The 141,558-nt window shown below is 37.4% G+C and overlaps 12 protein-coding genes, 1 long non-coding RNA gene and 1 other non-coding gene across 17 annotated transcripts; all 14 read left to right on the top strand.

The window, feature by feature from the left end:
- The first annotated feature begins 8,640 nt into the window (after positions 1-8,640).
- On the top strand, positions 8,641-11,252 carry LOC122014489 (phosphoglycerate kinase, cytosolic-like). Its single transcript, XM_042570722.1, has 6 exons — positions 8,641-8,973; positions 9,264-9,341; positions 9,409-9,669; positions 9,895-10,212; positions 10,580-10,738; positions 10,820-11,252. Exons 1-6 carry the CDS (start codon positions 8,782-8,784, stop codon positions 11,012-11,014), a joined length of 1,203 nt encoding a protein of 400 aa, XP_042426656.1. The 5' UTR covers positions 8,641-8,781; the 3' UTR covers positions 11,015-11,252.
- A 2,031-nt stretch (positions 11,253-13,283) lies between these two features.
- On the top strand, positions 13,284-17,192 carry LOC122014488 (translation initiation factor IF-2-like). The gene is made up of 4 exons (XM_042570721.1): positions 13,284-14,361; positions 14,431-14,574; positions 15,558-15,743; positions 16,778-17,192. Exons 1-4 carry the CDS (start codon positions 13,399-13,401, stop codon positions 16,856-16,858), a joined length of 1,374 nt encoding a protein of 457 aa, XP_042426655.1. The 5' UTR covers positions 13,284-13,398; the 3' UTR covers positions 16,859-17,192.
- A 781-nt stretch (positions 17,193-17,973) lies between these two features.
- Positions 17,974-29,240, top strand: LOC122014765 (multiple RNA-binding domain-containing protein 1-like). Its single transcript, XM_042571184.1, has 15 exons — positions 17,974-18,200; positions 18,285-18,392; positions 18,771-18,885; positions 20,007-20,671; positions 20,777-20,908; positions 22,027-22,119; positions 22,243-22,360; positions 23,522-23,845; positions 24,117-24,181; positions 26,072-26,243; positions 27,666-27,770; positions 27,853-27,954; positions 28,105-28,278; positions 28,723-28,857; positions 28,947-29,240. Coding segments are annotated over exons 1-15 (2,460 nt in total). The 5' UTR covers positions 17,974-18,198; the 3' UTR covers positions 29,097-29,240.
- A 1,380-nt stretch (positions 29,241-30,620) lies between these two features.
- LOC122013860 (galactose mutarotase-like) lies at positions 30,621-32,131 on the top strand. The gene is made up of 5 exons (XM_042570076.1): positions 30,621-30,792; positions 30,881-30,930; positions 31,005-31,128; positions 31,215-31,319; positions 31,512-32,131. The coding sequence occupies exons 1-5, from the start codon at positions 30,621-30,623 to the stop codon at positions 32,129-32,131; spliced, it is 1,071 nt and encodes a 356-aa protein (XP_042426010.1).
- A 711-nt stretch (positions 32,132-32,842) lies between these two features.
- Positions 32,843-37,507, top strand: LOC122014766 (VIN3-like protein 2). Of its 2 annotated transcripts, none has more exons than XM_042571185.1 (4): positions 32,843-33,042; positions 35,132-35,798; positions 36,048-36,355; positions 36,450-37,507. In XM_042571185.1, the coding sequence occupies exons 1-4, from the start codon at positions 33,021-33,023 to the stop codon at positions 37,316-37,318; spliced, it is 1,866 nt and encodes a 621-aa protein (XP_042427119.1). In that variant the 5' UTR covers positions 32,843-33,020; the 3' UTR covers positions 37,319-37,507. The 2 variants fall into 2 exon arrangements, with proteins under 2 accessions (XP_042427119.1, XP_042427120.1); XM_042571186.1 differs by lacking the exon at positions 32,843-33,042 and adding an exon at positions 33,070-34,811.
- An 851-nt stretch (positions 37,508-38,358) lies between these two features.
- On the top strand, positions 38,359-54,342 carry LOC122015844 (protein HASTY 1-like). 2 transcript variants are annotated; one of them, XM_042572907.1, is made up of 22 exons: positions 38,359-38,629; positions 39,895-39,996; positions 40,932-41,075; positions 41,155-41,235; positions 41,511-41,580; positions 41,703-41,773; positions 41,880-42,043; positions 42,138-42,209; positions 42,287-42,524; positions 44,259-44,321; positions 44,398-44,682; positions 46,349-46,462; positions 46,579-46,693; positions 46,797-46,966; positions 47,058-47,159; positions 49,649-49,752; positions 49,877-50,177; positions 50,997-51,232; positions 52,428-52,925; positions 53,008-53,302; positions 53,405-53,588; positions 54,156-54,342. In XM_042572907.1, exons 1-22 carry the CDS (start codon positions 38,519-38,521, stop codon positions 54,233-54,235), a joined length of 3,600 nt encoding a protein of 1,199 aa, XP_042428841.1. In that variant the 5' UTR covers positions 38,359-38,518; the 3' UTR covers positions 54,236-54,342. The 2 variants fall into 2 exon arrangements, with proteins under 2 accessions (XP_042428841.1, XP_042428840.1); XM_042572906.1 differs by having other exon boundaries at positions 46,579-46,705.
- Positions 54,343-54,583: 241 nt separating this feature from the next.
- Positions 54,584-60,288, top strand: LOC122015847 (probable RNA-binding protein 19). Its single transcript, XM_042572912.1, has 8 exons — positions 54,584-54,902; positions 55,174-55,238; positions 57,120-57,291; positions 58,714-58,818; positions 58,901-59,002; positions 59,153-59,326; positions 59,771-59,905; positions 59,995-60,288. The coding sequence occupies exons 1-8, from the start codon at positions 54,840-54,842 to the stop codon at positions 60,142-60,144; spliced, it is 966 nt and encodes a 321-aa protein (XP_042428846.1). The 5' UTR covers positions 54,584-54,839; the 3' UTR covers positions 60,145-60,288.
- A 1,375-nt stretch (positions 60,289-61,663) lies between these two features.
- LOC122013859 (galactose mutarotase-like) lies at positions 61,664-63,174 on the top strand. The gene is made up of 5 exons (XM_042570074.1): positions 61,664-61,835; positions 61,924-61,973; positions 62,048-62,171; positions 62,258-62,362; positions 62,555-63,174. Exons 1-5 carry the CDS (start codon positions 61,664-61,666, stop codon positions 63,172-63,174), a joined length of 1,071 nt encoding a protein of 356 aa, XP_042426008.1.
- An 865-nt stretch (positions 63,175-64,039) lies between these two features.
- Positions 64,040-68,546, top strand: LOC122015846 (VIN3-like protein 2). The gene is made up of 4 exons (XM_042572911.1): positions 64,040-64,081; positions 66,171-66,837; positions 67,087-67,394; positions 67,489-68,546. Exons 1-4 carry the CDS (start codon positions 64,060-64,062, stop codon positions 68,355-68,357), a joined length of 1,866 nt encoding a protein of 621 aa, XP_042428845.1. The 5' UTR covers positions 64,040-64,059; the 3' UTR covers positions 68,358-68,546.
- Positions 68,547-69,397: 851 nt separating this feature from the next.
- Positions 69,398-85,675, top strand: LOC122015845 (protein HASTY 1-like). 2 transcript variants are annotated; one of them, XM_042572910.1, is made up of 22 exons: positions 69,398-69,668; positions 70,934-71,035; positions 71,971-72,114; positions 72,194-72,274; positions 72,550-72,619; positions 72,742-72,812; positions 72,919-73,082; positions 73,177-73,248; positions 73,326-73,563; positions 75,298-75,360; positions 75,437-75,721; positions 77,389-77,502; positions 77,619-77,733; positions 77,837-78,006; positions 78,098-78,199; positions 80,686-80,789; positions 80,915-81,215; positions 82,035-82,270; positions 83,466-83,963; positions 84,046-84,340; positions 84,443-84,626; positions 85,194-85,675. In XM_042572910.1, the coding sequence occupies exons 1-22, from the start codon at positions 69,558-69,560 to the stop codon at positions 85,271-85,273; spliced, it is 3,600 nt and encodes a 1,199-aa protein (XP_042428844.1). In that variant the 5' UTR covers positions 69,398-69,557; the 3' UTR covers positions 85,274-85,675. The 2 variants fall into 2 exon arrangements, with proteins under 2 accessions (XP_042428844.1, XP_042428843.1); XM_042572909.1 differs by having other exon boundaries at positions 77,619-77,745.
- Positions 85,676-88,434: 2,759 nt separating this feature from the next.
- Positions 88,435-92,570, top strand: LOC122015826 (lipase-like). Its single transcript, XM_042572881.1, has 11 exons — positions 88,435-88,592; positions 88,766-88,855; positions 89,072-89,151; positions 90,021-90,086; positions 90,193-90,240; positions 90,325-90,392; positions 90,805-90,877; positions 90,956-91,117; positions 91,607-91,801; positions 92,085-92,173; positions 92,241-92,570. Exons 2-11 carry the CDS (start codon positions 88,783-88,785, stop codon positions 92,446-92,448), a joined length of 1,062 nt encoding a protein of 353 aa, XP_042428815.1. The 5' UTR covers positions 88,435-88,592; positions 88,766-88,782; the 3' UTR covers positions 92,449-92,570.
- A 20,577-nt stretch (positions 92,571-113,147) lies between these two features.
- LOC122018121 lies at positions 113,148-113,306 on the top strand. The gene has a single exon (XR_006121590.1). It is a non-coding gene; the product is annotated as a U1 spliceosomal RNA (small nuclear RNA).
- A 1,938-nt stretch (positions 113,307-115,244) lies between these two features.
- On the top strand, positions 115,245-117,114 carry LOC122017671 (60S ribosomal protein L22-2-like). Its single transcript, XM_042575340.1, has 2 exons — positions 115,245-115,549; positions 116,776-117,114. Exons 1-2 carry the CDS (start codon positions 115,299-115,301, stop codon positions 116,918-116,920), a joined length of 396 nt encoding a protein of 131 aa, XP_042431274.1. The 5' UTR covers positions 115,245-115,298; the 3' UTR covers positions 116,921-117,114.
- A 17,572-nt stretch (positions 117,115-134,686) lies between these two features.
- Positions 134,687-135,051, top strand: LOC122014443. The gene is made up of 3 exons (XR_006120677.1): positions 134,687-134,773; positions 134,856-134,913; positions 134,998-135,051. It is a non-coding gene; the product is annotated as an uncharacterized LOC122014443 (long non-coding RNA).
- Positions 135,052-141,558: the final 6,507 nt, after the last annotated feature.

The raw sequence follows: 141,558 nt of genomic DNA, 5'->3' as shown, positions 1-141,558 counted from the left end.
CTGAATGTCTCTCTACTTCATCATTCTGAAATGCATCATGGTTTTGAGCAGTAGTGGTGTTCGGCATTTCTATGATCGAACAAGGCTTCATTCGACAAACAGACAACCATTCACTAGCTCTTCTTCTCTTCGTAGGATATTCAAGATAAAAAACTTGACCCGCTTGTATTGCAAAAATGAAAGGTTCAAACTTATTGAACCTTCTATTTGCATTAACCTCAACTAAATTATAATTTGGATGTATTCTGGTACCTGTTCTTGGGGTCGGATCATACCATGAATATTTGAATAACACACACCTTTTTATAGGTAATGCTGGATATTCAATCTCTATAATTTCCTCAAGTCTACCATAGTAATCAAACTCAGTGTTATTTGTGTCGATAGATCCCTTTACACAAACACCAGAATTATAAGTTAATCTCCGTGAATCTCGTTGTGTCACATGGAATTTTAGACCATTAACATAGCAACCAGAGTAGACCATTATTTGGCGAAGGGGTCCTGATGCAAGATTCAATATTCTATCATCTTGCACATTTGATATTCTGCTGTCTTTCACCTATCAAAAGATGTATGATATAAATTAGCTAGGATCGATCTTAATTTTATGAAGAATTATGAAAATTTCTCTAACTTACATAAATTTGAAACCATAATGCAAATTCAGTCTCTAACTTGCCAGCAACTTGACTTGCACTCATTGATGGATTTTGTAGATATAATTGTTGTTCATACAAGCTGTGAACAACAATGGTTAATTTTAGGCATTTCGGATATTAAGAAAACAAATACAGCAAGATTAAAGTTTAAGTGGGTAAGTTAACTTACTTGATGTATGGTTTGACTTCATCACAATTTAAGAGTATGTATGTTCTTGCAGCATAATATTCTTGTTGAGTTAACCATCTAGAAACAGATGCACCCAATGGTTTACCAGCAAATTTGAAAATAGAAAGCATCGATGGGTCAATATTCTGAGTATCATCGGAATTTCTAGGACATTTGTTCCTTCTGGTTTTAACATGATCAGCAAAATAATAGGAGCAGAAGGAAGATGCTTCCTCAACCAGATAAGCATTACTTATTGACCCTTCAACTTTTGCTTTATTACGGACATTATTCTTTAATTTTCTCAAAAATCGTTCAAATGAATACATCCATCTGTATTGAACAGGACCTGCTATTCGTGCCTCATATGGTAAATGTACTGGCAGATGTTCCATTGAATAAAAAAAACTAGGTGGGAATATGCGCTCCAGCTTACAAAGTATGAGAGGAATTTCTGTTTCTAGCCGAAGCATATCGGTCATCATAATACACCTTGCTGTCAAATCTCTGAAAAACAAACTTAACTCCGTAAGTGCTTGCCAAACATTATTGGGAAGTAAATCATGAAAAGCTATTGGAATAAGTCTTTGCATGAACACGTGGCAGTCATGACTCTTCATTCCAAACATTTTTAACTTGTTCATATCAACACATCGAGCCATATTCGAAACATATCCATCTGAAAATTTAATTTCTTTTAACCAACTACATAAAGCTTGTTTACTATCTTTGTCCAATGTATAACACGCTTTGGGAAACTTATTGGTTGTTTCATTCTGATGTAACTCTGGTCTGTTGACTAGTTCTTTTAATTCCTCACGTGATTTTGCAGTGTCCTTAGTTCTTCCAGGTACATTCATCACAGTGTTGAAGATATTATCAAAGAAATTTTTCTCAACATGCATCACATCTATATTGTGTCGAATGAGTAGATACTTCCAATAAGGCAACTCCCAGAATATGCTCCTTTTTTTCCAACCACACTTGCACATCCTAACAAGATATTTATTTATCTCATCAGAATTAGGCTGAGATACTGGGAGAAATCCATAACTATCTATTTGTTCAATGATTTCTTCACCTGAAGCATGGACTGCTGGAGGAGGTTTCTGACTACAACATTCTTTAGAAAGTTTTTCTTATTTCGCCTAAAAGGGTGATCCAGTGGTAGAAATTTACGATGATTATCAAACCAAGATACCTCCCACTGCAAGGTAATGAAAATGCATCGGACTCTGTCATGCAATGTGGGCATGCTAATTTACCCGCCGTGCTCCATCCCGACAACATTGAGTATGCTGGAAAATCACTGATCGTCCATAATAAGGCAGCATGCAATGTAAAATTAGTTTTACTTGCAATATCATAAGTCACCGACCCTACATTCCATAATTCATTCAGCTCAGCAATTAGAGGTTGCATGAAAACATCTATCTTATCTTTTGGATTAGCTGGACCCGGAATAAGCATGGTAAGGAACATAAATTCATCTTTCATACACATCCATGGCGGTAAGTTGTACGGTGTTAATATAACTGGCCAAGATGAATATTGTTGTCCCGACTGGCCAAATGGTTGAAATTCATCTGCAGAAAGTCCCAATCTCACATTACGCGGTTCCATTGCAAAAGAGGGAAACACAGTATCAAGATGTTTCCATGCAGGAGAATCACAGGGATGACACATTATACCTCCATCGTGCTTATGCTCATGCTCATGATGCCACAACATGTGGCCAGCTGTAGCTGCAGATGCATACAAACGTTGCAGTCTAGCAGTTAATGGAAAATAATACATCACCTTCCAAGCAATATTTTTCTTTTTCTTCCCTGGTATGCAAGTACGATGCTTAAAACGCGGGTGAGTACATATTTTACATTCATTCAAATCACTATCTTCATTCCAAAATATCATGCAGTTGTTTATACAACAATCAATCTTCTGTACAGGCAAACCTAAACCTCTGATCAATTTCTTTGTATCATAGAAGCTATCAGTCATTATGTTATCAGCAGGGAGCAACTCTGACATCAATTGACAAATGTCATCGTAACACCTTTCTGAGAAATGATGTTCTGCTTTCATATTCAATAACCTTGCAGTAGCTGATAGTTGAGAATGACCAGAAGGAATACCTTCCCACACTTCTCTTTCACTAGCCTGTAACATTTCATATAGTTGCTGATATTCAGGGGTTGGTATTTCATCTATATTTGAATAATCAACTACATTCATCGCATCTTGAACCATTGATTGCATTGAAATATCAATATTATTTGATGCTTCAGGAGCGGTAACAGTAGTCCCAGAAGACGAACCAACAGAAGACCCAATTGGTTCATATAAATAAGCCTCTCTGTGACAGTACCAATTGTAGTAATTTGACACAAAACCATTTCTACATATGTGCATTTTTACAGTATCCTCATCACGAAATGCTCTATTTTGACATTTTTTATGATTGCAGGGGCATCCTAACTCGGCACCATTCATACATTCTGGATGACTTTTAGCAAAGGTCACAAACTGGTCAACTTCAGCAATAAAATCCTCTCTAATAAAACCATTATCTAATCGATTGTACATTCAAGCTTTGTTCATATACATTGTTATAACCTAAAGAGAATATAATTTGAAACATTATTAAACTTATATCACTTGAAATAATTTTAAATGCGCACAATTTCATCTCACAATCATCGTATCATATTACAATAAATCTCCTCTACACTAAAGCAAATAAATGAAACTAATATATCTCCGAAATGCAAACTATAAAGTAATGGCCGTTTCGTTCAAAACCAATACGAAGGGACTTCTTATTGTTGTTGAACAACTAACATATCATATATCCGAATTCAAAGTGATAGTTTAAGCAACAATTTCTTTCCAAGCATTAGAACTTTATACAACTAAAGAAAGAAATAAGGGCAGGTTACAATAAAACACTAGTACCAAGGAAGAGAGCTAATAATCCAATGATCCATTACATAAACAGAATCAAATGATATATCGTAGTGCAGCTGAAGATTTGCTACAAGACAACTTTTTCTAATTATAACATTAAAAGAGAATACAAGCTTTCGTGTACATATCAAGTTTGCATCAATTTCAATTGGTTTGTTCAATAGCAGGATAATTTAGATATGGAGGAGAATGAACAAAGTGCTTAACAGTTAACACTAACTTTATCAACTTCACTTGGCTGGCCGCGATTAGATAGCGAGGCCGCCATGAACGCGCTCCGGTCGTACCCTTCGTCGAGCCACTCTCAGACGCCCACATCAAACCCTCGACTGCTACCGCCGCCGCCGCTGCTGACGCAGGCGGTGGCTGCCCGCAGATCCTCCGCCGCCGCCGCCGCGAACTCCCGCATCTCCCTCGTGAACCCGTCGTTGCCGCACGTGCCCAGGAACTGCTGAATCTCAGCCAGGCGGGCGGTTAGAGAGGCGCAGGTACCTGCGAGGGCGTCGGGGTCAATGCTGGCCGCCTTCTTGACGCTGCGGGCAGCGGGCCCGCGCCCGTTCGCCACGCGACGCCAACCAACGCGCACGGACCCGGTTGCAGATGCCGGTGAACAGGAGGAGAGGACGCGCTGGGAAATCGCAGATCGTGGACGGAAATCGCCGAGAGAGGAGGAAGGAAGCAGATCGCGCGAATAGGAAAGCGGCCGATTTGGTGCCCTAATACCGAAAGCGGCCGATTATAATTCCGTCGGTAACTGCCGACTGATTACTATTCCGTCGGTAATTACCGACGGAAAAATTAATTCCGTCGGTAAGCAGTGAAGCTTATCAGTATAGAATTTTTGCGGGTTTAAAATTAGCGGATGCGGGCGAAAACTCACCGACGGAAATATAATTCAGTCGGTGTTTCCCGACTGAATTCTAGGTCCGTCGGTAATTTACGAAAATCGCTAACCCGGATCTTCCAGATCTGTTGCCTATCGTTCGTATTCCCGACTGATTTATATTCCGTCGGTAATTGCCGACTGATATAAATAATCAGTCGGCAATTACCGACGGAATATGAATTCCGTCGGTAATATACCGACGGAATATAAATTCCGTCGGTAATTACCGACGGATATATATGCCGTCGGTATATACCGACAGAATTAAATTCTGTCGGAAAACACCGACGGAATATAAATTCCGTCGCTACGCCCGTCGTTAATTACGGGTATTTTTGTAGTGTTAGCCCAGGGCGAGTAGGTGCTCGCACCTGTGAGCCCGCCACCCCCCACGTGCGCACGTGCGCACATGCGCAATGGGCGCTTTGTAGGCGCACTTTGCACTTCGCACGTACGCATCGTGCATTGAGGAGCTTAAATTTATGCTCCAAGTGACATTGCAGTGCCTGCGTGGCACTCGGGTGACGTGTCAGGCTCTTACCTGACGTGGCAGTGCCTATGCGGCATCCTCGTGGGCAAAGGGAGATGACTGGACAGTTGACTTAGGGAATGGATGGCTACCATTGATCAACGTTGATCAAATAGATATGATGGATCGCTTGTGATGCGATCTAGAGCGTTGGATCGCAAAGAGTAACGATTTGACGGCCTGGGATGAGACTTGATCTGAAGCATCGAATCAATGGATCCAGATCCGATGGCTGATGACAATAGGCGGGATCTGAGGGTCACAACTCCTCAGATCTGATGGATGAGATTGAAGTGGGCTTGGTGAAGGGTTACAACCCTTTAGAATAGATGATCTAGATCGATCCAGCCCAAGGAACACATCCACTCACCCAAAGGACACTCAACCTCTTCGTTCAGTATAAATAGAACCCTCCAGACGATGGAATACTCACTCAATCTTCTCTTCTCTTCCTCAAGCATTCATCTCATCTTGTGCATTCAAGAGTCCAAGAAGTCTACTAAAAGGTTCGCTGGTCTCGGAAGTCGGAGTGCTACGATTCCGAGACGTTCGTCGTCGTTGTATCTTGGGAACGAATTGCAACAATCCGTTAAGCACCGTAGCGGAGCAATATCGTTTACGGAGATAGTATCGAACACTAGCCTCGACGATCAGTTTGCATACTCCAGAAGCTACCCGGAGACAACAACAAGTTGATGGGATAAAACGAGATGAATAATAAAATTGTTGATTACTTTGATTTGTTAGATATATTATAAGATTTTATTAATTAATAGAGTAATAAATAAATAAAATATTATAAAACTTCGTGAATTGATAAAGTAATATATGAAAGAAATAATTAATAGATTATAATTTTATTTTAATATAATCATATTGAATGGCTCTTTTTTTTTTAGATGAATGAGATTTTCATGCCAAACAATTAAGAAAGCACTAAAAAAAGGCGACAATCAAGTACTAAAGTGACCTAATGGAGAATCCAAAGGGTGCATGTGAAGATCAGAACTTTTGAATCGGGAACTCGAGCTGAAATCTAGAGCATTTCCTTACCTCCCCGAGGATCGGCTGATCCAAAGACAGTGGCTTTTACAATGCTCTCGCCATCGCCCCGAACCCTTCGTCGTCTCTTCTTCTGCTTCGGTTGAATCGTGGGAAGGTGACGGAGCAGCGAATGATCCCCAAAGCCGTTGAAGTTGAAAGGGCTATGACGGTTTATATGGCCCACCATTTGAAGGTGTTTTATCTTAAAATGGCTCTCAGGTGGCAGTAGTTTTAGGGGGAGGGGGGGGGGGGGAGGGGGGGGCGGATCCTCTGGTCCGTAAAGGCTGGACCACTTCATGATCTAGCATTTGCATTGGTGGGGGAGTAAGTGCAATTCGGATCCTCTGTCCCCAAACTGTGTATGTCCCCGTGTCCCAGCCAGAAAGCGGCAAAACTATAACATGCAAAACACGTGCTTCTGTGCCAAAACCCACTCGCCGAACACTTCTTCTCCCCGAAAAGCTTTGTCTGTGCCCCAACCCAAACTTCAGCCGAACCCCACTGCTTCCGCCGTCGACGTCATCTCCGTCCCCTCCCAAACTCGACGACACCCATCAGCTTCATCTCCCGAACTCGACGGCAAGCAAACTGCTTCATCTCCCAAACTCCTCTCTCCCCTTGTCCAGCCAAGATCTATATGTCTCTGTCATTTGATTTGGGTGAAAACGAAACATAAGAAAATAGAACCAAAGAAATTCTGTGTTTTGATTTTGATCTATATATTTGTAGTATGATTTATCGTACTTCTCTTTAGATAGTTTGTTGTGAGGTTTTTGAATATGTTGTTGTTGGGTTAGGGCACAGAATTTCTTTGGTTTTTCATTGTTTTAGTAGTTTGCTTGCCATTTGGTATTTAATTTTATAAAATAAAAAACTTATTTGCAAATATTTATTTTATAAAATTAAATACCAAATGACAAGCAAACTATTAAAATAATGATAAACCAAAGGAATTCTGTGCCCTAACCCAACAGCAGCATATTCAAAAACCTCACAACAAACTACCTAAAGAGAAGTATGATAAATCATACTACAAATATATAGATCAAAATCAAAACACAGAATTCCTTGGGTTCCATTTTCTTATGTTTCGTTTTCACCCAAATCAAATGACAGAGACATATAGATTTTGGCTGGACAAGGGGAGAGAGGGGGAGGAAGAATGGTAAAGGGGAGGAAGAAAGGTACCAAACTGGACGAAGATGAAGTTGCCGGTGACCGTCGAGTTCGGGGGATGAAGTAGTTTGCTTGCCGTCGAGTTCGGGAGATGAAGCTGATGGGTGTCGTCGAGTTCGGGAGGGGGCGGAGATGGCTGTCGTCGAGTTCAAGAGGGGACGGAGATGACGTTGACGGTGGAAGTAGTGGGGTTCGGCTGGAGTTTGGGTTAGGGTACAGAAAAAACTTTCGGGGAGAAGAAGTGTTCGGCGAGTGGGTTTTGGCACAGAAGTAGGGGTGTAATCCAGTCGAGCCGAGCCGAACTCTTGAATATTTGAGCTTGACTCGTTTATAATCGAGCCGAGCTCGAACTTTATTTAATGAATATATTCATGGTTCATGAGCTTATTCGAACTTTTATCGAGTCTAAACGAGCTTAATAAATATAAATCATAAATTTAAATATGGATTAAAAACTAAATTATATATTTAGAGAAAATTATAATATTATTATTAAACTTTATAATTTTATTCTAATAAATAAATTTAATATGCTTGTCTATATTTTTCATAAGTAGAGTATAAAATCAATAAATTTAATATCAAAATTATTATTATTTTTATTTAAAAGTTACTTAATGAGCTTAACGAACGTGTTGACGAACTAACAAATCAAATATTACTAAAGTTGAGCTTGGTTTGTTTATCTTAACGAACCTCATTAAACGAGCTCAAACGAATTTTTATCGAATCGAGCTTCGAATAATTCACGAGTAACTTGATTTATTTACACCCCTATATAGAAACACGTATTTTACACGTTATAATTTTATCATTTTCTGATTGAAACATGGGGACAGATACCGTTTGAGAACAGAGGATCCGAATTAGAGTAAGTGCGGCCCGCTGTCGCTGCGGCAACAACTCGTGTAGTCGTGTAGACGGTGTGGATCCACGTGGGGCCCCGGTGAAGAATATGGAGCGTACGAGATGAAGTCGCGAGGAGAGACGACGATGGGATCCTCTCCCAGGCTCGAAGAGCTGGGCAGATGAGATCCGCTGCAAGGACCGGAGGAGCTGGGCCCGCCCCACTTGAGGCCCACTTCTCAGACTAACTAGACGTATCCTTCCCAAGAAGCACGCGTGTGACCGTCCGATCCTACTTTTCTGTTCATCTTAACCGTTCATTTGCGTCCCAGCCAAAGGACAAGAACATTCTGGAAGCCCAAGTACGTTAGCGCCAGACGTCTTAGCGTGAGCCTCTCCCGTGCTCGATCGCCAAGCTTTGATTCCGTTCCTCCTCGTCTCCCGTTCGCGATCGAACTATTGAGGTTTCCGGCAACGGTGCTGGAGCTGATTCACCGGAGAAATGGCGAAGAAGAGCGTGGGCGACCTCAAGGGGGACGACCTCAAGGGGAAGAGGGTGTTCGTGAGGGTGGATCTCAACGTGCCCTTGGATGAACACCAGAAGATCACCGACGACACCCGCATCCGCGCCGCCGTGCCGACGATCAAGTACCTGATCGAGCACGGCGCCAAAGTGATCCTCTGCAGTCATCTGGTCGTTCTCACTCCCTGATCTAATCTTATGCTTTTAGTTCATTTTCCGTCATCGCCATCACGAATTTCGCGTGGAGTGATCATCACAGATGAGGATCTTCAAAATTTCCTCAGGCTAGCTTAGCTTGATGTTTTCCTTTTACTCTAGGATCAAAATTACATGTTTGATCATACATATGGTGTTCGTTTTCGTTTTGTTGTATGTTCATAGCAAGGAGTCATTCCAAATTTAACCTATTATCCGCTATCATATGCGTAATAGAGAACTAACTGTGAATATTAATCTTTCAGGGCCGCCCTAAAGGTGTCACCCCCAAATACAGTTTGAAGCCCCTTGTGCCTAGGGTTTCTGAACTTCTTGGTGTTGATGTATGCATAAATTTTTTACTTCAATTATTTCTCGATGTTTATAGTTTCTCACATCAAGATTTTGTAGGTTGAGATGGCTGATGATTGTATTGGTGAAGAAGTAGAGACGAAGGTGGCTGCGTTACCAGATGGAGGTGTTCTCCTTCTTGAGAATGTGAGGTTCCACAAAGAGGAAGAGAAGAACGACCCAGAGTTTTGTAAGAAGCTAGCATCACTTGCTGACCTCTATGTCAATGACGCCTTCGGAACAGCTCACCGTGCGCATGCTTCGACAGAGGGGGTTACCAAATTCTTGAAGCCAGCTGTTGCTGGCTTTCTGATGCAGAAGGTATTTTCGATTTCTTAACAATCTCTTAACTTTATCTTTATTGTGTGTTCCTGGTCTGATATACTTCAATTCTTGTTTTGTTGAGGATTCCTGGATATGTTCTTGTCGATAATACAGTATTATTCATTTTATGATTGGAAAAAGTATGCAATTTGCTGTATTTTCCTTGATCTGTTGTTTTCAATTTTGTATCACTCTGAAGAGTGCCCTCCTTCCTCTATGCAGGAGCTTGACTATCTTGTTGGAGCTGTAGGAAACCCTACTAGGCCTTTTGCTGCCATTGTTGGTGGATCTAAGGTTTCAACCAAAATTGGGGTGATAGAGTCATTGTTGGGGAAGGTAGACCTCCTCTTGCTCGGTGGAGGAATGATATTCACTTTTTACAAGGCACAAGGATACTCCGTAGGATCGTCTCTCGTCGAGGAAGATAAGCTTGAGCTTGCAATTTCACTTTTGGAGAAAGCCAAGTCTAAGGGGGTTTCTTTGTTGCTACCCTCAGATGTTGTAGTTGCTGACAAGTTTGCTGCTGATGCCAATAGCATGGTTTGCTCTTATACTTTCTTTTTATTAGTTAAGCAAACTAAATTGTTGCATCCTAACAACTTAATATCTATCGTTGGTCCTATCAATTAAGCCCTGTTTACTCCTAGGCTCGGATGAGAGAAAGAATAGATTGCACAAAAATTGAGACACTTTCCTCTATTTAACTATTGAAAAATTAATAGGACGGATTCTAAATTTGTCTATGGATTGAAGGCATTATTGTGAGATTGCAAACATGGGGTCGTGGCCTTTTGGTGATGCCATGAACCTGCAGCCACACGGTGTCGTGGTGGCTATGGATAGGGTACACCATAATCACATAAGACTCCAATTGATGATAATTTGTGAATTTTTCTTGCATCTTCAGGTTGTACCAGCTTCCAGCATTGCTGATGGCTGGATGGGTCTTGATATTGGCCCTGATTCTATCAAGACATTCAGTGAATCCCTCGATGCTGCTAAGACCATCATCTGGAATGGACCCATGGGAGTCTTTGAATTTGAAAAATTTGCTGCTGGAACCGATGTAAATGATCAAAAGCACCATCACTCCATCACTTTCTCAGTTAATTAGATTGTGAAGTATCTTGTGTTTGTTTGATGACAGGCAATCGCAAAGAAGTTAGCCGACTTGAGTGCCAATGGCGTGACAACCATTATAGGAGGTGGCGATTCGGTGGCTGCAGTTGAGAAAGCAGGGCTCGCCGATAAGATGAGCCACATCTCCACTGGAGGTGGTGCTAGCTTGGAGCTGCTGGAGGGCAAGCCTCTTCCTGGTGTTCTTGCACTCGACGACGCCTGATTCAAAATGTGTTGTATCTAAAACTCTTTTAACTTAATCTACGAGTTTGTTTTTCAAAGAGTTGCATGCCAGAGTTGCGTGCTCCGTGTGTATCGGAAAATTTCACTTCAGTGTGGTAGGCTTATCGAATAATAGGCTTCCTTGGATCTCAAGGATGAATCAACTGCTATGGTGTTGTATCTAAAACCCAACTTTGAGTTTGTTTTTGGAAGAGTTGCATGTTCTGTGTTTCAGAAAATCACTTTGGTGTTATAGGCTTACCCTATAATAGGCTTCCTTGGATCTCAAGGATGAATCAACTGCGACCGAACTACAGTTTTGAATATCATCTCTCTTTGTGTGTTTGAGCTTTTAGTTTAGACATGAAAGTTTCTGATTGTCTTAATTGTGATGATTTCCATTTAGAAATGAGAGGTTGTGTTAAAAAGCTGAACTGTGAAGGTGATGCATATTAATTCTTTGAGTGTAAATAGGTCAAATAGAATTTGATTGTGTTTAAGTTTGGACAAAAATTAAAAGGCTATCTTTTTTATTAGAATCGTAATATTTTATTTCATCTGAATATTTTTTTCAAAATTGCTTTGGCATTGTTGTAGTTGTTACTATATGACATTTTATATCCGGTGAACATTGGTTACTACTACACTGACAATACTTTTAACTCTTATTAGTGGCAAATAGTTGTTACTATAAGACATTTTATATCTGGTGAACATTGGTTACTACTATATTGTGACAATACTTAAACTCTTATTAGTGGCAGATAGTTGTTACTATAAGACATATAAGACATTTTGTATCTGGTGAACATTGGTTACTACTATATTGTGACAATACTTTAACTCTTATTAGTGGCAGATAGTTGTTAGTATATGACATTTTATATCTGGTGAACATTGGTTACTACTATAATGTGACAATAGTTAACTCTTATCAGTAGCAGAGGAAGGGGACGTGGGGGTGTATGCAAGCACCCTTTACTTCCGAAAATTCTATGAGTAGTATATATCTCACTTGTTCTCTGTTCACACTAAGGGTGTATCCGAAAATTATATGAGTAGTATATCTCACTTGTTCTCTATTCACACTAAGAGTGTAAATGAATCGAGCTGAATATATCGAGCTGAATATGTAGAAAAATTTAAAGTTTGAATTCGGTTCGAAATAAGTATATTTGAGTTTGAGCATGATTTGAAACTCGAAAAATTAAAAAAAATTTATTCGAATTCAGTTCGAATTAAGGTTCAGGTTCGAGTTTGGTTCAAAAGATTCAAACATATTTATAAATTATTTGAATTATTGTTAAAAATAATTATTCAAAATATTTGAAATTTATTTATTTAATATATATTTAACTTATATTAATAAAATATTAAGATTAATGAGCATCTCGTAAATTATCGAATAATATAATTTGGATTCGAGTTTAGTCTTAACAAAATTTAAATATGTTCGAGTTTAGTTTGAATTCGATAAATTCAAATATAAATCAAATATTTTTAGAATCGGCTCAATTTATTTGCATCTCACACCCTCTGCCTCATTTCTAAGTTTTCAACGCTTCGCCTTTAGGCTGCAGTCCGAGGGGGCGAGGGGAAGAAAAGCTCCATAGCATCCCTTAAATTTGATAAGCAAAAATATTTTTTTAGTCCTTTTTTTAAGCATCCCTTAAATTTCTTATTAATACTAATAATACTGTGATTATATTATTTATATAACTATTACAATATGGATATTTTTTTTATCAATATTGATCAATAAAATAGTAGTTGTTTTATAAGGTAAAAAATAAAGATAATTTTAGAAATAAAAATGCAATAGATATGTTTTTTATAATAAAGGAAAAAAAGACAGTCTTTGTTTTTACCATTCCAATAAAAAAGACTGATTTTTTCCATTTTAAGTTTTGTATTTTTTTTTCTTAAAGTCTGTTTGTATTTATTTATTGAATTTGCTCAATTAATAATATTATTGTATTTATAAAAATATTTATCTACATCATCAAAAAGTTAATTTTGATATGATATTAAGATTAAACAGTTTATAAAGTTATTTTAGAGTATTGTAATAATTTAAAAGATGGACGATATGAATAATTAAAGATATTTTTTTTATTTTCAACAATAAATTTATTAGAATTTCATTAATCAATAATCAATTAAATAAAAATAATTAAATAAGCTCGATGATATTTGATAAATTAAACTTAGGTCGAATTTGAATTAAACTCAAGCGAAACTTGAACCAGTAGATTGGTTTGACTCGAGGCTCATTTACGCTCCTGCTCCCTCGTCTCTCCCTAATTCCCTAAGAAGTAATAGCGATCTGTCAGCCCTACGCCGCCCACTCTTCGAATCCATCTGCGGCGGAGCATCGAACGCCACATGCGGTCCTTCGGCAAGCTAACCGCGGTTTCCGGAGGCCGCCCCGCGGCGGCCACCGCCCTGTATGCCTACTCCACCTTGCCTGGTGGTGGTGGTGGTGGCGGTGGCGGAAGAGGAAGAGGCCGAGGTTCGGGACCCCCGACCCCTGTCCCTGGCCAACCCGCTCCCCACGAAGGCGACGAGCATGGTTTTGCCCCGCCGGGCGTTGGCCGCGGGAGAGGCCAACCCGTACTGCCGTCCTCTCCTGTCCTCCCCTCTTTCTCGTCTTGGATGTCCCCTGGGGATCCTGCTTCTGTAGGGCGGGGCCGCGGGCGCTTCGCCCCGTCGCCGCCGCCGCCGCCGCCTCCTTCCGATCCCTCCGAATCCTCCGCAGGTCCTAAAAAGCCGATTTTTTTCAGGCGGGAGGAAGTGCCTTCCGACTTGGGAGACAAACCTAAGTTAGCTGGCTCGGATGAAGTCGCTCCGCTTCCTCGGAGCATGTCCCCTGGACCCTCTGGCGTCGGGAGGGGCAAGCCCACCCGCGTTCCCGAATCAGATGCCCGGCCGCGCGAGGAGAATCGTCATCTCCGGCAGAGACCAGCTCCTAGGTCTGGTCCGGAAACGTCTGCTCAGACGGCGAGCCAGACGAGGATGGGACGGGAGGAGGCTGTAAAAAGGGCTGTTGAGGTCTTGTCTCGTTCGGGCGGCGGGCAGGGCCCTGGGAGGGGAAGAGGAGGTAGAACGATGACCCGGGGAAGAGGGAGAGGGAGAGGCGGAAGGTCCGGGGGACGAGGAGGAGCAGAGGAACAGGAACTCGACATTGGCATTTATCTTGGAAACAATGCTGATGGAGAGAAATTGGAGAAGAGGCTTGGAGAAGAGAAGATGAATCTACTGAATGAAGCATTTGAAGAAATGAGCTTGAGAGCTCTGCCATCTCCACTGGTGCAGGCTTATTTGGAGGCCCAACACTATAACAATATGGTCTGTATTTGATGGCACTGGGCAGATTTATTCTATGTTTTCCTTTCTCTAATCTTTCTGTTTGTGCAGATTGAGTATGAGCCAGAATACTTGGTTAATTTTGAAAATCCAGATATCGATGAGAAGCCACCGATGTCCCTTGAGGAAGCACTGCAGAAGGCTAAGCCATTCTTGATGGCCTATGAAGGGTTCCAAAGCCATGAACAATGGGAGGTGATTCATGGTCCTTAATTTGTATTTTGTCTGTAGATATGTGATATGTGATATGTTTACCTTATGATAAATATTTGATGATTCTCAACTGAAAGTGATCATTTCTATTTCCATATCAAATTTTGAATTGCAATAATGTAAACTAGGCGTAGGTCTTTGGTATAAGGTTTCTTAAGGGTTGTCCGTCTTTAGACATGGTAGGTGATGTTGTAACTGACCTACCTTGTTAAAGCTTGTATAGTAATAACACTGTTAGAAACTTATATCATGTACATAATAACAGTTTTGCACATTACTTTTGAAAGCTTTTGCTATACACAAGACATGTTTTGCTTACTATTGGTTTGTGTCAGAACCTCATGCCTTTTTCTTTCTTATTAATTAGGTTTCAGCTCAGTGTTTGTATGAATTATTTGTAGAGATTATGTTCTTTAGGATTATTTAGGTCAAACATTTTTGGGTGTGAATCACTATAATACATTATTAAATAAGATCACATATGCATGCTACTTGACACTTGTTGTGTCTCCAAACCTTACTTCACCCCACTATTAACCAGGCTTTTGTTGGCCACTTCATTTTTTGTTGTTTGCTCCATAATTAATTTGGTGGTATTATCTAGTGGTCCTTGTTCACTAGGTATTTTTGTTTCTATTTTCTACTACAAATTCTGTTATTATCTGTATATATGGATTTGTTTTTCGTATTTGGTAAACTAATGTGCCTAAAACCTAAAGGCTTCAATACAAAGTAGTGTAGCTACTATACAAAAGCAAGTGCTGCTACTATTTATGTCTCTGCAATGTCTTTAACTTGGATGAATTTTGTGTTGCAATTATGGACATTTTAGTCGTAGCTAGCACTTGGACACAATAACAGCAACAAGCCGTTAGGTCCACTTGTCTGGATCAGCTGTGTGGCTAAGCACTTAGACATATTTGTATACTATTTCACGAATGTCTGATGTGCAATTTTCTTGACAGGAAGCTGTAAATGAAATTATGAAAAAATTGCCTTTGAAGGAAGAACTTATTGAGATGTATTGTGGGCCTGATGTAATTACTGCTAAGCAACAACAGGAAGAGTTGGAGAGGGTGGCAAAGACTGTTCCAGAGAACGTACATTCTTCTGTGAAGAAGTTTACTGAGCGGGCTGTTCTTTCTCTTCAGGTTTGTCTTACTCTTGCTAATTTTTTGTGTTATACTGTATCACAGATTTCAAAAATTAAAAAATTTAGTTTAATAGTCCATATATCTTCGTTTAGGATTTATATTGCATTTGCTTCCCAATCATTTTGTTTTGAAAATGTGCTTCATGAGTAAAAATACTTCGAAGATTTCTGGAAAACTCACAGAACTTTATAAAATAACTTGTATAATACTCAAGAAGTGCATTGTATAGGTATGTGTCTGCTGAAGGATCAAGTCGCCACCCTTTGTCATCAGTTTTATGTAGAATCCTACACGATTGCTAATACTGACCTACCAAGTCTTGTGTAACTTTGTGGTTCAAAATGTCCTTAGCTCATAATCCTTCACACTAGGGATTCAAAAATCAGTACTTAAACCAATGCTGTTATTTAGAGATGAGAGACTAATTCTGAATTATTGTCCCATCATCCCTAGTGAGAGGTTTGAGTGCTACAAAGATTCAGACCTTTAGATGAACAGAGAATCATAAAGATTCTCATGGCATCACTTCCCTAATTCATCATGCATCTGCTTCCTTTAGTTCCTTCTAGGATATATTTAATTTTCCCAGCTTCTTGATGCTATCTTGTGGTTGTGGATAAAAAGTATCTTTTTGTTCATCAATAATTCATGTATGTTTTGCGATCTGTTGTGTTTGAGTAATTTCTGTTGTGGTTTACACGCTGACTTCTGTAGTTCTCATCAGCATTGTTTCATGGCAATGCTTCACGGATCTTCTAAACTTATTGGATTTTCTTGGAGTCCTGATGTGCTTTCTGAAACTACTACTTTCCCTTTCTGGAAAATGGAATCTTATGACTATTTTCTTCCAGTTTAGCATTGCGATACAAGTTCTCAAACCTCTTTTCCCTTTTCTTTTTTCCCGAATACTTTGATGCAGCACAAACTAGACATCGTTCTTTTTTTGCTTCGATCGGATTTTGTCATTTTTATTACAATCGAGGTAATCACTAAATCCAAATCTAATATTTTCCTGATGGTGGTTTCTGCAGAGCAACCCAGGTTGGGGCTTCGACAAGAAATGTCAGTTCATGGACAAGCTTGTGCGGGAGGTCTCACAGCAGTACAAGTAATTCATAATCCCTCGCCGGATCAACAAAGCTTCCATGCATTTAACCTAAACCAGTTTTTCGCGCTGAGAGCCTTTCTATGATACCTTAATTTGCTCTTGTTAATTTCAATCTCCAGAATAAGATGTAGTCGACTACTTGTAACTTTAGCATGCTGCTTGTCGAAGTCGACAAATAGGAGTTTCCTAGGAAATGGGAGTTGGATCCCTGTCTTATGTTTGTTTTTCGATCATTTTGCTGATAGTAATTCATGATCTTTTAGTGAAAAAGGAATAATAACAATTATTTGAAATTTGATTAGATGCCTGTAGTCAATCAGTATCTTTATCTGGATCAATGTCATGTTTTTGGTTTGAAAATGTCTCTTGGTGTAGATGTTTAAGAGCGAGGCAAGTGAAGCTGTCAATTTGAGATGGATCCATAGGATTAATATGTTCCGTCCAATAATTTTAATAGGTTGAGTTAAAATTTTATCAATTCATTTAAATATGAGCCCAGACGGACTGATCTATTTAAGCCTGCCGCTTCAGCTTCGGCTTGGGCTTGAGTTGGATGGTAGGTTGAGAAAAAATAAATAATTAATTAAATGTTATAAAATTAATTAATTCGATTCATATTAATATTTTGATATCTCGAATGATATTGTACATTTAAAAATAATTAATTTATTAAATTAATCAAATATTTCTTTGATGATGTCAACTGATGATATTGGACGGTTAAAGAGATTGATTTATTAGTCAAGTTATAATTTTTTTTTGAATTAATCGAACGAAAGTTTTAAAAAATAACTATTTAATTTAACACCAATAAAATAAACACTATAAGAAAATTGAATTATATATTTATATAATTTCAGAAATCATGGTATTTCACATTCAATCCATTGGTTTAGAAAATTATACTTTTTTTATCTGTAAATGTGCCTATATTTAAATATTTAAAATAAAAGTGAACTATATTAATATATTAAAATTAAAATTAATTTATTTTGTCCTTAAATTTTTTGGTGGTTAAGTATAACTTTCTTTAATAAAAATTTTTAAAAAAGTTTTTCCTTTTTTTTTTTTTATCGATTCTTAAAATATTAATAGTCGAACCAATTCGTGTTTGAACCGGCCCGATTTAAACACTCCTCGCAAACACGCACAGAGTCGCCGACGCCAACGCACGCCGCCGCCCTTGAAGTTGGGATCCGCCATCGCCGACGAACCTAACCGCCGCCGCCACTGCCGCCTCCTTACCCTAATTGTGCTTCTCTCTGGACGCCGGCGTATTTTCCTTCATCGATCCTTCTGAGGAAAGGCTGCCCTTTCTCGTTCTCTCGATATATTTTCCCGAAGATGTGCGTGCCTTGTATTCTCTTTTCCCTCGCGTTAATTCTTTACCCACCTTACCTTGTTGCTTAATTGTTTAAGCTCGTCGGCAGGTCTCGGCTTTGCGTCAAGAATTTGCCCAAGTACGCCGATGAGAACCGGCTCCGGGAGTTCTTCTCTCAGAAAGGGGAGGTCACTGATGCTAAACTCATGCGCACTAGGTAAGATTCATAGTGATTGAAAATTAACTATTTTCGTTTTCACTCCTTGTCTTCACTCCTTATCCAGAAAGAAATCTCTGTAAATTCTAAATATTTATTTGAAGGGTAGACAAAATTATCTCATTGCGAAAGGTCACAGCTTCTACTCACCCGTCTAAATTTTATGTCTTGTGAGCAAAATTTTTTAGAATTTTGCTAAGGAGACAGGGCCTTTTGATTTTCATATTGACTATGCGTCATGTTGCCTAGAATTCATAATCTGTGCCGAAACAGAATTTAACTAATGGTTTTCAACTGATATGGCGCATTCTATTATTAGGGTTATCTATTATTGATTTATTTGCGTGTCTTGAAAATAATCTCATTTGGTTTCCTCAGAGATGGAAAGAGTCGGCAATTTGCATTTATTGGTTTCAAGACTGAGAAGGAAGCTGAAGATGCGCTTAACTATTTCAACAATTCTTACATGGACACATGCAAAATCACATGTGAGGTATTGTTTGATGATTTATAAGCCTTTTTTTTTCCTTTCTACTATGTTGGCAGTTCTTGTTATTCAAATACATATTTGGTATTGGTGATGTGGAGTGGACAATGATTTCATTATCGCTTGGGTGGCTTTGTTTGTCATTGTAATCCCAGTTAGATTAAACATTTAGATGAAAAACAGATTTTCTTTATAATTATTTTTTGGTCAAACAACTTGCATGGTTTAACAAAAGCTAGGAGTGCCACAACTTGTACTAAAACATATTCCTAATTCTTTGACTTTTCTGTTTTGGCAACTATATAGTATATGCTTAATTCTATTACTGATTATTGGAGACATGAAGACTTAAACAATATGCAACAGTTACATAATTGACAAGATCCTTATCGTCTTTTCATCCTTTTGAAAGGTATTGTGCAAAATAAAATCGTTTCTAATAACTTTAATTGACTTTTTATGTGATTCATACATTTTACTTCTTTGTTTGAATGCAAGCTGATTTATACACTTTAAGATTTCTTGTTTGAAAGCTTTCTACTTTTAGATATATCTTGTTTACTACTAGATGAATTTTTGTCACAATTATCAGGTACTAACACAATCTAGATGCTGGAGAGTCAGTTTGTTGAATTGTAATGTTATCACTAGTTTTGGGACTGCCCTTGGCATGCTAAACCAATTGTTTTCCCCACACGGATCTGATAGACTGATATTATTCAAAATCATTTGATAAAATTGCATTTCATATCCTTTTCAGATATTTGCTTTATTTCTGTGATAAAGGAGCTATCATTACTAGTATCTTTTTAAGTTTCATTTGCCTTTTGCCTGGACCAATGTCTGAAAACCTCAAAAAATAAAAAGGTGAATTTACACTACCAACCAAATTAAGATAGTAAATTTAGTTTGGTAAATTCAATATCAAGTTATGGAGCTGTTCCATAGTGCTGGCAATCTAAGACAACTTGTTCCGCTAGTATTTTTATCCTAGTAACTCCACTACTAGTCAAGGACCAGACACTTGATAACTAAGTTGAATGGGTGTTATAGACTCATGATATTTCTCTTTTTTGTTTTCATTCATAATGAAAGCATTGATATAACGTTGAATTGCTTTCTTGTAGGTTGCTCATCGAGTTGGTGATCCAAATATTCCTCGTCCATGGAGTCATTACTCTGCAAAGAAAGTCAGTACACATAGTCCAAATGATTCAAATAAGAAGAGTGAAATGAGGGTTTCCAGCTCAACTTCTGATGACTCTTCGCTTAAGCAAAAAAATGCCAAGCCCAGTGAATATGAAGATCCTAAATTTAGAGAGTTTCTTCAAATCATGCAGCCACGATCAAAACAGAAGATGTGGGATAATGATACTTTAGCTCCTTCTGATGCAATTGTGAAAGATGGAAATGTTGACCAAGAAAAAGGGATTTCATTAAGCCGTGGAGAAAGAGTCTCTTCTGAAACAGTAGACAGGGTGCAATTAAATGAAGATGATAACACAACAGATATGGAATATTTTAAGAGTAGGGTCAAGGCAAATTGGTCGGATTCAGAAGATTCAGAAATAGAAGGAGATGCATCTGATGGTGAGCCTAGTAAGCCTGATGTAAATGATGAGATGATTGATATGTCTGGTATTGATCAAGCCCTAATGCAAGTGGAATCTTCAAAAACTTTCATTGAGGAGAAGAATGACAATGAGATCCCTAATTCATCATTTAATGATGAGTATAAGCAGGAATTAGAAACTGGCCGATTGTTTATCCGCAATCTTCCATATACAGCAACGTATGGTGAATTTCTTTGAACTTAATTATATCAGTAGAATGCCATACTATAACTTCAATACCCATTTTTTTCCCTCCATATGATTATCATTTTTTTGGTATCCAGCGAAGATGATCTGGCAGAACTTTTTAGCCAATTTGGTGAACTGTCAGAGGTTCATCTTGTTGTCGACAAAGATACAAAAAGATCTAAAGGAATAGGTTATGTCCTTTATGCACTTCCTGAATCTGCAATAAGGTAATTATTTCAGTTAGTGTTATTATTTATGTTTAAATTCATGAATGTTTGGCATCTCATCCTCTACTGTTAGCCTACTGCAAAACTTGTGATTGTACTTTAACAAGAAGAATGGCCATTTAGAACATGAAAAAATATTTGTTTGATTTATAGTAAAATTGCGTAGTCAATGATGAAGTATTTCGGGAGCTGTGACAATTTGATTTTCCTAACTTCGGGTAAACAATAAGAATTTAGAATTCCTTGTATGGTCTCTCCCTTCACTGTTGCCTATTTTTGCAGAAGCTTTGGGTGTTTCTGTATGATGCATAGGAAGTTGCCAGTTCCTTCCCTCGCTGTTAGTAAATAGGAGATTCTTCAGCCTGTAGCACCACACCTTGCAACCTATTCAGAAGAAATGAATCTGTTCGTGAAAGTAAATTGGTCCTTAGGAAAAAAGAATTTTGAAAGATTCTTGTGAATTAATTCTTTTATTTAATTTAATTTTAGTGAATGTGAACTTTCTTAAGCAAGTGAAATTTCCTGGATTTGAATATCAAAATGTTCTTCATTGAGAAGGGATCCTATGTATGCAATTGATTGTGCTACTTTCTCTAGTTACAGAGATTACTAATTTATGCTTTCAGCTTCAAATGTGGTTCTGAGTTTCTCTCTTATTGGACCATGTAGTCATTTCGTGCTGATGTTGATGAATAAAAATAACACTGATGCTGATTTAAGTGAGGTTTGTTGTGCTTTAATTTTAGGTTACACTTCACATGCCAAATGACAACATAGATCAATATTGAATCCAACGTCTCAGAACTTGGTTGACAAATCAAATGCTTTGTAGTACGTGTGCTTGTTCAATTAAGTATCATCTATTATTATTACTTATTATCCATGCAATGCTAATTGTCTTCTCAAACTTTTGGATTCATATCCAATTTCCTCAATTCTTTTTTTTTTTTAAAAAAAAGCAAGAATGCATATTTACCATTACTAGTTCATTTTTGTGGTTTTGGTTATGTGACTTTCATGCATGGACTAGATTATTGCTGGTTGACTACTTGAATCTTGATTAATGCTAGTTTTTAAAATTGTGTGCAACATTGATTTAGTTAAATTCTTAAACGTAGGGCACTGGAAGAATTGGACAACTCAATATTCCAAGGCAGATTGTTGCATATTATGCCTGCTAAAGGGAAAAATCCAACTAGTGAAAAGATTGAGTAAGCATATTGCAGTGGTTTCTTTTCCCTTATCACAATTTTCTGAAATAGGGAGCTGCCGGTTATATTTTTCTTACAGTCTAAGCTAGTATGCTTATTCTTTTTGATTCATCATCCTTAAAGGTCTGAACATGCAACTTCTAAAAAGAACTTGAAGCAGCTACGTCAAGAACAGAGGAAGGCATCTGAAGCTAGTGGTGATACACGAGCATGGAATGCTCTGTTCATGCGTCAAGATACAGTATGATCTTCTAAAACTATAAAACAATTTTCTTATGTGGATTACCTCAGTAGTGTAAGGTTTGATAGTATTATTTTCTTCTGCTGAGACTAACTGAGACTACGAGTTTCTTTTATTGCTTAGTTTCTTTTATGCTTTCTATCTTTTCATATATATGGGATGAGTTATCACCTTACAACCCTCAAGGTTAGAGATTTTTGCTAAAACAATACTCTGGTGTAACTAGTATTCGGGCACACCAGATTAGTCTATAATTCATATTTAGCAATATAGTTATACCTACCTGTCATAACAAGCCCATAAGGCTCTTCTTATGGAGTATCATTTCCTAATCAATCCATTTAAATACCATCTTTTAATCCCTGTGTATATCTATTTAAGCTGTAAAAGACAAAGGAATTTAATGAAGGATAACATCTGTAGTTAATGACTTGGGAAAAAAGTAATATCATGGGTTATAGATAAGATAAGAAAGATGCTTTTTATATGCTTAAATTTAGAACTTTTCCCAACAATGTACTTTGTGGTGTTACTTGTTACTTATTCTTGGCAAATAATATTACTAGCAAGTGTTTTTAACTATTAAATCCTATTGGTTAGGTCTTCAAGATGTTTCAGTCAGTAGGTGGCCGACCCATTGCACCCATTGCATAATGCTTATTTGTATATTTTATTTTTATTAGTAACATACATATAATTGATTTGTAAAGTTGAACTTAATGTTCTCCTTGCATGAATCATTGGGGAGAGGAACAGAAGGGATCCAGTTATTAGAGACTGGTTGCTACAGCTATAAAGTTAGCCTAACAGTTGGCAGATATTCATCATGTACGGAACAATGGATGTGCAAAAATAAGGCAGTTCAGAGATCTGATTAATGACCAAAAATAATATAATTTTCTAAGGCCTACATTTTGTGTTTTTTACTGATCTATTAATAAGATTCACTTTGATGGCACATATTCCAATCTAACATGACATGGATTCTAGATTTGTTGAGCACTTAGTAGAGTGTCACTGAAACTTTGGTTATATTCTCATGTTAAATTTTGTTTTATTTCTTTCACTTTTTTTACACAATTTTTTCAATGGTTGCTATGGTTCATATGTGATCGATTTAATACTTAAATTCAGCTAAGAAATGTATGTTGTATTACGTAGGTAGTAGAACACATTGCAAGGAAGCATGGTATCAGGAAAAGTGATCTCCTTGACAATGAAGCAAATGATCTTGCTGTACGTGTAGCTCTAGCAGAAACACATGTGATAGCAGAAACAAAAAAGGCTCTGTCCAATGCTGGAGTTAACATTAAGGCATTAGAAGAATTTGCTTCTAAGAAGGCTGAAAATTCCAAAAGAAGCAATCACGTGATATTGGTTAAGAACTTGCCCTACACTTCTAATGAAGGAGATCTTGCTGGCATGTTTGGAAAATATGGGAGTCTGAACAAAGTTGTTCTCCCACCTACAAGAGTCTTGGCCTTGGTATGTCAATCACTCTTCAATCATCATATATTGCATCTGTATCTGTTCATGATTATTTCTTTCTTCTCTCTAGTGTTTTGTTTTTAAAAGTGGATTTTGATTGCATGGAATTAGCTTGGACATTTCATTTAATATACTGTTTACATAGCCATCTAATCTCCCAATTGTCTGCATTAAAGCTTATTGATGTAATTGTTCTTCGTTCAAGATAATATTGACAACCTAGTTGAAGCGGCATTTGCACCTCATGTGTTCCATTGAATTTTCTCAGGTAGTTTTTCTTGAAGCTGGAGAAGCTCGTGCTGCTTTTAAGGGTTTGGCTTATAAACGATACAAGTAAGTTCTGGTAACAACATTTTGGATGGCATTGTTGTCCAAGCATTTTCATTGCATCTTCTCTTTGGTGACAGCATCACATTTAGATTGCTTTATGTAACCACCAGTAATTGCACAGTTACAAATTTCAATGGTGATTCCAATAGAATAACATGCTATATTCTTAACTACTAGATCTACTAAATCTTTTCATTCCTTAAATAACCATAATAAACTAGTTAGTTCAATTTGTCACATGACCTCTCCTAGGTGTTTCTTTATTCTTTTTCTTCAATTCAATCTATTTCGTTACAATATTAGGGTGACGTTTGGTTTAGAGGTTTGAGAATGAAGGAATGGATTCATTCCCAAATCTTGTGTTTGGTTGATGTGAATGGAATCAAAATTTTGGAATGAAACCCAAAAACTTGGGTATGGATGAAACTCACCTACTCCCTTGGATTTTGATGGAATGAGAATAAGAATTAAGTTTTGAACGAAAATACCCTTAGTATATTTGTTCAATTCTTCTTTCATTTCACTCTCTCTCCTTGTTCTCTCTCATCAAACTTTCTCTCTCCTCATTCTATCATCACATTTTCTCTCTCAATATACTTTCTCTCTCCTCATTTTCTCTCATCACACATTCTCTATCATTTTCTCTCTGTATTCTCTCTCATCACACACACTCTCTCATTATTTTCTCATTTTTTCATCATATTTTCTCTCTCATCATTCTTTCTCTCTCCTCAATCTCTCTTACCATACTCTCTCTCCATATTTTATCTCATCACACTTTCTCTCTCTTTATTCTCTTCCATCACACTCTCTCTCTTTATTCTCTTCCATCACACTCTCTCTCCTTATTCTCTCTCATAACACATTCTCTACCGTTTTCTCTCTGTATTCTCTCTCATCATACTCTCTCTCTCATTATTTTCTCTCTCTTCATTCTCTCCTCATTTTGCTTCATACTTTCTCTTTCATCATACTTTCTCTCTCCTCAATCTCTCTTACCATACTCTCTCTCCATATTTTCTCTCATCATACTTTCTCTCTCTTCATTCTCTTCCATCATACTCTCTCTCCTCATTTTCTCTCATCACTCTTTCCCTCTGTTTATTTTTTCATCACACTTTCTCTCTCATCACACTTTCTTATTATACTCTCTCCTCAATCTCTCATCACACTTTCTCTCTCTTTATTTTTCCCATCACTTTTTCTCTTTCAACAAATTTTCTGTCTTAGCATACTTTTTCTCTTCTCAATCTCTCCTATCACGCTCTCTCTCCTTATTTTCTCTCATCATATTTTCTCTCTCTTTATTTTTCCCATCATACTTTCTCTCTTTATTTTTCCCATCACATTTTCTCTCTCATCACACTTTCTCTTTCATCATTCTCTCTCATCATATGTTTCTCTCACATTCAACTTTCTCTTCCATATAATTTTTTTCTCTTATTTTCCTTCAAGGGTAAAAATGAAAATTTAGATTCATCCCGATTGAAAATATTCAACTAACCAAACATTATTTTTAAGAATGATACCCAAGCTCATACTCATTCCCATTCCACAATACTATAATACCCATTCCAATTCCTAGGAGAGAACCAAACGGCTCCTAGGTTTGTAAAGATTGACATCAAAAGTACTGAGCTTCACTAATTCTAACTAATTTCCTTTGCCTTTCTTTTTGAACCTAATCATTAAGTGTTCATTTTGACTATTTTTAGAAAGAGGAAATATATTTGGGAATCTACATTTGCATGTGAATTTTCATGATCATTACATGTAAATATTGCCAATATTTATGTGTTTGTTTCTCAAGGTTTCTTGTGCTCTTGATAAACACGGATACAGTTGTCATCTCTTCTATCTAGTTATTCTTTTAAAAAATGCTTTAACTTTTAGGGATGTACCGCTATACTTGGAATGGGCTCCTACCGACATTTTATCTCCTAGCCCAAAGTTGAACAATGAAGAACAAAACAATGTAGTGGGTGAAGAAAAACTTAACAAAGTTTTAATTCGGCAAGCTGTGGAAGGAATAGCGGAAGAAGAAATTGATCCTGACAAGGTTGAGGTGTGGCATCCTCATTCCCTTTCTTGTTTATACAAATGCGTATGCAATTTATTTTTATTTCTTTGTTCTACTAAGGCTAAAATCTGCCCTGCTCAGGTGAAAATTACTTGAATGTGCTTAGTATTTAAAATGATTTTCCTATTGGTACATATCACATATTATTGATCACTTACAATTATTGTTTTCATCAAAACTCATAAGTTGTCATTTCAGTTTATCCAGTAGTTTCCTTCAAAATTTTGCATCTTACTAATATGCAGGTATCGTACCACATGTGGATTCATATTTCACTCAGGTCTCATTCAAAGTTTTAGTATTTCTTTCACAATTTTGCACGTTAATAATGTGTAGGCAATCAGGTCGCTCTTAGTGATAGTTTCATATTGCATATGGGGAATGTATATTTTTTTCTTTATTCAAAGGCTATAAACTGTAGACAAATGTTAAACAATTTATTTTAGTTATTTCACCAGCTCAACTTTCCTAATTCATTGTTTGTGCTCCAAAATAAATGCACATCTCATCACAATATAGAGGAGCAAATCAACAATGAGTTTTGTTGTCTTCATGCCTGAAATCATTGAAGAAAAGCTGCCAATATTCATAGATTGGCCATACAATGATGAGTTTTGATGTTTTGACTTCGAATGCCTGAAGTTATAGATTAGCCATACAGAAGTTATAGGATTTCTTCAACTGTTGCTTGGTTTAGCTTGTAAATGATTGGCGATCCATTGCAAAGCTACACGCGCTTAATTAATATCGCTAGGGACTTACATGTGGGCATGTGTACCTCATAAAGTTATAATAGATGTGTGGACCATATGCTACCATTAGTATTTTGGTTTCATAGCACATTACCTTCCAAGTGCAAGCACTTTACTGAAGTCGATGGGTTGCATCCATATCTGCAGGCACTTAAGGGAGTGCTTGAATAAACTTCTGTAACTCTGCTTTTATGCAAAGAAAATAAGAGGGCTATGCCAGAAGGCCATATGCTAAAATCGATAAAATTGAAATTGAAATTACTTGATTCAGAAGAGATAAATCCAATAATGTCTGTACCCAAAAGATAAACAATAGAATGAAAAAGAGAGTGCTCCATGGAAATGATATTTGTTGCAGAAGCCAGAAGGTAGTACCTTGATATACTTTAATATTAGACATTCTTGGTGACATGACTATAGACATGAATTTGCATTTACCAGAATTCGAGACACAGTTACTCTTCTATGTAAACTTTTTCTTTTTTGCTATCTATATTCGATCAAACAATAGAATTTCATCAGGAATTTAATTTTGTCCAATTAAGTTTTTTATCTATGTTGTTTTTTCTTTTGCAATCTGTATTCTAGCAAACATTACAACTTCATGAGGAATTCAAGCCTCTCTTTGGGCTTATTTTCATGGTTTGGTTTTCAGTCACGGTCAGTATTTGTCAAGAACCTGAATTTCAAGACTACCGACGAGTTACTAAGGAACCATTTTAGTGACAAAATGAAGAATGGGACACTTAAAAGCGTAAAGGTAGAGTCCAGCAATTATCTCGTGAGCTTTTGCTTACTCGTGGTACTTTTTTCTGAGAAAAACTCTATTGCCCTTCTATCAGGTGAAGAAGCATGTTAAGGGTGGCAAGAATGTCTCTATGGGTTTCGGGTTCATCGAATTTGATTCCGTGGAAACTGCTACCGATGTATGCAAGGATCTACAGGTAAAAGTGTCCCACAGCTTTCAAAGCACTAACAAGAACAAATATTTTTCTCATGAACTTTTTTTTCCGACCAAAGCTTTTCCTATATTTGTCTCTGGGTTCGCAGTTAAATCTTAACTGTGAATTACAAGCTTGTACTTAAACATGCAGGGAACTGTCCTGGATGGCCATGCTCTTATCTTACAACTTTGTCATTCAAAGAAAGCCAGTGAGGCACCCAAAAACGATGAGAAAAATAAGAGCTCAACGACACTAATGGTGAAAAATGTTGCATTCGAGGCAACAGAAAAGGATTTAAAGCAGCTTTTCAGTCCATTTGGTCAGGTAAGCACATGTATCTAAACCATTGTCTTACTTTCGAACGATTTTAGCTTTACGCAGCCTCAAAAAGTTGGAAATTAGTTTGTTATATAGCCAGAGGTCACAAAATGCTGAAAGTGACTATTACATTTATGGGAAATTTTCTTAAACCTGTCACTTATGTAGCTAGGCATAACCTGTCATCGAAGTGCATTTTAATTTGTATCTTACTTTTCGAAACCGGGCAACATAAATCCAAAGGCATCCCACCATTAGTGGTGGATCTCTGCATTAGATCATATTCGCAGTCTCCCAATTCATAGAATGTGATTTGATTCATTGATTGAAAATTACACCTATAAATGATCTTTCAACTTGTCGATACTGAGAATTAGATAGGTTCATAACACGGCATATCTTTTAATCTTCAATAGCATGAACCTCTTCGATTCCCTTTTGTGATTTCAGATCAAGAGCTTGAGGTTGCCAGTGAAGTTTGGTGGCCACCACAAGGGTTACGCATTTGTCGAGTACATCACGAAGCAAGAGGCCCAAAATGCAATGGAGAATCTGTCGAGCACACATCTCTACGGCCGCCACCTGGTACCCTTCTTGCACTGAAAGTCCAGTTTATACACTCATCAACACTTATCGATAAGCTAAGAAGCTCACCTTACATTACCCTCATGCAGGTCCTCGAACGAGCAAAAGATAAAGAGACGATGGAAGATCTAAGAGCAAAGGCGGCTGCTCAGTTCGCAGATGGACACAATGTCCTGTCCAAGAAACGAAAACAAGATACTTTGGCAGAGAAAGTCGAGAAGATTGCAAGAATATTGTAGTTCTTCTGAATGTGGTTGTATCTGTTTTGCTCTACTTCTTAAAACTAATTTAACATGTAACAAAAAGAAAATGTTGTAAGAAATTTTGTTTGAAGTGTAAGTTGTGGTAATTGTGATTTTAAACCATTTGCGGTTTTGTTTAAATTATTTTTCTATTCGAGGAAGAGAGAGAGATAAAGAAGAATTACAAAAATCAAAAATGCATTGTTTTTGGAATCAGCGCTCTTCTTTTATCATTTTCTTATAAAATAGGTGTCTCATCCCATCAATCCTCATATGGATTATATACTGTTTGATATCATTTTTCAGTCATATGGATTAAATACTCTGCAGTGGTGCAAAAGGTAAAATCGCTCGTCTCTACCGCACTCAATCCAAGGTCATCACGAGAGAGATAAAATACGGTAAGCGATAGGATAAGTGGTGGGTGGAGTCAAGTACACAGGGTTCGGAGATTTACGTTCCGACATCCATATAGTTTGACTCCGCGTTCTCAACTACAAATGTAACCACCACTTACCATCTCTGATAACTCCGTGGGGTTCATATGGATTAAATCATGAATCGACAGTTAGTTGTATAAATATGATAAATTTAAATTATAATTACTATAATATCTCTCATCACAGGTATTAAATCATGAATCGATCGATTAATTTTATAAATAAGATAAGTTCATTATAGTAATTATGAAATTATATCTGTTACAAATATTATAATATATATGGTTGTAATAATTATAATTTTATAGTAGCAGTTATAGTTTTGTAGTTATTATAATTTGAATATTGATAAACAAAATAAATTTATGTTATAATAGTTATAAAATTATAATTATTATAATGTGAATATTAGAAGAACATGTTAAGTTCGTGTTATAACAACTATGATTTTATAATTGTTATAATATGAATGGTAATATTTATAAAATTATAATTATTTCAATGTGAATATTTGTGAGCAAATCAAGATTATCGTTCAAGATTTAATATTTAAAATTGACATATCAAAATTAAAATAGACCAAATATTGTATTTGCAGGCAGCTGTGTAATTTTAGTGGAGTAAGACGCTTTTACTTAATAAATTCTTATGAAATTTAGGTATTTTTTTATTTACTCTTGTCAAAAAGATTATGTATATTATATTATTTTAATTTTTTAAAAAATAATTGTACTTCAAAAATATTGATCAAACATTTTAAGTACATTTTATTTTTGATTATTCCTTTAAAAATTTGGTATAGTTTTTAATTTATTGTAAATCTTAAAACTAATAAGATCCATTGAATCGATTGATCCATCACTTCAATCCATCACTTCCACTAGATAATTCGATAAGAAACCGATGAACACTTAAGGTGTCAAGTCATGGATGATTCAAATACACGTATCTCCTATTTGTTCGAACCGATAATTATCCATATTTGACCCAAAACAAGAATTATATGGCATTTTCGATACCTATATTAAGTGCCTTCATCATATATTATCTTTTTTGTGATATAGCAAAAACATAATCAGCCATGAACTACTTCCTTCTCTTCCCCCTCTTGTTTTTGGCCTTGGTAGGCAGCACCACCTCCTCGCCGGTAAAGAACAAGGTAGCGATTTACGAGCTCACGAGAGGAGAGTTCGTTGTCAAGGTCACCAATTGGGGTGCGACTATTGTCTCGGTCATTCTCCCCGACTCCAAAGGTGCTCGTCTACTATCAAAAGCTTCATTCATGAATGTATTTGAATAAGCATTAATTCAATACTAATTTGATGCATTGTGCTTCAACAGGGAAGCTAGACGATATCGTTCTCGGGTATGATGGAATCGGCCCTTACATAGTAAGAATTATACATCAATGACATACATTTCTCTCCGGTATATCACGATTAAAATACATCTTTCGTTATCGCAGAACGACACGACTTATTTCGGTGCATTGATCGGGCGAGTTGCTAATAGGATTGCAAATGCCACATTCACTTTAAATGACAAGAAGTATCATTTGTATCGTAACGATGACAATAATTCACTCCACGGTATTTAATTTTATATTTATATATTATATTTTTTTAAAAAATAAAAAATAATATATTTTTTTGTATTTCTAATAATAATAATAAAGGTGGGCATAGAGGATTTAGTCGAGTTATTTGGACCGTAAAAGAGAAAGTAGATGGGGAATTTCCGTACATCACATTTTATTATCGAAGCTTCGATGGAGAAGAAGGTAATAGCATTTTTTTAAAAATACCCCTGATATTTCTTGAATTTTTTTATTTTATTATCAAAATCGTTTCAGTGATTTAAAATAATTTAATGGGGCATTTTATTTCCGTACATCGCATTTTTTTTAATTTTATTAAAAAGTATTCATAAAATTAAATTATTTGACATTTTTATTATTTTTTTAATCGATTAGGATTTCCCGGTGACGTGGACGTTTTCGTGACGTATAAAATCGACTACGACTTCACACTCAACGTCCTCATGCGGGCCGTCCCCCGCACCAAGCCCACGCCCATCAACCTGGCTCAGCACTCGTACTGGAACCTCGCCGGCTCCGGCAACGTCCTCCGCCACCGGATCCGCCTTCTCGCAAACCACATCACCCCCGTCGACGCCGACCTCATCCCCACCGGCGTAATCGCCCCAGTCTCCGGCACCGTCTTCGACTTCCGCGACACCGCCGAGCTCGGCCCCCGCATTCGCAGACTCCCCGGTGGGTTCGACATCAACTACGTCCTCTCCGGGGAGGCGGACGGGCAGGGTGTGCGGCTGGCGGCGGCTGTGTTGGACAGCCGGTCGGGCCGGGTCCTGGAGCTGTGGACCGACCAGCCCGGCCTGCAGTTCTATACGGGCAATTTTCTGAAGGCGGAGACGGGAAAAGCAGGGCGGGTGTATGGGATCCACGCCGGTCTATGCTTGGAGTCGCAGGGATTTCCGGATGCGGTCAATCATCCAAATTTCCCCTCGCAAATTTACGAACCGGGCCAAGTTTACAAGCACTACATGCTCTTCAAGTTCTCCTTCATTAAGTAAATAGACAAAGTTTGGGGGGTTATTTTTAAAATTTTTGGTTAATAATTTGTGTTTTATTCTGATTAGGTTGAATTATGCATGGTTTCTCTAGTTAAATTTGGAATTATATTAAAAAATAATAATAAAATATGATTTGATTAGTTTAATTTATTATTATTTTTATTTTTTTCACCTGCGTTAGTTGTGTTACATTTAAGGTAAAATTTAAATTATTACGGAGTAAAAATCAAAAGCAAGTTCAACATTTAATAAATAGTTAAATGAGCGTTTCTTTTAAATAATTTAAATAGAGTGTAAATAATTTTAATATAATAATATTTATGATTTATGATTTAAAGTTTTAGAATTTATGATTTAATATTTAAGGTTCAAAATAATTTCGACTATGAAGGTAAATAATGTTGATGAAGTGATAAAGAATATTTTAATTGCATAGTATTTTATGTATAATAATATAGATTAAAATGGGAAATATTTTATTTTTATTTTTATTTTTTTTACAAATGAGATATTTGTGGGGACCTTTTTTTTATTTTTATCCATTATTAGTTATTATTTATAATCTTGTGTCTGTCACGACTGACACACATGTGACAATATTTATTAAAATAAATTTTGGAGAGGTGTTTTTGAAGATTAATAAATAGTAAGGAGCATTTTGAAAATTTGTCTTTATAATATAACCGTAATAATTAGAAGTTAACTACTGCAACTTTTTTTTATCTTCTCCTTTTGCCGTTTGGAGAAAACGCCTCGCCAAACCGGCCAAGGCTGCTGCGTCTGCGTCGAGCGAGCGTGGCTCCGTCGAAAAGGCTTCGCTTTCCTTTCCCCCTTTTCGTCTTCATCTTCCTCGTCAACTCAGCCAGCATCGGGGAATCTCCAATCGGCCATGGACGCCGCCACGTTCTCAGGTCAGTGCCTTTCCCTTCTATGCCGCAATGCCGTCCTTCTACTTCCATTTCCTTCCATTTTTAGCCGCATTTCGTTTTTCCAGACTCAGAATTCTGACCGCTTTGTCCTGCGTAAGAAAGATTCATCTTTTTTTTTTTTTGCCTTTTGAGTTTTTTTTACCCCGCTTCTCTTTCTGGTTTCCGCTGCATTGACGAAACGCCGCTGTGACGCCCCTTTTTTTAGATTTTAGATCCTGAAGGTCTCGCCTTGGCTTCGATTTTGAAGATGCTTATCGCTTTTGAGTTGATTTTATCATATATAGTTTCTTGGGAGTTCCGGGTGTTAGGTTTGAAGGGAAAGGAGGATCGACACAGTAGATGTTGATCTTAGAATTATACTCGAACAGTGAATACTCTACTGAGAAACACATGATCCAGCGCCTAGATCTTTAAGACTTTGATTGCTGGCATAAATGTCTTTTTCGTTCTAGTATATATTGGAGAAACCTCAGGGAGTATTATTTGCAGGGTGCTTTGCTTCCAAGTTGCAAATTTGGAATGGATTGTTCAAATAACGGAAAGCCTAAAATTTAAACTGTAGGAATTCTTTTCATGTTGGAATTTCACCTGCTTTTTTTGTATCTTAGATGCCACACTGGCTGTGCACTTGAAAACCTTTTAGCTCTTTTGCTCCATGGAGTTTTCAGCCATTAGGTTACGGGAAGAGTGTGGACACTTGAGATTTACTTGTAAAAGCACTGGAGTATGTAGTACTGTTGCATGAAAGTTTTCATCCAATGTTTAGGATAAAGTTCAGATCTTTCTTTCTATCAAAGATATTACATGTAGTATGCTCCTAATGCAGAAATAGACTATTCGAAAGTAAATCCGGGAGCTTCTTGAATTGTTCTTATGCAAAATCTTCATTGGTCCTTTTTAGAATTTTTGAACAGGATGCCCATGCATGCTGGTATGCGTCATCCTGCCTTCTTTCCAGGATGCTTAGTTCTATTTCCCTGATGGTTTATTGTCGTTGAATTTATAACCTTCAGAAAGTGTGCTCAGAAAGATAAATCCGATTGTTTGGCGTAATTTTGAGGGTGAAACAGTGGACAATTGAGGCTAAAATGTTTTTGACATAGAGTTACTGAGATCACCATTAAACAGTTGTTTGTGTTCTTATGCCATTGTACTACAAGATGAAGCCTCATATTACGAACAAGATTCGTTTTTCTTCTTGAATAATTTTGGTGGCAGAAGTGGTTATTAGACTGCTCAAGATAGTTCCGGAACCTGGCAAAGAGATTCTCCTGCAAAGCATTCATATATATTTGTTTTATTTATGACATTATCACTTCTCTGGAAGAATCCAATATCATGTCGTTTAAGTCATTGAAAATCTATTACGAATTTTGCTCATGTAACAGCTTTTGGCTGCTTTATCCAACTCAAAAATCAAAGGACCTAGCATGACTCTTAAAGAGGAAATAGCAAGTGGCTTTCTGGTATGAGCTGACTCGCAAGTTGAGAGTTTATGATGAGACGGTTCCTCAGATTTGACTGTGCTTTTTCTTGTTTGCTTCGCCTTGTCTTTTACCACTATGTGCTTATCCTGTCTGTTTGTCTTCTTGTCATGCAACTGACTCAGTTGTTTGCTTTAAATTGCCGGAGCATTTTCTTTTCTTCCATCTACCACCAGATGTCCTTTTGCCTCAAGTTATGATCAAAAGCAAGAGCGGAGCATAATGCAACTCAAAAAGTATCATCAATCTTCAGACCATCTGCTCTGAGTATTCTTCTACAAGCTTTGCATCACCTCCTATTTGGCTTTGTTTAGACTAATTTCATGGTAAACTTAGGTTATTATCGTATAAGACATTCACTGACAACTCTATGTTTTAATTCTTCGTTACCGGGCACGATGGCTATCAATTTGTATTTAGTCATTGTGTTTTGTTGAAATTCCTAAAATTTCATGATTACTTATTCTACATGATAAAGCTATGGAAATATAAGGTAAAACTTCCATATGTATTGCAGAATTTCACTTAAATAAATTATTCTTTGAAACTGAAACTTTTTGATAACTGACATTCCTTTTAATATCCAGGTTTTGTAATAGACCCTTCAAAATGCAGCCATCTAAATTTGGAGGAGAAGAGAGAGCTAGTTCATGAAATATCACGGTGGGCTGACAGTGCACCTGAAATTCTCCAGTCGTGGAGTCGTCGGGAGCTTCTCCAACTAATTTGTGCTGAGATGGGAAGAGAAAGGAAGTACACTGGAGTAAGCAAGCCTAAGATGATTGAACATTTGCTTAAGCTAGTTTCTCGAAATATTGGAAAAGAAGATATAGCAAGCCCTTTATCGATCATACCAAAGAGTCAAAACGGATTGAAGAAGAAAAGGAAAAAAGAAATTGCGATACAGATTGCTCCTGATATAACAACTCATGCTATGGTGAAAGTCACAGAAGAGCACAGCACCACCTTAATCTGCCAAAATCCAGCTTGTCGAGCCACATTAACTCTAGATGTTGGATACTGTAAGCGATGTTCTTGCTGCATCTGCCATCATTACGATGACAACAAGGATCCTAGTCTATGGTTATTTTGCAATTCAGATCCTCCTTATCGTGGAAAATCATGTGGTATGTCATGCCACTTGAAATGTGCCCTTAAGCATGAAAAAGCTGGCATATCAAAGACTGGGTGTTCCCCAAAATTGGATGCCAGCTTCTATTGTGTTTGCTGTGGGAAAGCAAATTGGCTGATTGGGTAATTGACATTTAGAACACAATGATTTCTAACTTATGTCATTTTAGTCGATCTTGCATGACAAATACTATTTAATAACTATAGTACTTCAATGATATTGCCATTCTACTTACCGTTTACTGCAATTCAAGCATACATTGCTGTGTTTTTCACTTTATTGCCATATCATAGAACTTATCGAATAACTCACGTTGGCAAAGATACTATTGTGCTAGTGTTTAACAGACTTTTTTTGCGTCATTTCTGCAGATGCTGGCGAAAACAGATGCTTGCTGCAAAGGAGGCTAGGCGAGTTGATGTATTATGTGAGCGCTTATTTCTGTCTCACAAAATGCTCAAAGGAACTGAATGCTACAAAGAGCCACAAAGTGTTGTCAACTTGGCTGTAAGGATACTCAAGAAAGAAGTTGGACCTCTTGCCAAGGTCTCGACGGTAATGGCACGGGGCATAGTCAACCGACTTAATTGTGGTGCAGAAGTTCAAAGGCTCTGTGCCTCTGCGCTGGAGGCCGCAGACTCCCTACTTACCACTTCTTCTGACCTACCGAATGCTCCTGGTGCGATTTTCTCTCTTCATGTTCTATTTGTGGTTACTTCAGATTCTGTCCGTTGCTTTGCTGCACTGACTGTTTCATGATTTGTTTCGATCAGTTGGTAAAGGCTTCCAAGCATTCCATATTGATTTTGAAGACATATCTCCATTCTCTGTCGTAGTGTCTCTTCAATCCCAAGATGATATGTTCGAAGAAAACATTATAGGTTGTTCGCTTTGGTATCGAAAGTACGATGAAGTAAGCTATCCAGAAGAACCCACCTGCCTTGTACTGAGGCCGGATACGAAGATTATGATATCGGGACTTAGCCCTACAACTGAATATTACTTCAGAGTTTCTCCTTTTAGTAGCATCAAGGAGCTTGGTAAGTGGGAGGCCAAATGTGTGACACAGGGCCTCATTGGCAACAGCGGCCAATGCTCAACCCGGAACTCCGGTAGTGCTTACATTGGCGAAGAATTTATTTTGTTTTCAAAGAAGGAACGGGACATGGTTGAGCTACCGATGATCATTCGATCAGATTCACAGAAAGGTTCTACAAACAACAGTGATAACAACCATGCCAATCACCACAAGGTTTTACCGTCCGAGGATGCCAGTGACAACAACGAAAGGCATTTAACACTGCCATCAAGTTTGATGCCTTGTGAGGCTAATGCCAATGACACACCGGATTCTGACAGCAAGAAGGAATCAGCAGAGAGACAGTACGAGTATTGCGTCAAGGTGATCAGATGGCTGGAATGCGAGGGGCACATGGAGAAGGAGTTCCGGGTGAAGTTCCTCACTTGGTTCAGTCTGAAAGCTACCCCTCAGGAACGAAGGGTTGTTAGCACGTTCATCGATGTTCTGATCGACGAACCTGAGAGTCTGGTGGCCCAACTGATGGATGCTTTCATGGATGGCATATGCACAGGGGAGAAACCATTGCTGCACAAAGGATTATGCACAAGGCTTTGGCACTAACCATCAGCTTGCAACTGAACTCTGTGCCAACCGATTTAACTGTCACGGAATGGAATTAGTTTCTTCTAATTCATTATGATTTTGAAGTAGATTGAAGATTGTGATTGATTAACTTTTGTTGTTTCTTTGCCATTTTGCTCCTAGTTTGTGAAATAGAAAATGTTCATATAGCAAGGTTAATATTGTTCAGTTTGTGGAGTTATTTCTAGAAACTAATCAGGATGACTTGTTTATCTCGAGTGTGATATCTCACTTACAAGTCACATCTCGTTATAGAGGTGTAGGCTTGACCTTTAAAAGGACACTCTGATGCATGAAGTTCCGGTCATGTGGAGTTTCAGAAAAAGATTTATGGTACATAGTTTTATCCTATTTTTTACAAGAGATTGTTTTCAGGATTCGAATCTATAATTTTTTGATCAAATAATTTTACTGTTGCGCCAAGTTTCCCCTTCTAGGTTTGACCTCTAAATTTTTTAATTTATTTTTAAATATAAAAACTTTTTTTTTAGTTATATTTTTTTCTTATATTTTATTTTAAAATAAGTTTGACAAATTTGGATTGATTGGGGCATGAATTTGGTCTATTTCGACACAGTTCAGATCCTCTGTCTCCAAATTTTTCTATCCCCGTGTCCCCTTCCAATCCATCATCTCAAGGCATCATGACATCTTTAAGATGTGTGTAGTATCCTCGTGATGTGCAAGACATCCTTGAGATATAATCTAATTCATCCGATCGTTAAGGGGACACGGGGACAAAGAAATCTAGGGACAGAGGATCTGAACTCATTTCGACACCTCTAGTTAGCTTGATGTTCTTGAATAAATTTGTATTAGTTTTTTTTTTTTTTTTGATAAGTTTGAAAACTAACATTTTGCTCATGAATAATTTATATTAGTTTTTTTAGAATTACATAATCATAATTTTTTTTTAAAATAAATGAAATTATTAAATAAAATTTAACACCGCCGTTAATGACAATAAATTTTTTTTGTTCATGAATATAAATATCCAAAATCACCGCCGTTAATCCCCTCTTTCCCATTCTCTCTCTCTCTCTCCTCACCGTCACTGGCGAAGGCGGTTCCTGATTCCTCCTAGCGATTCCGTTTCCCTCGAACCCTAATGCGTTCGACGCGATTGATCGCTTAGTCTACTGCTTAAAGCCCCAACTGGTCGATCGATCTGGACGCGCCATGGACGACTGCAGCAGCACGGCCGCCACCGTCGCCCAAGCCATCGCCGCCGCACTGGATTGGAACTCTCCCCCCGATTCCCGCAAGGCCGCTGTCGCCTACTTGGAATCCGTCAGCACCCGACTCTCTTGAATCGCTCGTTGCTTTAATTTGATCGGTTCCTGTTCGCACTTTGTAGATGTTCAATCGGGGTTCTTTTGCAATTCTACTATAGAAACGACTCATTTTGCCATGAAGTTTCCACTCCAGCCTTGAAAAATGGGCGTGGTCGAGTGAATCCAGGAAGCAAAATAAGATGAAAACACGAAAATTAATACATTGTTTGTGAACATTTGGAAATGCGCGTCACTGAATTTCTAGTGATTTCTATACTTGAAGACTGGTTGGATTATGTGCTGTAAGAGCTTATATTTCGGATGAGTAGGATAAGTTGAGGAAAGTAGAACCTTGGTTAATCACTCTGCTAAATACAGAAACACTACCCGTACAGTGTGTTTGATGAAAAAAAAATTATGTACAAGAATTCCAGTTCACTTTTAATGACCTGGCTTACATTATTAGATATAGTTGTCCCGGTTGAAATCTGATTTCACACTATAAAATCGATTATATTTTAGAAATCTGTAGTGAAAATGATCAATGAATAAGATGAGACCAACAAAAGAGGTTCAATTAACCGCACACATATATTTGTAGTACTGCCCTTAAATGTAGTGCTTCATGAAGAGAATGCAAAAAATTATGCCCTATATAATGCAGTTGAATCCAAGCAATAAACTATTTGCTGACTACAAGGCTAGACATATTCCTTGTCATTACAAAGCTCATTTTCTTTGTTGAAATCTGATGCATTCAAAAGATAAATAGTGAATGTGGTTGCTCAAAGATGTAAAAAAAGAAAAAGATATGCATAACTGAGATGTTCGTGATGTTTGGTTCCTTTTACATTTTTGTAATTCACATAACGCTATTTGCGTCGGGTTCATTTCTGTATTGGAGAAAATGGTCATTCAGTTTGTAGCATATGAAGAGTAGCATGTGAAATTGGGGCCAGACTCGAAGTTTGAGAATACTTATCCAGTCAAGTTCTTTCAATTATTTCTACAACTTCTTAACGCATATGGATGACTATGATTCCTAGACATTATTCCCTGTTTAATTGTCTGTTTCTGTTTCATTACTAGAGAGAAATCTAGTGTATCTTTGACTATTGTTTCATAGCCATACTTAGGGAAATCTAGTGTATCTTTGATTATTGCTGCATAGCCATCTTTAACTTTTAGGTGCTTTGTTAAAATGACTTAATCAATGCCTAGGTTACTCTATCTGAATTTTTTATGTGTGACATTGGTCTTTGTTCTCACTATGCTATGTAGGTCAAGAGTGGGAATGTTCGAACTTTGGCTAGCACATCTCTTCTCCTAGTTCGAAGTGATTGGACCTCTGAGATTCGACTACATGGGTTTAAGATGTTGCAGGTCTGTGCTTATTGATCCTTATCTTACATTGAACATAAAAGGGAAATGCTTGATTTTTAACGGTCACATCCTTTTAAAAGGGAATACATATAATCAAATTCACTAAATCCATTTGTTGCAGATTATAGCATAATTTTTTTTTAGTATAATATGATTCACAGTTTGTACTTTACATAATATAATGCCATTCATATAAAATAATATGTATCATATATTTGAATTGATTATAAAAGAAACATGGTATTCATTTAGTCCTTTGTGGTTTAGGACGATTCATATTTTATACAATTAAGAAATAAATTCTATCAAAAAAATTCGGTTCTGCTTGTTAGAATGAACATTACCCATCAAAAAATGACCTAGTTCATTGTAATGAAAAAGAAAGAAAAAAAAAATCTTCGATTATATTAAATAGAGAAGAAGGGGCGGAGTCTCAAAATTGACAATGATGTGCATGCAAAAAATTTTCCCTGCGCAAATATAGAGTTATATCAGTTGAAATAAGCTTAAGTTATTTGAAATACTTTTTAAAATTTAAAAGTTAGATGCTAATTTTAGTCATCTATATCTAATTGGTTATTCTTTGACTTGAGCTTATGTTTATGGCTTTTTTCAACATAGTTAGGTATAGATAATTCATACTTCATTTTGTTTGCTTGTAAATGAATGACTTTGATATGTTGCTAGTTCTTGCTAACAATATAAATATATAAATTGGTACCTTTTTCTTAACTGCTGCACCTTTTTAGGTCTGATTAATTCCATCTCTGCTAACTAATTTTTGTATTATGGAGAAAGATTTCATCTGTTATATCTCCGTAGTCCTGGGATAACTCTTTTTCCTCATATACCATTCAATAGCTACTTAAGAATTATAATTATATTGCATGTATAACAAGATGTCAGTATGGTGATTTTACTTGTATTTTCTGTAGCATTTGGTTCGATATAGATGGGATGAGTTCAACATTACAGAAAGGAGAGAGTTTGCAAACCTTACAATTAGTATAATCTCAGAGGTGGTGAACCATCAGGAGGAATGGGCATTGAAGAGTCAAACAGCTGCTTTAGTTGCTGAGGTGCTTTTATTTCCTGATCTTTACAATGATATTTCTACATTATGCATAGAGTTATATCATTGGCCTTTGCTGGCATAAGGTTGTGCGACGAGAAGGAGTAGCACTTTGGCATGAACTTCTACCAACTCTGGTTTCTCTATCAGCCAAAGGTCCCATTGAGGTACTAATCACTTCAATGTCTTTTCTTTTCTAGTCTCTTTTTTATTTTAGCTCTGCTCTTGATGATTGGTATATTGAAGGGGAGCCTTGGCGCAACGGTAAAGTTGTTGCCATGTGACCAAAAGGTCACGGGTTCGAATCCTGGAAACAGTCTCTTGCAAAAAGCAGGGTAAGGCTGCGTACAATGGATCCTTCCCCGGGACCCCGCATGGTGGGAGTTTCGTGCACCGGGCTGCCCTTTTCTTGATGATTGGTATATTGTTTGTTTTGAATCAGGCTGAGTTAGTTGCCATGGTGCTGAGGTGGCTTCCTGAAGACATCACAGTTCATAATGAAGACCTAGAAGGTTCTATAAGATTTTCTTAGGGAACAATTTTTAATTTCCACAATTGAGTTGTTAGTGGATATAGATTAATGGGAAGAAAAATAGTACCTTCATGACATCATATGTTTCTGGGAGTGTAACAGGTGACAGGAGAAGAGTATTGTTGCGTGGGCTTACTGAATCATTGGCTGAAATTTTACCACTATTATACACTGTAAGTTTGGTGAACCTCAGTAAAAAAGAGGTTATTTTGTTTAGTTAGGCAAAGTGTTAAGACGAAGGATATTGTTAATCAAGTAAAAGAGAAACTTTTGTTTTAGTTGCTTGAGAAACATTTTGGAGCTGCTTTGAGAGAGTTCATGGCACAACAATTAGATGCTGCAAAACAACACACAACTGCAGTAATAGCTTCTCTGAATGCTGTAAATGCGTATACTGAATGGGCTCCTGTGCCTGATCTTGCAAAATATGGTTTGATCCATGGGTATGCATATATTATTATCTGAACATCTATTATTTAGAAAAAATAGATAACTTGAAGATTGCCCCTGATAGGGATAATCATTTCTTCCTGACAGGTGTGGATGCATATTGCCTTATAATGAATTTCGCCTCCATGCTTGTGAGTTTTTTAAATTCCTTTCTCAAAGGTATGATGTATGCATCAGAATAAATCTGTGTCAGTGCTATGGTTGATCAATGTTTAATCTTTGTCTTGTACATACAGGAAAAGGCCCACTGATAATACAGCTGTGGAGTTTGATTCTGCAATGATGTCTGTCTTCCAAATTTTAATGAACATTTCAAGAGATTTTTTCAATAAATCTAAGTCAAACTTTAGTGCAATTGATGAAACTGAGATTGAGTTTATGGAATCTATATGTGAGTGTATGGTAACTTTAGCTTCTTCCAATGTGCAATGTATTACTGGTGATGGAGCAATGACTTCTCAATTTCTTCAACAGGTGAGACCTAGTGCCTTCTTATATTATGCAGATGATGCTCAAATAGTTCCCTTCAACATATTTGTTGAAATGAGTAGCATTTTCGCTCAATGTTTGATAGATCAGATTCCAGAAGTATCAGGTGTGGGTAATGTTAAAGTTGGGTTCCTTAAGTACAAAATTCTTTACATCGGGTCTCCGTAGGTTTTATGAAGTGATAGGGCACAGCTTTTTGATATACTTGTTTAGAAAACAATAATTCTCTTTTTAAGGGCCCAGCAGGGCTCACTAGGTGTTCTAACTAATTAAAAAAACAATCCTTGTCTTCCTTCTCATCAATGGCCTATGGCAGAACATGTCTCCCTCTGCATGATTCTTGTTGTGCGATCTAAAGATCTTGCTAGTTGTTACTACAACAAACACGAGGTGGTGATTGGAAAGAAGTGATCAATTTGATGGCGATATAGTGATGCTAGAAACAGTTCTTGCTAGTAAAGGGTGATTTTACTTGTGAGTCGATGAAGAGATTAGGGTTGAAGGTGCCAACGTTTTTTGGGTGGGTGATTCAGCTTGGTATCCTTTGATGCCAAGATTGATTGAGAGGAAGGACTGCTATTGTTGTAGGTGGTTGTGGACATGGACAATAGCAGCTGTGTTGGTCAAAGAGAAACGACGGGGGCAATTATGTTTACAACATGAGCTTGGTATTGATGTTGTTGTACCCATGTCACCAAATCCTAATGGGTTATATGTTTATCATAGCAACAGGGGTTGTCAATGCTTGTTTCTTGATTTGCGGCATCAGGAGAGGTTTGGGGGTTGATGCTTTTGGTGCCCGCTGATCATGGGAGATTGGAGGGTTCATGTTGAATGATCCAGCGAGATGGATAGCCAATGGGCAACAAAGATAGCAAGTTGAAGCACTGCCTCTGATGATGTTGGTGGTTTGTAAAGACCCTTGGGGATCTTCTTTAACAAATTGTACGATGGGGCTTTGCTAATTTATGGTATGGTGTCATTGAATGGGGATGATAAAATGAGATTAGGCTTATGTCATTTGACACAATACAAGGTAGATCTGTGTCTCAGTTTGGAATCTGGAGGGATTTTATATTTTGGTGGATGATCTCATGAGAGAGAAGCCCAAATAAGAAAGGAGAAAAGCAGTATTATTGTTGATGGCCAGAATGATGGGACGGTGGTACCTTTTTGTGGTTTTTAATAACCTGGTTTCATTAAGATTACTAGGTATATTGGAAATGAGAAAATGATAAATAACATTTATAGTTTAGATCTAGACCCTGAAAATTTCAAAGTGATCTTTAATATTTGCAAAAACATGGGTGGATCCTTTTTATGCAATTTGACAGGGAATTTGGTTCTTGGTGTTATTAGTTGAATCGGCTGTTGCTGTCCAGCTGTTCTAACTGAGAAGAATTGTCCGTTTGCTTAGTTGGATGTAACCTCTTTCTAGGATTTTTGATACTTTCTCTCATCCAAATGAACAACTTCTAGTTCTCACGTCTCTTTCAGCATACTGATTTCCCTCTTTGATGAACCCAACAATGCAGATAATTTAATTATTATTATATTATTTATTTATTATCTGCAAATATATCCACACTTCTCAATACCCAATCTACTAATTGGTTGAACTTGACAATGTATTCATAGGATCTATAATCTCTTTGTTTATATTTTATTTGCATTATGTTGGTTATATCTAGGTTTTAATTGCATACCTTCTCTTTTCAGATGCTGGAGTATTACCAACATGTAAAGTTTGCCCTCCATTATCAATCCTTGCTCTTTTGGCTCGTAAGTATAACTTCTTGCTCTGGATTTCTTAAACACACAGCTAGCGTCATTTATTATCTATACCTGCGATGCACAGGTAATAATGAGAGAACCTGTTTCAAAGGGGAAAAGTTCTGGACATAGTTTGGGTGAAAATTTTGTTGGCAATTTGGGAATTGCCTCCAAACCCTCCGATAAAGAGAAGATTATCATGTCAGTCCTTGTCAATGATGACATTTGTGCAGCTATCTTGGATATTTCTTTCCTGAGAATGTTGAAGAAAAATCCATCTGCAGGCAATCTATCTACTCAGAATGACTTTGAACTATGGGATGATGAGTTTGATTCAAAAACTGACTTCAGTCAGTATCGCTCTAGGCTGGTATGACTTCTATGCATTACAATTTATAAGATGCATCATCAAACACATAGAAGAATCACTTGAACGGATGATGACTTCTATTGCATTACAATTTATAAGATGTATCATCAAACACATGGAAGAATCACGTGAGCCTGTAACTTTCTCATTTTACATTAGTAATTAGTGACTAACTTCTCCTTAACTTTAATGTCGTGTTTTTGGTGAACAACGTCATGCTCATTGTGGATAAGATTTGATATGAAATCTTCCTTTTCCCCTGACATTTCGTCTTCCTCTTTCCCAGACATTTTTTAGTTCTTACTTTTCATTAGAAAAAGTAACAAAAATTCTAGTTTGTTTGTGCATTAAATCTGTTTAGTTGTTTAGTGCTTTTGGTTACCACAATTTTCTTATACCAGCAGTAATTTAGTCATCAACATTGTCTTAGAAAGCGGTCTATGCAGCCATATGCGCATATATGAATAGAGTTTGTGTATTTAATTATCTAGTTCATATTTAATCTGATTACATCAGAAGGGACTAAATCTTTTTTAATTCAAAAGGTAGATGTGTAAAGGAATCATTAAAATCTTGATTTAGAAAAAAAGGGTCATTAGCTAAGGATTTATATGGGATTTACTATAAGCCTAAGGCAAATTTGTGCACTTGACCAAGAGAGCTCTAATTTTTTTTGTATATCAAGAAGAAAACTGAGGATCTTAGAACCACTGAACCACCACTAAATTTGGAGTAAGTGTAAGGATTGACAAATTAAATTATGTTTTATGATTATGAAGTTTTTTAGGGTGTGCTTTTCTAATGACTAATAATTTTGCACATTTGTTTTTGATGCTTGTTAAACTGTGGCAATATGTTCTGCTTAGTGTTTATTTGTATGTGTCTGAAACTTGATTAGATGGTATTTCATTACAAATCACATATGCATCCACATAGTTGCCATATTGTATGTGAGCTGCGTGGTAACCTAATTGCTTTCTGCATAAACTTCTCAAACCTTGGTGATAAAAAAGCCTTAATTTTGGTCGACTCTTTATCCTTCTCTATGGGAAAATTTCATTTTTATGTTACATATTATTGCACATCACATATGGTACTTCAGGTGCTGTGTCTTCTCATGCCTTCTTTGGATAAATTTTTTTTACAACCATTAACTTATTGAACTGTTCAATAGGTGAAACTACACTCCCAAAGAAAAGATTATCAGTAATGTGGGCTATATATCAGATTTAAGTTTTAAATATAGTTTTCCTCTAGGAAGTTTTAAAAAATTAATTGCAGAAGTTATTGCAAGTTCTCTGGTTGTCCTATGGGTGACTGTTTTTTTTTTTTTTTTGCCCGTTTCATATTTGTTGCTGGGATATTGTCTCCAGCAACATGTTTTGACTTATAGTCGGTTATGATATAATGTTTGATTGATCATCATAAAAATTTATTGAGTGTACAAGTGTATTAGCTAGTAGGCACTAGTCAGTTTTGAACCCTTGATTAATGTGTGAATTTACAACTTGTAATGTTTTATACCCAAATCTAGTTGATTTCACGGGTTCCATAACTGAATAACTGAGGAAGGCATTATCTGCTGATAATAATTTGGAGATCTCATACTTTGTTAGATTACTATTGGATGTAGTTTCACAATCTTGTACTGTATTATTTGATACAGCTGGAGCTTATTAAACTTATTGCTGTTCAAAAGCCATTGCTTGCTGCAACAAGAGTTTCAGAGAGAATTACTATGATTTTTAAAAATTGTGCTCATGCTTCTGTGTCAGCTCAGGTTTGACACTTGAATTAGTAGAAGCCTAGGTCATTTACTGGAAACAAAATTTATTCCTGATCTAATTTAAGCAGAGTTTTGTTGTTGTTGTTGTTGTGTGTGTGTTTGAACCTTAGGAATTAGCAATGCTAGAGAGTGCTCAAATGGGACTTGAAACAGTTGCCAGTGCGATATTTGATGGCTCAGTTGAATTTGTGAATATTGTTGCTGAGTCCAAGTTGCAATTACACAGTACGTTTGAAGGTTGGCCTTTGTGCTCCATGTCATTGATGAAGGCTTGTATGTTTCAGTTACTTTATTGCATAATTAAATTCCCTGCTGCCGCCATACTCAGGTCTTCTTCAACATTTCCTTTCCTTAAGATGGACTGAACCAGCACTTGCAGTAATTCTCTGTAGATACTTGGATTCGTTGGGACCTTATTTCAAATATTATTCCGACACAATTGCTAGTGTTGTTAATAGGCTTTTTGAGCTGCTAACATCACTTCCTATTGCAATCAAGGTTTGTCAAAAGGCCTATTTCCGGAATGAAACATCTTAACTTCAGTTATATTATCTTCTCTGAGTTATGGATACTTTACACTATTGTGCAGGATCCTTCTTTGAATAATACTCGACATGCTAGACTGCAAATTTGTACATCATTTATCCGCATCGCCAAAGCTGCTGGGAGAAGTCTTCTTCCTCATATGAAGGTAATTTCAACTTGCTCATGAATTCAAAGGCACAAACCTTTGTGAATTTGCACAATCTTGATTTTAGTTATTAAATTATTCACAATTGTATCTTGTATGGGTTGTGATGTTAACGACTAAAATACAATGCTGGAAACTGGTTAGAATAGTGCGTGTAACCTTACTGGCCAACAAATGCAACCTGTTAAAGATATTAGTTAATCAATTAATTTCTTAATTCCTTCTGGTAATCCTTAACTTTTGGTACCATTTAACAGTTCTATGCATACCAATGGAAGCCTAGAAGTGGGGCTATAAAAGTTGGATCCATCTGTATTTGATGGACTGATTGATGGGTAAATCATAGTATTCACCATGCCTACAAGTATTGCACCAATGCTTATTCTTTAAGGGGACCCTAGTACCTAATGTAGCCTTTTTTATAACGTTTTCCCTGTAATTCTTTTAATTAACCACTGCTCCATGGCAAAGCCCTCTAGCAATGGAGCCTCAATTCTGAATCCCAATGATTGACTCTTAAACTCTCATTGTATGAGTCAATTCTCCCCATCAATCTTAGTTCTTTCAGATTTGAGCTTGTTTGGATCCTCCTAATTTTCAAATGTTTAGTATTAATTTCTAGATAATGTTGATTATACTAAAAGGTGAACAAGTTAATAAACAATTGAGAAACTTAAACTAATAATGAACATTTCAAGGTCTAATCAGATTCACACATAGCCAACAGAATATTGGATACAAGCAAAAAAGAATGAATATTTCTGTCATGAGATTGTTCATGTCCTATGGGATTTGACTAGATGGTCTGTAGCACCAAGAACCAATTTGAATTCGGAAGGAATTGTGACAACTTAGGTATTGATGAAAGTTATACTACCTATGGTGTGTTTGAATAGCTACTAATGTCATGCTATTTCTGTTCATCCCAGCCATGACAATGTCAATCTTAAATCCCTACTTGTATCGGCCATACATGCCTTTAGTTCAACGGTTTCTACTCTATGTAATAAACCATTTTAGACTATTGAGTCAATGATATTAATGAAATTTGCAATATTTTCTTTGCATAGTTGATAGTTGATACATCCTTACTTTGCAGCATCAATGGTGTTCACTTTAACCCATAGCTCATACAACCAGTCTGGTAGTTATGTCGCGTGGTAGAAAATTTGCAACTATGACAACCTATAAAAATTTACAAATAAACTTGTAAAGCAAATATGCTAAGTTTGCTTAGAATATTTTTGTAAGACATTCCAACACAAGTCTCGAGGAAATATTCTAGTTGGCTTCACAAAACAGATATTGGGGGACTTTATGCTAGATTTATAGATTGGCATATGTAAAGGGGTTTGCCTCTTTTGTAATTGCTCACTTTTTTTTTGTAAAAAAAAATCTTATTCTCTTATTTGTATTGTTGATTTTGACTGCAGTCCTTTCCTTTGCGAAAGTTACATAAATAGGGAACATAGCAAATGCATATGGCAATGAAGAAATAGGAGATAGACCATTGCATAAACTGATTAGAGCTCATTATCAATCCAGATGTTTCACAGATTCACTTTGCAATATGGCATGAAATTCTCCATCACAGTGTGTTGGCTACATAGAGTCAACTGTTTATGGCTGTGATATAAGATTGCACATCATTCATAAGGCATTTGAGGAGTTTTGTTGTCAAATAGAAGACTTCTAACCAAATATGTGCATCATACGTATATACTCAAGCAATCATCACTGATCAGGACAACATCTTAAAAATTGTGAATGATTCAAAAAGGTTGCTATTGTTTGGCTAGATTCATAAGTAGATAATTTTATACGAACTTTGGTCCAATTTGCCTAAAGATATTTTTTTTATCAACATAAAACATGTATTTTTGCACCAACAAGGTATTTCTTTACACATCTGGTCAATTATCTTTTCTTCTGTTATCTGAGAATCATCTGGCCTCATTCAAAAGGGAGAGCAGCGGTATGGAAGTTGTCAGATTCTCGCAAATGCTCCCAATAATATATTAGTCATGAGAGAGAAACAGCAAGTGTTTTGTTCCAATACCTGCTATCTGTTAGTGCTGTGGAATACTTGTGAGTGTAAATTTGGGTTTTGCCATGTGTTTTTGGATCCTAGGATCTTCATAATGCATAATTTGTTTTCAGAAGGGCATCCTGGTAGTAGGCTTTTCATCCATAGAATGATTTGTAAAGGGTCAAGCTATGCAGATGTAGCAGAACTGCAGAAGGGCTTTTTCTTTGATCTAAGCATTAACCATAATATTATTTCTAGTGGTATTTATAATTTTTTGCTTATTAGTTACCATTTTTGGAAATCTCAACTTGTAAAAATGTTCACTTGAATATTTTTATGTAGGTGTTACTTGTGTGATTGTTGTGAATTACTTGTGCAAATGTTGGAAAAAAGTTGTAGTGGATCTGGTTAGCAGCCAACTAATTGGATTTTTAGCCAAACTATACTTCTAATGTTGTAGGGCATTGCTGACACCATGGCCTATCTTCAAGGAGAAGGTCGGTTGCTGCGGGGTGAGCATAATATTTTAGGCGAAGCATTTCTTGTTATGGCAGCTTCTTCTGGGTAAGTTTCTCCTCTGATGGTCATTGCTTCATCATCCACCTTGGCAATCCATAGTCATTCTGTTTCTTACCTCTTTCTTTATGGAGAGGAATAATGAATATTATATATGTTATCTTGCTTTCAGGATTCAACAACATCAGGAAGTATTAGCCTGGTTGCTTGAACCTTTGAGCAAGCAATGGACCCAGTCAGAGTGGCAAAATGCATTTTTATCTGATCCAGCTGGTCTAACCCGATTGTTCTCTGATCCTCAATTTATGTGGTCAATTTACCATAACGTGACCTTTTTTGAGAAGGCACTCAAAAGAAGTGGAGTTAAGAAGCCTGCCATGAATCTACAGGGAAGTTCAGAAGCCACTGATGCATCTACTCATCCATATGCTATGTCTTCTCATTTGTCATGGATGCTGCCTCCTCTCTTGAGGGTGAGTAAAGTTGTCAAAGCTTCTTTGTCGACTTTAATGATTGGTCATACTGCAATCTTATAGAAATTTTCTTTTAGCCTATGGTAGCACACACTTTAAAGCTCCTCTCTATTTTGTCCCTTCAGTTTTAATTTTCTTTATTGTAGCTCCATCAATTTCTTTTTCTTGTTGACTAATCCAAAATATCAAAAATATGATACTTGTACTGGTTCATCTAACTTAACGATTCTTTCACTTTTTTTTTTATATTGTTGAAACCAAATTTATCTATGTTTAATTCTGTTTAGGTCAAAACCTTTTTTCTGTTTCCTTCAAGGGAAAGAAAGGAGAGGAAGAAAAAAAAGAAGAGAGACAAAATTGAGCATTTGGGAAAGAGATCAGTGTACTAGGGAAAGAGAGCAATAAAGAAATTTCTAACAAATAAACAGAGCTTAAAAGTACTTTTTTTTTTCTCTGTTTCACTTTCATTCTCGCGTTCTTTCTCTTATATTTCTCTCTTGAAACATTACCATAATTTATATTGTTTCTCTTGACAAAGCTTCGTTTATACTTGTCTAGGCTTTCATCAATTAGCATACTTTCTATGCAAGTAATGTACACCACGTATATGTTATGTTGAATATGATTGGTAGCTAGTGTTGAAATAACTGACAGCTTAATGCATGTGAACCTAGAGTCATAGAGGAAAACAAAATCTTTTACACTGTTATCACATTGTCAAAGACTAGCATTTGTAACGGCATTAGATAGATGCCTTACATGTACTTTATGAAGTTCTTATAAAATCACTTAGAGTTCTTGTTTTTTGTCCTTCCACAGTTGTTACGATGCATACATTCTCTATGGTCTCCACCAATAAGTGAAGCTTTGCCAGCAGAAATTAGAGCAGCAAAGGCTATGAGTCATGCTGAGAAGGCTAGCCTTCTTGGCGAAAGCACTAAATTGCTAAAAGATCTGTCTACTTCAGGAGATGGACGCCAGGCTGACACAATAAGAGAAGAAGAGTTAAGTGAAAATGACTTGAGAAATTGGCTAAAGGGAATCAGGGACAGTGGGTAAGGATGATAATGCTGTGCTTGTCTTTACTTCTTTGAAGCATGAAAGATTTTTGTGTCCTTATCCTTATTGTTTGGTTGAGCTAGCAACAATAATTATGTCTTATTAAATGAAAAGAAGCAGCTTGGATGGCCAAAGCGATTTGCACTATTTATGTGTTAAGGATGCGAAGCCAAACCATAAGCTGCATTGGTAAACAAATGTTCCTTGTTGGAATCTTATTAACAACTTAGAAAGAGACCAAGGTGATCAACCTACTTACAAGTCACAGCAACATCATGCACTGATACCAAAAGCTACACATGGAAATATATTTCCTTGACTAACTAAAATTTCATTTCTCAACAAACTTAATGCCTGTTTCTAATAGAGTAGGAAATAGTCAGAATTGCGGAGTATATTATGTTGAGCATAACTTGTGAATTATTATAGGCACTTGCCATATAAGTTACAATTACTTCTGATACTTGAGGACTTTAACAAGCTGAAGTTAATTGGTACATAAATACCATTACAAATTTCCTTAAATTTAAATTATCATTCTTATTCAATGTATTCTGAATCATCAATCTTGGAAATGCCAATTCCTGAAGTGGGGAATCAACAAGAAACTAGCTTTAAGCTATTGGAATAATAACTTGGCTCGAAGTGTATCTTAGTGCAGTTATTGGAAACCCCTATTGTCATTCTAGTCATTTTGTTCAATATTCCCTTATTCAGCAATATTGTTGGTGGATTCTGTTAGGACCAAAAGAATTAAGATATCTCCACAATGGTATGATATTACCCATTTTGGGTCTAAGCTTTCATGATTTTGTTTTTGGGCTCTACCTAAAATGCCTCATACCAATGGAGATATCTTTCTATGATAAACTCATGACCTTTCCCATATGTTTTCAATGTGAGACTATGTTTGCAACCTTGCAATCCTAATAGATTTTGCATGCAAGATATAGGAGTCTGGCATAATTGTGGGTCCACAATCCTTTCTTTTTGTTTTCGGTTACATTTTCTTTAATCTTTTATGCCATATGATATATGAAAGAGTTTGTTAACCAAGAAATGATTTTCATGAGATATTATACCATGCATTATTTCCATCTTTGCCTCTCTATGGTTGTTTCATTGTCTTGCAGCCCTTGTATATTTTATTTGTCACACCTAAAAAATAACAATTTGTTTGATTCATTGTAGCTACAATGTAGTAGGACTTTCGACAACCGTTGGCGACACATTCTTTAAATGCTTGGAGAGTCATTCTGTTGCATTAGCTCTAACAGATAATGTACAATCAATGGAGTTTAGACATCTACGACTACTTATCCACTCAGTCATCATTCCTTTGGTGAAATTCTGTCCTCCAAACTTATGGGAGCTTTGGCTAGAAAATATCTTACACCCTTTACTGATCCACTGCCAGCAAACCCTTGCTTGTTCATGGTCCAGTCTTTTATGCGAAGGTAGGGTAAAGGTTCCTGATTGCTTTGGCAATCTTTCTGGTCTGGAGCTGAAGGTGGAAGTGATGGAGGAAAAGTTGCTCCGTGACTTGACTCGAGAAGTGTGTTCACTTCTCTCGACTTTGGCTTCACCACCTCTGAACACTGGGCTTCCTTCTTTAGAGCAGCTTGGACCTGGTAATCGTGTTGATTCACTTAAAGATTTGAATGCCTTTGCCTCAAATTCTTTGGTCGCGTAAGATCCCTGGCGCACATAAAATTCCAAATTCCATTACAGTGCCCTGTATATTTACTTTGCTCCAACTTATGCTCTGCAGCTTCCTCATGACTCGCCAAGGTCTCGCTCTGCACTCATTGAGAATAGGCATAAACGCATTGGCATGGACCGATGGCGATTCTGTGAATAAAGTTATCCCTTTCTGTGGGTTGATTATTGTTCTTGCTATTATAACAAGCAGTGTGGAACTTAGAGAGATTGTCTCCAAGGATTTGTTCCTTGCTTTAATTCAAGCTTTATCACTTGAGTCCAATGCCATGATTAGCTCGGACCTCCTTGGATTGTGTCGTGAAATATATGTATATCTGGCAGATAGAGATCCTGCACCACGCCAGGTATCTTATTACTAAGATTTGTGCTAAGTCAAACTTTAGATTCAATTTTTTTCTTCCCATAATTAGGACTAATGTGATGAGGTGTAATTGCTTTATACATAGGTTATGTTGAGCCTCCCTTCTATCACAAGCAATGATTTGCTTGCTTTTGATGATGCTCTGATCAAAACTAGTAGCCCTAAAGAACAAAAGCAACTCCTTAAGGGCTTGCTTCTATCAGCTACTGGAAATAAATTGAGAGCTCTTGCTGCCCTAAGGACCACAAACATCATAACAAACGTTACAGGTGAACTTTTTTTCTTCTTTTCCAAATCTCTTTCTATGCTGTTTTTTTTGTCGTCGATGGGACAATTTTCAATTGTATTTCTTTTGTGATTTCTTATTATTAAAAGAATACCATTGTTGCAAAAGATACAACCATAATCCAATGACTGCCTTTCAGAAGTCAAAAGTAGTGAAGATTTCTCTACATGTTCTTCCCTATTATTTTCTTCCATATTTTCATGTCTGTCTACGTTAGGAAGTTCAACATTGAAAGGGTCAGTGGTAAAGGTAACATCAATTCTATCCTTGGGTAAAAGATCAGAATCATCTGACACCAAAGGGTCGAATCCTTGCTTTAGGACAGCGAGCTTTGGTTTCCATTTTTCTTAACTCTCTACTACTGTGTTCATATTAGAATTTGTTGTTTGACTCATCATTTGATATCTCTTGCACGAGAGAGTCCAAGTACAAAATAATCTTCAATTGCTCAATTGAATAGATATTATTTCTAATATTGTGGTTCTTACATTTCCTTGTAGACGAGTGACTTAATTCTTTCGGTGCCTTTTTCTTTATTCACATTTTTCAGCTAGAGCAAGGAGTTCAGCTTCAAACTCTGGACACAACACTGAGGAAGATGGCACCATTGGCTTGGCAGCAATAACTTGAAATACTTTGGTCTCTATATTGTTCCTCACATATCACATTATTGACAATGGCACAAGAAGTTCCAAAGTGAGCTGAGAGAGATCAACCAAGATATCCAGATTCAAATCCTATAGAGAGACTTAAACAACTATTCGGGGAGTAAGTGAAGATCGTTTTGTCGATTAGGGCTACCCTAACTAGTTTAGGAAAAATTGTTTTAGCTATTTAATTCGTATAATGATAGCTAAATTGCATATGCTGATGTATTTCTTTCCTTTTTTTACAATTTTTCAATGGTTACTATAGTTCATGTGATCGATTTAATACTTAAATTCAACTAAGAAATGTATGTTGTATTACGTAGGTAGTAGAACACATTGCAAGGAAGCATGGTATCAGGAAAAGTGATCTCCTTGACAATGAAGCAAATGATCTTGCTGTACGTGTAGCTCTAGCAGAAACACATGTGATAGCAGAAACAAAAAAGGCTCTGTCCAATGCTGGAGTTAACATTAAGGCATTAGAAGAATTTGCTTCTAAGAAGGCTGAAAATTCCAAAAGAAGCAATCACGTGATATTGGTTAAGAACTTGCCCTACACTTCTAATGAAGGAGATCTTGCTGGCATGTTTGGAAAATATGGGAGTCTGAACAAAGTTGTTCTCCCACCTACAAGAGTCTTGGCCTTGGTATGTCAATCACTCTTCAATCATCATATATTGCATCTGTATCTGTTCATGATTATTTCTTTCTTCTCTCTAGTGTTTTGTTTTTAAAAGTGGATTTTGATTGCATGGAATTAGCTTGGACATTTCATTTAATATACTGTTTACATAGCCATCTAATCTCCCAATTGTCTGCATTAAAGCTTATTGATGTAATTGTTCTTCGTTCAAGATAATATTGACAACCTAGTTGAAGCGGCATTTGCACCTCATGTGTTCCATTGAATTTTCTCAGGTAGTTTTTCTTGAAGCTGGAGAAGCTCGTGCTGCTTTTAAGGGTTTGGCTTATAAACGATACAAGTAAGTTCTGGTAACAACATTTTGGATGGCATTGTTGTCCAAGCATTTTCATTGCATCTTCTCTTTGGTGACAGCATCACATTTAGATTGCTTTATGTAACCACCAGTAATTGCACAGTTACAAATTTCAATGGTGATTCCAATAGAATAACATGCTATATTCTTAACTACTAGATCTACTAAATCTTTTCATTCCTTAAATAACCATAATAAACTAGTTAGTTCAATTTGTCACATGACCTCTCCTAGGTGTTTCTTTATTCTTTTTCTTCAATTCAATCTATTTCGTTACAATATTAGGGTGACGTTTGGTTTAGAGGTTTGAGAATGAAGGAATGGATTCATTCCCAAATCTTACGTGTTTGAATTGATGTGATGGAATCGAAATTTTAGATGAAACCCAAAAACTTGGGTATGGATGAAACTCACCTACTCCCTTGGATTTTGATGGAATGAGAATAAGAATTAAGTTTTGAGCAAAGCCACACCAGTATATTTATTCCGATTCTTCTTTCATTCCTCTCTCATATTCTCTCATCAAACTTTTTCTCTCTCATTCTATCATCACATTTTCTCTCTCAATATACTTTCTCTCTCCTCATTTTCTCTCATCACACATTCTCTATCATTTTCTCTCTGTATTCTCTCTCATCACACACACTCTCTCATTATTTTCTCATTTTTTCATCATATTTTCTCTCTCATCATTCTTTCTCTCTCCTCAATCTCTCTTACCATACTCTCTCTCCATATTTTATCTCATCACACTTTCTCTCTCTTTATTCTCTTCCATCACACTCTCTCTCTTTATTCTCTTCCATCACACTCTCTCTCCTTATTCTCTCTCATAACACATTCTCTACCGTTTTCTCTCTGTATTCTCTCTCATCATACTCTCTCTCTCATTATTTTCTCTCTCTTCATTCTCTCTCATTTTGCTTTATACTTTCTCTTTCATCATACTTTCTCTCTCCTCAATCTCTCTTACCATACTCTCTCTCCATATTTTCTCTCATCATACTTTCTCTCTCTTCATTCTCTTCCATCATACTCTCTCTCCTCATTTTCTCTCATCACTCTTTCCCTCTGTTTATTTTTTCATCACACTTTCTCTCTCATCACACTTTCTTATTATACTCTCTCCTCAATCTCTCATCACACTTTCTCTCTCTTTATTTTTCCCATCACTTTTTCTCTTTCAACAAATTTTCTGTCTTAGCATACTTTTTCTCTTCTCAATCTCTCCTATCACGCTCTCTCTCCTTATTTTCTCTCATCATATTTTCTCTCTCTTTATTTTTCCCATCATACTTTCTCTCTTTATTTTTCCCATCACATTTTCTCTCTCATCACACTTTCTCTTTCATCATTCTCTCTCATCATATGTTTCTCTCACATTCAACTTTCTCTTCCATATAATTTTTTTCTCTTATTTTCCTTCAAGGGTAAAAATGAAAATTTAGATTCATCCCGATTGAAAATATTCAACTAACCAAACATTATTTTTAAGAATGATACCCAAGCTCATACTCATTCCCATTCCACAATACTATAATACCCATTCCAATTCCTAGGAGAGAACCAAACGGCTCCTAGGTTTGTAAAGATTGACATCAAAAGTACTGAGCTTCACTAATTCTAACTAATTTCCTTTGCCTTTCTTTTTGAACCTAATCATTAAGTGTTCATTTTGACTATTTTTAGAAAGAGGAAATATATTTGGGAATCTACATTTGCATGTGAATTTTCATGATCATTACATGTAAATATTGCCAATATTTATGTGTTTGTTTCTCAAGGTTTCTTGTGCTCTTGATAAACACGGATACAGTTGCATCTCTTCTATCTAGTTATTCTTTTAAAAAATGCTTTAACTTTTAGGGATGTACCGCTATACTTGGAATGGGCTCCTACCGACATTTTATCTCCTAGCCCAAAGTTGAACAATGAAGAACAAAACAATGTAGTGGGTGAAGAAAAACTTAACAAAGTTTTAATTCGGCAAGCTGTGGAAGGAATAGCGGAAGAAGAAATTGATCCTGACAAGGTTGAGGTGTGGCATCCTCATTCCCTTTCTTGTTTATACAAATGCGTATGCAATTTATTTTTATTTCTTTGTTCTACTAAGGCTAAAATCTGCCCTGCTCAGGTGAAAATTACTTGAATGTGCTTAGTATTTAAAATGATTTTCCTATTGGTACATATCACATATTATTGATCACTTACAATTATTGTTTTCATCAAAACTCATAAGTTGTCATTTCAGTTTATCCAGTAGTTTCCTTCAAAATTTTGCATCTTACTAATATGCAGGTATCGTACCACATGTGGATTCATATTTCACTCAGGTCTCATTCAAAGTTTTAGTATTTCTTTCACAATTTTGCACGTTAATAATGTGTAGGCAATCAGGTCGCTCTTAGTGATAGTTTCATATTGCATATGGGGAATGTATATCTTTTCTTTATTCCAAAGGCTATAAACTGTAGACAAATGTTAAACAATTTATTTTAGTTATTTCACCAGCTCAACTTTCCTAATTCATTGTTTGTGCTCCAAAATAAATGCACATCTCATCACAATATAGAGGAGCAAATCAACAATGAGTTTTGTTGTCTTCATGCCTGAAATCATTGAAGAAAAGCTGCCAATATTCATAGATTGGCCATACAATGATGAGTTTTGATGTTTTGACTTCGAATGCCTGAAGTTATAGATTAGCCATACAGAAGTTATAGGATTTCTTCAACTGTTGCTTGGTTTAGCTTGTAAATGATTGGCGATCCATTGCAAAGCTACACGCGCTTAATTAATATCGCTAGGGACTTACATGTGGGCATGTGTACCTCATAAAGTTATAATAGATGTGTGGACCATATGCTACCATTAGTATTTTGGTTTCATAGCACATTACCTTCCAAGTGCAAGCACTTTACTGAAGTCGATGGGTTGCATCCATATCTGCAGGCACTTAAGGGAGTGCTTGAATAAACTTCTGTAACTCTGCTTTTATGCAAAGAAAATAAGAGGGCTATGCCAGAAGGCCATATGCTAAAATCGATAAAATTGAAATTGAAATTACTTGATTCAGAAGAGATAAATCCAATAATGTCTGTACCCAAAAGATAAACAATAGAATGAAAAAGAGAGTGCTCCATGGAAATGATATTTGTTGCAGAAGCCAGAAGGTAGTACCTTGATATACTTTAATATTAGACATTCTTGGTGACATGACTATAGACATGAATTTGCATTTACCAGAATTCGAGACACAGTTACTCTTCTATGTAAACTTTTTCTTTTTTGCTATCTATATTCGATCAAACAATAGAATTTCATCAGGAATTTAATTTTGTCCAATTAAGTTTTTTATCTATGTTGTTTTTTCTTTTGCAATCTGTATTCTAGCAAACATTACAACTTCATGAGGAATTCAAGCCTCTCTTTGGGCTTATTTTCATGGTTTGGTTTTCAGTCACGGTCAGTATTTGTCAAGAACCTGAATTTCAAGACTACCGACGAGTTACTAAGGAACCATTTTAGTGACAAAATGAAGAATGGGACACTTAAAAGCGTAAAGGTAGAGTCCAGCAATTATCTCGTGAGCTTTTGCTTACTCGTGGTACTTTTTTCTGAGAAAAACTCTATTGCCCTTCTATCAGGTGAAGAAGCATGTTAAGGGTGGCAAGAATGTCTCTATGGGTTTCGGGTTCATCGAATTTGATTCCGTGGAAACTGCTACCGATGTATGCAAGGATCTACAGGTAAAAGTGTCCCACAGCTTTCAAAGCACTAACAAGAACAAATATTTTTCTCATGAACTTTTTTTTCCGACCAAAGCTTTTCCTATATTTGTCTCTGGGTTCGCAGTTAAATCTTAACTGTGAATTACAAGCTTGTACTTAAACATGCAGGGAACTGTCCTGGATGGCCATGCTCTTATCTTACAACTTTGTCATTCAAAGAAAGCCAGTGAGGCACCCAAAAACGATGAGAAAAATAAGAGCTCAACGACACTAATGGTGAAAAATGTTGCATTCGAGGCAACAGAAAAGGATTTAAAGCAGCTTTTCAGTCCATTTGGTCAGGTAAGCACATGTATCTAAACCATTGTCTTACTTTCGAACGATTTTAGCTTTACGCAGCCTCAAAAAGTTGGAAATTAGTTTGTTATATAGCCAGAGGTCACAAAATGCTGAAAGTGACTATTACATTTATGGGAAATTTTCTTAAACCTGTCACTTATGTAGCTAGGCATAACCTGTCATCGAAGTGCATTTTAATTTGTATCTTACTTTTCGAAACCGGGCAACATAAATCCAAAGGCATCCCACCATTAGTGGTGGATCTCTGCATTAGATCATATTCGCAGTCTCCCAATTCATAGAATGTGATTTGATTCATTGATTGAAAATTACACCTATAAATGATCTTTCAACTTGTCGATACTGAGAATTAGATAGGTTCATAACACGGCATATCTTTTAATCTTCAATAGCATGAACCTCTTCGATTCCCTTTTGTGATTTCAGATCAAGAGCTTGAGGTTGCCAGTGAAGTTTGGTGGCCACCACAAGGGTTACGCATTTGTCGAGTACATCACGAAGCAAGAGGCCCAAAATGCAATGGAGAATCTGTCGAGCACACATCTCTACGGCCGCCACCTGGTACCCTTCTTGCACTGAAAGTCCAGTTTATACACTCATCAACACTTATCGATAAGCTAAGAAGCTCACCTTACATTACCCTCATGCAGGTCCTCGAACGAGCAAAAGATAAAGAGACGATGGAAGATCTAAGAGCAAAGGCGGCTGCTCAGTTCGCAGATGGACACAATGTCCTGTCCAAGAAACGAAAACAAGATACTTTGGCAGAGAAAGTCGAGAAGATTGCAAGAATATTGTAGTTCTTCTGAATGTGGTTGTATCTGTTTTGCTCTACTTCTTAAAACTAATTTAACATGTAACAAAAAGAAAATGTTGTAAGAAATTTTGTTTGAAGTGTAAGTTGTGGTAATTGTGATTTTAAACCATTTGCGGTTTTGTTTAAATTATTTTTCTATTCGAGGAAGAGAGAGAGATAAAGAAGAATTACAAAAATCAAAAATGCATTGTTTTTGGAATCAGCGCTCTTCTTTTATCATTTTCTTATAAAATAGGTGTCTCATCCCATCAATCCTCATATGGATTATATACTGTTTGATATCATTTTTCAGTCATATGGATTAAATACTCTGCAGTGGTGCAAAAGGTAAAATCGCTCGTCTCTACCGCACTCAATCCAAGGTCATCACGAGAGAGATAAAATACGGTAAGCGATAGGATAAGTGGTGGGTGGAGTCAAGTACACAGGGTTCGGAGATTTACGTTCCGACATCCATATAGTTTGACTCCGCGTTCTCAACTACAAATGTAACCACCACTTACCATCTCTGATAACTCCGTGGGGTTCATATGGATTAAATCATGAATCGACAGTTAGTTGTATAAATATGATAAATTTAAATTATAATTACTATAATATCTCTCATCACAGGTATTAAATCATGAATCGATCGATTAATTTTATAAATAAGATAAGTTCATTATAGTAATTATGAAATTATATCTGTTACAAATATTATAATATATATGGTTGTAATAATTATAATTTTATAGTAGCAGTTATAGTTTTGTAGTTATTATAATTTGAATATTGATAAACAAAATAAATTTATGTTATAATAGTTATAAAATTATAATTATTATAATGTGAATATTAGAAGAACATGTTAAGTTCGTGTTATAACAACTATGATTTTATAATTGTTATAATATGAATGGTAATATTTATAAAATTATAATTATTTCAATGTGAATATTTGTGAGCAAATCAAGATTATCGTTCAAGATTTAATATTTAAAATTGACATATCAAAATTAAAATAGACCAAATATTGTATTTGCAGGCAGCTGTGTAATTTTAGTGGAGTAAGACGCTTTTACTTAATAAATTCTTATGAAATTTAGGTATTTTTTTATTTACTCTTGTCAAAAAGATTATGTATATTATATTATTTTAATTTTTTAAAAAATAATTGTACTTCAAAAATATTGATCAAACATTTTAAGTACATTTTATTTTTGATTATTCCTTTAAAAATTTGGTATAGTTTTTAATTTATTGTAAATCTTAAAACTAATAAGATCCATTGAATCGATTGATCCATCACTTCAATCCATCACTTCCACTAGATAATTCGATAAGAAACCGATGAACACTTAAGGTGTCAAGTCATGGATGATTCAAATACACGTATCTCCTATTTGTTCGAACCGATAATTATCCATATTTGACCAAAACAAGAATTATATGGCATTTTCGATACCTATATAGTGCCTTCATCATATATTATCTTTTTGTGATATAGCAAAACATAATCAGCCATGAACTACTTCCTTCTCTTCCCCCTCTTGTTTTTGGCCTTGGTAGGCAGCACCACCTCCTCGCCGGTAAAGAACAAGGTAGCGATTTACGAGCTCACGAGAGGAGAGTTCGTTGTCAAGGTCACCAATTGGGGTGCGACTATTGTCTCGGTCATTCTCCCCGACTCCAAAGGTGCTCGTCTACTATCAAAAGCTTCATTCATGAATGTATTTGAATAAGCATTAATTCAATACTAATTTGATGCATTGTGCTTCAACAGGGAAGCTAGACGATATCGTTCTCGGGTATGATGGAATCGGCCCTTACATAGTAAGAATTATACATCAATGACATACATTTCTCTCCGGTATATCACGATTAAAATACATCTTTCGTTATCGCAGAACGACACGACTTATTTCGGTGCATTGATCGGGCGAGTTGCTAATAGGATTGCAAATGCCACATTCACTTTAAATGACAAGAAGTATCATTTGTATCGTAACGATGACAATAATTCACTCCACGGTATTTAATTTTATATTTATATATTATATTTTTTTAAAAAATAAAAAATAATATATTTTTTTGTATTTCTAATAATAATAATAAAGGTGGGCATAGAGGATTTAGTCGAGTTATTTGGACCGTAAAAGAGAAAGTAGATGGGGAATTTCCGTACATCACATTTTATTATCGAAGCTTCGATGGAGAAGAAGGTAATAGCATTTTTTTAAAAATACCCCTGATATTTCTTGAATTTTTTTATTTTATTATCAAAATCGTTTCAGTGATTTAAAATAATTTAATGGGGCATTTTATTTCCGTATATCGCATTTTTTTTAATTTTATTAAAAAGTATTCATAAAATTAAATTATTTGACATTTTTATTATTTTTTTAATCGATTAGGATTTCCCGGTGACGTGGACGTTTTCGTGACGTATAAAATCGACTACGACTTCACACTCAACGTCCTCATGCGGGCCGTCCCCCGCACCAAGCCCACGCCCATCAACCTGGCTCAGCACTCGTACTGGAACCTCGCCGGCTCCGGCAACGTCCTCCGCCACCGGATCCGCCTTCTCGCAAACCACATCACCCCCGTCGACGCCGACCTCATCCCCACCGGCGTAATCGCCCCAGTCTCCGGCACCGTCTTCGACTTCCGCGACACCGCCGAGCTCGGCCCCCGCATTCGCAGACTCCCCGGTGGGTTCGACATCAACTACGTCCTCTCCGGGGAGGCGGACGGGCAGGGCGTGCGGCGGGCGGCGGCGGTGTCGGTCCGCCGGTCGGCCCGGGTCCTGGAGCTGTGGACCGACCAGCCCGGCCTGCAGTTCTATACGGGCAACTTTCTGAAGGCGGAGACGGGAAAAGCAGGGCGGGTGTATGGGATCCACGCCGGTCTATGCTTGGAGTCGCAGGGATTTCCGGATGCGGTCAATCATCCAAATTTCCCCTCGCAAATTTACGAACCGGGCCAAGTTTACAAGCACTACATGCTCTTCAAGTTCTCCTTCATTAAGTAAATAGACAAAGTTTGGGGGGTTATTTTTAAAATTTTTGGTTAATAATTTGTGTTTTATTCTGATTAGGTTGAATTATGCATGGTTTCTCTAGTTAAATTTGGAATTATATTAAAAAATAATAATAAAATATGATTTGATTAGTTTAATTTATTATTATTTTTATTTTTTTCACCTGCGTTAGTTGTGTTACATTTAAGGTAAAATTTAAATTATTACGGAGTAAAAATCAAAAGCAAGTTCAACATTTAATAAATAGTTAAATGAGCGTTTCTTTTAAATAATTTAAATAGAGTGTAAATAATTTTAATATAATAATATTTATGATTTATGATTTAAAGTTTTAGAATTTATGATTTAATATTTAAGGTTCAAAATAATTTCGACTATGAAGGTAAATAATGTTGATGAAGTGATAAAGAATATTTTAATTGCATAGTATTTTATGTATAATAATATAGATTAAAATGGGAAATATTTTATTTTTATTTTTATTTTTTTTACAAATGAGATATTTGTGGGGACCTTTTTTTTATTTTTATCCATTATTAGTTATTATTTATAATCTTGTGTCTGTCACGACTGACACACATGTGACAATATTTATTAAAATAAATTTTGGAGAGGTGTTTTTGAAGATTAATAAATAGTAAGGAGCATTTTGAAAATTTGTCTTTATAATATAACCGTAATAATTAGAAGTTAACTACTGCAACTTTTTTTTATCTTCTCCTTTTGCCGTTTGGAGAAAACGCCTCGCCAAACCGGCCAAGGCTGCTGCGTCTGCGTCGAGCGAGCGTGGCTCCGTCGAAAAGGCTTCGCTTTCCTTTCCCTTTTCGTCTTCATCTTCCTCGTCAACTCAGCCAGCATCGGGGAATCTAATCGGCCATGGACGCCGCCACGTTCTCAGGTCAGTGCCTTTCCCTTCTCTGCCGCAATGCCGTCCTTCTACTTCCATTCCCTTCCATCTTTAGCCGCATTTCGTTTTTCCCGACTCAGAATTCTGACCGCTTTGTCCTGCGTAAGAAAGATTCATCTTTTTTTTTTTTTGCCTTTTGAGTTTTTTTTACCCCGCTTCTCTTTCTGGTTTCCGCTGCATTGACGAAACGCCGCTGTGACGCCCCTTTTTTTAGATTTTAGATCCTGAAGGTCTCGCCTTGGCTTCGATTTTGAAGATGCTTATCGCTTTTGAGTTGATTTTATCATATATAGTTTCTTGGGAGTTCCGGGTGTTAGGTTTGAAGGGAAAGGAGGATCGACACAGTAGATGTTGATCTTAGAATTATACTCGAACAGTGAATACTCTACTGAGAAACACATGATCCAGCGCCTAGATCTTTAAGACTTTGATTGCTGGCATAAATGTCTTTTTCGTTCTAGTATATATTGGAGAAACCTCAGGGAGTATTATTTGCAGGGTGCTTTGCTTCCAAGTTGCAAATTTGGAATGGATTGTTCAAATAACGGAAAGCCTAAAATTTAAACTGTAGGAATTCTTTTCATGTTGGAATTTCACCTGCTTTTTTTGTATCTTAGATGCCACACTGGCTGTGCACTTGAAAACCTTTTAGCTCTTTTGCTCCATGGAGTTTTCAGCCATTAGGTTACGGGAAGAGTGTGGACACTTGAGATTTACTTGTAAAAGCACTGGAGTATGTAGTACTGTTGCATGAAAGTTTTCATCCAATGTTTAGGATAAAGTTCAGATCTTTCTTTCTATCAAAGATATTACATGTAGTATGCTCCTAATGCAGAAATAGACTATTCGAAAGTAAATCCGGGAGCTTCTTGAATTGTTCTTATGCAAAATCTTCATTGGTCCTTTTTAGAATTTTTGAACAGGATGCCCATGCATGCTGGTATGCGTCATCCTGCCTTCTTTCCAGGATGCTTAGTTCTATTTCCCTGATGGTTTATTGTCGTTGAATTTATAACCTTCAGAAAGTGTGCTCAGAAAGATAAATCCGATTGTTTGGCGTAATTTTGAGGGTGAAACAGTGGACAATTGAGGCTAAAATGTTTTTGACATAGAGTTACTGAGATCACCATTAAACAGTTGTTTGTGTTCTTATGCCATTGTACTACAAGATGAAGCCTCATATTACGAACAAGATTCGTTTTTCTTCTTGAATAATTTTGGTGGCAGAAGTGGTTATTAGACTGCTCAAGATAGTTCCGGAACCTGGCAAAGAGATTCTCCTGCAAAGCATTCATATATATTTGTTTTATTTATGACATTATCACTTCTCTGGAAGAATCCAATATCATGTCGTTTAAGTCATTGAAAATCTATTACGAATTTTGCTCATGTAACAGCTTTTGGCTGCTTTATCCAACTCAAAAATCAAAGGACCTAGCATGACTTTTAAAGAGGAAATAGCAAGTGGCTTTCTGGTATGAGCTGACTCGCAAGTTGAGAGTTTATGATGAGACGGTTCCTCAGATTTGACTGTGCTTTTTCTTGTTTGCTTCGCCTTGTCTTTTACCACTATGTGCTTATCCTGTCTGTTTGTCTTCTTGTCATGCAACTGACTCAGTTGTTTGCTTTAAATTGCCGGAGCATTTTCTTTTCTTCCATCTACCACCAGATGTCCTTTTGCCTCAAGTTATGATCAAAAGCAAGAGCTGAGCATAATGCAACTCAAAAAGTATCATCAATCTTCAGACCATCTGCTCTGAGTATTCTTCTACAAGCTTTGCATCACCTCCTATTTGGCTTTGTTTAGACTAATTTCATGGTAAACTTAGGTTATTATCGTATAAGACATTCACTGACAACTCTATGTTTTAATTCTTCGTTACCGGGCACGATGGCTATCAATTTGTATTTAGTCATTGTGTTTTGTTGAAATTCCTAAAATTTCATGATTACTTATTCTACATGATAAAGCTATGGAAATATAAGGTAAAACTTCCATATGTATTGCAGAATTTCACTTAAATAAATTATTCTTTGAAACTGAAACTTTTTGATAACTGACATTCCTTTTAATATCCAGGTTTTGTAATAGACCCTTCAAAATGCAGCCATCTAAATTTGGAGGAGAAGAGAGAGCTAGTTCATGAAATATCACGGTGGGCTGACAGTGCACCTGAAATTCTCCAGTCGTGGAGTCGCCGGGAGCTTCTCCAACTAATTTGTGCTGAGATGGGAAGAGAAAGGAAGTACACTGGAGTAAGCAAGCCTAAGATGATTGAACATTTGCTTAAGCTAGTTTCTCGAAATATTGGAAAAGAAGATATAGCAAGCCCTTTATCGATCATACCAAAGAGTCAAAACGGATTGAAGAAGAAAAGGAAAAAAGAAATTGCGATACAGATTGCTCCTGATATAACAACTCATGCTATGGTGAAAGTCACAGAAGAGCACAGCACCACCTTAATCTGCCAAAATCCAGCTTGTCGAGCCACATTAACTCTAGATGTTGGATACTGTAAGCGATGTTCTTGCTGCATCTGCCATCATTACGATGACAACAAGGATCCTAGTCTATGGTTATTTTGCAATTCAGATCCTCCTTATCGTGGAAAATCATGTGGTATGTCATGCCACTTGAAATGTGCCCTTAAGCATGAAAAAGCTGGCATATCAAAGACTGGGTGTTCCCCAAAATTGGATGCCAGCTTCTATTGTGTTTGCTGTGGGAAAGCAAATTGGCTGATTGGGTAATTGACATTTAGAACACAATGATTTCTAACTTATGTCATTTTAGTCGATCTTGCATGACAAATACTATTTAATAACTATAGTACTTCAATGATATTGCCATTCTACTTACCGTTTACTGCAATTCAAGCATACATTGCTGTGTTTTTCACTTTATTGCCATATCATAGAACTTATCGAATAACTCACGTTGGCAAAGATACTATTGTGCTAGTGTTTAACAGACTTTTTTTGCGTCATTTCTGCAGATGCTGGCGAAAACAGATGCTTGCTGCAAAGGAGGCTAGGCGAGTTGATGTATTATGTGAGCGCTTATTTCTGTCTCACAAAATGCTCAAAGGAACTGAATGCTACAAAGAGCCACAAAGTGTTGTCAACTTGGCTGTAAGGATACTCAAGAAAGAAGTTGGACCTCTTGCCAAGGTCTCGACGGTAATGGCACGGGGCATAGTCAACCGACTTAATTGTGGTGCAGAAGTTCAAAGGCTCTGTGCCTCTGCGCTGGAGGCCGCAGACTCCCTACTTACCACTTCTTCTGACCTACCGAATGCTCCTGGTGCGATTTTCTCTCTTCATGTTCTATTTGTGGTTACTTCAGATTCTGTCCGTTGCTTTGCTGCACTGACTGTTTCATGATTTGTTTCGATCAGTTGGTAAAGGCTTCCAAGCATTCCATATTGATTTTGAAGACATATCTCCATTCTCTGTCGTAGTGTCTCTTCAATCCCAAGATGATATGTTCGAAGAAAACATTATAGGTTGTTCGCTTTGGTATCGAAAGTACGATGAAGTAAGCTATCCAGAAGAACCCACCTGCCTTGTACTGAGGCCGGATACGAAGATTATGATATCGGGACTTAGCCCTACAACTGAATATTACTTCAGAGTTTCTCCTTTTAGTAGCATCAAGGAGCTTGGTAAGTGGGAGGCCAAATGTGTGACACAGGGCCTCATTGGCAACAGCGGCCAATGCTCAACCCGGAACTCCGGTAGTGCTTACATTGGCGAAGAATTTATTTTGTTTTCAAAGAAGGAACGGGACATGGTTGAGCTACCGATGATCATTCGATCAGATTCACAGAAAGGTTCTACAAACAACAGTGATAACAACCATGCCAATCACCACAAGGTTTTACCGTCCGAGGATGCCAGTGACAACAACGAAAGGCATTTAACACTGCCATCAAGTTTGATGCCTTGTGAGGCTAATGCCAATGACACACCGGATTCTGACAGCAAGAAGGAATCAGCAGAGAGACAGTACGAGTATTGCGTCAAGGTGATCAGATGGCTGGAATGCGAGGGGCACATGGAGAAGGAGTTCCGGGTGAAGTTCCTCACTTGGTTCAGTCTGAAAGCTACCCCTCAGGAACGAAGGGTTGTTAGCACGTTCATCGATGTTCTGATCGACGAACCTGAGAGTCTGGTGGCCCAACTGATGGATGCTTTCATGGATGGCATATGCACAGGGGAGAAACCATTGCTGCACAAAGGATTATGCACAAGGCTTTGGCACTAACCATCAGCTTGCAACTGAACTCTGTGCCAACCGATTTAACTGTCACGGAATGGAATTAGTTTCTTCTAATTCATTATGATTTTGAAGTAGATTGAAGATTGTGATTGATTAACTTTTGTTGTTTCTTTGCCATTTTGCTCCTAGTTTGTGAAATAGAAAATGTTCATATAGCAAGGTTAATATTGTTCAGTTTGTGGAGTTATTTCTAGAAACTAATCAGGATGACTTGTTTATCTCGAGTGTGATATCTCACTTACAAGTCACATCTCGTTATAGAGGTGTAGGCTTGACCTTTAAAAGGACACTCTGATGCATGAAGTTCCGGTCATGTGGAGTTTCAGAAAAAGATTTATGGTACATAGTTTTATCCTATTTTTTACAAGAGATTGTTTTCAGGATTCGAATCTATAATTTTTTGATCAAATAATTTTACTGTTGCGCCAAGTTTCCCCTTCTAGGTTTGACCTCTAAATTTTTTAATTTATTTTTAAATATAAAAACTTTTTTTTTAGTTATATTTTTTTCTTATATTTTATTTTAAAATAAGTTTGACAAATTTGGATTGATTGGGGCATGAATTTGGTCTATTTCGACACAGTTCAGATCCTCTGTCTCCAAATTTTTCTATCCCCGTGTCCCCTTCCAATCCATCATCTCAAGGCATCATGACATCTTTAAGATGTGTGTAGTATCCTCGTGATGTGCAAGACATCCTTGAGATATAATCTAATTCATCCGATCGTTAAGGGGACACGGGGACAAAGAAATCTAGGGACAGAGGATCTGAACTCATTTCGACACCTCTAGTTAGCTTGATGTTCTTGAATAAATTTGTATTAGTTTTTTTTTTTTTTTTGATAAGTTTGAAAACTAACATTTTGCTCATGAATAATTTATATTAGTTTTTTTAGAATTACATAATCATAATTTTTTTTTAAAATAAATGAAATTATTAAATAAAATTTAACACCGCCGTTAATGACAATAAATTTTTTTTGTTCATGAATATAAATATCCAAAATCACCGCCGTTAATCCCCTCTTTCCCATTCTCTCTCTCTCTCTCCTCACCGTCACTGGCGAAGGCGGTTCCTGATTCCTCCTAGCGATTCCGTTTCCCTCGAACCCTAATGCGTTCGACGCGATTGATCGCTTAGTCTACTGCTTAAAGCCCCAACTGGTCGATCGATCTGGACGCGCCATGGACGACTGCAGCAGCACGGCCGCCACCGTCGCCCAAGCCATCGCCGCCGCACTGGATTGGAACTCTCCCCCCGATTCCCGCAAGGCCGCTGTCGCCTACTTGGAATCCGTCAGCACCCGACTCTCTTGAATCGCTCGTTGCTTTAATTTGATCGGTTCCTGTTCGCACTTTGTAGATGTTCAATCGGGGTTCTTTTGCAATTCTACTATAGAAACGACTCATTTTGCCATGAAGTTTCCACTCCAGCCTTGAAAAATGGGCGTGGTCGAGTGAATCCAGGAAGCAAAATAAGATGAAAACACGAAAATTAATACATTGTTTGTGAACATTTGGAAATGCGCGTCACTGAATTTCTAGTGATTTCTATACTTGAAGACTGGTTGGATTATGTGCTGTAAGAGCTTATATTTCGGATGAGTAGGATAAGTTGAGGAAAGTAGAACCTTGGTTAATCACTCTGCTAAATACAGAAACACTACCCGTACAGTGTGTTTGATGAAAAAAAAATTATGTACAAGAATTCCAGTTCACTTTTAATGACCTGGCTTACATTATTAGATATAGTTGTCCCGGTTGAAATCTGATTTCACACTATAAAATCGATTATATTTTAGAAATCTGTAGTGAAAATGATCAATGAATAAGATGAGACCAACAAAAGAGGTTCAATTAACCGCACACATATATTTGTAGTACTGCCCTTAAATGTAGTGCTTCATGAAGAGAATGCAAAAAATTATGCCCTATATAATGCAGTTGAATCCAAGCAATAAACTATTTGCTGACTACAAGGCTAGACATATTCCTTGTCATTACAAAGCTCATTTTCTTTGTTGAAATCTGATGCATTCAAAAGATAAATAGTGAATGTGGTTGCTCAAAGATGTAAAAAAAGAAAAAGATATGCATAACTGAGATGTTCGTGATGTTTGGTTCCTTTTACATTTTTGTAATTCACATAACGCTATTTGCGTCGGGTTCATTTCTGTATTGGAGAAAATGGTCATTCAGTTTGTAGCATATGAAGAGTAGCATGTGAAATTGGGGCCAGACTCGAAGTTTGAGAATACTTATCCAGTCAAGTTCTTTCAATTATTTCTACAACTTCTTAACGCATATGGATGACTATGATTCCTAGACATTATTCCCTGTTTAATTGTCTGTTTCTGTTTCATTACTAGAGAGAAATCTAGTGTATCTTTGACTATTGTTTCATAGCCATACTTAGGGAAATCTAGTGTATCTTTGATTATTGCTGCATAGCCATCTTTAACTTTTAGGTGCTTTGTTAAAATGACTTAATCAATGCCTAGGTTACTCTATCTGAATTTTTTATGTGTGACATTGGTCTTTGTTCTCACTATGCTATGTAGGTCAAGAGTGGGAATGTTCGAACTTTGGCTAGCACATCTCTTCTCCTAGTTCGAAGTGATTGGACCTCTGAGATTCGACTACATGGGTTTAAGATGTTGCAGGTCTGTGCTTATTGATCCTTATCTTACATTGAACATAAAAGGGAAATGCTTGATTTTTAACGGTCACATCCTTTTAAAAGGGAATACATATAATCAAATTCACTAAATCCATTTGTTGCAGATTATAGCATAATTTTTTTTTAGTATAATATGATTCACAGTTTGTACTTTACATAATATAATGCCATTCATATAAAATAATATGTATCATATATTTGAATTGATTATAAAAGAAACATGGTATTCATTTAGTCCTTTGTGGTTTAGGACGATTCATATTTTATACAATTAAGAAATAAATTCTATCAAAAAAATTCGGTTCTGCTTGTTAGAATGAACATTACCCATCAAAAAATGACCTAGTTCATTGTAATGAAAAAGAAAGAAAAAAAAAATCTTCGATTATATTAAATAGAGAAGAAGGGGCGGAGTCTCAAAATTGACAATGATGTGCATGCAAAAAATTTTCCCTGCGCAAATATAGAGTTATATCAGTTGAAATAAGCTTAAGTTATTTGAAATACTTTTTAAAATTTAAAAGTTAGATGCTAATTTTAGTCATCTATATCTAATTGGTTATTCTTTGACTTGAGCTTATGTTTATGGCTTTTTTCAACATAGTTAGGTATAGATAATTCATACTTCATTTTGTTTGCTTGTAAATGAATGACTTTGATATGTTGCTAGTTCTTGCTAACAATATAAATATATAAATTGGTACCTTTTTCTTAACTGCTGCACCTTTTTAGGTCTGATTAATTCCATCTCTGCTAACTAATTTTTGTATTATGGAGAAAGATTTCATCTGTTATATCTCCGTAGTCCTGGGATAACTCTTTTTCCTCATATACCATTCAATAGCTACTTAAGAATTATAATTATATTGCATGTATAACAAGATGTCAGTATGGTGATTTTACTTGTATTTTCTGTAGCATTTGGTTCGATATAGATGGGATGAGTTCAACATTACAGAAAGGAGAGAGTTTGCAAACCTTACAATTAGTATAATCTCAGAGGTGGTGAACCATCAGGAGGAATGGGCATTGAAGAGTCAAACAGCTGCTTTAGTTGCTGAGGTGCTTTTATTTCCTGATCTTTACAATGATATTTCTACATTATGCATAGAGTTATATCATTGGCCTTTGCTGGCATAAGGTTGTGCGACGAGAAGGAGTAGCACTTTGGCATGAACTTCTACCAACTCTGGTTTCTCTATCAGCCAAAGGTCCCATTGAGGTACTAATCACTTCAATGTCTTTTCTTTTCTAGTCTCTTTTTTATTTTAGCTCTGCTCTTGATGATTGGTATATTGAAGGGGAGCCTTGGCGCAACGGTAAAGTTGTTGCCATGTGACCAAAAGGTCACGGGTTCGAATCCTGGAAACAGTCTCTTGCAAAAAGCAGGGTAAGGCTGCGTACAATGGATCCTTCCCCGGGACCCCGCATGGTGGGAGTTTCGTGCACCGGGCTGCCCTTTTCTTGATGATTGGTATATTGTTTGTTTTGAATCAGGCTGAGTTAGTTGCCATGGTGCTGAGGTGGCTTCCTGAAGACATCACAGTTCATAATGAAGACCTAGAAGGTTCTATAAGATTTTCTTAGGGAACAATTTTTAATTTCCACAATTGAGTTGTTAGTGGATATAGATTAATGGGAAGAAAAATAGTACCTTCATGACATCATATGTTTCTGGGAGTGTAACAGGTGACAGGAGAAGAGTATTGTTGCGTGGGCTTACTGAATCATTGGCTGAAATTTTACCACTATTATACACTGTAAGTTTGGTGAACCTCAGTAAAAAAGAGGTTATTTTGTTTAGTTAGGCAAAGTGTTAAGACGAAGGATATTGTTAATCAAGTAAAAGAGAAACTTTTGTTTTAGTTGCTTGAGAAACATTTTGGAGCTGCTTTGAGAGAGTTCATGGCACAACAATTAGATGCTGCAAAACAACACACAACTGCAGTAATAGCTTCTCTGAATGCTGTAAATGCGTATACTGAATGGGCTCCTGTGCCTGATCTTGCAAAATATGGTTTGATCCATGGGTATGCATATATTATTATCTGAACATCTATTATTTAGAAAAAATAGATAACTTGAAGATTGCCCCTGATAGGGATAATCATTTCTTCCTGACAGGTGTGGATGCATATTGCCTTATAATGAATTTCGCCTCCATGCTTGTGAGTTTTTTAAATTCCTTTCTCAAAGGTATGATGTATGCATCAGAATAAATCTGTGCCAGTGCTATGGTTGATCAATGTTTAATCTTTGTCTTGTACATACAGGAAAAGGCCCACTGATAATACAGCTGTGGAGTTTGATTCTGCAATGATGTCTGTCTTCCAAATTTTAATGAACATTTCAAGAGATTTTTTCAATAAATCTAAGTCAAACTTTAGTGCAATTGATGAAACTGAGATTGAGTTTATGGAATCTATATGTGAGTGTATGGTAACTTTAGCTTCTTCCAATGTGCAATGTATTACTGGTGATGGAGCAATGACTTCTCAATTTCTTCAACAGGTGAGACCTAGTGCCTTCTTATATTATGCAGATGATGCTCAAATAGTTCCCTTCAACATATTTGTTGAAATGAGTAGCATTTTCGCTCAATGTTTGATAGATCAGATTCCAGAAGTATCAGGTGTGGGTAATGTTAAAGTTGGGTTCCTTAAGTACAAAATTCTTTACATCGGGTCTCCGTAGGTTTTATGAAGTGATAGGGCACAGCTTTTTGATATACTTGTTTAGAAAACAATAATTCTCTTTTTAAGGGCCCAGCAGGGCTCACTAGGTGTTCTAACTAATTAAAAAAACAATCCTTGTCTTCCTTCTCATCAATGGCCTATGGCAGAACATGTCTCCCTCTGCATGATTCTTGTTGTGCGATCTAAAGATCTTGCTAGTTGTTACTACAACAAACACGAGGTGGTGATTGGAAAGAAGTGATCAATTTGATGGCGATATAGTGATGCTAGAAACAGTTCTTGCTAGTAAAGGGTGATTTTACTTGTGAGTCGATGAAGAGATTAGGGTTGAAGGTGCCAACGTTTTTTGGGTGGGTGATTCAGCTTGGTATCCTTTGATGCCAAGATTGATTGAGAGGAAGGACTGCTATTGTTGTAGGTGGTTGTGGACATGGACAATAGCAGCTGTGTTGGTCAAAGAGAAACGACGGGGGCAATTATGTTTACAACATGAGCTTGGTATTGATGTTGTTGTACCCATGTCACCAAATCCTAATGGGTTATATGTTTATCATAGCAACAGGGGTTGTCAATGCTTGTTTCTTGATTTGCGGCATCAGGAGAGGTTTGGGGGTTGATGCTTTTGGTGCCCGCTGATCATGGGAGATTGGAGGGTTCATGTTGAATGATCCAGCGAGATGGATAGCCAATGGGCAACAAAGATAGCAAGTTGAAGCACTGCCTCTGATGATGTTGGTGGTTTGTAAAGACCCTTGGGGATCTTCTTTAACAAATTGTACGATGGGGCTTTGCTAATTTATGGTATGGTGTCATTGAATGGGGATGATAAAATGAGATTAGGCTTATGTCATTTGACACAATACAAGGTAGATCTGTGTCTCAGTTTGGAATCTGGAGGGATTTTATATTTTGGTGGATGATCTCATGAGAGAGAAGCCCAAATAAGAAAGGAGAAAAGCAGTATTATTGTTGATGGCCAGAATGATGGGACGGTGGTACCTTTTTGTGGTTTTTAATAACCTGGTTTCATTAAGATTACTAGGTATATTGGAAATGAGAAAATGATAAATAACATTTATAGTTTAGATCTAGACCCTGAAAATTTCAAAGTGATCTTTAATATTTGCAAAAACATGGGTGGATCCTTTTTATGCAATTTGACAGGGAATTTGGTTCTTGGTGTTATTAGTTGAATCGGCTGTTGCTGTCCAGCTGTTCTAACTGAGAAGAATTGTCCGTTTGCTTAGTTGGATGTAACCTCTTTCTAGGATTTTTGATACTTTCTCTCATCCAAATGAACAACTTCTAGTTCTCACGTCTCTTTCAGCATACTGATTTCCCTCTTTGATGAACCCAACAATGCAGATAATTTAATTATTATTATATTATTTATTTATTATCTGCAAATATATCCACACTTCTCAATACCCAATCTACTAATTGGTTGAACTTGACAATGTATTCATAGGATCTATAATCTCTTTGTTTATATTTTATTTGCATTATGTTGGTTATATCTAGGTTTTAATTGCATACCTTCTCTTTTCAGATGCTGGAGTATTACCAACATGTAAAGTTTGCCCTCCATTATCAATCCTTGCTCTTTTGGCTCGTAAGTATAACTTCTTGCTCTGGATTTCTTAAACACACAGCTAGCGTCATTTATTATCTATACCTGCGATGCACAGGTAATAATGAGAGAACCTGTTTCAAAGGGGAAAAGTTCTGGACATAGTTTGGGTGAAAATTTTGTTGGCAATTTGGGAATTGCCTCCAAACCCTCCGATAAAGAGAAGATTATCATGTCAGTCCTTGTCAATGATGACATTTGTGCAGCTATCTTGGATATTTCTTTCCTGAGAATGTTGAAGAAAAATCCATCTGCAGGCAATCTATCTACTCAGAATGACTTTGAACTATGGGATGATGAGTTTGATTCAAAAACTGACTTCAGTCAGTATCGCTCTAGGCTGGTATGACTTCTATGCATTACAATTTATAAGATGCATCATCAAACACATAGAAGAATCACTTGAACGGATGATGACTTCTATTGCATTACAATTTATAAGATGTATCATCAAACACATGGAAGAATCACGTGAGCCTGTAACTTTCTCATTTTACATTAGTAATTAGTGACTAACTTCTCCTTAACTTTAATGTCGTGTTTTTGGTGAACAACGTCATGCTCATTGTGGATAAGATTTGATATGAAATCTTCCTTTTCCCCTGACATTTCGTCTTCCTCTTTCCCAGACATTTTTTAGTTCTTACTTTTCATTAGAAAAAGTAACAAAAATTCTAGTTTGTTTGTGCATTAAATCTGTTTAGTTGTTTAGTGCTTTTGGTTACCACAATTTTCTTATACCAGCAGTAATTTAGTCATCAACATTGTCTTAGAAAGCGGTCTATGCAGCCATATGCGCATATATGAATAGAGTTTGTGTATTTAATTATCTAGTTCATATTTAATCTGATTACATCAGAAGGGACTAAATCTTTTTTAATTCAAAAGGTAGATGTGTAAAGGAATCATTAAAATCTTGATTTAGAAAAAAAGGGTCATTAGCTAAGGATTTATATGGGATTTACTATAAGCCTAAGGCAAATTTGTGCACTTGACCAAGAGAGCTCTAATTTTTTTTGTATATCAAGAAGAAAACTGAGGATCTTAGAACCACTGAACCACCACTAAATTTGGAGTAAGTGTAAGGATTGACAAATTAAATTATGTTTTATGATTATGAAGTTTTTTAGGGTGTGCTTTTCTAATGACTAATAATTTTGCACATTTGTTTTTGATGCTTGTTAAACTGTGGCAATATGTTCTGCTTAGTGTTTATTTGTATGTGTCTGAAACTTGATTAGATGGTATTTCATTACAAATCACATATGCATCCACATAGTTGCCATATTGTATGTGAGCTGCGTGGTAACCTAATTGCTTTCTGCATAAACTTCTCAAACCTTGGTGATAAAAAAGCCTTAATTTTGGTCGACTCTTTATCCTTCTCTATGGGAAAATTTCATTTTTATGTTACATATTATTGCACATCACATATGGTACTTCAGGTGCTGTGTCTTCTCATGCCTTCTTTGGATAAATTTTTTTTACAACCATTAACTTATTGAACTGTTCAATAGGTGAAACTACACTCCCAAAGAAAAGATTATCAGTAATGTGGGCTATATATCAGATTTAAGTTTTAAATATAGTTTTCCTCTAGGAAGTTTTAAAAAATTAATTGCAGAAGTTATTGCAAGTTCTCTGGTTGTCCTATGGGTGACTGTTTTTTTTTTTTTTTTGCCCGTTTCATATTTGTTGCTGGGATATTGTCTCCAGCAACATGTTTTGACTTATAGTCGGTTATGATATAATGTTTGATTGATCATCATAAAAATTTATTGAGTGTACAAGTGTATTAGCTAGTAGGCACTAGTCAGTTTTGAACCCTTGATTAATGTGTGAATTTACAACTTTGTAATGTTTTATACCCAAATCTAGTTGATTTCACGGGTTCCATAACTGGATAACTGAGGAAGGCATTATCTGCTGATAATAATTTGGAGATCTCATACTTTGTTAGATTACTATTGGATGTAGTTTCACAATCTTGTACTGTATTATTTGATACAGCTGGAGCTTATTAAACTTATTGCTGTTCAAAAGCCATTGCTTGCTGCAACAAGAGTTTCAGAGAGAATTACTATGATTTTTAAAAATTGTGCTCATGCTTCTGTGTCAGCTCAGGTTTGACACTTGAATTAGTAGAAGCCTAGGTCATTTACTGGAAACAAAATTTATTCCTGATCTAATTTAAGCAGAGTTTTGTTGTTGTTGTTGTTGTGTGTGTGTTTGAACCTTAGGAATTAGCAATGCTAGAGAGTGCTCAAATGGGACTTGAAACAGTTGCCAGTGCGATATTTGATGGCTCAGTTGAATTTGTGAATATTGTTGCTGAGTCCAAGTTGCAATTACACAGTACGTTTGAAGGTTGGCCTTTGTGCTCCATGTCATTGATGAAGGCTTGTATGTTTCAGTTACTTTATTGCATAATTAAATTCCCTGCTGCCGCCATACTCAGGTCTTCTTCAACATTTCCTTTCCTTAAGATGGACTGAACCAGCACTTGCAGTAATTCTCTGTAGATACTTGGATTCGTTGGGACCTTATTTCAAATATTATTCCGACACAATTGCTAGTGTTGTTAATAGGCTTTTTGAGCTGCTAACATCACTTCCTATTGCAATCAAGGTTTGTCAAAAGGCCTATTTCCGGAATGAAACATCTTAACTTCAGTTATATTATCTTCTCTGAGTTATGGATACTTTACACTATTGTGCAGGATCCTTCTTTAAATAATACTCGACATGCTAGACTGCAAATTTGTACATCATTTATCCGCATCGCCAAAGCTGCTGGGAGAAGTCTTCTTCCTCATATGAAGGTAATTTCAACTTGCTCATGAATTCAAAGGCACAAACCTTTGTGAATTTGCACAATCTTGATTTTAGTTATTAAATTATTCACAATTGTATCTTGTATGGGTTGTGATGTTAACGACTAAAATACAATGCTGGAAACTGGTTAGAATAGTGCGTGTAACCTTACTGGCCAACAAATGCAACCTGTTAAAGATATTAGTTAATCAATTAATTTCTTAATTCCTTCTGGTAATCCTTAACTTTTGGTACCATTTAACAGTTCTATGCATACCAATGGAAGCCTAGAAGTGGGGCTATAAAAGTTGGATCCATCTGTATTTGATGGACTGATTGATGGGTAAATCATAGTATTCACCATGCCTACAAGTATTGCACCAATGCTTATTCTTTAAGGGGACCCTAGTACCTAATGTAGCCTTTTTTATAACGTTTTCCCTGTAATTCTTTTAATTAACCACTGCTCCATGGCAAAGCCCTCTAGCAATGGAGCCTCAATTCTGAATCCCAATGATTGACTCTTAAACTCTCATTGTATGAGTCAATTCTCCCCATCAATCTTAGTTCTTTCAGATTTGAGCTTGTTTGGATCCTCCTAATTTTCAAATGTTTAGTATTAATTTCTAGATAATGTTGATTATACTAAAAGGTGAACAAGTTAATAAACAATTGAGAAACTTAAACTAATAATGAACATTTCAAGGTCTAATCAGATTCACACATAGCCAACAGAATATTGGATACAAGCAAAAAAGAATGAATATTTCTGTCATGAGATTGTTCATGTCCTATGGGATTTGACTAGATGGTCTGTAGCACCAAGAACCAATTTGAATTCGGAAGGAATTGTGACAACTTAGGTATTGATGAAAGTTATACTACCTATGGTGTGTTTGAATAGCTACTAATGTCATGCTATTTCTGTTCATCCCAGCCATGACAATGTCAATCTTAAATCCCTACTTGTATCGGCCATACATGCCTTTAGTTCAACGGTTTCTACTCTATGTAATAAACCATTTTAGACTATTGAGTCAATGATATTAATGAAATTTGCAATATTTTCTTTGCATAGTTGATAGTTGATACATCCTTACTTTGCAGCATCAATGGTGTTCACTTTAACCCATAGCTCATACAACCAGTCTGGTAGTTATGTCGCGTGGTAGAAAATTTGCAACTATGACAACCTATAAAAATTTACAAATAAACTTGTAAAGCAAATATGCCAAGTTTTGCTTAGATTATTTTTGTAAGACATTCCAACACAAGTCTCGAGGAAATATTCTAGGTGGCTTCACAAAACAGATATTGGGGGCCTTTATGCTAGATGTATAGATTGGCATATGTAAAGGGTGTTGCCTCTTTTGTAATTGCTCACTTTTTTTGTAAAAAAATCTTATTCTCTTATTTGTATTGTTGATTTTGACTGCAGTCCTTTCCTTTGCGAAAGTTACATAAATAGGGAACATAGCAAATGCATATGGCAATGAAGAAATAGGAGATAGACCATTGCATAAACTGATTAGAGCTCATTATCAATCCAGATGTTTCACAGATTCACTTTGCAATATGGCATGAAATTCTCCATCACAGTGTGTTGGCTACATAGAGTCAACTGTTTATGGCTGTGATATAAGATTGCACATCATTCATAAGGCATTTGAGGAGTTTTGTTGTCAAATAGAAGACTTCTAACCAAATATGTGCATCATACGTATATACTCAAGCAATCATCACTGATCAGGACAACATCTTAAAAATTGTGAATGATTCAAAAAGGTTGCTATTGTTTGGCTAGATTCATAAGTAGATAATTTTATACGAACTTTGGTCCAATTTGCCTAAAGATATTTTTTTTATCAACATAAAACATGTATTTTTGCACCAACAAGGTATTTCTTTACACATCTGGTCAATTATCTTTTCTTCTGTTATCTGAGAATCATCTGGCCTCATTCAAAAGGGAGAGCAGCGGTATGGAAGTTGTCAGATTCTCGCAAATGCTCCCAATAATATATTAGTCATGAGAGAGAAACAGCAAGTGTTTTGTTCCAATACCTGCTATCTGTTAGTGCTGTGGAATACTTGTGAGTGTAAATTTGGGTTTTGCCATGTGTTTTTGGATACTAGGATCTTCATAATGCATAATTTGTTTTCAGAAGGGCATCCTGGTAGTAGGCTTTTCATCCATAGAATGATTTGTAAAGGGTCAAGCTATGCAGATGTAGCAGAACTGCAGAAGGGCTTTTTCTTTGATCTAAGCATTAACCATAATATTATTTCTAGTGGTATTTATGATTTTTTGCTTATTAGTTACCATTTTTGGAAATCTCAACTTGTAAAAATGTTCACTTGAATATTTTTATGTAGGTGTTACTTGTGTGATTGTTGTGAATTACTTGTGCAAATGTTGGAAAAAAGTTGTAGTGGATCTGGTTAGCAGCCAACTAATTGGATTTTTAGCCAAACTATACTTCTAATGTTGTAGGGCATTGCTGACACCATGGCCTATCTTCAAGGAGAAGGTCGGTTGCTGCGGGGTGAGCATAATATTTTAGGCGAAGCATTTCTTGTTATGGCAGCTTCTTCTGGGTAAGTTTCTCCTCTGATGGTCATTGCTTCATCATCCACCTTGGCAATCCATAGTCATTCTGTTTCTTACCTCTTTCTTTATGGAGAGGGAATAATGAATATTATATATGTTATCTTGCTTTCAGGATTCAACAACATCAGGAAGTATTAGCCTGGTTGCTTGAACCTTTGAGCAAGCAATGGACCCAGTCAGAGTGGCAAAATGCATTTTTATCTGATCCGGCTGGTCTAACCCGATTGTTCTCTGATCCTCAATTTATGTGGTCAATTTACCATAACGTGACCTTTTTTGAGAAGGCACTCAAAAGAAGTGGAGTTAAGAAGCCTGCCATGAATCTACAGGGAAGTTCAGAAGCCACTGATGCATCTACTCATCCATATGCTATGTCTTCTCATTTGTCATGGATGCTGCCTCCTCTCTTGAGGGTGAGTAAAGTTGTCAAAGCTTCTTTGTCGACTTTAATGATTGGTCATACTGCAATCTTATAGAAATTTTCTTTTAGCCTATGGTAGCACACACTTTAAAGCTCCTCTCTATTTTGTCCCTTCAGTTTTAATTTTCTTTATTGTAGCTCCATCAATTTCTTTTTCTTGTTGACTAATCCAAAATATCAAAAATATGATACTTGTACTGGTTCATCTAACTTAACGATTCTTTCACTTTTTTTTTTATATTGTTGAAACCAAATTTATCTATGTTTAATTCTGTTTAGGTCAAAACCTTTTTTCTGTTTCCTTCAAGGGAAAGAAAGGAGAGGAAGAAAAAAAAGAAGAGAGACAAAATTGAGCATTTGGGAAAGAGATCAGTGTACTAGGGAAAGAGAGCAATAAAGAAATTTCTAACAAATAAACAGAGCTTAAAAGTACTTTTTTTTTTCTCTGTTTCACTTTCATTCTCGCGTTCTTTCTCTTATATTTCTCTCTTGAAACATTACCATAATTTATATTGTTTCTCTTGACAAAGCTTCGTTTATACTTGTCTAGGCTTTCATCAATTAGCATACTTTCTATGCAAGTAATGTACACCACGTATATGTTATGTTGAATATGATTGGTAGCTAGTGTTGAAATAACTGACAGCTTAATGCATGTGAACCTAGAGTCATAGAGGAAAACAAAATCTTTTACACTGTTATCACATTGTCAAAGACTAGCATTTGTAACGGCATTAGATAGATGCCTTACATGTACTTTATGAAGTTCTTATAAAATCACTTAGAGTTCTTGTTTTTTGTCCTTCCACAGTTGTTACGATGCATACATTCTCTATGGTCTCCACCAATAAGTGAAGCTTTGCCAGCAGAAATTAGAGCAGCAAAGGCTATGAGTCATGCTGAGAAGGCTAGCCTTCTTGGCGAAAGCACTAAATTGCTAAAAGATCTGTCTACTTCAGGAGATGGACGCCAGGCTGACACAATAAGAGAAGAAGAGTTAAGTGAAAATGACTTGAGAAATTGGCTAAAGGGAATCAGGGACAGTGGGTAAGGATGATAATGCTGTGCTTGTCTTTACTTCTTTGAAGCATGAAAGATTTTTGTGTCCTTATCCTTATTGTTTGGTTGAGCTAGCAACAATAATTATGTCTTATTAAATGAAAAGAAGCAGCTTGGATGGCCAAAGCGATTTGCACTATTTATGTGTTAAGGATGCGAAGCCAAACCATAAGCTGCATTGGTAAACAAATGTTCCTTGTTGGAATCTTATTAACAACTTAGAAAGAGACCAAGGTGATCAACCTACTTACAAGTCACAGCAACATCATGCACTGATACCAAAAGCTACACATGGAAATATATTTCCTTGACTAACTAAAATTTCATTTCTCAACAAACTTAATGCCTGTTTCTAATAGAGTAGGAAATAGTCAGAATTGCGGAGTATATTATGTTGAGCATAACTTGTGAATTATTATAGGCACTTGCCATATAAGTTACAATTACTTCTGATACTTGAGGACTTTAACAAGCTGAAGTTAATTGGTACATAAATACCATTACAAATTTCCTTAAATTTAAATTATCATTCTTATTCAATGTATTCTGAATCATCAATCTTGGAAATGCCAATTCCTGAAGTGGGGAATCAACAAGAAACTAGCTTTAAGCTATTGGAATAATAACTTGGCTCGAAGTGTATCTTAGTGCAGTTATTGGAAACCCCTATTGTCATTCTAGTCATTTTGTTCAATATTCCCTTATTCAGCAATATTGTTGGTGGATTCTGTTAGGACCAAAAGAATTAAGATATCTCCACAATGGTATGATATTACCCATTTTGGGTCTAAGCTTTCATGATTTTGTTTTTGGGCTCTACCTAAAATGCCTCATACCAATGGAGATATCTTTCTATGATAAACTCATGACCTTTCCCATATGTTTTCAATGTGAGACTATGTTTGCAACCTTGCAATCCTAATAGATTTTGCATGCAAGATATAGGAGTCTGGCATAATTGTGGGTCCACAATCCTTTCTTTTTGTTTTCGGTTACATTTTCTTTAATCTTTTATGCCATATGATATATGAAAGAGTTTGTTAACCAAGAAATGATTTTCATGAGATATTATACCATGCATTATTTCCATCTTTGCCTCTCTATGGTTGTTTCATTGTCTTGCAGCCCTTGTATATTTTATTTGTCACACCTAAAAAATAACAATTTGTTTGATTCATTGTAGCTACAATGTAGTAGGACTTTCGACAACCGTTGGCGACACATTCTTTAAATGCTTGGAGAGTCATTCTGTTGCATTAGCTCTAACAGATAATGTACAATCAATGGAGTTTAGACATCTACGACTACTTATCCACTCAGTCATCATTCCTTTGGTGAAATTCTGTCCTCCAAACTTATGGGAGCTTTGGCTAGAAAATATCTTACACCCTTTACTGATCCACTGCCAGCAAACCCTTGCTTGTTCATGGTCCAGTCTTTTATGCGAAGGTAGGGTAAAGGTTCCTGATTGCTTTGGCAATCTTTCTGGTCTGGAGCTGAAGGTGGAAGTGATGGAGGAAAAGTTGCTCCGTGACTTGACTCGAGAAGTGTGTTCACTTCTCTCGACTTTGGCTTCACCACCTCTGAACACTGGGCTTCCTTCTTTAGAGCAGCTTGGACCTGGTAATCGTGTTGATTCACTTAAAGATTTGAATGCCTTTGCCTCAAATTCTTTGGTCGCGTAAGATCCCTGGCGCACATAAAATTCCAAATTCCATTACAGTGCCCTGTATATTTACTTTGCTCCAACTTATGCTCTGCAGCTTCCTCATGACTCGCCAAGGTCTCGCTCTGCACTCATTGAGAATAGGCATAAACGCATTGGCATGGACCGATGGCGATTCTGTGAATAAAGTTATCCCTTTCTGTGGGTTGATTATTGTTCTTGCTATTATAACAAGCAGTGTGGAACTTAGAGAGATTGTCTCCAAGGATTTGTTCCTTGCTTTAATTCAAGCTTTATCACTTGAGTCCAATGCCATGATTAGCTCGGACCTCCTTGGATTGTGTCGTGAAATATATGTATATCTGGCAGATAGAGATCCTGCACCACGCCAGGTATCTTATTACTAAGATTTGTGCTAAGTCAAACTTTAGATTCAATTTTTTTCTTCCCATAATTAGGACTAATGTAATGAGGTGTAATTGCTTTATACATAGGTTATGTTGAGCCTCCCTTCTATCACAAGCAATGATTTGCTTGCTTTTGATGATGCTCTGATCAAAACTAGTAGCCCTAAAGAACAAAAGCAACTCCTTAAGGGCTTGCTTCTATCAGCTACTGGAAATAAATTGAGAGCTCTTGCTGCCCTAAGGACCACAAACATCATAACAAACGTTACAGGTGAACTTTTTTTCTTCTTTTCCAAATCTCTTTCTATGCTGTTTTTTTTGTCGTCGATGGGACAATTTTCAATTGTATTTCTTTTGTGATTTCTTATTATTAAAAGAATACCATTGTTGCAAAAGATACAACCATAATCCAATGACTGCCTTTCAGAAGTCAAAAGTAGTGAAGATTTCTCTACATGTTCTTCCCTATTATTTTCTTCCATATTTTCATGTCTGTCTACGTTAGGAAGTTCAACATTGAAAGGGTCAGTGGTAAAGGTAACATCAATTCTATCCTTGGGTAAAAGATCAGAATCATCTGACACCAAAGGGTCGAATCCTTGCTTTAGGACAGCGAGCTTTGGTTTCCATTTTTCTTAACTCTCTACTACTGTGTTCATATTAGAATTTGTTGTTTGACTCATCATTTGATATCTCTTGCACGAGAGAGTCCAAGTACAAAATAATCTTCAATTGCTCAATTGAATAGATATTATTTCTAATATTGTGGTTCTTACATTTCCTTGTAGACGAGTGACTTAATTCTTTCGGTGCCTTTTTCTTTATTCACATTTTTCAGCTAGAGCAAGGAGTTCAGCTTCAAACTCTGGACACAACACTGAGGAAGATGGCACCATTGGCTTGGCAGCAATAACTTGAAATACTTTGGTCTCTATATTGTTCCTCACATATCACATTATTGACAATGGCACAAGAAGTTCCAAAGTGAGCTGAGAGAGATCAACCAAGATATCCAGATTCAAATCCTATAGGCAACGCTGCACCGATTCAGGATATCTAAAGAGCGAATCAACTCTCTACGTGTTACTACGATTTTAGCAAGGCTTTTTGTCGTTTGAGCTCAAACTGTGATGTATCAATGATTTGAGCAAGGATCTCTGATTCGATTGTGTATGTTGCACGCTTGTCCAGTGAAGTTAGTTTCTGTTGTAAAGTATGGCGATCTGTAACTTGAATACCTCAATTATTGGTGGCTTAGAAATGTAGTTCTACTAAATTCTGAGTAAAAAGTAAAAAGGCTGTTGCTTGTTCTCAAAACCATCACAAGTATCTTTGTTTTGATCATTATGAAAGGGACATTTTGTTTTTATCACATTAGTTTGTATGAGCTAAACTTTATTCCATGGGCAAGAAGTTAATTTTTACCTTACATTAGTAAAAAGTAAGGTCTTCAAGGAATTATTAATATTGTTAGTTTGACAATTTTATAGGTAGATATTTTATTTAAAAAAAATGCTTTTAATATTTTTGTCTTTTTGGTGTAATGTAGTGGTAAAACACTCCTAATAATAAAAAGATTATAATTTTAATTTTAAATGAGTGAATATTTTGAAAGTTTATTTTTGAATATGTATAACTTGTGTTTTGAATTTATTCGGTAGATAAATTAACTTTTAGGATTAGTCCGGTAAAATCTGTATATCTAGATTATTTTTTAAAAAAATAGGTCAAATTGAATGTTGGAGTTGCTATAGTGAGCAAAGTGTATAATATCAATAAAAAAAACAGAGCTAGTAGATGTCCAAGAACTTATATATCTTCTCGAAAACTACATTTATATTAAAATTTGCACCATCAAATATGCTATACTTTCTTATCTTTCATACTTAAAATGTAGAGCCTTATCAAACTATTGATCCCGTGATTAAGATATAAAGTGTTGTCACATAAAATATTGAAGTTGAAACTCAGTATGTCTCAATCATATGCTTTCAGTTGTATATTTATGTTTATCTCCCTTTATATTCGTAGGATTAATTTTAAGAGGCCGTTGACGTGACACTTCCATGTTTTTTTTTAGTAATGATTCATAATTTACTTCTTCTATTTTGACCGATAAAAATTAACCAAGATAATGAAAGTGAACGAATCATCTTGCTTTCGCCCCCATAGTAAAACCTGAAGATTCTCATCATAATCTTTCGATATCTAGACATCTTTCGATCACGTACGATCACCATCTAAGTGTAGGGGACTAGGAAGTTAAGAGTTATTTGAATATAACGCACACGTCCAAATCGAATTTACTAACGATAGAGAGCATCCAAAATTATGGGACCCAAGGAATTGACAAATATGATTGCACCACAGGGGATGGCCCCATCTGTGTTTTTTTTTCCATGCTTTTCGACGCTTTTCACTGACCAGAACAGAATAAAACACTAATATCATAAATGCAATCGAATCAAAAAGGCACGTGCGAGGCACGCGAGGTCCAATCATTTGAGGGAAGGAAATTTATCAGAGGCCCCTTTATAATCGGTTTTTACTAAATCACTCTTAAATGATTGCTATTATTTTAGAATTTCAATGATTAATTTCTAAGTGTGTACATTTTTCCGATAAAAGAATCATTAGAAAACATCGTCTATTTTCAAAATTAGAAGCTCAAACATTTGAATTATAAAACAATAATAATAAAAATAATAAATATAATAGGTATTTTTAATTTTTTTTACTAAATGAGTAATGTAAAACACATTTTAACATGAATAACTTCTAAAAAAAATTTTAAAAATAAAAGGATGACTATATGAAAAAAATCAAAAATGATATGTTGCACACCTGAGAGGGGCACAGATGGGGCAGGGTTGCCACATCAGTGCACTCCCTAGGCGTGGACGTGCATCGACACGGAGGGCGCGCAACATATCATAACTCATGAAAGAATTCATTATTTTTAAAATACTCCTCTTTGTTTTACTTTGGTTAAAATTATTTGTGCTCTAGAATAATTAGAACAATATATCTCTCGAACTCGAAGATGGAGTAACTTTAATCGAGCTTCGATAAAAGTATTTTAAAAAAGACATTGATCCTGTCTGAATCATTGAACCAGCGGACGCTGGACACGTAATGCTCTCCTAGTTGATGACGTGACTCCCCCGCTGACCGTGTGGAGCTCCGGCGAACCTGTAAAAAAGTCTGGCCGGGAAGGGGTTCCCGGCGACGACCCTCCGACGCTCAAGTCAGGCAAGTAAGCAGCAAAAAGTGATTTCGAATACGAGAATCACTCTACCTCCGGCGAAGTCTGCGAGCTCTTATATAGAGCTGGAGGAAGCTCATGCACACCAATCGAGGTGTACATGTAGGCTGTGGCCATACCCGGGTATGACTTGTCAGGTGACCTTGCTTGACGCCATACTGCTACAGTTCGACCACCTTTCCGATGGGACATGAGGACATTCTGTCCTAGGCCTTCATACATAACATGTCCTTCGACCATACTTCCTGTCAGAGGATGTTCCCTTGCTTCATGTTTATGGTGAACGTCCTGCCGATCGACAATCCCATTCTGCCCAGCCAGACTTAAATGCTAGTCTGCTCGGGAGAATCTTGGTCGTGCGCTCGGCTACGCCTATTCAGTCTGATTGATTTATGCATTGGCCGAGTGGACCTCCATGTCGGCTCGGCGTCCTTGTTTATCATGAGCGTCGGAAATCCGACCCCTCGTCGGGTCTATGCTTCTGCTTATGCCCTTGGGCCGTTCCGCTCCTACTGCCCGGTCGGTCGTCCTTCTCCAATCGGCCTCTGGCCTTAGTCTTCACATGGTGTTGACTTCTCTAAAAAAAAAAAAAAAAAAAAAAAAAAGGAGGGCCCCACCTTATCACGGATCAGACATATTTCAAATATTAAATTACGAGTGAGATAGTGTTATCTTGTTAATAATATAAATAATTTGAGGGTGTTCTGTTTAATATTGTCTCAATAATTTTCTGCTATTGTAATCACAAACAAAGATACAAATGCCCGGCTCGCTTCCAAGAACTAAAAAGAAAACCAGTGGGCCACGTCCACGTGGACGTCATTGATTGCTGACTAGAATTCCTCCATCGATTTAAAATGATTGTGGACCTTGTGGTCTAGAGCTGGAAGATCATAACTGATTGGAAAGAAACCAAATCGCCACTTCGCATTTTGGCGATCGATTCCGGTTCCAAACGAGATTACAAAGAAAGTAAGCTCCTTTTCCGGTCTTTCTTCGCTTAAAGCTTTGATTTTTCACTTTATTTCAGCATTTTTCTGTTGGAGATTTGGTTCCCCTTTTCTGTAGCTCCTTTTCCGCTTTCAGTTCCATGTAATGCTCGAAGAATCGCAGAAAGATTTGACTTTTTTTTCTGTTCCGTGTAGGAATCTTCCCTGTTTGGATGGCCTTGGCCCGACGGCCGTGGTTAACGCTGCTGGTTTTGGCCGGATGGCTTGCTGTTTCCGGTGGAAGAGGTGAGATGAGCTCTTTTTTATGTCGCAGGAAATTTGTAGTTTTTTCTCTGATAAAGTTGAGGAATTAGGTATGATTTTCTTATTTGCAAACCTCGGAATGTCTGGAAAGGCTAGGGTTCTGTTACCTCTTTTGGGCATTTTGTGTGAAAATTGGTATGCTTCTGTTTACATGCTTTTGATTCAAGATTTGTAATGCTTGCTCATGGTGGTGAACAGAAATTGCGATCGAGCATGAAAATAGCTATCCTTGCTACAATCGAACTATTGCGAAGATACTTGTGGAATATGCTTCTGCTGTGAGTATCAGTGATTGCATGCCAGCATATTTAGATGTTTTACTTTGGGAAACCTTAAGTTCTTGTCTATGTAAGTAAATTCTATGTTTATACACTCAAACATTAAGGTTTTCTGAATTCTCAGTTGTTATCAAGCTGATCTGTTATGATTATATGGCTTTTTCTTGGAGTTGATTCCTGTGTTTCACATCCTTACTGCATATCTAACATGTTTGCCAAATAATCTTCCTATTATGGCTTCTTATCTCCATAATCCCTTTGCTAAAATCATATTAATTTCCGAATTGATGTTAAGCACAGTGGTAGTAAAAAAAAGGCAATATGTTTCTTTTGTTGTTATGTTGGAATAACAGATGAGAAAGAAAGCTTTACACAAATTTAATATTGCAAAAAAATCAATGTCATCGGCCCTATAAATTGGCACTTTGGATTTAGTATTGATGTGGGCATAGAGTGGGAAAGAAAATTTTGCTTGTGCATTCTTCTTGATTGTTGTAGCATTCTTCTTGATGCCATTACGGTGGCTTGTTTGTTTAAGAATTAATATCTAAGTTGACTCAATAATGACTGTTTATTATTTAGGCTCAGGAAAATTGTGTTTAGTTGTGGAAGAAAAAGGTTTGGCATCCTATAGCTTCCAGTTAAGGAGCTATGGTAATTGTTTCAAGGAAATTTTTCATATTTGTGAATTTTTTGGAGAATGAACCTTTTAATAAACAAATGTTTCAGAAACATACCAAAAAAATCTTTTCTTCTTACAAGGATACAGATACGAGACACTCAGACACCATTCAATATATTTCCTTTTACCCATTGGTCTGCTTGTATTTTGTGAACATAATTCCCTCAAGAATAAATTCTTTTCGCAGGTTTACATCACAGATCTTACATCGCTTTATACATGGACCTGCTCGAGGTGTAATGATTTGACAGAGGTAAAAGGAACGATCATTTACTGAATCAGAAGTTTGCCTTTCAGCAAAGGTTGTCTTTTTATGATGACCTTCGTAACTTACTCATGAGACTTTCTCCCTAAAATAGGGGTTTGAGATGGTAGAGCTGATTGTTGATGTCGAAAACTGCTTACAGGTTTACTTAAACCAAAGTTTTTATGCATGTTAAACCAAACACGGAAGATTTTCCATTGTCATTAATATGCAAATTATTTTGTAGGCCTTTGTGGGAATTGATCATGTTCTTAATTCTACCATTATTGCTATCAGAGGCACCAGCGAAAACAGGTAAAATTCACTTTACAATCAATCATCTCTACAATTTTCCTCTCAACAACACAGTAGATATCGAGTGACCAACCATTTATTGTAGAATTATAATTCACAGTTAAGGAAAGATGCCTCTTATCCAAAGAATGGCAACTGTTGTCTTCTGTCATTGTTCTCCTGCTTTGTTGGGAAGTAAGCAGAAATGTAGATCAGGACAAACAACTCAACAACCTCTATGCCTGTGTCTTGAACCATCGACATCTATTTACTAAGCATAGAGTTTATTTGATATTTGCTCTCCTCACTATATAGATCTCTTAATTACAAAAGAAAAGGGAAATAAGATAAATAAATATTTTCAAATTATAGCTCTCTTGGTGTTTATGGGCATTGGGCATAGTTTGACACTTCGAATTACTGATTGGCACAGTATAAAGAATTGGATTCAGGATTTGTTTTGGGTGCAGCTTGATTTGAATTACCCGGGTGTGAAAGATGCAAAGGTATGTTAAATAACATTTTTTACTCTATTCAGCTTTTGCTCATCATCATCATTATCGTGCCTTTTTTTGTCTCCACAGGTTCACCACGGGTTTTATCGTGCTTACCATAACACCATTCTCCGTTACGGGATTACAAGTGCTGTTCAAAGGATTAAGGAATTATACGGAGATATACAGATTATGGTTACAGGACATTCTATGGGAGGGGCTATTGCTTCATTCTGTGCACTTGATCTTAGTGTAAGTTGGATCGAGGCATTAACTGTTCTTATTTCCCATAAACAAAGATTTGCACTGAATAATGTTTGGTTTATGATGCTATCTCTGTTGTTTAAGGAAATTTTTGCCTTCAAAACTCTTCAAAAACACAAATTATGCACTAATTGTAATTGGTACTTGTTTTCGTGTCGTTACGATGATGTCCATAGCTTTGTCACCTGTATTATTTCGATCCTCATGAAATGATATTCTGGGATTTACCCATAAGCTATCTCTGTTGTTTGTAAACTTGGTGGAAAAAGGTCATACATTGGCGCTCCACACAACTGGTCCCACAGTCATTTGTAGAGATGTAAATGATGGGTGATTTTGCCTTTGAACAATGACCATTGTATGGGGGAGGGTACTAACGATACTAACCGAAAGATTTTATCTTGCTTATTGTTTTTCTTAGTGTGGCAACTGGTCAGAATCTTTATATAACAGGACTTATAATTGAATCCTTTTCAGGTAAATTATGGAGTGGAACATGTTCAGCTTATGACCTTCGGGCAACCTCGAGTAGGGAACCCTGCCTTTGCCGCCTACTTCAGCAAGCAAGTGCCTGATACAATTCGCGTGACTCATGCTAAAGATATAGTACCTCATTTGCCACCATATTATGCTTCGTTCTCGAAAAGAACCTACCATCATTTCCCGAGAGAGGTATAATCTTTTCGAACTTACTCTAATAACTCAAGGGGGAAATAGCTTGTTTCCTTTGATTCTACTTCGACTAGAACTCCATCATGTGTCGTAATCCATAATCTTTTTGAATTATGTAGTAAACCTGCTTCTGTCTAGCGTGTTGAACCCCCTAAAATAGCACTAATAGAATGGGTTTAACTTTGTCCCTTGTCCCGAAAATGTGTTCCATCTCATAAAACTCTCAGTCAACTAAGCTTCTTTTCGATATGCTTGAAAGCCATTAATTTCAACGACAATTCAGGTATGGCTCCATCGCGCTGAAGTGGATGGCAAAGAGTACATAGAAGAGAAGATCTGTGATGGCTCTGGAGAAGACCCGACTTGCAGCAGGTATTCTGCACCTTCTTTCCTTCAATGTATTCCATTACATCCATGCTCATGCTTCATCATCGAATAGGTCGGTCTATGGGACAAGTCTAGCCAATCACCTCGAGTATTACGGTGTCGACCTCGAAGCCGATGCTTGGGGCTCTTGTAAGGCTCTTGTGGATGCTAGTGTCTCACAATACTATCTAGAGTACAATGGCAGCATAATCTTGTGGAGGGAACCCACCACTCTACATTCAAAAATAGTTTCTCCTCGATCGGTTGGTAGTTCTCTGTAGAGTTAATTCCTTGTGGGTTTGCATCGAAAAACTGCATGTAAAATAGTAGACACAATCTTAAGTGTAATCTGTGTGTGATCTTTGGTGGATGATGAATTGAATTAGCATCGAAATTGTATCAACTATTTTATGAGTAGACTGTCGTAACAAAACTATTTGAGTAACGAAGTAAAAACTAATACGAGGGAATGCAATACCATCACTTTGTGACTGAATTATCTTTGTTTTTTATACAACATCATAATCAAGCTGTCAAATTATTCAAAACGAAAATTAAAAAGTACGTCCCTTTTTATTAGAATCGAGCGTCTCATTTTGATTATTTTGATTTATTATTAAAAGGACGTCTAACTTCATCTCTATACATTTTATTTTTTAAAATTGTCTTTATTTTTAATGCTATTGTAGCTTGTGTTGCGAATACGATCTTGTAGATGCTACAATTATGTAATTGTAGTATCTATGATTGCTGCTGTAATATGATGTTGACTAGTTGACTAATATCGATCAGTGTTAACCAAAGATGAATTATCCACATTATAAGAGTTATGAATTATAATTGTTATAATGCAATATTATTGTTCTTAGGACGTAATGCAGATGGTGGATTCATGATATCTCTGATGTAATAGTTAAGGATCGATTATAAAGAATTGATAACCTGAGTATGTACCTAATGTCTATGTATTTATATTTATCTTTATCTATATATGTGAGGTCGATACTAAGAGTGTTAAGATAGTCCATTTATTTATTTATTTTAGTATTAGATAAGTTGTTGTGCTTACCAACTTAGCTTGTTGGATAGCAACTATACACGCTTAAATTTTTTTATCTATTTAATCCCACAATCATAAAATAAAAATTCTATTTATTTATTATAACAATTAAGATGAAAATTTCATTTTTTTCAGATAGTTAATCATTTTAGTTATATCTAATGATTTTTATAATATATATTATTATTATTTAATTAAAATAGTCAAATATTCAAGAACTTTTAAAACTAAATAAATAAAACTATATTTGTCATAGATGGTTTAAGAATCATGAAGGATTAATAAAATCCTACACTTAATCGAGATGATCTAATTTTAGATTATATTAGTCCCACGTAGCTAATAACTAAAAGGAAAGTGTGAAAGTTACTATAAATGCACTTGAACATGAACATATGCTCCATACTTATCTGGATGAGTCTATAGGTGATCAAGAAGCAAGGGCGAAATTAAGATTTTAATATGAGTTGGACTAAATTTAAAATAAATTATAATTATTTTTATATGAAAAAATTTTGTTCATAACAAAATTAACGTATACATCTATATAAAATCCTTCATGCCATAATGATAATATTCTACTAAAATATTAATAAATAATTTAAAAAATAAAAAATATAAAGAGAATAATTATATAAATATCATAAATATAATATATCAAGTTCATTGATACTATGTTTTACTCTACGAGACTTCTTATCAAACTCATCTATTATGGATTTGACATCTGGGTTAGTTAGAAAATATTTAAATTTTTAAAATTTGAGTTAAATTTGAAGTCTTGTATATAGAAAAGAGGATATACTGGACTAGTTAGAAAATTTATAATGGACTTTGGATATTTGGATTAGGTAGTTTAGAAGGCCAAGAACGCTTATGACTTAGTTACCCCCATGGTACTTTGGAGGGATATTGGTTTACCACCTTCTCAAATTAGGAGAACGTCATAATTTAAGACAATGGGGGTATGCGTTCACGTGGCACTTTCCTAATTCCTAAAATAAATTATTTTGTTGATTTTAATCCTAATTTTATTAATACTTATTTTTATATATTAATTAATTGATTTTATTTAATCAATTTACCTACATTCTTGTATTTTTTTTTAAAAAAAAATAATCTGAGAAAATCAAATAAATGAAGCTATATATTTTTTTTTAGAAGTTAATTATTTAATTTGGTTAATAAAACCTATACACTTACTCATGGGTGATAGGTTGGTATAATTATATAACTAGTTCACGAATAGCATTGATATCTTAAATTAGTTAATAAAAAAATAATAATTATATAATGAGTTCACTAATCCGACCTGGATCCAAAAGACAATACGTAAATCAGGAGATAATAGTGGCACGTAGATCGGGAGATAATAGTGACACGCAGATCGAGATATGATATTGACACGCAGGCCGAAATAATAATAACGACATGAAGGCTGGAATACCACATTGGCACGGAGTCTGGACATGACAAATCAGATCAAAGCACCATGGCAGTGAGGGCTCGGAGGCCCGATCAACGATCAAGGCTCAAAGCACTAAGGGAGTGCACAACAATGGAAACTAAAAGGCCCGACCGACATCGAAGACGTACGACTTTGGTAGATCCACACCGGCAGCGGAGGTTCTGCACCAGATCATTGGTGGAGGTTGCTAGCAAGGCCGACTCAGTGTTGAAAGTGTCGGCTGGTCGGAACAAGGTGCTGGCTGAAAGACGAAGGTGTGACCAGTTGAGGTAGTAACTATTGGTGCGGTTAGCACTAACGGTCTAAACTCGAGTTTTGATGAATGACAAAATAGGTTAAGTTAGTTTTGTTGTTTTCTAAACACTGTAACCAAGTGTGCAGGAGAAGCGCAGACAGGTCGACAGGCTGACCTGATGTCTGACACGAAGCCCAGCTAGGTCAACGGGCCGACCGGATAGCTGGCACAAAGTCCAAACGGGTCGACGGTCTGACTGAACGTTTGGCACGAATCCAACTAGGTTGACGGGCTGACCGGATAGCTGGCGCGAAGTCCAGACGGGTCGAAGGGCTGACCGGACGTCTGGTAGGTAAGTGAAGGTAAGTCATTGGAGGGGAGTGACTGTGAGGATGCGTTCCCGGGAAGAGAACTTAGGCGCCGATCCGACTTAGAACCATTTCAGAACTCTACGTCGAGATCTTGACTAGATTCCGGTCTCGAGGAGATGGAATCTAATTAATATTTTATTTAATGATAAACTGTGCTAACACTCTATTTTGTAGGATATATATTTGCCTCAAACTAATGTTTTCTTGCAGGTAGGAAATCGTTGGAAAACAGGGTTCGGGCACCTGGGAGGCAAAAACTTATCCTCAGCGTCACTTCGCCACGTGGAGCGCCCTGGTTGGCTCGATTACGTCATGTTCAGGGTGCCCTAAAGGTTCTAGGCGCCCCGAACCTCCTATATAAGGAGGGTCAAGGCTGAAGCTCCAGAACGAACTCACAATCTGATCTCTTGTGCTCCTGTGACGTTGCAAAGCTCCGACAACGCGCTGTTCCTCTAGTTTCTTTCTTTGTCGGTATTGTTTTATTTTGTCATTAGTATTCTTGTACTTAATTTGTAATCAAACTTTCGAATTGCTAGTGAATTTCCTATCGAAAGCACTCTTGTGTGCGGGCCTTGGTGTAGGAGTCGACACAGGCTCCGACCAAGTAAATCAAATTGTGTTAACGTTGTTCTTTCTTTTCGCTTATACATTTTCTGTTGTGTAATCTCTCAATAAAGTTTTAAAATCGTATCGACTTCCACGATCCAACAAGTTGTTGGGGTTGCAAGGTTGCAAACATAGTTCCATATTGAAAATACATGGGAAAGATCATTGGTTTATAAGAGGAAAGATATCTCCATTGGCATGAGGCCTTTTGGGGAGAGCCCAAGAGCAAAACCATGAGGGCTTAGGCTCAAAGTGGACAATATCATGTAATTGTGGAGATATCTAAATTCTTTTCGATTTTACAGTAACCACCGGAGGCAGTGGAGGCCGTTGGAGGAGTAACTGCCGGAGGCGGTGGAGGCCGTGATGGGTGAGAGAGAGAGAAGAGGAAAAGAGAGGTGGTAGCCGCTGGAGACGACCACAGGGTCATCGTACGCGAGAAGTAGCCGTCCGGAGCCGGCGACTACTGGAAGCAACGGGGGCGAGGTAGATGGAGGTGATTGCTCGCAATAGTGTCGACGCGGAGAAGGGGAGATGGTCGTGCATGCCTAGCATTGGTGGCAGCGCAAGTCCAATGGTGTTGGCTTGGGAGAAGGGAGAAGGCTACTCAGAGGTGGCCGCCTCCTTGGTTGCGGTAGCGTGGAGAAGAGAGAAGGTGGTGACTGGAGGCTTCTGCCGATAAGAGGAGAGGGAAAGAAGAGAAGAGGCGAGCGACCGACATCGATGAGGAGCATGAGCTCCCTGGCGGCAGAAGAACCCCCCCAGCCCCTGTGTGAGGCGGCGAAGAAGACCAGAAAGAGGAGAGGAGGGGCGGTGGCTTGTCGGTGAGGAAGGAGAAGATGGCAGTGGCAACACGAAGAGTAGGTGGTTGGCGTTCTCATGAGATGATGGCGGCTGAGCCTCACGGGAGATAGACAGAGGTAGCGTCGGTGTCGTCGGGATGGAGGGGAAGGAGGAAAGGGGCTGCTTGCAAAGGCATCGATGTAGAGAAAGGGAGACGACCGTGTGTGCTCGGCGACAGTGGAGGCATGAATTCCGCGTCGCTATCGTGGGGAAGGAAGGAGACGACGTAGAGGTGGTCATCACCAGCGACCATCACTTGAGGGTGGCGGCGAGAGAGGGAGAAGAAGCTCCTCTCTTAGTTCGTGGTGGCGGCGGCAGAGACAACACGGAAAAAACTCTCCTCGTGAACAGTGCTTCCTCTGCCCTTAAAGCCTTACCTAGTGCAAAGACCCAAATGTCCCTCCTCCTCCGAATTTCTCCTCTACCCTTAAGATATATCCACATCACAAGTCTCTCCTTCAAGTCTAGTCGAAAGAGGCACAAGTCTGACTGACTAGACCTAGCCAAACGAAAAGCGAAATCCCTCCTGAATGGAGAGTCCGATCACTGGGCTTGTCGTATAGCGTCGAACAAGTAGCTATGGTGATGCCAAGAAAGTGACGAAAGTAATACCGAGTGAGCGATGAGAAATAGTGTCGAGCGTATGCCGAGTAAGCAATCGGTCGAATGCAGAGGGAGACCAAGTGATATCAGGAAGACGGTCGGGCGATGCTAAGCAGAGCGATCGGGCGATTATGCAAATACCAAGCGAGAAGTAAAAACTAGGTGTCGACCGGGCGACAAATGCGGGGCAAAGCGACAAGTGAGACACGAGCGGCGGGTGCATGGTAGAGCGACGAATGACTCGCAAACAATGAATGCCAGGCAGAGCGGAGAATGAGGCGCGAGCGATGAATGAGATGAATATCGACCAGGTGACGAGTATCAAATAGAGCGACAACGAAGACCGACACTTGATCAAGGAGAGAACCCAGCAGGCTAATCGTTGTGCTCAACCGAAAGGTCGTCAGCCACGAGAGCCTTACTCGCTTATAACTCACTCTCGGGAGAGAGTCTTGCAAGCCGACCAAGAGAATTTGATCGAACATCCGAATGGTACCCAACGAATGCCCAACGAACGGAAGGATGCCGAGCATACGTATAAACGGAACAAAGCGAAAGACCAAGTGGTGTCGAGTGGGAGATCAAAGAGCACTCAGGAGAATGCTAAGCAAGTGGAAAGATGATGGGCACACGGTATGGACCGCGTGATCTAGAAAATGTCGACCGAGCAACAATAAACTGTGATCGGGTGACCGAAAAATATCGACCGGGTGATCGGAGAATGTGACCAAGTGACCGAAAAATGCCACTAGGCAATAGGAAGAATGACGAGCGGCTCAAAAGATGATGGGCGAGCGGCGTCAACAGTGCGACCGAGAAAATGTCGATCGAGCGACAGTAATCGCGACCGGGCGATAGGAAAATGCCGACCAAGTGCGACAGTAATCGCGACGGGGTGATCGGAGAATGCGACCAAGTGATCCAAAAATGCCGACCGGGCAATAGGGAGAATGCCGAGCGGGTTGAGCCAAGAGGTCGATGGTGAACGAAAACAAATCCCGTGAGTAGAAGCGGATCCCGTGAGCAGAACGGGCATAAAGCTAATGAAATTGAAGGTGAACGGGAGCAGAGCCCTTGAGCTGAGCAGGCGCAGAGCTAGTGAATTGAGTAGGAGTGGATCCCAAGAGATCAAAAGGCACAACGTCGTTACCCCAAGTGGGCGCGAAGCTCATCGAAGGCGAATGCAAGAGGGGGCATAGCGGGGGATCTGAGTGGGCACAAAGCCCGTGATCCGAGCAGCGAGTGTCAAGCAATGCGGCGAGTGAGATGAGTCCCAACTGAACAACAGCGATGAGCGAAACACGAATGGTGAGTGTCGGGCAGAGTGGCAAGTGAAGCGTGTGATGAGTGTCGGGCAGAGCGGGGAGTGAGCGGTGAGTGTCGACTGAGCAACAATGGTAAGCGAAATGCGAATGGTGAGTGTCGGGCAGAGCAACGAGTGAAGTGAGTGTGATGAGTGTCGGGTAGAGCGGCGAGTGTGGCAAGTGTGAGGAGTGTCGGACAGAGCTGTGAGTGAGTGGTGAGTGTCGACCGAGCAACAGCGGTAAGTGAAACGTGAATAGTGAGTGCCGGGCAGAGCGGCGAGTGAACGGTGTGTGCCTAACTTGGGAGTAAACTCGACCGGCTAGTAGTTGGCCGTGAGAGCATGCTCGCTTATAACTCGTACTGGGGCGAGAGTCTAGAGCTCGACCGGGAGGTCGTTGGTTGCGAGAGCATACTCACCGATAACTTGTGCTAAGGTGAGAGTCTGGAGTCCGACCGGGAGGTCATTGGTCGTGAGAGCATGTTTGCTTATAACTCGCACTGGGGCGAGATTCTGGAGCCCGACCAGGAGATCGTTGGTCACAAGAACATGCTCGCTTATAATTTACACTGGGGTGAGAGTCTGGAACCCGACCGGGAGGTCGTTGGTCGCGAGAGTATGCTCGCTTATAACTCGCGCGCTAAGGCGAGAGTCTGGAGCTCGATCGGGAGGTCATTGGTTGCAAGAGCATGCTGGTGTTGGTGCAGTTAGCACTAATGTCTAACTCAGGTTTTGATGAATGACAAAGTAAGTTAAGTTAGATTTGTTTTGATCTAACGATCTGATTGAGTGTGTAGGACAAATCCATCTAGGTCAACGGGTCGACTGGATAGTTGGTACGAAGTCCAGCTAGGTCGACGAGTCGACCAGATAGCTGGCACGATGTCCAACTAGGTCGACAAGTCAACCAGATAGCTGACATGAAGTCCAAACTGGTCGACAGGCTGACAGGATGTCTGACAAAAGGTAAGTAAAAGTAAGTCACTGGAGGATAGTGACTCTATGAGGACGCATCCTAGTTGAGGGGCAGTAAGTGTCGGTCCAGTTTAGGTCCATTTGGGATCTTTAGACTGAGACCTTGACTAGTTCCTGGTTCTGGGAGGATCAGAACTATTTACTACTATTCATATTTGTGCTAACACTTATCTTGCAGGTTATTTTGACTAACACATATTTGCAAGGCAAGAAAGCAAGCAATAAAACAATATTGCTTTCGGGTGAACAGTACCCGAAGGTACCTTCCATGTCTATGGAAGGCGCCTCAGTACTGTTCATAGAAGGCGCCTTCCATGGCTATGGAAGGCGCCCTCAGCAGGATAATTTTTGGAACCGGTCGCTAATAAGTGCTGGTTTGCTCAGGATAGAGTTTGCCTTATTGAAGGCATCTTCAATGTTTATGGGAGGCACCCTCCAAGCCCTTTATAAGGTAGTCTCGAGTAGGCACTTGATTATCAAGTATATACGAGCTACTACACGTGCATTGAAGCTTCCGATTGCTTCCGATTCCTGCTGTGACTCTACTGTGAAGCTGCCAAGACCGATGACTACTCCAAGGAGTTCCGATCGTGCCCGACACACAGATATCAACACAAAGTGCCTCATTCAATGTCTAAAAAGTGTTGACAATATCTGTTTTTATACTTAATTACTATAAAAGGACAAATGCAGTGTGTTGCACTTGACCTAACATCTCTTGTACTCGATTCTCTCTTCCTGGGGTACCGGAAGAGGTTTTTAGTGGATTACCCATCGATAGGTTCGCGGGACCTGGACCTTGGAGTAGGAGTTGCCGAAGGCTCCGAACTAAGTAAAAATCGCTTGTGTTCTTCTCGTGTTTCTTATCTTTTATTTCTTACTTTCCACTACTCGTGTTTTCAAAAACCGAAAAGAAGCATTTTGAAAAGCACGTGATTCACCCCCCCCCTCTCTCACATGTGTCACGATCTAACAAGTGGTATCAGAGCAGGTACCGCTCTGATTTGGTGCAACCACCAATCAGGCAAAAGGGGTGAAAATTTTTTTCCCCATTTTTTTTCGGTTTTAAGTTTTTCGACATAATCCAAATTGGTATAATTACCTCTTTGAAAAATTCTTTTTCGTAGTAAATTAAAATGAACTGGTGCAACAACAATTCAGTCTTAAATTTTTTTCTTTTTCTCCCACACTACTAAATCCAATACCAAGTCTTGAGATCCTTTTCCTTGTTTCTTTGTGTGCAAGAGTTATGGCTCAAATCGAGGGATTTAGCACCGTCTGTCCTCTCCTGTTTAACGGTGACGACTTCCCGTACTGGAAGAAGTGAATGGAGGTCTATCTGAAGATAGACTTCGACCAGTGGTTTAGCATCACCAGAGGCTACAAGACTCCTGTCGACAACTCTGGAAAATCGATGGACCCTAAATAGTGAAATCCGGAGATGAAGAAGAAAGTCCAGATGGACTTCAAAGCCCTCAACAGACTAAAATGTGGCTAACGAAGGAAGAGCTGAACCGAGTGGACCCACACAAAAATGCAAAGGAACTATGGGACAAGCTCATCGAACTTCACTAAGGAACCAGCGACGCTAAGGTAACTTAAAGAGATCTTTATTTAAATAAGTTATTTAATATAAAAATACAGGAAGGAGAATTGGCGAGTCAACTCCACGTGAGGATAAAGGACATCCTCAACGGGCTTCACACCATCGACCACCAAATGGAGAACCGCGAACTAATAAGGTATTGCTTTAAACACATTTCCTCGGAATGCATTGTGGGCATCCATCGTGTCTGCCTACAAAATTTCAAAGAATATTTCAAAATTAAAGTTAGATGAATTATTTTGTGAACTTGAGCTAAACGAACAAACTAACGCCAGAACCGAGAAAGGTGTTGCTCTTTTTACAGGTTCGTCTAAGGAAAAGTCAAGAACCAAGCCTGAATCTGAAAGTGAGTCTGACTAAAACTCAGAAGATGAAGAACACGTGGTGAACTTAGTAAGAAAAATATTCACCAGGAGAAAGAAGAACTTCAGCAAAAATGACCTATAGAAGATCAACTCTACTACCGAACCAAAGAATGTGAGCTGCTTCGGATGCAACAAGAAGGGTCACTACAAGAACGAGTGCCCAAAGCTGAAGAATGACAAAACCAAGACAACAAAAAAGAAGGCACTCAAAGCAACGTGGGACGAATCATCTTCAGAGGAATCGGAAGACAAAGAGTAGAAGCACCGAAGCTACCTTGTGCTGATGGCCCGCAAATCATAATCAGATGATGAATTGGAAGACGGGTCCGAAGCCTAATCGAGCCACGAGTCCGTACTCGTTTCCGAATGTTCTGATGAGGTATGCTTTAATTTAAGAAAAAAGCTTTTTAAAGTCATTTCATGCTTAAATAGAAAATTAACTGAACAAGAAAATCAAAATAAGATGCTCCTTCAGGAAAATCAACTCTTCAAGGAACAAATTGAAAAATCTAATCCAAATCAAGTCGTAAAACTCAAGGAGGAAAATTTAACACTAAAAATTGAAATTAACAAACTTAAAGGGTTGTTAGAAAATTTCATAACTAGGTTAAAAATTTTGGATATAATATTAAATAATCAAAAAACAGTATACAACAAATCTGAGCTTGGATACAAGTCCGGTTCAACAAATAAATCATGTATGGCACTTGTAACTCAAAACAAAACGCAAACTAAAGCTTGGGCTCCAAAACGTGCCTAACCAATCAAGTAGGATTGAACCAATACTACATACCTAAAAATAAAATATATCATGTAAATCAAATAACCATCTAAAACATAAAACTAAATCAACTAAATTAAAATCAAATAATAGAAATAACTATAGAACCAAATCAAATCCAAACTATCATCAAGTTCATTATAATTATAAAAGTAATCGACATAAACCCAGGACTAAAATTTAATTCAGATCAATAATTTTGGGGGAGACTCCAAACTAGTTGACACCTCTAAAAATAATCTACCCGGTAGGGTAATTAGAATTAGCTTAAAAAGGGACAAAAGTTTAACTTGACCTACAGTACTGGTGAAGTTTTGGATGATAGTAAGTTAGGGAAGCTCCATCTATGCATGTCTAGGAAGATATGACTTTGACCTGGTGCATTTAGCTGAGTGGAACTAACTGAAGCTACCCCTCACATATCCTAACTAGTTAGACCAAGATTTTGTACTAAGTTTAGTGGATAGGACTATTTGGATAACCTCGAAAGCATGGTTGCTCTAATGATGTCCAGGTGACTCACCATAGCCCAAAAGTTTATCCAAAGAATGTCTGTTTGTTGAGCCCAAAAGCTAAACCTGAATCTAATACAAAGTTAAACCAAACCCTAAAATTTAACTTAACCCATCTCACAAAAATTATAAGATTCCCTGATTGAAAACATAGATCGGGTTAGATGACTAAGGACATTAAATTAAATTCAAATTAAATTAAATTAAAGTAAATCAAATCAGAATTAAATTAAATTAAAATTAAACTCAAACTCAAATTAAATTCAAATCAAATAAAATTAAATTCAAATGAAATTGAATTAAATTCAAATTGAATTAAATTCAAATTAAATTAAATTTAAATTAAATTCAAATTAAATTAAATTAAATTAAATTAAATTAGATTCAAATTTAACTTAAAAATTAACTTAACTTAAAAATAATTAACTTAAAATTTAACTTAAAAATAATTAACTTTTAAAATAATTAACTTAACTTAAAAATTTAACTTAAAAATAATTAACTTAATTTTTTTAAAAAAAATTAACTTAAAAATTAAATTTAAATTTTTAAAAAAATTAACTTAAAACTTAATTAACTTAAAAATAATTAACTTAAAAATTTAACTTAAAAATGATTAACTTAAAAACAATTAACTTAAAAATTAACTTAATTTTTTTAAAAAAAATTAACTTAAAATTAATTAACTTAAGAATTTAACTTAAAAATAATTAACTTAAAAGTTAACTTAAAAATTTAACTTAAAAAAATTTACTTAACTAAAACTTAACCTAAGAACTTAAACATTCAAACTGATCTTAACTCCTACCTATTGTAGAAATTCAAGTGGATTTTGGATAGTGGTTGCTCCAAACATATAACTGGGGATCACATCAAATTCACTCAACTAACCTACAAAAGCCTAGGAACAGTTGTCTTTGTAATCAACGACAAACTCAAGGTAATTGGGATAAATAATATTGAACTCAAAACTGATTTTATTATTAAGAAAGAATTACTTGTTGAAAATCTCAAATACAACCTTCTTAGTATTAGTCAATTGTGTGATTCTGGATATAAGGTTAGGTTTCTATCCTCTGAATGTTTGATTAAACACTTAGATAATCCTACTATAAGTCTGAAAGGGGTCAAAAAAGACAATATATATGCAATTAATCTAATCACTTCTTCACTTAAGTGTTAAACACAAAAAGAAGAAATCTGGTTATGACATAGAAGAATGCCACACACCAATAGAAATATAAGTTAAATGGATTAGTTAAAGGCCTACCAAAATTACCCAAATTAAACTCAACAATCTTAATGCTTGCCAACAAGGAAAACAAGCAAAATCTACTCACAAACTAACTTATCAACTTCAAACAAATTCAATACTAGAACTATTACACTTAGACTTATTTGATTCCCATGGGGTCAAATCAATAAATGGAAGCCTATATTGCCTAGTAATAATAGATGACTACTCTAGATTCACCTGGGTAAAATTCTTAAAAAGTAAAGATGAAACATTTAAAATCTTCACTATTTTTTGCAAACATGTTGAAAATGAAAAAGACCTAAAAATTAAAAGAATCAGAACTGACAACGGAGGTAAATTTAAAAATCACAACTTTAACCAATTTTGCCTTGAAAAAAGTTACCATCACGAATTTTCATATCCTAAAACATCTCAACAAAATAGAATAGTAGAAATAAAAAACAGAACTCTACTTGAAGCCTCTAGGACAATGCTAAATGAATATAACTTACTGAAATATTTTTGGGCAAAAGCTGTTAGTACAACCTGTTATGTACAAACCCAAACTACAATAAATAAAACTCACAATAAAACCCTATTTGAATTATATTATAATAAATAACCCAATATTAAATATTTTAAAGTATTTGGACGCCAGTCTACATACTAAATATAAGAGAACACTTAGGAAAATTTGCCTCAAAAATAGAAAATGGAATATTTATGGGATATTCATTAAACAGTAGAGGCTATAGAATATATAATAATGTTATACTGAAACTTGAAGAAATCTCAAATGTGAAATTTGAAGAGACCAACCAAAACTTAGAACAAACCCAAATTCAACCAATTGATTTTGTTTAAGGTAACACTAGTCAAGGGAGAGCCAATGAAAACCTAATTCACGAAGAAGAAGATCAGCTTCAAGTGAATGAACCTCCTATAACTCTAAGAGTCAACCCAGATCATCCAATTGACCAAATAATCGGTGACCCAGATCTAAGGGTTCAGACTAGGTCATCTTTCAGGAACTTAAGTCAAATATCTCTAATTTCAAAGATTGAACCCAAAATAATAGATGAATCCTTACTTGACCCAGATTGGAGTATAGCCATGCAAGAAGAGCTAGCCCAATTTGAGAGAAATGCCATCTGGGACTTAATACCACCATCCAAAAATAAAAAGACAATAGAAACAAAATGAGTATTCAGAAATAAACTAAGTGAAACTGTAAAAATTATTAGAAACAAGGTTGGACTAGTTGCTAAGAGATTTAGTCAAATAGAGGGACTTGACTATGATGAAACATATGCCCCAGTAGCCAGACTTGAGTCTATTAGAATGTTACTTAGCTATGCAACCTATAAAGGATTTAAACTCTATTAAATGGATGTAAAATTTGTATTTTTAAATGGGCTAATCAAAGAAGAAGTTTATGTAGGTCAGCCATTTGGGTTTGACAGTTTAGATCATCCTGATCATATATTTAAACTTAAGAAAGCCTTATATAGACTTAAACAAGCACCTAGGGCATGATATGAAAGATTAACCTCCGACTTAATTTTCAAAGAATTCAACCAAGGACAAATTTACCCAACCTTATTTGTCAAATCAATCAAACAAGATATTTTTATAGCCCAAGTTTATGTAGACGATATAATCTTTGGGTCAATCAATTCAGAATTTTTACAAGAATTTATAACCCTAATAGAACAAGAATTTGAAATCAGCCTAGTAGGTAAACTAACTTACTTTTTAGGAGTACAAATTAAACAAACAAATGAAGGCAATTATATTTATCAACAAAAATATATTAACAAATTACTTAAAAAATTTGGATTGGAAAACACTAAGGAAGTAAAAACACCTATGACAACTAATACAACCTTAGATAATGACCCAAATGGAAAACCTATTGACTTAAAATACTATAGGAGTGCCATAGGTAGCCTACTATACTTAACTTCAAATTGACCTGATATTTTATTTGTAGTTAGTATGTGTGCTAGATACCAAACTTGTGGTAAAGAATCACATTTGACTCAAGTCAAAAGAATTTTTAGATATCTCAAAGGAACATCAAATCTAGGAATTTGGTATCCTAGAACAACCAATTTTGAACTCATAGGCTATTCTGACTCAGATTATGCTGGCTGTAAATTAGACCTTAAAAGTATAAGTGGAGGATGTCAGCTACTTGGTCCATCACTTGTCAGCGGTTTAGTAGAAAGTAACACTGTGTTCCCTTATCTACTACTGAGTCAGAATATATAGCTATAGAAGAATGTATCGCACAATTATTATGGATGATGCACACTTTAAAGGATTTTAATTTAAACTTTACAAATATAAAAGTACTAATTGATAATGTTAATTTAATTAATTTAACAAAAAAATCCTGTGCATCATTTAAGAACTAAACGCATTGAAATTAGACACCACTTTATCAGGGATCATGTCATTAAAGGTGATATTAAACTCAAATACATTGAGTCCAAGTCTAACTTAGCTGACATATTCACTAAACCCCTATCTGAATGTGAATTTAGTAACTTACGTCGCAATTAGAAATGTGCTTAATAGACTAGGACCTTTATTTTCAAAATTGCTTTCAATTTTTTTTTCAAAATTCTAGGGTAAATTTTTTTATATATTTCTCAAAATTCCCTATTTTTAGAATTTTTAAAATCAGTTTTAGCCTTAGTCTAGATTAAATCCTTAGAATGCATTCTCCTATAGATCTAGGACTTGAGCATCTCACTAACACATTAGGGCTACCTTGTTTGTGTATTGTTGAACTTAGAAAGGGGTGAGATGCATAGGCAGATTGCCTAGACTTAAGATGCTTATATCAGTGCATCAATACAAGTCTGGGCGTTAAAAACCAAACTAACAGAAATCAGGTTAAGTTTTTCAGCTTAGTCAAATACTAACTGAATAAATTAACTTAACTTGACTAACCAAGTGAAAACTGCTATCTTTTGATAGGCAGTAAGTAACTAATGATTAGACAGTTAATGCCACTTTCTAGTTATTTTATTTTAATATACTATCAGGTTCAGAGGGAGTATTAACATTTTGCAAACTGCTTGCATTTTTCTTTAAATATTTTGTAAAATTATTTTTGAAACCTGCTTCCAATTTTTAGGGAGGGTTTACTAAACTACTATCTTTAAACTTTTTACTTTCTTAGCCTTAAAAGTTTTAAAGCTAGGTTTTAAAAATTAGTTTGATAAATGTCTAAATTTCTGAAAACGTCTTGACATAGTCTTCAAAAGATTTTTTTAAATTTTATTTTTGAAAACCTTAAATTTTTGGAAAGACATTTTTGAAAAAATCCCTTATATCTTTTTCAGAATTCAATTTTTGAAAATATTTTTCAAAGTGTTTTGAAAGTTATATTAAAATGTTTTCAAAATTCAATTTTCAAAATGTTTTCCAAATTTTTTGTTGTTGTTTATTTAATCTTCTAACTCGGTTTTAGTATTTTCAAATTTTATATCCTTTAGAAATCTAATGAAAAGATAGTAAATTTTAAAAATTATGCGAAGTTAGTAGATTCTGAAAATTATTTCCACTTTATTTTTACATGAAGATTTAAGACATATTTGAATTTTTTTTATTAAACTTCTTTATTGAAAATCTTTATTTTTGAACACCTTATTAACTTATTTTTGTAAGTTTAACTTCCTCCAGTAAATCTAAAAATTTTCTGCTGTTAAAATTTCCCTTCCTTTACTTAGCTAATTTTTCCAAACTTTTCTATGCTTATTATTTTTGATGAATGCCAAAGGGGGAGGGTTAGGTGGATTAAGTTAGCAAAATACTAGACAAAACACCAAACTCAGACAAAATCAAAATCATCTCATTTGGTCTAGTTATTTTTGCATATTTTTCACTAAATTAACCCAGATTGTCATTGCATAAAAAAGAGGGAGATTGTTGGTGCGATTAGCATTAACAGTCTAACTCAGGTTTTGATGAATGACAAAGTAAGTTAAATTAGATTTGTTGTGATCTAACGATCTGACTGAGTGTGCATGAAAAATTCAGCTAGGTCAATGGGTTGACCGGATAGTTGGTACAAAGTCCGGCTAGGTCGACGGACCGACCGGATAGCTGGCACGAAGTCCAACTAGGTCGACGGGCCGATCGGATAGCTGGCACGAAGTCCAGCTAGGTTGATGGGCCGACCGGATAGTTGGCATTAAGTCAAGACTGGTCGACGGACTAACCGGATGTTAGACAAAAGATAAGTAAAGGTAAGTTACTGAAGAAGAGTGACTCTGTGAGGACACGCCCCAGTTGAGGGACAGTAGACATCGGTCCAATTTAGGTCTATTTAGGATCCCTAGACTGAGACCTTGACTAGTTCCTGGTCCTGAGAGGACAGGAACTAATTTCTACTATTTATATTTATGCTAACACTTGTCTTGCAGGTTATTTTGACTAATATATGTTTGCAGGGTAAGAAAGCAAGCTATAAAATAACATTTTCTTCGGGTGAACAGTACCCAAAGGTGCCTTCCATGGCTATGGAAGGCACCCTCAGCATGATAACTTTTGGAATCGGTCGCAGATAAGTATCAGTTTGCTTGGGAAAGAGTTTGCCTTATTGAAGGCGCCTTCCATGCTTATGGGAGGCGCCCTCCAAGCCCTTTATAAGGCAGTCTCGAGTAGGCACTTGATTATCAAATATATACGAGCTACTACACGTGCATTGAAGCTTCCGTTTGCTTCCGGTTCCTTCTGTGACTTTACTGTGAAGCTACCAAACCCGACGACTGCTCCAAGGAGTTCTGATCATGCCCGACACACAGACATCTACACAAAGTGTCTCATTTCAATTTCTAAAAAGTGTTAGTAATATCTATTTTTATACTTAATTACTATAAAAGGACAAGTGTAGTGTGTTGCACTTGACCTAACATCTCTTGTACTCGATTATCTATTTCAGGGGTACCAGAAGAGGTTTTTAGTTGATTTCCCATCGATAGATCCGCGGGACCTAGGCCTTAGAGTAGGAGTCGCCGAAGGCTCCGAACCAAGTAAAAACCGCTTGTGTTCTTCTCGTGTTTCTTATCTTTTATTTCTTACTTTCCGTTATGTACTTGTGTTTTCAAAACTCGAAAAAGAAGCATTTTGAAAAGCACGTGATTCACCCCCTCTCATGTGCGTCACGATCCTACAACTCGCTTATAACTCGCACTGGGGTGAGAGTTTGGAGCTCGACCGGGAGGTCGTTGGTCGTGAGAGCATGCTCACTTATAACTCGCGCTGGAGCAAGAGTTTGGAGCTCGGCCGAGAGGTCGTTGGTCGCGAGAGCATGCTGATTTATAACTCGCAATGAGGCGAGAGTTTGAAGGCGTGAGGGCATATTCACTTATAACTCACACTGGGGCGAGAGTCTGGAGCCCGACTGGGAGGTCGTTGGTCGTGAGAGCATGCTCGCTTATAACTCGCGTTGGGGCAAGAGTCTGGAGGCGTGAGGGCATGCTCACTTATAACTCTCGCTGGGCAAAGAGTCTGGAGCCGTGAAAGCATGCTCACTTATAACTCATGCTAGGGTGAGAGTCTGGAGGCGTGAGAGCATACTCACTTATAACTCGCGCTAGGGCGAGAGTCTGGAGCCCCACCGAGAGGTCGTTGGTTGCGAGAGTATGCTCGCTTATAGCTCGTGTTGGGACGAGAGTCTGGAGCCCGACCGGGAGGTTGTTGATCGTGAGAGCATGCTCACTTATAACTCGCGCTGGGGCTAGAGTCTAGAGCCCGACCGGGAGGTCGTTGGTCGCGAGAGAATGCTCACTTATAACTCGCGCTGGGGCGAGAGTCTGGAGCTCGATCGGGAGGTCGTTGGTCGTGAGAGCATGCTCACTTATAATTCATATTGGGGTGAGAGTCTGAAGTCCCGACCGGGAGGGCATTGGTCAGGAGAGCATGCTCACTTATAACTCGCACTCAGGCGAGAGTCTGGAGGCGTGAGAGCATGCTCACTTATAATTCATGCTTGGGAGAGAGTTTGGAATCCCGACCGAGAGGTCATTACTGATACTCTGATCCGAGACCGGTGGCGATACTCTAGTCCGAGACCAGTGGTGATAGTCCAGTCCAAGATCGATGGTGATACTCTAGTCCGAGACCAGTGGTGATATCTCGATGTCGAATGGGAGAGGTGAAGCTGAAGTTCATAGAAACGGAGCCCGTAGCAATATGAAGGAGGAGAGCCTTTATCATACCTGATCGCGGAGTGGTATTGATCGACTGAGGATCTCTCTCGGTCCCTCAACTACTAAATACCCGTGGAGCAAGGGGAGAAGATAATAATTTGAGACATTCAAAGGGAGTGAAGCCCATGACAATTAAGGGAGCAGAGTCCGTATCAATAGAAGGAAGCAGAGCATCGTGGATGAAGGGAGCAGAGGCTGTAGACGTAAGAGGATGCCTAACAGGTGGAGGATGCAGAGCATATAGTAGTAATAGAGTGCAACTCCTATAGCAGTAAGAGGATGCAAAGCTCCATGGTGAAGGGTGCAGAGCCTATAACAGTAAGAGGATGCAGAGCCTCATGGTAAAGGGTGCAGAGCTTATAACAGGCATGATTGTGGAGCTGGGCCCCTAGTTCCTGATCAGAGAGTAAGGCCCCTAGCATGTAATTAAAGAGTGAGACCCCTAGATCTTGATCGGGAAGTTGTACTGCGAGTCACTGATTGGGAAGCTATGTCCCTAGTGTCTAATCGGGGAGTTGTGCCCCTAATGTTTGATCGGGGAGCTGAGTCCCTAATATCCGATCAAAGTTCTAGGGCCTTAGTTTTTGATCCAGAGATTAGGATCTTACTCTCTTATCAGGGAGATATAGTAGATCTTGTAACTATTAAAAGGGAGCAGAGCCCATAACGTACCTGATGGAGGAGCCATGCCAGCCGACTAAGGATCTGCCTCGACTCCCAAATACTCGTGGAGTCGAGGAAAAAATATAATGGGAAAACTAACCTGTCGGTCAGCTGAAGCTCCAAGTTAATCTATCGACTCTCGAATACCCGTGGAGTGAGGGGAGAAGATAATATGTTCGTCATGATCTTCCGGAACTGTGATAATGGCAGAGAACCTCCCGACGTCGTCCATCTTCATGTTCCAGAACAAGTGGAGAAGATTTCCACAGATGACGCCAAATTGATCCTATCCGGAATCTGAGTCAGATGGGCCACCGGGTGAGGTGGACAAAATATTGATCGAATCGCGACGTCCCAGAGGGGGGGTATGCTGAGATGACTTCTATGTTGACTAAGTCGCCATAAGTACTCCTCTAGTTAATGCTACCTGCAACCAGCGACTGGATTGCCGCGGTCCCTGGTCGATGCTTGAGGCAGATCCAACGAGTATATAAGTAACAAACTAAGACGTATAATAATAAAATGAATGTAAAGTGAGTAGGAAGAACATACCTTAGCCCAGGGAGGCACCCTCAGGTGGATTGGTGAGCTGGTCGGGATGCTGCTCGAGTTATTGTGACCTAGAGTAGTAGATAAATGGAAGTTGAATGTGGAGCTAGGTCTGGCGGCACGGAGTCAAATGCGACTTGGATCCGAAAGATGACACACAGACCGGGAGATAATTGTGGCACGTATGCCGGGAGATAATAGCAGCACACAAGCCGAGAGATAATAGCAGCACTCAGGCCGGGATATGACTTCGGCACGTAAGCCGAGATAGGACACTAGCATACAGATCGGGATATGATATTGGCGCACAAGCCAAAATAGGATTTCGGCATGCAGGCCAGGAAATAATAACAACAAGAAAGCTAGACACAAAGCATACAACCTGAAATACAACTGTGGCTCGTAGGCTGGGACACAATGATGGCTTGGTGCTGGAACACACCAATGACCCGATGGCTGAAACAGAATGGCGACTAAGACTTCGAAAGACGAGAGTGTCGAGTGATTAGATTCAACGGCGGGGGTATTGACGTCAACGAAGAGACGAACGTGAAAGGCTGTGGCAGTAGAGAAACCTCTCGAGGTCCCCTGCGCGCTCGGGAAAGAGGCCCTCTGGACAAAACTGCGAGAGGAAAGAGGCAGGAGGAATAGTTAGCAATGAAGGTAGCATCGACGTCAGTGTGGAGAGGGAGAAAGCGGCTCCACAAGTGGGGCAGCGATGACAACACGAGTCTGGCGGTGTTTCCATGAGGCGGTGATGATCTTAGAGGGAAAAGGAGGTGGTTGCTGGAGTGGACACCGAAGATGACGTGGTCGGCAATTGGTATGTTACGGGGGGCAAGGCTGCTTGGCGGCGTCCGTGTCGAGAAGACTGGAAGTGGTGTTGGCCGCGGGAAGAGAGAAATATGAGAGGGATGGCGTCGACGTGGAGAAGGGAGGAGGTAGCGATCGACGCCGTTGGCAGGGGGAAGGAAGGAGATGACTCAGAGGTGGTCGTCACCGGTGGCCGTTGCTCGAGGGTGGCGGCAAGAGAGGGAGAAGAAGCTCCTCTCCTAGTTCGTGGTGGCGGCAGCAGAGAAAACACGAACAAAAACCCCTCGTAAACAATGCTTCCTCTTCCCTTAAAGCTCTACCTAGTGCAAAGACTCAAATGCCCCTCCTCCTTTTCCTAATTTCTCCTCTACTCTTAAGACATATCCACATCCGAACTTGAGGTGTTTAACTTCAAGCTTCATGCATATTTGCTACAAAAGCTTTTTAAAATATTTTTCTCTATCTAAAAAGTTCTAGAATGGAAAAGGATAGAATGGCTAGATTGATTTGCCTTGTTCAGAAATAATAACATTAGGATTTTGATCCATGATAAAATATTTTGTATTTATTATTTATGTTTTTAATTTTAGTGCTAACAAAATAAAAATATTTTAACTTTCATATTTGCATTAGAAATATTTTCGAAACATCTAAATTACTTCTCTAATCCTAACATTACGAAGTTTAGTCCCATATCATTAAAATAACAAGAAGTAAAATATGAAAGTTGGTATTAAAACATGTAGACATGAACCTTTACATCATACTTACCTGGACGGGGTTTATGGGTGATCAAAAAGACCTATGACCTAGTTCAATGACCTTCATTGTACATTGAAGGGGCATTGGTCTACCATCTCCCCAAGTTGGGAGAGTGGACGTCATAATTTATGATAGTAGGGTACGCGTTCGCGCGACCTTGCCCAAATCTCAAAATAAATTTTATTTATCCTAATTCTAATTTTATTATTAATGATAATAATTTGTACTTTACATAATCTAGTCTTATTTAATCATGTTAATCGTTTAGGATTATATTCTTACGTTTTGAAAGAAAGTAAAATTTAATTATAAATAAACAAATATTTTAATTAAAATATAATATATTTATAGGGCAAAATATTAAAAGTACTCTGTTACATTCTTGACTTCTTATTCCGTTTAAAAGTTAACATAATTTTAGAAAAAACAAATAAATGAAGCTATATTTCTTGTTATAGGTAAATTTGAAATCATTGGCTACTATATTGTAGCAATTATATTTCAACTAGCTGAGTTCGATCGAGTGGTTTTGATTTGATATTGTATTTGATTGAGGTTTATCAAAGAGTTGTAAAAATTCGACAAGTTAAAGAAATCCAAATATATGAAGGTTAATAAAAAAATTAGTAGAAGGTGTTGATAAATAAATAAGTTCAATAAGAGTTGGCAAATAGAGAAATCTAAGTAAGTTTTGTAAATATATCACAAATATTTACTAAATAACTAAAAAAATATATATTCATACAAAAAAAAAACATTTGATCAACTTTACCCAAAAATATATCCATAAATTTCTAAATACAAGACACCTGTATAAAAGTAGATGAATTCACTTAATTCATTGATTAATTGTAATATTGGTTCTTGATTAATATTACAAACTAAAATATAAAAAATACAATATTAATAACTTAATTTTAATAAGAGAATAATAAGTTTATTAGAGTACTAAAATTAAAATGATAGCTTTTAAGAGGAGTAAAATGATTTAGCTTTAGCATCAACTTGAGCAAAAGGGTAATACTGCAGAACAAGATACCGTTCCTTCAATGAAATTATATGCTTCTCTTAACAGAAATGAAATTATAGATATAAAAACAAATATTTGATATTAAAAAAAAGTAGAACCGTTATTTTAACAGTACCCTAGAACCGAAATATTTGATATTTAAGATCATCAATGATGACTCGATATGTTTATCACTCACACATCGTCAAAAATTTATTTTATGTGAATGACGTAATTAAAGTTTCAAAAATTTATTTTCCGATATGTTTAACACTCACACATCGTCAAAAATTTATTTTTATTTTCAGTTAAGTTTCAAGTTTCGATGTTTGAATAATATATAGGATAATAATGAGACGGGAGTTAAATGGATCAATGAGGATCGTACGTTGACAAAACATGTCCTAACTTGAGGATTAAACAATAGAAAATCTAAATAGGTCAAGAAAAAAAGAAAAGTTCTAACTACGATTAGAACAAAGAAAAATTTAAATAGGTTAAAGATCGCACTTAGTAATCAGAAGTCTAAGTGCATTAAAAGTTAATCGAACTCTTAGTGTTAATCAGGAAAAAAAAAAGTGCTATCATAATATAATATATTAGTATTAATTAAAATTGAAATATGTATGTTGGAATAGCTAAAACTATAAATATTTTTTATTAATCAGAGTTAAAATATCCATATTATAAGAGCTATCGATTAGTAAGTGTTACCACAACAATAAAGATTATGACAATTTTGATAAATAAATTAGACATAGATGAGATAGATGGAGCCCTCCTTTATAATAAATCATATTAAAAGACACCCTTTATTATTTAAAATAAAAAATAAAAAGGTATTGTTTTTTTTTTAATTTTTGCCCAATAAATTTTGTCAAAAGAAATCTTTTTCATTTTTTATATTTTAAAGTATTTAATAATTTTTTTACTATTTTCAAAGTTTTATTATTACTTTTTAATTCATTATTATTATTATGTTTAATAGATCATATCACACATCACTTCGCCACCATTTTTCCTATTATCAACCGCGGGACACCGTAACGGCCACATCTAGGGTTTCTGCGTTATCGAGCCATTTAAATACCGCGGCAATTCGGATCAGCCTCTCGCGAAGCGGCGGCTGTACTCGTTCGGAAGATGAGTCGCGGAGGCAGCGGTGGATCGGCGGCGGCCGGTGCGAAGGGAGGGAAGAAGAAAGGATCCACCTTCGTCATCGACTGCGGGAAGCCGGTGGAGGACAAGATCATGGACATCGCCTCCCTGGAGAAGTTCCTCCAGGAACGCATAAAGGTGAACGGAGGCAAGGCCGGCGCCCTTGGTGAAGCCGTCACCGTTACCCGTGAGAAGAGCAAGGTCACCGTCACCTCTGAAGGGCCCTTCTCCAAGCGGTAACAATTATTCACATCTCACTTTTTCTTTATGTTGAATCTCACACATTGATCTTGACGATTTCCGTTAACTTCGGTGGCTTAGCTGGTCGTGTCTATTGTCCGAATGTTTTTACAGAGAACTTGCTCCTTATCAGGTGCCATTTAATAGATCGATACTTTATTTGACTTCTTAGATCACATTTTGTTAGATAATCCTTTAAATGCTAAGTTATCAAAATTATATGTGTTAGCATCTTGTCTAACATGTCTAGAAGGACGATAAGATGTAGAAATCTTTCTGCTTAATATTTTTTGATTGCCGGTTTATGTTTTTTTTTCTGATTTGAAATGGATAAACTTCAGTCTGTAGGTATTCACTCATATAATTAGCTTATTGAATCGATTAACAGAAGTCTCAATGATTAAAGAAGATAAGTGGATCACATAGCTTGCATACCTAAATTCATCATTTGTAAAAGAACGTGGTACGAACAAATATGGATGCTGAATTATTGTTTATCAAACTTTTAGTCTATTATATGCTGTTGATAGGAACAGATTGAAGTCCTGAACATTATATTGGATCACGCGTGTTGCTTCTAATGATATGATTGTGAATTTATACAAAAATTGAGTCCAGATCTCCGAGTAATTTTTTCTTTTTGCTTCTTTTAACGTACTTTTTAATGAAATGATAGCAGATTTTGGCATATCCTTGACAATTTTTTCTATGTATTTGTACTCTGAAATAATAGTTGCTTGGTTAGGTCTTGTTCTGGGTGCGAACAGCAAGATTCAATGAGTAAAACTCACCAGACAGGAGGGAAAATTTTCTATGTTTGCATAGACTTCCCCCCTTTGGATTGTTATTTTTATGCTTGTTTCGTCATAGTTATCATATAATTTCTTGAAACTATGATTTATACTCCATTCAATTTCTTGGGAGGTTTGAGAAGGGGACGAATAGTGCGGAGGACCTAAAATGCATGTTTTTGTGTAACCTTTTGTTAAATCTTAAGCAATTATCATATTAGCTTGAGCCATAGTTAGAACGTGAAATTGTATGTTTAGTTTTGAAGCTTTTGGTTTGGGAATGTTTTGCAATTTGCAGTTAGAATGAATTGCTGTAAACTAACCAAATCTCTTTACTCATCACTCTAATTTCGCTATCTTTATGCTTCAGACCTCCATCTAGTTTTCATCATCAGCTTAAAACCCGTTTGCATTCAACTCTGATTTTACAGATACTTGAAGTACCTAACAAAGAAGTACTTGAAGAAACACAATGTGCGCGACTGGCTGCGAGTCATTGCTTCGAACAAGGACCGCAATGTTTACGAACTGCGGTACTTCAACATTGCAGAGAACGAGGGGGAGGAGGAAGATTGATCTGCCATGTTTCCTTTGTGCAAGTTGCATTGTTTGGGTTTATTTTTGATAATGTAGTATGCTTCTTGTTTGCTACTGTTTGTTTGCATGAATGCTTATTATTTGCAGTTGACTTCTTTATGCGTGAACATGTTTAGGTCAAAGATATTCTTCAATGATATGATTTTATGGAGATAATTATTGAAATTTATTTAGATCGGGGTCCGGGTGTCCAAGTTGTTTGGCTGTCAGGGTTGTTGATCTTGCTTGCCTAAATTGGCCGTCCAGGTATATATATATATATATTTATTTGTGTCCTTTATCAAAAGGTAAGTACAACAGTAGTAGTTAGTAATTTAGAAATGTCAAATCCTAAAATTATAGATGAATCTAAAAGGTTGTGTCTGATACAATTCTAATTCAATTCTGAACCATATTTTGTTGAACAAACTGTTTATATATTTTTCTTCTTTTTAAAATTTTAGTTATAGTTTATAAAAATTTTAGTTGGTTTTAAAAGTATTTTATAATTTTAAAAAATAATTAAAAGTTTAAATATTTAAAAAAACGTGTTAGTCAAATTTGGTATTATAAAATTTTCTTTTAAACTTATTTGTTAATGTTATTTTTTTATTAAATATATAAATATATATAGTAATGTCCAAAATTTTATAATTTTAAAATATTCATAATTACTTAAAAATAAAATAATAACATAAGTTCATATATTTTATCTAACTTATAAAAACAAATAAATAATTAAAAAAAAAACTTAAGCACAGTTAACGCATTTACAGTAAATAATGAATTAGTTGTTAAGTTTTATATTTATTTTAAATAATAATAATAATAATAATAATAATAATAAAAATAACAGATCCCTCTCCTGCTATATGAACGTAAGCAAGAGAGGAGAGTGGTTCAGAGGATCCCGTCTCCATATGCAACAAGGGACACGACCCATCCCAATCTCCCACTCATTGTCGGGGCCAACGGCTGGATTCTGTCGATTTTACTGTTGTCCAGTACAAGTGAAAAATATATAAAAAATGAAATCGATAAAATTTACAGTGATTTGATCATGGGTCCTTCGTGTGTAATTGTCAATGATAGCTTGTGAATCTCAATTTTGCTATTGGAAGGACAATCATGAACGAATTAAAAAGTTCTTTAAAGTTCCATGAACCAAATCTCTCTTACGCCTCAGATGTTCTTCTTTTCCGTAAGATACAGTCTCAATAGAATTCTGACAGTACTTCCGTTGTATTTTGATCTCCTCTACGTACACAATACAGTAACCTTTTTCTAATGCTTGCACTCCTCTCTATGCACCAATTGCCTTAGACGTTCTTTTTATAGAGGAAAATGACTCTTCCTCTACCTCTATTAATGAAGGAAGGTGAAAGAATTGGAAGATGAAGGGAAATAGACGCCCTTTCACCTTCTTAATACCAACATCTCTCACTGGTCCAAGTTAATTCATAAATATCATTTAATCACAAAGGCCATGGAAGAATATTCAATTCATACTTCAGAGAAAATGATTCGTGTGACAGCTACCACATTGAGTAATTATTGCTAAAAAAGCTATTACACTTAACTTAGTTGTTCTATAAAATGAATATGAGACATTAATATCTTGCCTTTATCTCAAATTAATCATTTATATTAATATCTCTAATCCCTCATAATAACTATTATATCAAGAGCATGTTCAATATCTTCAATCAATACAATTATTCACAATAATATTTTAATTACGCAACAAAAAATATAACTAGTCGACCAGTGAATAAATATTAAAGATGTAAATTTATTTTAATATTTCTTTTTAGTTAGAATTTATTCATTCTAATCAGCCATTTTTCTAGTTATACACCATAAATCGAATCATCCATAGTCAATAGAAAACATGCTAAAGTAGTGTCACACTGATTAGAATTTCAAGTAGACAGCTAAATAATCAATTAGGATAAGATTAATATTAACTTAAAATTTCAAAGGTCTCATGTAGCAGAGAAACATTGATTCATTTTCCTATTACTTTTATTGTCTCTATGACACATGTGGTGTTAATCACATGCTACGATGTTTTTGTCTTTATAAAAAAGAGTGCATATTTTTCTCAAAATTTAACATCGTATAAATTTTGATCTAGACATTCTTAATGTCTAATCCTGAATTCAACATATAAATTATAATATGACTGATACGGTGGATACGACAAGTATTAAAAGTCGCCATGGGGCAAAGAAAGTCAAAATGACATGCTGAGTTGGGTCAAAATCAAGAGAGGTTAAGGACCATCTCTTCAAGACCGAGCCGACCAACCACCCTTTTAAGCTTGACCCTCCTTTAAAGGTCGAGCCAACCGGCCATCCTTCTAAGTCCGACCCGCCTTTAAAGGCCAAGCCAACTGGCCATCCTTCTAAATCCGACCTGCCTTTAAAGGCCCACCCGCCTTCTAAGGTCGACCTGCCTTTAAAGGCTGAGCCGACTGGCCACCCTCCTAAGGCCGACCTGACCGGTGGCCAGGCCACTCTTCCAAAACCAACCAGTCTGCCTAGTAGAATATAGTCAAACCAACCTGTCTTCATGTCCAAATATAGTATCTGATCAGTCGATCTTCTAGGCCGAGCAGAGTATCTGGCCGGCCAGTCCTCCTGGCCGAGTAGAGTATTCGACCAGCCAGTCTTCCTTATAGAGCGAAGCAGAACCAAGTCAACGCATTAAAAGTCATTAGATCACTGGGCCATCAACCTTTTGTCTTATCTACTGACACATAGATAGGGGTAACATGACCTCTGACATTTTTATCTAGACAAGGAGAAAAAGGGAGAGGAGGGAGAAAAGGAGAAAAAGGAGAGAGACTCCTTATTATATACATTTATTTTATTTATTCTCCTGCACTATTCATCTTTTTTATACAAGACATCAAGGAAAACTAACTAGAGTGGTTGGTGGTGATCAGCTCACTGATCTACCAGAGGGCGCCCCTTGGGTCAGGGTATATTTCCCTAAGCTTATCATTTGCACATTTCATCTCTCTACCATTTAGCTAGATCCTTATACATTTTTGGGAGCAGCCTCGAGCGTCGGAGTGCAAGGCTAGGGCAAGCCCGGTCTATTTATAGATTCTTCGAGCGATGGGAATAGCTCACCCCTCCTCCTGGTTTTTAGCTTGAAGTCTCCTCACAGTCAACATCAATTCCATGTCACCAGCAGTCCACTCTTCTCAACTTCTGGACGAGATCAATGACCTTAAGTAGATTGAGTAAATGGTGGGTTCATTTACTCCAATTATTACATAAATGATCTCATCTTGATACAATTATCAAGGTGACCTTAATTTATGAGTATGTCTCTATTCATAGCTACATAAACTATCCCATAAGTAATTGTCTTATCTTTATTTATACTTAACAAATAGAGATGATTATCCATATGAGTGGACGAATCTCAACTTGCCAACATGTTCATCGATACTTTAATTCAAAATGTAACATATATATTGAATAGATCATGACATTTTACATTTTACGAAGTCACAAAGACTTCTCATATCCTTGATATAACTCTTTAATCATGAATTAGTAAAAGGATCTATAAGCATAGTACGCGTAGGGATATACTCAAGAATTATCTATTTCTTATTAATAATATCCTTACAAAATTATATTTAATCTCTATATGCTTACATTTACTATGATATTTGGGATCCTTAGAAAAAGCTATAGCAGTTTAATTGTCACAGTAGATTGTAATAGGACTCCCATAGCCCTCAGTAAATTTTAGATACTTCAGGAACCTTTTTAACCAGACAGCTTTTTGCACATCTACTGCTCAAGCCACATAGGTTCCATTGTCGATAAGGCTACACAAGACAAGCCACACAACTTTCATTGTCGATAAGGCTATATAAGTTTGTTTTTTACTATTCCATGAGATGACACTACCATTTAGCAAGAAAATATAGCTAGATGTAGATTTTTTATCATCAAGATCTCCCGCTCAATCTATATCTATATATCCCTTCAAGCTTATCTTAGATCCTCAAAAATAAATACAACAATCTATTGTCCCTTTAAGATATCTTAATATCCTTTTCACCACTTTTCAGTGTCTCGTTCCTGGATTTGATGGGAAACGACTAACTAAGCCAACAATATAACTATATCAGGACTAGTACACAACACAGTGTATATTAAACTACTAATAACATTAACATATGGTTTTTCCTTTATTTCAGCTATTTCTTCAGGAGTCTTAGGATATTTACTTTTCCTCAGAATAGTACAGATCCTGTCTGAAAGTCGATGAGATAGATGTTGGGGATGTGGCACTCCCGCTGACCTCCTGTGGACTTCGCTCCGACTTGCAACACAACTGACGTCAGTGCCGAGTTAGGGAAGGGGTCCTCGGCGATGACCCTCTGACGCTCAAGTCAGTCTCCAACGAAGAAGAAGAAGAAGCAGTAAGAGGAGCAATAAGAAGACTTTAGCGCAACAGTAAAACATCGCATACCTCCCTGATGCTTAGACCCCCCTTTATAAAGAGCTTTGGTAGCGCGCGTGCACGCTTCCCAAGGAGAGCACGCATCTCAAAGCTTTCCTTGAAAAGATTTATCAGTAAAGTTGTTAGGACCAAAAGTAGCTAGAGGGGGGGGGTGAATAGCTCGTCGCGCTTCGCGGTGTTCGGCGTTGCTTGTTTCTTCGAAGATGTGTAGCGAAAAATACAGAAACAAATCACACAACGCTAACACGGTTGGTTTACTTGGTATCCACCACACAAGAGGTGACTAGTCCAAGGATCCACACCAACACACACACCCTCCACTAATGAAACTCTCCTTTATGGTAACTACCAAGGGCGGAGAAGCCCTACAAGACTCAATACAAGAAGAAGAAGGGTAGTAAAGAAATACAAGCATACAAGCTTACAATGAGTGCACAAACCCTAACCCTAGTTTCTTCTTCTTGCTTCGATCCGCCTCTTGACTTGGAAGAGCCTCCAAGAACCTTTAAGAACTGGCGATCTCGAGCTTGAGAAGAGCTGTGGAGGAGCTGGTGAAGATCTGAAATGAATCTGCGAAGAGATGCCGAAGGAATCGTGCGCCTGCGGCTTTTACCGACGCCAACGGTCGGATCCCGATCGATTGGATTGCTCCCAATCGATCGGGGAGGCTTTGGATTGATCCACGGATCGATCCAGAGCGCCTCTTTGCTCTGGACAAACGCCTGGATCGATCCACGGATCGATCCAGCGCTTAACGCGCGAAGCAGCAGCGTCCCAATCGATTCACTGATCGATTGGGACCTCTGGATCGATCCATTGATCGATCCAGAGGCTTTCTGTTCGCTGGGAAAGGTCTGGATCGATTCACTGATCGATCCAGAGTCTGGATCGACCCACTGATCGATTCAGCACTTGGTTTTTGCCCAAAACCAAGTCCCAAACCTCCCAAACCAACATCCGGTCTTTCTTGACCTGTTGGTACATCATGCCTAGCATCTGGTCACTCCTTTGACCTGCTAGGACTTCCCACACCAAGTGTCCGGTCAATCCCTTTGACCCACTTGGACTTTTCCCTTCGTACCGAGTATCCGGTCACTCCCTTGACCTACTTGGACTTCCACCAGATGTCTGGTCAACCTTGACCCAACTGGATTTCCTCGTGCCAAGTATCCAGTCAATCCTTTGACCTACTTGGACTTCCCAACACCAGATGTCCGATCATCCTTGATCCATCTGGATTCGCCCTTGCCTGGCTTCACTCACCAGGGCTTTCACCTAGCTTCACTCACTAGGGTTTTCCATCTGCCTAGCTTCACTCACTAGGACTTTCACCTGGCTTCACTCACCAGGATTTTCATACTGCCTAGCTTCACTCACTAGGACTTTCCTTCTTCTGCCTAACATCCTAGTTAGGTCTTCCCAGTCAAGTATCCGGTCATCCTTGACCTACTTGACTCTTCTTCAATCACACTGATCAGTCCCTGATCAGAGTCTCCCCACATGACCAACTGCACCTGCATTGTCAATGTGTCTACGTGTATTGTCAAACATTGAAACTATGACCAAGACTCAAGCTTGGTCAAACCAGTCAACCTTGACCTAAGGGATATTGCACCAACAATCTCCCCCTTTTTGATGTTTGACAATACCTTTAAGTTTGGACCATTCTGAGTTAAGCTAATCCAATAGCCTTAATTCCATTCATGCCGAAGTATGAATGTTGGTTCCCTTCATTCTCCCCCTATGACATCCCCCATAGGTAATGAAGGCCTAACTTAAACCACACATTCTCCCCCTATTGGCACACATCAACCCATCTTTGAGCACACATTAACCCGTGCCTCAATTTTGGGCATACTTTAACAAATGCCCCATTGTTGAAAACTCTCCCCCTGAAGAGTTGCTCATCGTTGTTCACAACTTCACTCGTTGTGACCAACACGATACTGAAGGACCCATTCCCTTCATTTTCAAATACTGCTCGCTCTGGAGCATTAACATAGTCTAATGACCTAAATGAAGGTCCCATACCCTTCATTTCTCCTTAACCCTACATTCTTCCTCAATGTAGGCAAATGCCCATCCTTGAGCAATAAACACTTAACGGAAGGTTAACCACCTTCCAAGGTTGATGAAAAATAATTTTCATGTCTTTAGAGAGTCCCTCCCCCTAAAAACATGGTGGTAACTTCTGTCATTGCACCAACAATGACCTGGAATCCCTAAAACTTTAGGAAACCCAATTGTAGAAGTTTTGAGGTTCAAATATTCAAAATCTGAAACAAACCTCAACCTAAACTTCAACTTAGCCTTCCTAAACCAATCCATCCTTGTTTTCAACACGAAAATACCCTTTTTATGTATACAAATGTATTTTGAGGGGTTTGGAATGGTTACCTAGACTAAAATAGGTTTAAAGATGCTGAAATCAGACTTTCCCAGCCAAAATCAGCAACTTGGATCGATTGGAGTTGAGTTCCAATCGATTGAACCTTTCCGAATCGATCCACTGATCGATTCAGGCTTCCTGGATCGATCGGCTGATCGATCCAGCGAGCTTCTGCTCGTGGGAGACTTGCCTTCTGAATCGATCCATGGATCGATTCAGGCACTCCAATCGATCCATGGATCGATCGGAGCTCTGATAGTTGCTGAATTTTAAAATCAGCCAACTTCAGAAATCCCTAGAATATTCTACAAAAATCCAAAAATCATGAAATTTCGTGTAGGCATTATTTAGGGCATATACTATCAAGGAAAAATAGTTTTCTATGAAAATACTTCATATTTTCAAAGATTGACACAAACTTGAAAACTTGCAAAAACTTTAGTGTTTTCTTCAAGTTTGTGTCTAACTATTCAATGGTGATTACTATCAAAAGATAGCCTTCACCAAGGTTTTCCAAAATCATTTTGAAAACATTTTCAAACCAATATCCCACCATGTTCCTTGGGCTTAATGCACATGACTTGTACATTAGCTTTCCCAATGATGGGAAAACACATAACTATGTGTTTTGATGATCTTAAAAACTCAAACGAATGCACTAAATCAACATCTTGAGTTTTGTTCATCATCCTAACATCTCACTTGTATTTAATGTGCACTAAAACACATAAAAGTCACCTTATAGTCCTTGTGAGATGTGAGATTTTGGTTTTGCCCTATTCTAAGGATCATGCATATCTATCTAGGCATTTTAGAGATATTAGACATCCACCTAGGATGTCACTTGTTAATAAGTGTTGTTGAATGCCATTTGTCCTTAATTACAAGGAATTAAACTTAATGCATGATTATCTTATGGCATACATCAAAAGGAAATAATTTTTCAAAAGAAAATATCCTATAACTACATGATGTATGAATGTCATGACATGGTATTTTTGGATTTTTCATAATAAAACATGAATGCAAAAATAGACATGATGTCATGGCATATGATGGGCAAACAATCATGGCAAGGTTTAGCATAAATAAAATATACCTAGATTACCTATCTAAGTATCCTTAACCACTTAGCTAAATCAAAAAGCATATACCCTAGATTGCCCAATTTCTTAAGAAAATGTCAAAATCCAACTTGACATTTCTTTAATCTCTTGATTTGTTTATGCCACTTAAAAATTATGCATATCCTCAAATGTTGGCATATTCCATTTTTCTTCAAGAGTAAAAAAAACGTAAATCAAGGCCCGGATTGCCTTAAATTTCTAAGAGAATACCAAAATCCCAACTTGGTATTTCTCTAGGTTTGCTCAATTTATGCCATTTAAGATAAAATCAATTTTTTTTTCACCATTAGGCACATTTTACTCTTTCAAAGAGTAAATAATAATTCCATTTCATTTTCAAAGGTTAACAAAAACCTTGAAAATGCTCCTTGAGTGTCAATTTCTTCAAAATTGGGTTAACTACCCTTCTTCTCAGAGTTGACACTCTCTAACCCATCTATGGGGTAGAGAAAATGCTCCTAGGAACCCAACACCCATTAGTGCTCCTTAGATGCTCTAGGTACTCACTAGGGATTACTTCCCTAGATACCTTCCTAGTGACCTTGTTGGGCTTTTTAGAAGCCTTGGTCACATTTTCTAGGTCAACTCTAGGGATAGCCTCCCTTGTGACCTTGTTAGTGACTTTCTTAGACTTCTTAGAAGTCTTAGTCACATTTATCGCAAAAATACTCTTAGGGATGACTTCCCTAGTATTCTTGGCTTGACTACTGGGCCTAAAGTTTGTTCCATAACTATATGGAACTCTATGGTACGAGGGCACTTCCTTCTTAGCCTTTGGTTTGTATCCCAAACCCCTATGGCCATTAGATGACCTTTGTACTCCTAGACCTAGGCTATGCTCATTTTGCCCTTTTAGGATATTTTCCATCCTTTTTAGGGTCTTTTCCATTTTATCAAGTCTTGACTTCAAGACTTGATTTTCTATCATTAAATCCTTAGGTTTTGGTCCATGAGCATTTTTGTTCTTGGGCATGTATCTATTATCCTTAGTGTTCCCGCCCAAGTGTCTATCTACCTTCCTAACCTTAGGTTGGGTAGTTTTGGCATGTAGGGCCACATGCTTTTCCTTAAAGCCCTCATGCTTTCTATTCTTATGGTAAATTGCATTAAAATGATAAAAATTAGAACTATCGTGCTTTTTACCATAATGTAAAGGGGTAGGCTCAATAAATGTTACCTTCTTCTTTACCTTGGAGGCTCCCCCTTGACTAATGCCTCCTTGAGCCTTGACCATCTTCTTCCCCTTGGGGCATTGACTTCGGTAATGCCCCTTTTGGTTGCACAAGAAGCACACAATGTGCTCCTTGCTCTTCTTTGTTCCGGGGATGGTCTCCTTGAGCTTCTCCTTGCCTTTTTGTGCCATTTGGCCCTTTTTCTTGGCCAATTTAGGGCACTTGCTCTTGTAGTGCCCATGTTCCCTACATTCAAAGCATATAATATGATTTTTATTATTAATTGAAATGTTTTTACCTTTATGTGTAGGGGTGGCATCTTTTCTTTTGGATCCGGAGGTAGAAGCTTCCTCTTGATCTGAACTTGATACTCCTCCATTTGATTCTGCTTGACTTGTGGAGGTAGAAGCTTCTTCTTCCTCTTCTTCTCTTGACCCGGATGTGGATACTTCTTCTCGCTCCGGGGTTAAAGAAGATCTCTCCCCCTCAATCCTAGAGGTGGAGGCTTCCTCATCTTCATCTTGTTCATGGAACAAGGAGTATGCTCCCTCCTTGTTCTCTTCATTGCATTCCCTCGAAGATGAGGCTTCTTCTTGGACTTCATCTTCGGAGGTTGAGCATCTCTCAACCTCGGAGTCCTCCTCTTGATCTTGCTCCAATGAGTCGCCCTCTTTTGATTTTCCTTGATCTTGTACAGTGGAGGGTTCTTCATGGATTGTTGCCAATTTGCTCCAAAGCTCCTTGGCATCGTTGAATTCTCCAACTTGAGCCAAAATATTGCTTGGCAATAAGTTGACCAAAAGCTTGGTCACTTTATCGTTTGCCTTGCTCCTTTGAACTTGCTCTTGGCTCCATTTGCTTTTCTTGAGAGGCTTGCCCTTGGAGTTTGTTGGAGCTTTAAATCCTTCCATGAGAGCAAACCATTGCTCTATCTCCATCATCAAGAAATTTTCGATTCTTGATCTCCAAGAATCGAAGCTTGTGGATGTGTATGGTGGAGCCACCCTTGTGTCAAATCCAAGTCCATCTTGGAATTGCATCTTGAAGTTGAGCCTTTTGATTTCTTTGACTTTTATGAATTTGCTCCAACTTCTTCGCCCTCTAGCTTTGCTTGTTTTTTTTGCCCCTTCCGGCGATGATTCCAGTAAAGAGCAACCTTGCTCTGATACCACTTGTTAGGACCAAAAGTAGCTAGAGGGGGGGGGGGTGAATAGCTCGTCGCGCTTCGCGGTGTTCGGCGTTGCTTGTTTCTTCGAAGATGTGCAGCGGAAAATACAGAAACAAATCACACAACGCTAACACGGTTGGTTTACTTGGTATCCACCTCACAAGAGGTGACTAGTCCAAGGATCCACACCAACACACACACCCTCCACTAATGAAACTCTCCTTTATGGTAACTACTAAGGGCGGAGAAGCCCTACAAGACTCAATACAAGAAGAAGAAGGGTAGTAAAGAAATACAAGCTTACAAGCTTACAATGAGTGCACAAACCCTAACCCTAGTTTTTTCTTCTTGCTTCGATCCGCCTCTTGACTTGGAAGAGCCTCCAAGAACCTTTAAGAACTGGCGATCTCGAGCTTGAGAAGAGCTGTGGAGGAGCTGGTGAAGATCTGAAATGAATCTGCGAAGAGATGCCGAAGGAATCGTGCGCCTGCGGCTTTTACCGACGCCAACGGTCGGATCCCGATCGATTGGATTGCTCCCAATCGATCGGGGAGGCTTTGGATTGATCCACGGATCGATCCAGAGTGCCTCTTTGCTCTGGACAAACACCTGGATCGATCCACGGATCGATCCAGCGCTTAACGCGCGAAGCAGCAGCGTCCCAATCGATTCACTGATCGATTGGGACCTCTGGATCGATCCATTGATCGATCCAGAGGCTTTCTGTTCGCTGGGAAAGGTCTGGATCGATTCACTGATCGATCCAGAGTCTGGATCGACCCACTGATCGATTCAGCACTTGGTTTTTGCCCAAAACCAAGTCCCAAACCTCCCAAACCAACATCCGGTCTTTCTTGACCTGTTGGTACATCATGCCTAGCATCTGGTCACTCCTTTGACCTGCTAGGACTTCCCACACCAAGTGTCCGGTCAATCCCTTTGACCCACTTGGACTTTTCCCTTCGTACCGAGTATCCGGTCACTCCCTTGACCTACTTGGACTTCCACCAGATGTCTGGTCAACCTTGACCCAACTGGATTTCCTCGTGCCAAGTATCCAGTCAATCCTTTGACCTACTTGGACTTCCCAACACCAGATGTCCGATCATCCTTGATCCATCTGGATTCGCCCTTGCCTGGCTTCACTCACCAGGGCTTTCACCTAGCTTCACTCACTAGGGTTTTCCATCTGCCTAGCTTCACTCACTAGGACTTTCACCTGGCTTCACTCACCAGGATTTTCATACTGCCTAGCTTCACTCACTAGGACTTTCCTTCTTCTGCCTAACATCCTAGTTAGGTCTTCCCAGTCAAGTATCCGGTCATCCTTGACCTACTTGACTCTTCTTCAATCACACTGATCAGTCCCTGATCAGAGTCTCCCCACATGACCAACTGCACCTGCATTGTCAATGTGTCTACGTGTATTGTCAAACATCGAAACTATGACCAAGACTCAAGCTTGGTCAAACCAGTCAACCTTGACCTAAGGGATATTGCACCAACAAAAGTGTCCCTGACACATTACCTTAACAGGCCGAGCATATCTCTGAAGTGACAATGGAAGCTTCCGTCGTACGATCCTCTGTCTAACCATGCTTCCTGTCAGCAACACTAGCTCTTAAAAGGATGTCGAAGATAGCCTGCTGTGTCTGTTTCTTGGCCGAGCGGAATAGTCGCTCGGCCGGAATTCCCCTGTCCCCGTGTTGTCCGTTGTCGAGCCGAGCGGGATAGCTAGCCAGCCGGAAGTCCATTGTCCGCATGCTCTGTTGATGGGCCGAGCGGGATAGTTGCTCGACCGAAAGTCCATTGTCCGTGTGCTCGGCTGATGTCAAGTCTATTGTCAGGTTGAGCGGCGTGGTCGCTCGGCCGAAGTTGAACTTTGTCGATGCCAGGCCTCACTGGCTGGCTGAGCGGGGTAACTGCTCAGCTCGGCTTCTGCGTGTCGTTCTCCCTCGAGTATCGATTGTTTGAATGCTCCCCGTGTCGAAGTCTACTATGGGTCGGGTCCTTCTCCCCGATTGGGGTATGTTTCGCTTGACCAACCGATACTTTTTACGCGTTGATCGCCTTAACTCTCACCTCCTTTGACCTCCAACGTGACAGCGAGGTGGGGTCCTTCATCATCACTGCATCAAGTACCTTTCACTGTACGTGTTTGTTCAATGTTGCAGTCTGATATATTGAAATGTTATAGCATCTTAGTGATATAAGTCTCTTAAGAAGTATCAGAATACCTTATAAAGATACATTTCTTACCTGTGAGTTCTAATTTTTCATATTTTGTGAGTCTTATCATGAACATATGTAGATGACCCCTAAGATCTCAGATTCCTTATATCTTATTTTCTACTATCCAACGTTCATATGGAATAGATAGAACAGATTTAGAAGATACTTAGTTAAGTATATAGGTTGCAGCTAATAATACATCTTCCCAATAGGAAATTGGCAAATCAACTTGAGTCATCATAGACCTAACCATATCTAGAAGAGTTTGATTCGTTCTTCCAACAATCCATTTTGCAATAGAGTCCCAAGGATAGTGAACTATCTAATAATCCCTTTATCATTACATATTTTGAACTGATCAAAAAAATATTCACCTCCACAGTCAGTATGTAAGATTTTAACCTTATATTCTAATTGACTCTCAACTTCATTCAAATAATGTTTGAAGCAATTTATTACTTCAGGGTTGTGAGAAATAAAATACACATGACCAAAACATGTGGAGTCATCAATAAATGTATGAAATAAGAACTTATATGTTTAGAATTCACATTCATTGGAACATAAAAATATGAATGAATTAATTATAATAGTGATTCAACCCTAATAACCTTACCAAATGGTTTCCTATTTACTTTTCCAATAAGACAATGCTCACATTCAGACAAGTTAACTTTAGCATGAGTGTCGAGCAGACTCTCTTTAGCTAATATATTCATTCATTCTTGTCTTATATGTCATAATCCAGCATACCAAACTTCACCATTTACATTAGCATCATTAGTAAAATTAGTATTTGAAAAACAACCATTATTGTCGTAATCAAGAAAACTATAAAACTATAAAGGATAAGAACCATAAAACCATTCGATAAATAACCATATCTTATTAATATAGAGTTAATTTTTAGTTCCACACAACAACTGTAAAAGTTTATATAATAACCTAAATCAAGAAAAATATTAATGGAAATCAAATTCCATAGAATATCAGGTGTATACTGGACATCATATAGATACAAAATATGTCCACCACGTAGGTTGAGTCTATAAGTGTCAATTCCTTTTGTAGGATCGAAAAGAATTTAGATATCTCCACAATGGTATGATATTATCCACTTTGGGCTTAAGCCCTCATGGTTTTGTTCTCGGGCTCTACCCAGAGATATCTTTTCTCTTATAAACCCATAATCTTTTCCATGTGTTTTCAATGTAGGACTATGTTTGCAACCTTGCAACCCCAACAATCCCCCCTCAAACAAAGGACCACAGGCTTACCACGTCCGATCCTCGACCCATCAGGTCTTCCTGCCCCTTGGTCCACCCGACCTACTAGGACTTCCTTGCCTAGTCGTAACTAGGACTTCCTGCCTGGTGTCTGGTCTTCTTGATCCGAACATAAGAGCCCTCATTTTCTTTGTTCGAGGTCAATATTGTACCCACATGGCTCAATCAGACCATAACTCTTGTGCATAGTTGGCGTTTAAACCTTCTGGCAGTCCGGGCTCTAATACCAATTGTAGGATCGAAAAGAATTTAGATATTTCCATAATGGTATGATATTGTCCACTTTGAGCCTAAACCCTCATGATTTTGCTCTCGGGTTCTATCCAAAAGACCTTATGCCAATGGAGATATCTTTTTTCTTATAAACTCATGATCTTTCCTATGTGTTTTCAATGTGGGACTATGTTTGTGTTGGTTGCTACTCGGAATACCTATTGGTTCCCCTGTACAAAAATTTTGTACAAGGTCTGAACCTTTTCCTAGCTTCCATGTGTTCTTTAAAAATTAAACTTGAATCGCAAGCGTAACTTAAGACTATTGATTTTAAGTTTAACTTATCTGTTCTTAGAGGTTTAGACTTAGATCGCAAGCGGAACTTAACACTATTGATCCAAGTCAGACCCATGTTACAAAGTTGATTAAATATTTATTTCTAAAATCGGCTTCCAGGACTGCATGGCGAGGCACTAGGCCTTCTTGGTTATGGGATCATCCACCACCGCCTAGACAAAGCCTTTTAAAGAAATTCAATATTTAATCTCCTTAAAGTAACTCTAGGTTTAACTACTAAGAACAATCGAATCACAAGATCGAAAAAGAAAAGAAACACAAATCGAAACATAAATTCGAAACGTAGAATCACTAGCCTCTTGTGTTTGGTATTTCAAAAACTATACAAAGAAAAACTAGTATGATGCGGAATTGAATTACTAGTTATACATTTCTTTGTAAGCAATAACCTCTTGATCTTCTATCGTATTCCTCTTCTTATCTCGGACGTTGTGTGGGTAATTATTTACCGAGATGAGAACCACCAAGCCTCCTTCCTTGCAAGTTTCGGCCACCAACCTTCAAGCTCCAAGGGATATTAGAACAAAGTCTCCTTTCTCTCCTTCTTCTCCAAGCTAGAACCGGCCACCAATATCTCCTCTAGTGTTGATGCCGCCAGCCACCAAGGAAGAAGAGAAAAGGAGAAGAACAAGGGACAAGGGCCGACCACTACCAAGGAAGAGAGGAGAGGAAAATAGACGAGAGTTGTGTCTCATGAAGGCACCTCTACCCTCTCTTTTATATCCTTGATCATTGCAAATAAGAAAATTTAATTATAATTAAAATTTCCTTATCTTCCTTGCCATTGGTTAATAAGGAAAATTTAATTAAAAATTCCTTTTAACCCATGTTATGGCCGACCACCTACAAGAGCTCCAAATAAGGAAAATTATGAACACAAAATTAAAACTTCCTTATTTGCTTCCGAAAATTTTAAAATAAAATTCTCTTCATGCTTGGCTATAAAAGGAAATTTTATAAATTAAAATCTCTCTTTTAAAACTTGTGGATGATTACAAAAAAAGAAAAGTTTTCTTCAAAATTAAAATCTTCCTTTTAACTACAAATAAGGAAAGATATCTAATCTTTCTCTTAATCTTTTGTAGAAAGTTATAAAAGGAAAGATTTAAATTTTAAACTCTCTTTTAAAATCATGGCTTCCACTTAAGGAAAGATTTTAAATAAAATTCCTTTTATTTTTATATGGCCGGCCATACCAACCTTGGGCTGGCCACCTTTACTTGGCTCAACCTTTGGCTTGGCCGCCCAAGCTTGAACTCCAAGCTTGCTTGGTCGACCACCTAAGGTTGGGTAAGAAGGTGGGTATAGGTGGGTATAACACTTTATAAATAAGAGGCTACAATAGGGACCGAGAGGAGGAATTAGTTTTGGTCTCCCGATGAAATTAAGCTTCCCGTGTTCGCCCCGAACACCCAACTTAATTTCATCAATAATAATTCATTCCACTAAAGAATTATTATTGAACTACCACACCAATCCCAAATTACATTTTGGGCTCCTTCTTATCATGAGTGTATTAGTCTCCCTGTGTTTAAGATATCGAATGCCAATTAATTAAATGAGTTACTGACAACTCACTTTAATTAATATCTTAGTCAAAGAGTAGTACCACTCAACCTTATTTCATGTCGGACTAAGTCCACATGTTGGGTTTACATGACAATCCTTATGAGCTCCTCTTGGAGACATTATCAACCTAGATTACTAAGACACAGTTTCATTTTATAATTAACAACACACCATATAAATAATACCATTTCCCAACTTATCGGGCCTATTAATTTATCGAACTAAATCACACCCTTTGATAAATCAAAGAAATGAATATTAAGTATACGTGCTTGTTATTATATCATGATTAAGAGCACACACTTCCATAATAACAAAGGTCTTGTTCTTTTATTTAGTTAGTATAAAAAAAACTTACCTTAAATGGTCCAGCTCAATACACTCTGAGTGTACTAGTGTAATTTTATAGTCAAGATAAACTAATACCAAATTACACTACGACTATTCCAATGGTTTGTTCCTATCCATCTTAGTCGTGAGCAACTATTTATAATTTATAAAGAACTAATAACATGATCTTCTGTGTGTAACACCACACACTATGTTATCTACAATATAAATTAATTGAACAACTACACTTAGCATATAAATGTAGATATTTGACTAATGTGATTCTTATTTCTAGATAAATTTTTATACAAAAAGCTAGGCTTTTAGTATATACTCTAACAGTTTGCAACCTTGCAACCCCAACACCTTTGACTTCAATCCTTACATTATTTTCCATATATATCCATTTGTTGTCAACTGGTACCGAACGATCACTACAACAAAAACCTTCATAGACATCAGTGGAACAACAACGGTTTTAAGCAAAAACCGATGTCTTTGAGTATTTTACACTGGTTTTTCCAAAAATCGGTGTCTATGAGCGCAGATTTTCGCTCATAGACATCGGTTTTTTAGGCGATGTCTATGAGCGCCCATTTTTTCGTTAATAGACACCGATTTTAACATCGGTTTTTAAAATTCGATGTCTATGATAATTTTCCCACCAATACTTAGCTAAAATTTTCAACTCTTCCCTCTAACCTAACCCTATATGCTGCCGTCCACGGGAGGCAGAGAGAGAGAGCCGTCTTCGGGCGACTCACCTTCTCTGCCTCTACCTTCTCCTCCCCTCCCATCGCCGACCCAATCTCGACCTCCTTCATTCTCCCAATTCGAAGCAGACAGAAACAGAGATCGGAGATCTGAGCTTCCGATTCACCGCTCGATCCACCAAGATGCAGATAGGTTCCGAGAAGGCGTCGCCCCTTGATCTCTTGTCGGTCGTCGTCGCCTCCCTCTCCAACGGATATGGGCTCGATTCCAGCACCGGGGATGCGTTCATGGAGAACCGACTGCTGATCGTCGTCCTGAGCATAGTCATCGTCGTGCTTGTCGATTGCGTGGCAACCTTCTTCGTCTGGCGATCGAGCGGAAGGAAGCCCGTCGAGCCGCCGAAGCCGCTAGTGGTGAATACCCAGATGGATACAAAGGAGGACCAAGGGAAGAAGAAGGTCACCGTCTTCTTCGGGACGCAGACTAGGACGGCTGAGGGGTTCGCGAAGGTTAGGGTTTTTATCCGAGTAGTTCATTTTTTGAATTTTTCTCCCATGATCTTAGATTTTCCCCCCTTCTAGGCGCTGGCTGAGGAGGAAAAAGCACGGTACCCTAATGCCATATTTAAAGTCATGGATATCGTAAGATTATCTTCCTTCTGTTTCAGATCATTGGAAATACTACTGATTAATTGACTGATCTGTAGTTAGTTTCCTCAATTATAGGATGAATATGCTACTGAGGATGATGAGTACGAGGAGAACCTGAAAAAGGAGAGCTTGGCTTTGTTCTTCTTGGCTACGTAAGTTGAAAGCCAGGAATTTTTTGTTTTTATAAACGATCAGTTTCCTCAAAGTTTGAGCTGATCCCCTTGTTTTCTTTAGGTATGGAGATGGCGAGCCTACTGATAATGCTGCCCGGTTCTACAAATGGTTTACAGAGGTTCTGGAAACATGCACATTTAGTTAATCTATTCTACCAATAATCCTTTTGCCTTGATCGATTGCTGATTATTAGTTTTTATAGGGGAAAGAAAGAGGAACCTGGTTGGAAAATCTTCAATTTGGTGTGTTTAGTTTGGGCAATCAGCAATATGAACATTTTAATTAGCAATATGAAATTGTCAATATGAACAGTTGAGTAGACATGTTATCTGTGAGTTTCATACATACAACTGTAATGTAGTAGTCATGTGCAAGTTTGTAGATGTGTTTAATGAATTTAAGCATCATTCGTACTTGGATATTCTTCTATATTCTTTTTCCTCTGCATAGGCGCCAAGCACATTGTCCAAGTGGGGTTGGGAGATGATGATCAGGGTATTGAGGATGACTTCTCTGCATGGTATGTAGTATCAGCAAACTTTTATGCATGCCATCCAAATTTCAATGTCGGCTACTGCTATTTTTTAGTTTTCTATTTTTTTTCTCTTTTGCCCATCATTATCCCATTACTCCTGTGTGGAATATGAAATATCAACTGTACTTTCAGGAGGGAGCTTCTTTGGCCGGAGTTGGATAAGTTACTTCAGGATGAAAATGAGACAGGTGCATCTACTCCTTATATAGCTGCCATTCCTGAATATCGGGTTGTATTTGTCAAGCTTGAATGACCTTGCGTGAGTCTTTAATGACCTTGTGCAAGCTTTTGGCCTCGGATTTGAAGTCTAACAAATATGATCATGGATTTTTCTTGTGGAATGTTGAGAACTTCCCGCTTGTATACATTTCCTTAATTTATTTTGTTCTTATCGAAATAGATGGGGTTTTGATTACATGTCCAATGCCTATATTATGTCCAGATAAGGTGCTAGTTAAATGTGTCCTTGACAAATCTCTAAAGATGATTGCTTTTCTAATTTGTTAAGTACTGATTTCTGACTTACATGCCACTGAAATATTTTCTAAATCTGAAACACACACTCAGAAGAATTTTTTTTTGTATTATTTGTGTGCCTTTACCTTCATTAGATTCGTCTGGCAGGAAGATGTTGTTGATGAATATATAGATTCGTGCATATGTAAGTGAAACCCTTCCCATTGTTTGACAAAAGATGACATATTCTCAGACTGAAGCAACACAATGGCATATTAAAAGGTGGAGCAAAAGCATGCTCTGGTGGAAGGCCTTGGAGTCTTGCATGTATTATTCGAGGATTCAAGGATCGAAGTGAAGGTAAATGTCTTTGCTTGACTTTATCAAGTAGATAGCGTCAAGTTAAAACAGGTGTTAATGCCTCGTGTGTCAAAATCAAAATTGTTGTTATGCATCGAATAAGAGTTGCAAATCTTTTACTACTTTTTACAACTTTGTTCTGCAACTTTTGGATAATCTATTGTAGGATGCCCAAGATTGTTCAGCAAGTTTATGATTCTGATTCTGCTTAGGCTCAGTTTCAGTCTATAGCTAGTTGATTCTAATTTTGACAAAATATGACAAAATTTTTTAATGAACCCATATCAGGTGGTTATTAGTAAATAGGACAGAGAAATATATTATCAACATCAATGAACCCATATTTTTGCTAACTATTTGGTCAGCTATATGGTTCTTAGTTCTTACTCCTCAATTGAACTCTATGCAATATGCATGACTAAACCATTGGAGTCTTAATTTTGTCAAGGTCTTCACTTTGTTTAACTATATTATATATTTTATTGAATGTCATTGAATATGTATATTTTTCTCGTGTTCTGGTTATTTGAATTTACAAACTAATTGCACAGATGACAGGGAAGAGGGATGACTGGGAAAAGGGAGGAGCGAACGAGAAAAGGAGAATGGGGTCGGACTTCTACCACTGAGGACTTCAGAGCCGACCACTTAACTATGCTATGGGACCTAGGGAAAGGATTGAATGTTGGTTCTGGACAGGAAGTGAGGCCTACTGCTCCGTGGGGTACCCATTAATGGTTAGGGATAGTATATCTATTAGCTAGCTTTTGATGTAAAAAGAATGTTTGGGTATTTTATGGATATTGTTGTAAGAAGATTATTTATATAATTTGTTAATATTTGTGTATTTTATGGATATTATTGAATGAAGAATATTTGTATAATTTGTGAATATTTGTGTATTTTTTTTTGTTATTGTCGGTTTTTCATGGTTTCAGAAATCAAATTTGTGAAAAAATATACATATTACATCGGTTTTCCACCGCTGTAAAACCGGTGTTATTAACTAATATTACATCGGTTTTCCACCGCTGTAAAACCGGTGTCGTTAAGTGATACTACACCGGTTTTAACCCGATGTCTAAAATGGCAGACTTTTAACATCGGCTTCATAGACATCGGTCGAAAATGAAATAGACACCGGTGGAAAACCGATGTCTATGAAGGTTTTTGTTGTAGTGGATACTCCACATATGTATCTCGATCATGAGCTATATGATTTGTTGCTCCTGAATCTATAATTCATAAAGGATAAGAATCAACAAACAACACTTAACTAGTAACATAAATCTCATGGAAAGAAGATAAACATGGATCTACCTTTTTAGCTCAATACATTCCTGAGCAAAATGACTATTCTTGCCACAGTTATAGCAAGTTAGCTTACTTTGAGGTTTCTTTTCATACTTCTTTTCTTTCTTCTTGATTGGGCCTTGTCTATTAGCAACACTAACTTCTGTTTTCCCTTTCTCTTTCCTTTCTTAAACCATCTTTTCTTATTCTTGGATCCAAAACCTTCAGCTACAAAAGCTTGACCAGATATCATTGCGGATTCTATTCTCTTCGACTCCAGTTTTACATGACATGGGACACAACAAAAGTTTTGATACTTTCACTGTGAGTTAGATTATATTTCATCATTTCCCAAGAATAAGGAAGGGAACGAATAACTGTCTGAACCTGTTGTTCATTAGTCAACTCATGGCCGATAACCTTTAAATTCTGAATCATATTTGTCATTTCCCTCAGATGCTAGGCCATGGTAATATTCAGGTGCTTTTTGTAGCTGTAAAACATGATTGTCAGCTGACAAAACTTGCTTAGACTTACTCCACTATACTTCTTTCTAAGGGCTACTCGGACAGTATTGTTAGTGTAATATTCCCCGGGTCAGGTTGACCAGGTTGACAAAGCTTGAGTTGGCTCAAGCCTGAGTCTCGATGTTTGGGTTTCAAAGTTTGACAATACATGGAGATTGCAGACTCTGGTCAAGGTTAACCTGGTTGATGTGATGGAGAGTCAGTAGGTCAAAGGGTTGACCAGATACTTGATTAGGAAAGTCCTAACTGGAGGTTAGGCAGTTGAAAGTCCTGGTGAGTGAAGCTGGGCAGTTGAGAAATCTTGGTGAGTGAAGTTAGGTGAAAACCCTAGTGAGTGAAGGTAGGTAAAAGTCCTGGTGAGTGAAGCCAGGCAGATGGAAAACCCTAGTGAGTGAAGCTAGGTGAAAGTCTTGGTGAGTGAAGCCAGGCAGAAGGAAAGTCCTGGTGAGTGAAGTCAGGCAGATGAGAAGTCCTAGTGAGTAAAGCTAGGCAGAAGAGAAGTCCTAGTGAGTGAAGCCAGATACGTGGAAATCTAGGTGGGTTAAAGGGATTGACCGGACACTTGGTGAGAAGTCCAAGTAGGTTAAAGGATTGACCTGATACTTGGCACGAGGATAAAAGTCCAAGTGGGTCAAAGGGATTGACTGGACACTTGGTGAGGAAGTCCTGGCGGGTCAAGGGTGACCAGACGTTAGGCATGATGTACCAACAGGTCATGGTTGACTGGATGTTGTTTTTAGGGGACTTTGGACTTGTTTGGGCAAGTAAAAGTGGGCTGAATCGATCAACCGATCGATTGGCTCATGCTAAATCGATCGGTTGATCGATTGGGTGAGTCCTGTGGCAAAAAACCTTCCCAATTGATCAGTGGATCGATTGGGGAGAATCGTCGATCGCACAAAAAGCCTCCCAATCGATCGGTCGATCGATTGGGAGCCTCCAATCGATCGACTGATCGATTGGGTGCTGGGGTTTCGCGCGATAAGCCCTGGATCGATTGGGCAATCGATCCAGGCAATTTCTATGGAGTACACAGGCACTCTGGATTGATCGACCGATCGATCCAAAGCCTCCCCAATCAATTGGGAGCAATCCAATCGATTGGGATTCGACTGTTGGCGCAGGTTTTAGCCGTTGGCGTGCAATTCCTTCGATATTGCTTCGATTCCTCTCCACAGCTCTTCATAGCGATTTCTCTAGAGCTCACTGCCAGATCTTGAAGCTTCTTGGAGCAAGGTGTTCTTGCATTTCCAAAGTCAAGAGGCGTTCCAAACAAGAAGGGAAAAGAAAGCTAAGGTCTTATGCTATAAAATCTTGTAAGATTTACTTGTATTTGCTTCTTCCTTTCTTCTTGTTGTGTGTGAGTCCTGTACAGGCTTCCCCGCCTTCGGTAGTTACCGTAAAGGAGTGTTTTCATAGTGGAGAGTGTGTGTCGTGTGTGGATCCTTGGATTAGTCATCTCTCCTTGAGGTGAATACCAAGTAAATCCTTCGTGTTAGCATTGTATTTGTGTTTCTTGTATTTTTCACTGCATATCATCACCAATAAACAAGCGACGAGCACACGACGAGCTATTCACCGCCACCCCCCCTCTAGCTACTTTTCGACCCTAACAAGCATGAACCGATGATATGTCTCATATTTAAATACTAGGTTGTTTACCATTGAACTAATCAATATTCATTTAGCAGGGAAGTCCTTTTTCTTTCATGTCTTATAGGCATCAATATTACATCTATGCTGTGTTGTAGAACCATCAACATGTTCATCCATAAACTGATTTGCGACCTCTATAACTTCTTGTTCCTCAAGATATATTGTATGTTGAGGTGTCATATTTTATAGTTATCTCCATATAGTTTTGTAACACTCATAAATTTTCTCTATTTAAATAGAGCAAAAAGAAGTAGAACAAGGGACAAAAGAAATAAAAATAGATTTATAAATATCCTTGGGCTAGGATTGAACCTAAGACCTCTTATATATGATTGGTTAGAGTTTCCATTAGGGTGGTGGTAAAGCATCACACTAGCAATAGGAAACAATTCCTTATAAGCAAATTTTGGAAGAAGAGATGCTTCAACTTCCACTTAGTATAAAAGGTGAGGGATGAAATCAAAACCTAAATCTCTTCATTTTCCCTTCTCCCATACCTAGCTGAAACTCCTTCCCTCTTCTTCTCTTGTAGTTTTGGCCAAGAACTCTAGGGTTCCAAGGTTCTAGGTTCTTCAAGAAGAGGGTCTAGAGGGGAGTTTTCATCAGGATTCGTGCGTACGAGGTGGATGGTTTGGAGATCAAGGCATACAAAAGAGAGTGTTGCTTTTCTTACACCTTATAAGAGTAAGATCTAGCGAAAGAATGTAAGTACTCCTCACCTGCAGTATAAGTTGTTTCGATTATGCATGAAGGAACCTATTTGTGGTAGTTTTGTATGGTTGTATGCATGGTTAAGAAATTTCATGTTAAAGTGCATGTTAAAGAAGATATAATGCATGATATGTAAAGATGTCCCTCTAAGTTTTGGGATTAAGAGCATGTGAGTACTTTGATTTGTTTCCCATTAAGTTTCTGGGACTAAGAAGCATAATCAAGTGCCCTAAGATGTTTCCCTATATGTGTGGGGGGATTAAGTGCACATAACGTGTTTGTCGAAATGACAACAAGTGCAATTATAAGAAAGTACTGAGTAGAAGAAATTATTTTACTTTAAAATGGCATGTACTGGATACAAGGTCCATGGGATGGGTTCCTAGATTGCCCCTAGGCATAAGTTCGCCTAGTAGTACCTTAATAGGTTCGGGATTAGCTACCTCGGATTTTATTAAGGGTGCGCGCAAGTGGTACATTGCCGGGCCCAAGAAAGTTGATTATTATGTTCACTAATATGTATGATAAAGTTTTCAAAGTGCATTGGTTTGTTGAAGTGAAACCATCATTAAGTGGAGAACTTGAGTTATAAAGTGTAGTGTTGGTGAACTCTATAATATGCCAGGATTTCTGTTTTCGTTACATTACTAGCAAGGTTTAAGTTGGTGTTTAGCATTTCAAAACTGTTTAAAAATACATATCATGCGCATATTTACAAAGCATATATTTTAGCGTGAACTATACTCAAGTGCATGTTTGTTGTTCTCTTTCCAAGCAATTTTACAATGAAAAGGCATGTTCTCTTTAATGCATAGTTTTGTGAGTAGATGATACTTGCTAAGCCTTTGCTTATAGTTTGCATTTCCTTATACTGCAGATAAAGGTAAGGGAAAGCTCGAGTAGGAAGGGGCAGCAGGAGCAATGTTTGATGGTATGGGTGATGGAACAATGGGAAGCAATCCTGGAATTTGCTAGTGTCTGACCATGTTAGATTTTGGTACGGATGGACATATGTTCTTATCTCTGCTTAGTATAAAAGTACTATTAAGAATGGTGTACAATGAATTTGCGATTTGGTAGTAGTTGAAGTGTCAAATATTCTCCCTAACGTTGTGGGATAAAATGATAAGTCAAGAAGGAGTACAAAGGGGGAGAACCACTCCTTTTTGGGTGCAGGGCGTGACCCCCAGACGGCCGTGTGGAGTCACACGGGCCCAACCCTCTC

Source organism: Zingiber officinale, chromosome 8B (genome assembly GCF_018446385.1).
Source record: "Zingiber officinale cultivar Zhangliang chromosome 8B, Zo_v1.1, whole genome shotgun sequence".
In the NCBI taxonomy this organism is placed as follows: Eukaryota; Viridiplantae; Streptophyta; class Magnoliopsida; order Zingiberales; family Zingiberaceae; genus Zingiber; species Zingiber officinale.
This window is presented reverse-complemented; position numbering and strand designations above follow the sequence as displayed.

What these genes read in the sequence shown, in the direction of transcription:
- LOC122014489 (XM_042570722.1), top strand. Translation starts at nt 8,782, where the DNA reads ATGGCGAAGAAGAGCGTGGGCGACCTCAAGGGGGACGACCTCAAGGGG. An exon ending in CTGGCTTTCTGATGCAGAAG is followed by an intron (nt 9,670 to 9,894) that starts GTATTTTCGATT and finishes TCCTCTATGCAG; the next exon opens with GAGCTTGACTATCTTGTTGG. An exon ending in CTGCTGATGCCAATAGCATG is followed by an intron (nt 10,213 to 10,579) that starts GTTTGCTCTTAT and finishes TTGCATCTTCAG; the next exon opens with GTTGTACCAGCTTCCAGCAT.
- LOC122014488 (XM_042570721.1), top strand. Translation starts at nt 13,399, where the DNA reads ATGCGGTCCTTCGGCAAGCTAACCGCGGTTTCCGGAGGCCGCCCCGCG. An exon ending in CCCAACACTATAACAATATG is followed by an intron (nt 14,362 to 14,430) that starts GTCTGTATTTGA and finishes CTGTTTGTGCAG; the next exon opens with ATTGAGTATGAGCCAGAATA. An exon ending in AAAGCCATGAACAATGGGAG is followed by an intron (nt 14,575 to 15,557) that starts GTGATTCATGGT and finishes TTTTCTTGACAG; the next exon opens with GAAGCTGTAAATGAAATTAT.
- LOC122014765 (XM_042571184.1), top strand. An exon ending in CCAACTAGTGAAAAGATTGA is followed by an intron (nt 22,120 to 22,242) that starts GTAAGCATATTG and finishes TCATCCTTAAAG; the next exon opens with GTCTGAACATGCAACTTCTA. An exon ending in ATCTCTACGGCCGCCACCTG is followed by an intron (nt 28,858 to 28,946) that starts GTACCCTTCTTG and finishes ACCCTCATGCAG; the next exon opens with GTCCTCGAACGAGCAAAAGA.
- LOC122013860 (XM_042570076.1), top strand. Translation starts at nt 30,621, where the DNA reads ATGAACTACTTCCTTCTCTTCCCCCTCTTGTTTTTGGCCTTGGTAGGC. An exon ending in CATTCTCCCCGACTCCAAAG is followed by an intron (nt 30,793 to 30,880) that starts GTGCTCGTCTAC and finishes GTGCTTCAACAG; the next exon opens with GGAAGCTAGACGATATCGTT. An exon ending in AAGCTTCGATGGAGAAGAAG is followed by an intron (nt 31,320 to 31,511) that starts GTAATAGCATTT and finishes TTAATCGATTAG; the next exon opens with GATTTCCCGGTGACGTGGAC.
- LOC122014766 (XM_042571185.1), top strand. Translation starts at nt 33,021, where the DNA reads ATGGACGCCGCCACGTTCTCAG. An exon ending in GGACGCCGCCACGTTCTCAG is followed by an intron (nt 33,043 to 35,131) that starts GTCAGTGCCTTT and finishes TTTAATATCCAG; the next exon opens with GTTTTGTAATAGACCCTTCA. An exon ending in AAAGCAAATTGGCTGATTGG is followed by an intron (nt 35,799 to 36,047) that starts GTAATTGACATT and finishes TCATTTCTGCAG; the next exon opens with ATGCTGGCGAAAACAGATGC.
- LOC122015844 (XM_042572906.1), top strand. Translation starts at nt 38,519, where the DNA reads ATGGACGACTGCAGCAGCACGGCCGCCACCGTCGCCCAAGCCATCGCC. An exon ending in ATGGGTTTAAGATGTTGCAG is followed by an intron (nt 39,997 to 40,931) that starts GTCTGTGCTTAT and finishes TATTTTCTGTAG; the next exon opens with CATTTGGTTCGATATAGATG. An exon ending in CTTCTCAATTTCTTCAACAG is followed by an intron (nt 42,525 to 44,258) that starts GTGAGACCTAGT and finishes TTCTCTTTTCAG; the next exon opens with ATGCTGGAGTATTACCAACA.
- LOC122015847 (XM_042572912.1), top strand. Translation starts at nt 54,840, where the DNA reads ATGTTTGGAAAATATGGGAGTCTGAACAAAGTTGTTCTCCCACCTACA. An exon ending in CTACAAGAGTCTTGGCCTTG is followed by an intron (nt 54,903 to 55,173) that starts GTATGTCAATCA and finishes GAATTTTCTCAG; the next exon opens with GTAGTTTTTCTTGAAGCTGG. An exon ending in TTTTCAGTCCATTTGGTCAG is followed by an intron (nt 59,327 to 59,770) that starts GTAAGCACATGT and finishes TTGTGATTTCAG; the next exon opens with ATCAAGAGCTTGAGGTTGCC.
- LOC122013859 (XM_042570074.1), top strand. Translation starts at nt 61,664, where the DNA reads ATGAACTACTTCCTTCTCTTCCCCCTCTTGTTTTTGGCCTTGGTAGGC. An exon ending in TGACAATAATTCACTCCACG is followed by an intron (nt 62,172 to 62,257) that starts GTATTTAATTTT and finishes ATAATAATAAAG; the next exon opens with GTGGGCATAGAGGATTTAGT. An exon ending in AAGCTTCGATGGAGAAGAAG is followed by an intron (nt 62,363 to 62,554) that starts GTAATAGCATTT and finishes TTAATCGATTAG; the next exon opens with GATTTCCCGGTGACGTGGAC.
- LOC122015846 (XM_042572911.1), top strand. Translation starts at nt 64,060, where the DNA reads ATGGACGCCGCCACGTTCTCAG. An exon ending in GGACGCCGCCACGTTCTCAG is followed by an intron (nt 64,082 to 66,170) that starts GTCAGTGCCTTT and finishes TTTAATATCCAG; the next exon opens with GTTTTGTAATAGACCCTTCA. An exon ending in TGACCTACCGAATGCTCCTG is followed by an intron (nt 67,395 to 67,488) that starts GTGCGATTTTCT and finishes TGTTTCGATCAG; the next exon opens with TTGGTAAAGGCTTCCAAGCA.
- LOC122015845 (XM_042572909.1), top strand. Translation starts at nt 69,558, where the DNA reads ATGGACGACTGCAGCAGCACGGCCGCCACCGTCGCCCAAGCCATCGCC. An exon ending in TTTAAATTCCTTTCTCAAAG is followed by an intron (nt 73,249 to 73,325) that starts GTATGATGTATG and finishes TTGTACATACAG; the next exon opens with GAAAAGGCCCACTGATAATA. An exon ending in CATCATAACAAACGTTACAG is followed by an intron (nt 84,627 to 85,193) that starts GTGAACTTTTTT and finishes CACATTTTTCAG; the next exon opens with CTAGAGCAAGGAGTTCAGCT.
- LOC122015826 (XM_042572881.1), top strand. Translation starts at nt 88,783, where the DNA reads ATGGCCTTGGCCCGACGGCCGTGGTTAACGCTGCTGGTTTTGGCCGGA. An exon ending in TTGTGGAATATGCTTCTGCT is followed by an intron (nt 89,152 to 90,020) that starts GTGAGTATCAGT and finishes TTCTTTTCGCAG; the next exon opens with GTTTACATCACAGATCTTAC. An exon ending in CGGGTGTGAAAGATGCAAAG is followed by an intron (nt 90,878 to 90,955) that starts GTATGTTAAATA and finishes TTGTCTCCACAG; the next exon opens with GTTCACCACGGGTTTTATCG.
- LOC122017671 (XM_042575340.1), top strand. Translation starts at nt 115,299, where the DNA reads ATGAGTCGCGGAGGCAGCGGTGGATCGGCGGCGGCCGGTGCGAAGGGA. An exon ending in GAAGGGCCCTTCTCCAAGCG is followed by an intron (nt 115,550 to 116,775) that starts GTAACAATTATT and finishes CTGATTTTACAG; the next exon opens with ATACTTGAAGTACCTAACAA.